We start from the raw sequence: 144,179 nt of genomic DNA on the forward strand, positions 1-144,179 counted from the left end.
TATTTTATTTATTATTTTTGTTTCTAAGATGGAATCTTGCTCTGTTACCCAGGCTGGAGTGCAGTGGCAGGATCTCGGCTCACTGCAATATCTGCCACCCAGGTTCAAGTGATTCTCTCTCCTTAGCCTCCCGAGAAGCTGGGATTACAGGCCACCTGCCAATAGACCCCGCTAATTTTTTGTGTTTTTAGTAGAGACACAGTTTCACCATGTTTCCCAGGCTGGTCTTTAACACCTGACATCATGATCCACCTGTCTCCACGGCTGAAAGTGCTGGGATTACAGGCTTGATCAACCACGCCCAGCCAAATGTCTTCTTTTGAGAAGAGTCTGTTCATATTCTTTACTCACTTTTTGATGGTATTTGTGTGTGTGTGCAAATTTGTTTAAGTTGCTTGTAGATACTGCATATTAGACCTCTGACACATGGTTAGATTGCAAAAATATTCTTTCATTATGTAGGTTGCCTGGTCACTCTGATGATACCTTCTTTTGCTGTGCAGAAGCTCGTTAGTTTAATTATATCTCATTTGTCAATTTTAGCTTTTGCAATTTAGCGATTGCTTTTGGTATTTTATTCATGAAGTCTTTGCTCATGCCTCTGTCTTGAATTGTTTTGCCTAGGTTTTCTTCTAGGGATTTTATGGTTTGGTGTTTTACATTTAAGACTTTAATCCATCTTGATGTAATGTTTGTATAAGGTGTAAGGAAGGAGTCCAGTTTCTGTTTTCTGAATGTGGCTAGCCAGTTCTTTCAGCACAATTTGGTAAGTAGGAAATCTTTCCCCATTGCTTGTTTTTGTCAGGTTTGTCGGAGATCTGACGGCTGTAGATGCGTGATGTTATTTCTGAGATCTCTGTTCTGTTCCATTGGTCTATATATCTGTTTTGGTATCAGTACTGTGCTGTTTTGGTTACTGTAGACTTGTAGTATAGTTTGAAGTCTGGCAGCAGGATGCCTCAAGCCTTGTTGTTTTTGCTTAGGATTATTTTGGGTTGACAGGCAAACAGGCTCGTATAGTTGGGGTCACATGCCCAGAGTATCACAGCTAATTAAGACGTGAGCTGAGAATTGAAATGCACATGCTCCTTCCCTTACCTGGGTCTGTTGTATAATGCATCTTAGCAGATATTTAAGGGTAGGAATTAGAATATTTGGACTTCTTTTTAACTACTTTTTAACCTGCATTTTGATAATGCAGGAAAGACCTTCATCCCATCCCTGAGCCCCTCTTTGAGAACGCTGAACCCCACAGCTGACCACATTGTGGGGTGGCCATTAGGAATCAGGTGGGGAGCGGGGGCCGGGAATAAATACGCAAGAATTATGTTGCCCAAATTTGCTCATCTTAGAAAGTCTCCTCCATTCTGTGAGAAGTGATTATTCCAGGGTAATTGTGCCCTGATGCGCTGCATCTCAGTCTGACTTGTCTTTTTGACAATCACTGGATTACTCTCATGAACGGGGATATTCCTCTTTCTATTTTAAAACGGCCAACTGTCCTCTGCAGGTGTCCTGATTTGCTAGTTTAGACCCTGAAGGTAGCGGTGAGAAAATATTTGGGCCACATCAGAATACCTATTCTCAGCTGCAGGATATATAGAAATTTCTTAATAATATCTAACCGTTTTCTCAATAACCATTATATGTAACATTGATAGCTTGGAGGGCAGGGAAGGACACAGATAACAAAATCTTGAAAGTTTAATTTGTTTATAAGATTTTTTTGGTTCTTGTTTAGTTTTTGGATACAAGGTCTTGCTCTGGTGTCCAGGCTGGAGGGCAATGGCATAATCATAACTCATAATTTGGTTGTAACAGTTCTTTAAAATATATTTTTGCTGAGAGTGGTAGCTCACACCTGTAATCTAAACATTTTGGGTGGCCAAGGTGGAATCATCGCCTGATCCCAGGATTTGAAGACGAGTCTGGGCAACATAAGTAGGCTCAGTCTCCAGAAAAAAATTTAAAAATTGGCTGGGTGTAGCTTTGCATGCCTGTAGTCCCAGCTAGTTGAGAGGCTGACGTGAAAGCATCACTGGAGCCTAAGAGTTTGAGGCTGCAATGACCCATGATTCAGCCACTGCACTGACAGAGTGAGACACGTGTGTGCGTGTGTGTGTGGGTGTGTTTATAAAAAATTTGTTTGTGAAAAAAATTCAAGCACGGGAGAAAAATGAAAGCCCATGTTGGAGGACGTGGAGAAATGTGAGTATGGCTCAAGCAACTCAGTGAGTCTTGGGTTTCCATCTTGAAGAATTGCCCATCCACACTGAAACCACAGCCTAACAAATGCCCATTCTCACACTACACCTGCTGGGATACCAGTATGTAGCCTTTTGAAAGAAATAAAATCTTTCACCTAAGAGAAGGACAAGAGAAAAGGAGGGTTTCACATCTAAAGCCTTCATTTTCTTTATGAATCAAGAGCCACTTGTCATTTGAGTTGTCCAAAGGCGACTGGTAGCACTAATACACTTAATGAATCAACCAGGAAAAATGGGCCTCTCAGATGAGGAGGAGGCACAATGGTAAAAAAAAACCCAATCCATTCTCAGGTTTGCATGGTGCTCGCATCTCAAGAAGTGGTATTAGCCATGTGAACCGTGTTCAATGGACAAGCCAGAGGAAAGATTAGTACAACACAACTATGAGGCCGCAAATCAAACTGGTAGTGGGAGCATCCATGAGGCTTCAGTGGCCGAGACGTTGGTGGCTACCCTTGGGTGTCACTTAAACCTTCGAGGTGACGGACTTTTTTTTTTTCCAATTGGCTCAGAGAAACTACTAAACATTAAAATTGAGATTTGTTTTTCTTTTCAAAATTTCTAAGACATAGAGGACTCTCTAACACTCCAAAAGACATTCAGCTATTCATGCAGCTGAGTCCCTGCCTGCTCTGTAGAGGGATTGCAGAGCAGCAGCTACCAGCTTTAGCAGGTTTAAGCTCCTCCTTTCATAGGGAGAGGCCACCCCCACACAACCACCCTAACTTCATAGGCTCTGGCTGTCAGGTGCACCTGGAGGACTGTCTTCCTCCCATCTCACTATCTCTCCAAGACAGTCCAGCTCAATCTAAAACCTACCCTAGGATGGCGAGTTGTAGACTCTCTTCCATTCTCCTAGCACACTGTGACTTCTGGAGAGTGCTCCCCCTTCTTCTTACCTCAACTGATGTGAAAAGATCCCGTTCCCGGGCAGTTAGATGTTCAGTGACATAAGAGGCCCAGCATGTGCAGGACTTGGCCCCACAGCGTGGCACCTCTCCCTTACCTTGCCTTCATGCCGGCCTTTACTCTTCTGTCACCAATGTCAGGTGATGGTCACCTGTGCCACACTCGCAAGAGCTTGGTAAGTAGCAGGGTTGTAAACCCCAACAGATTTCCTGTGACTCTACCTTCTTACCTCCCACTCAAGTGACATTATAAGCATAATTTTACATTTGATCTAATTTATGCATAACTTTTTTATAACATTTCTGACAACAGCCCTCACAACCAAATAAGTCTGTGTTACAGAACACACGGGTGAGGCTGGGGTAGCAGGTTTCACTTACTTTATTCCAATGTGAAATGAAGATTGATGATTTAAAAGCAAAACAAAGTTGTTTATCAGCTGTGGAGTTGCTACACTTGCTAGCTCATGCTCACTTCCTTTGAAACAAGGTACTGGACAGATCATATTCATAAGTAGCTCTTTGCAAAACCCCAGACAGAAGTCCCAGTCAGACACAGCTCCCTCAGGCTCACAGGGCGACAACCTCCTCCTCCTCCATGTTGGGCTCTGACAGCAGGCAATGGAAGCAGCACAGGCAGCAGGGGACAGGGAAGGCCCGGGACTGTAGGGATCCCCAAATGCCCCAGAGCTATTCTCTGTAGAAGGGCGCACTCTCGTCTCACTCTTTCAGTGCAGTGGGTGAATCATGGGTCACTGCAGCCTCAAACTCTTAGCCTCCAGTGATGCTTTCACCTCAGCCTCTCAAGTAGCTGGGTGGCCAAAAGCCTCCTATTTTTTGACTTAAAACCTGGACTTTAAGCCAGTTTGGCCTGGGAATAGTGGCAGCAAAAGCAGCAGCCAAATATACACACTCTAGATGTCTACACTCATGGACACACGCATATTCCACACTTGCTGGAGCACGAGAGGCCTGAGAGGCACCTGTTTGCCAGCTTCTATCTGATGTCCACACACCCCATTCACGTGTCTTCATTTAGGTCTCTGCATCATATATTCGCTCAGCCAGTGCAAACACATCTTCTGGGGGGAGTCATGAATTGCAGCACCATCCCCACTTGTACGGGGAGGGAGTCAGGAGGAATCTGGTCAGCTCCTAATCCCCCAGGACAAAGGTGATGCCCTCTTTTCAGGACTTACATCCAGCAGAGCCATCTCGGGATGGGTTTTTCAAACACAAGCAACATGAGGTAGCAAGCATGTTGTGACAGGCTCAGGGCCATGGGCAGCCGGCTGCTGGAGAAGCAGCACAGGGCAGGCACATCTGCGGGTGGAACCATGAAAAGCCAAGACAGCCACAGCCTCTACCCCCAACAGCCCCAGCCCAGATGGCATTCAAATCTTCCCGGATAGTATTTGGGTACCCGATGCCCATCAGTCGCGGGCTCATTAGCACGGTCTTGTTGGTTACTCAGGGACTAAGGAGAGGGGGTGGGGGATGTAGATCCAGGGTGGGCGCCGCCTCACGGCCAGAGTCCACCTGACTGCAGGCCAGCAAGCAAGCCCAAGCAGCTCAGCTCTAGTCACCTCTGGCTGCATTTTCTATGTATACTTTACACAAAGGTAGAAAAAGAGGTCAACATTCGCTGTTGTGACATGAAAGTCTATGCCCCATTAAGACCTTAAAATGCTATTGTCTTAAGCCCTCTTTAATAAAATGTACACAAATAAACACATACAAGCTGAAACTACTATAAATGAAGTATTAGGATTTTTTAAACCCATAAACAGACACTGTTCGATTGCAGAGAAAGTGAGATTCTAAAGCAGCTGACCACAAAACAGCCCCGCCATATCCCAGGCAGGCCAGGCAGTCTCAACACTACAATGCCACGTGATGGTCACAGAGGACGACAGCTCCCATGAGTATTCTAAGGCACTGTGTTAGCTTCTCACTCACAGTCTCAGAATACCCTGTGAGGGGAGGCCCCGCCTCACTAGAGCACAGGAGTTTCCTGAGTTCTTCCCAGAAAATGGTCATCAAAGGGTGGAGCAGGGGAAGCTCACACAGAACAAGTGAGTCCCTAGGGTCTCCTTAACTTCCCTCAGCTCCTCCACATGGGTCCCTGAGGGAAAGTGAGCAGCCTCCTAACCCCCTTGATAGGGTTCCAGTCCTGCAGGTCTGGACTCTCTCATTTTCTGCTACCATAGGGGGAGACAATGCAAACACAGGCCCCCTTATTTGCCATCTCTCAATGCCAGGCCAGGCCCAGAGCCCTTTGCTGACACAGCACAGGGGATGCTCAAGGCTCACCTCCGCACAGTCACCTGTAGTGTACTGAGATGAGCAAGCAGGTGCAAGTAGACACAAATCCCCATGGGCATGGCCTCAGTCATGTTCCACAGGCTCAGGGCCTCGCTGATGAGCTCACAGCCCTCCTTCAGGAATCCTGCAGATCACACCCTCAGGGAGCAGTGCTCAGATGAGCAGGCAGGTCCCACATCCTCCACCCCATGATGCTCTGTTCCACTTTGCAGGCTTCTGCATTGGCCAGTCCGCACTGATTTCTGGTGAGATGTCCGAGTTGAAGTGAATGTTGAAGGCCACAGAGCTGATGGAGCTCACTGCCTTGCCCATGTTGTACATCACCTCCTGGCTCCAAGGGTCAGTTGTGGAGACACAGCTTGATGGGAGGTAGCCCCACTCCACCATCAGTGGTGCTGTGTTGCCCTGATCTGCACCTCCCAGGTCCTTGCTGAGGCGTCGGCATGCTTCTCTAAGGGACTGGGTCACGAGGCACCCTTGGTAAGGACCAGCTGGCAGAACAGGCTGGACACTTCCTCAGCCTCCCCAGCAGCCCCGCCAGTGCTGTCATCTGTGTGATGATCTCCGTGGTAAGATTATGGGAAATTTTTTAAAGTATCATTTCCCCGTTCACTTCCCTATCTTAATAACAGCACTGATAAGTTTTAAGCCCTAGCAAGCTGAAACTGCAAGACATATGATCTTCTGCCTTAGAAGGGCCATGTTAGGGCAGTGTGTGCCCAGGTGAGAGCCCCATGGTTGTTAGTGGAAGTGGGGAGCTGGATGGGCCTGGCCCCACAGCCTAGTGAAAAGTAGGACCCTCTCTTTCCAGAATATGAAAGTCTCAGAGGCCGGGAAAAGGTGCTTGGGTGGGCTGCCAAGAAGCAGAAGGCTAGAAGGCCTGGAATGAACCCCAACAGACTTCAAGATGCCTGAGAGGGCTGGGTTCATTCCAGCTTTCTTTGCTTTCATCCTGTTAGCAAGAAAACCTGCTCGCAGATGGCAGGCGGGCCTGAGGCTGCCATTCCCTCATCAGGGGCTATAGGCACATTTAATGTGGCTCTTTCTTGAAGCAGCTGCTCAGGCCGGTTCTTGCAAAGCAATTCCCTTATCCACAGGTTCTTGTTCCATCCAGGTGTCTGCAGAGGGACTAGGGAGGGAGACAAGGGCTCAGCCTGGGCGTCACAACCTGCTCTGAGATATCTCTTTTGTTACTTCCTCACAGATAGCCTCAAACTTCCAAATGAACAGACCAGCATGGAGCTTCCAGGAAAGTGCACAGAATTCTGTCTAGTACCCAGATGGAAGGGGGTTCCAAGTCAGGGCAGGGCCAGGCTGCATGTATCTCTTCAGGAATGTTCACCTCATGGTCCAACTTCAAGGTGTCCTTCCTCTGTGTGCATGCAGTCCATGGAAGGCTCTGCCTGGGGAACCGTCCAACTGCACACCTGCAATGTGTTGATGTCCCTCTTGAATGGGTGGTTGTGGGCCCCATGGCAGGCAGCAGAGAGGGAAATGCTCAGCCCACAAAACCCAGAGCCCTGCCACAGTCTACTGTGAAGCCTCCACCTTCTCTAGGTTCTTGCCCTGAGAGGCTGCCCTGAAGTCAAACAGAAGCAGGTGAGCCTCTCTCCAGGGCTACTCTCTCCCCCACTGACAGCTCCCTAGAGGGGGACTCAGATGGCGGCGACAGATTCCTCAGGCAGAAGGACTGGAGTTTAGGCTGACCGATTCATTCCATACCCCCACATGACATGACACAAGGCATTGCCTTTTCTTCTGGCATGAAGAATGGCTTAGGAAGCAGGGTCTGGTGGGGCTGGGGTTGAGCGATAGGCTGTGGGCCACAAGGAGTGCTCCAACACTGAGTAAGTGTCCTGGTTACCTGCCCACAGACCCAGAACAGGTGGCATCCCAGGAGCCTGGGAGGGGCTGGCAGAGACTTACTGTTCCCAGCAAAAGCCCCATGTGGATGCAGTAATGCTGCCTGCTTGTTGGCTGTAATTACAAACAGGTACGTGAGGTTCCCATGCATCTTGCAGCTCTCAGAGAGTGGGTTCCAGCTGCTCATGGTAGGCACTTTTAGTCACTGAACGTGCTTCAAAAATGGCCAAGTTTGACTAAGCCAGGCGTCTTGCTGTGAGATCCTCCACCCAACTGAGGACCTTTTTCTTTTTCCCCCTGGCAGTTTCACCTTACAATTCTGGTTCTGGAGACACGATGGCCCCTCTTGGACTCCCGGGAGAATGTGCTCAGGTGACACACAGTCGACAGGGCCCATTTCCAAGCCATTCTTCCATTTCCCACTGTTTGAGGGGCCGAGGCCGGTGATCAGCAGGGGGCCACCCAGGGCCAGCTGTCTGCAGCTAAATGTCATGCTGGTCTGGATGTCTCAGGGCCAGAAACCTCCAGGTGAGATGGCCTGGTCCTCAGCACCTGGCTTCCATGCTCCTTTTTCCTCTGTTCAATCCTGGCCCCAATGCCTCCCGCAACTCTCAGGTCACCATTGGAGAAGATGCTCAGGAAGAACAAGCAGCTGCACTCAAACCTGCTGAAGGTGGCTTATGGGTCCAGGCTCTTGAGCTGATCTTGGACGTGGTACATGTAGCTGCAGGCCTTGAGCAGTGTGTGTAGCTGTTTCCGGAAGGAGGGGAAAAGGATTTTCCAGGGTCCTACGCCTTAGAATGACCCATCTAGCACAGAAAATAGTTTGTAAGGTGCTACCATGTGTGGTTTTAATTTTCAGCTTTAGGCTTTCATTTTCAAATTCCACAATAAACACATAAGGTGGGGTTCTGATTTCAACACACACACACATTTTCTCTCTCTCCCTCTCTCTTACAAACTTCCAGTGCATTCACTCTGAAAGCCAAAGTCCTCCCAGAATCTTGTGAGAATCTAAATGATCTGAATAGTTTGTCTTTGCTTTTGGGGATCTGGGAAAATCTCTGCACATTTCTGGAGACCGCTGTTATGTCATTTTTTATAAATCTGTTGGGTTTCAATTCAGAAGTGTGTGAAGGGAGTTGTGGCGGAATTGGCATTTCGTTTAGAAATTCCAGGAACACCAGAGACGGATGATACTTGTTTTCAGCTTCATAACATCAAGTCTTATGAAGGCTAAAACCTAATTCTACAAAAAAATTAGACTGAAAAACTTTATAGGCAAAAATTATCTTATTAAAAAGGAAAATCTAATTATTTTATTTAAAAATTTTCTTTTTCTTGGTAGGACCTAATCATAGAAATTTGAACTCTGTATGCCAACAGACTCTATTGCAGGATGGCTTACTGTATGTACTAATTTTACAGATTTCTTACAAAAACTTTTTCCTTAAGGGAAATTATAATACTGTTCGACATATATTGAATTCCCAATTATTACCTTATTTCTCACTTATTATTTTATGATTCTGTCTTCTTTAATATGAAGATTACTATGACTGTGTGTTCACTTTCTGAATTATCATGTGTCACATTAGTCTGTAATTTCAGTTTGAAAAGTTCTAAGATAGCACATATATTCAATATATTGCTAATATATTCAAATGAATATATTATGTATGAATTATATAATTAATAATTTATTAATATATTTAGCTTTATGTTTAACTGACTCTAGGCACTATGCTACTATTAGCATTTTCTTCCAGGTTTCCCAACTTTTATTTGACTGATAGTACAATTTATTTCCAATTTTTATTTTATATATCAATGTTTTATATTGTATTTACAATATTTATATTTTTACCATATATAAAAATGTAAGACTTTTCTATTAAAGGCTAGATTACAGCCTTACCGTTGTGTGTAAGAAAAGCAGCAATGCATCAAGTAGCATAATATAAAATTTTCTCTGGTATTACTTAAAGGCTTATTCCTTAAAACTTTCGCATCACAGCTCTTTGTAATAATTATGTGTTTTCTCTGAATTGTTGTTGCCCCAACTGTATGCAAATAATTCAAAATTTATAGTTTTCATAAATTCACAGGAAGAGTTGAAAATTGTAGTTACGTAGGATTCTTTTTCAGTTGGACACTAGGTTCATTCAGGATTTTATGGATTAAAGTTTTCCTTAATTAGGTTTTATAATTTTAAGTTTCTGCATTTTTTAGAGTAGGCTGCCTCACATCAGTTAATTGTGTTTTTAGTTTCTACCTGTTTATTATGATTTTGAATTACATTATTCAAATAAGAATTTGGGGGTCAATGTTTCTTTTAACTTTGTTTTGCAATTTTACATTTCTGTGTTTCATGTTTTAGGGTAGGGCACCTTACATCAGTTTATTATTTTTAGTTTTAATTTATATAATGTAATTTTGTATGACAATATTCAACTCTGTACACCTTAAGACAGTGTGGGGCAAAAGTCAAATATTAACCATCCATATGTCTTTTGTTAATATAATGATTTAAGTGTTTGTTTGCTTGTATAAATATGGCCCCTATTTTGTTTATGACTTGTATATTTTCTTCTTGTTTGATGGCCAATAATTGATTCTGTATAAGTGAGTAATCATGGAAGTTGTCTTAATTTCAACATCTATTGTTTATATTATCTTAGTGTGAAAGAAAGATTTATGCGATTGGAAGATAATTTTTCAAAAACTTTGTAACTCTGACTCTTCGGGTGTCTCTTTTTTTTTTTTTTTTCAGCTTTTGACAGATTTTTACCCTGTCGCCAAAGTGCAGTGGCACAATCTTGGATCACTGCAACCTCCAACTCCCAGGTTAAAGCAATTCTCCTGCTGCCACCTCTTGAGTGGCTGGCATTAAAGCTGTGCACCGCCACACCTGGCTAATTTTTGTATTTTTCATAGAGCTGAGGCTTCACCATGTTGGCCAGGCTGGTCTTGAACTCATGGCCTCAAGTAATCTGTATGCCCCAGCCTCCCAGAGTGCTGGGATTACAGCCATGAGCCATCACTCTTGGCCCTTGAGTGTCGTTTTTAATTTAGATTGTGGAAAAAATACATAACATAAAATTTAGAATCTTTAACATTTTTCCTTATCTAGTTCAATCATGTTAAGTGTATTTACATTGTTATGCAACATATTTGTAAAACTTTTTTCTTTTACAAAACTAAAACTCAGTACACATGAAATGACAACTACCCATTTTCCTTACCACCTAGCTCCTGATAAAAACCATTCTATTTTCTGTTTCTAAGCTTCAATACTTTAGACGTTACATATAAGTAGAATCATAGAGCATGTGTTTTATTGTGACTAATTTTATGTAGCATCATGTTCTCAAGATTTCTCTTTATTGTGGATGGTACAAGATTTTCTGCCTTTAAAAGCTGAGTAATGGTCCATTACTTTTATATTACAAATTGTATTTATTTATTTATTCTATCAGGAAAGTTTGTGTTGCTTTCACCTATTTGCCTCTGTGAATAATGTTGCAATGAATATGGGTGTGCAAATAACTATTTGCTCATATGTGCCAGGTTGACGTCTGTGCTATCTTCTGTTTTATTGGAAAAAGTGTCTGTCTTTATGCCAGAAACAAACTGTTTTCATTACTGTTGCTTTGTAATGTGCTTTGAAATCAAAAAAGGTGAGGTCACTAACATTGTTGTTTTTTTTAAACATTTTTGGGCTCTTTAAGTTCGCTTGAGATTCCATATAATTTGTTGGTTCCTTTTTCTATTTCTAAAAAAAAAAAAAATTTAATTTAAAAGGGATTGCATTGAATCTGTAACTCGCTTTAGGCATCATGAACATTCTTCATAATATTAAGTCTTACAACCCTTAAACATGAGCGTGCTCAAAAGTGAGTTAATTTCCATATATATGTTGCTGTTTTTGTTTTCTTCTGTTATTGATTTCTAGTTTTATTCCATTTTGATCAGAAATAATAGCCACTGAAAGGCTAAACCACTCTGGGAAGTGACCTCCATTACAGAACATTACAAAGATATGTGAGGGCACCGCTTCTGCCCTGATGGGCTACAGCGATGAATTCTCTGGGATGACACATTGCAGACAAATGCAGGGAACAATATAATCCCCTTTTCATGTAAGCTCTTCCTTATTTTTGTAGAGTATTAGTGATAGTGGTGGCTTTTAAGTCTTGGAGAATGTCTGACAGTACCATGAAGCTGCCTGCTACAGATGACACCAGGGGTGAATAATTAAAACTATACAAACTGTAGTAACATGAATAAATACAGCCTAGTGTAAAGTAAAATCAACACAAAGGCCTCCTCTGCTATTTCTAAAAGAATGTAGAAAGGGACTTTACTCTTAACCCAGTTGCCATTGGGACTAGTTAAGGCTAGACATTTGGGGGGGAGATCTTTGGGTCACTCATGGAAACCCCCTACAGGAGAGCCCAGAGAAATTCCATATTTGGGTCTGGATCCTGGGCCCATCCTGGTTTTGTCAGGCCCCTCTCTGTAGAGACTCCCATGTGCCTGCTCTCACCGTAACTCACTGTATGCCATGCTTGGGGGTGTGGTGAACCTGCCAGTTGTCCGAGGTTATGGGGGAGTTGAACCCATCAAATATCTGCTCACTGATTTTTATGCAGCTCTAAAAAGTGTGTTCCCAGCAGCAAAGCCGGAAAAAAAAAAAAAAAGAAAAAGAAAAAAAAAGTAGTTAATTGTCTGCTTTGTTTTTACCACCAGGTGACATCTCCATCAGAAATTCTGTTTCCTAGATCAGGAACATAGGCGTGTCCACATAGACCCCTAGCCAATGAGGAAACCAGATGACAGCTCAAGGCCTTGGGATTCACATCTGAGTAGACACAATTGGTCCGCAACACTCAACTTTTAATTCCAACAGCCGTGACTTGGGTATGAACATGACAGACCCACCAGGGTTCCAATGCCTTACAACCTGCCCCTGTGAGGAAGAGCCCCTCCTTTCCTGCTCCCCCTGCAACACATGGTAACGGTAGGCAGGGTCGTGTTGCCCAGATTAGATGACAAGGGTGGCCTGGCATGGACGGACCTGCCCTGGGCCACTCTGTGTTACCTGTGTGTGCCTCTTGTCGAATGGCCAGTGGTACCAAGGATGTTGGCTGAGCCAATACGTATATTGTCAGAAAAGACTCTCACTTTGAGCCTTTCTCAGGCAAGAGCTTAGGAATATAGCACACAATGAGAACACAGTGCTCTCTCTAGCATCTCCCATGAAATTAGCGAGATACAGGGCTGCTCTAGAATATAGTTGTCTGGTTCCCAAAGTTCTAAATTCTGTTAGGTTCCGTCACAAGGGAAGTCTGTTAACTTCTTCAAGGTTGTATCCCCTGAGCCCTTTTCCTCCATAAATCTATGTGAAGGCCCTGCTGGGCTGCTGATTGCTCACCCTCCTCTCCCATGTCAACTCTTTAACTGTAAACAGTTATGCAAACACAATTATGTCCCTTACTCCCCCAAAAAGACTTAAATGCAGCCAGGGACCCAGGTTTGAGAGAACAGAGTTGCGTCAAAATCTTCTTTTCCTTTTCATTTCTGTGACCATATAAAAATCACTGTGTGCCTTAGGTCTCCCCAGCCCTAAAGTATGCATAATGGGATTATGCTAGCATCAACTTCCAGAAACAGTCACTGGCGATATGTGAGATAGAATGAATAAAACTCGGTTGGAAGCAGTGGCTCTTACCTGTAATCTTAGCAGATTGGTAGACCAAGGCGGGTGGAACACTTAAGGCCAGGGGTTTGAAATCAGCCATGACCAGCATGGCAAAAACCCTTCTGTACTAAAAATGCAAAAATTAGCCAGATGTGTTGATGCATGCCTGTAATCCCAGGCACTCAGGAGGCTGAGGTGTAAGAATCACTTGTGCCCGGGAAGCAGAGATTACATTGAGTCATGATCGTGCCACTGCAATCCAGCCTGGGTGACAGAGCAAGACTCTGTCTCAAAAAAAATATATAAATATAATGTATATATATATTTATATTTATATATTATATATAACTATATATAATATATAAACTTATACATATATATCTTTATATATAAAAGATATATATTTTATATATATAGCCTTATTTTTCCATTCTACAGCAGAAGAAGTTGAAATCAAAAGAAAATCAAATAATGTCTTCTGGCATTAAATATTCCAGTGCTGTCCATTATATTTAGAATCATATCTGTATGCCTCATCTCAGCCTATGTGGTGGGCGCCCCCAACACACTAAGTTGTGAGTGACTCTGTTCTGTAAAAACGCAGCTCACTGCTCAGTGCCTCAGAAGCCGGTACTATAACACCGGGTTTCCAACAAAGAGATGAGATTCCAGCTCAAGTCTGTTTCCCTGCGCTTACTTAAAGGTAGTAATATTCTCAGAAAGGTTTAGGAGGTGGTTTCTGGATTAGTAGGGAATTGCTGAAAGGAAAAATATATGGAAAGTCATTGGGCATGAACAGTCATCTTTTCCAGCTACACACAGGTCACATGTGCAAATTTGGGGAGAGTTAGTGTAAAACATATGATGGAAATTTGGGCTCTGACATCAGTGAGCTGATTTCACACAGACTCCAGTTGACCAGATTGGTTCTGACCAATTTTAGCCAGTTTTTAGAAGTCTCATAAGTGGAATAAATTTCAGTCTTTCAACAAGTTGTATCTTTTCTTATCTGTCATTCTGCAAACTGAAGTAATTTCTCCTAGTCACTGGTTTAACTATTTGGGGACCTGGTTCTAGTTTCTGTCAAACAGAATACAACAAATGTGATAGGTTATCACTTCTGACTTAGTTCAGGCTTCTATACCAAAAAACATAGACTAGGCAACTTATAAACAAAAGACTTTAGTTCCGGAGGCTAGAAATTTGAGATTCGGCTTCCAGCATGGTTGGGGTCTGGTAAGGACTCACTTCTGAGTTTCAACCTCCAGACTTCAGGTTGTATTCTCATTTAGCAGAGAGAGGGAGAGACAGCCTTCTGTGGTTTCTTTTACAAAGCTAGTAATCTCTATCATGAGGGCCTCATGCTTAGGACTTAATTACCTCTGACCTGCTAAGGCCATTACACTGGGGATTAAGGTTCTGGAATGTGAATATGGTGGGGAATCACATAGTCTATTGCAACTTCCAAAGTTATATTTCTAAAACTGCTACTATCTTCCTCCTACTTGCTCTGTCCTGTGCTTCCTCTCTCAATCTCTCTGTCTCCCTTTCTCTCTTTTTCTGTGCATATGTCTGTCTATCTCTTTCATCTTCCATCTCTCTATTATATTCCTCAAGATGAGGAAACGATCTCCAGTGTCCTAAGATGCTCTAGGCACAGACCCACATGATAGAGAACTGAGGAGATTCTCAGGCCAATCGAGAGTAAGAAACTTGGGCTCTCAGTTGACACTGAATCGTGCCAATTTTCATGAGGCAGATTGGAGGCTGATCTCTCCCCAAATCCAGCTTCAGTTGAAATCACATCCCCAGCCTCGTAAGAGACCTTGAGGCAGAGGCACCCAACAAAGCTATATCGAGATTCTGCTTCACAAAAACTGTGAGATAGTATTTGTTGTCAAAATGTGCTAAAATTCAAGGCAATGTTGTCAGAGAGGGGCAAATGACTAACCTCCTCTTTCAGGCCCCAGGATCCTCCCGCCTCTCTCTTCCTGTCTTTGTCAGGCTGCCTGCAACCACACTTGTCCCGTTATAACCTCCTCTGCTGAACTCACTTGTGCCTTAGAGTCTCTTCACAAAGAGTGACTTTTCCCTGTCACACTTTCCACATCTGCGCAGGACTGGCTCTCTGTTGTCATTCTAGTCACAGCATAATGTCACCTCGGCGAGACATTCATGTCCCCTCCACGCAACCTCTCCCCAGCCCTCCCTCACAACATTCTACTTTATTTCCATTATAAAATGTTCTTTCCTTTCGCATGTACTTGCTTTAGTGTTTTTATCCAGCAGTCCTCAGACTGTGAGCTCCCCGCGGGGAGGCAGGGATGACATAATCATTTTTGGTGCCACATGGTGAACCTACCAAGGTAGCTGCCAGAGGGTGGGTGCTAGGGAAAGAGTCGCTGAGTAAAATAACATGGAAAATCACAAAGCCCTTCTTCCTGCTTTTGGCCACCCAATAATGTGGAGATCAAGAATGACAACAGGAGGTGCAGGACCTCAGAGTCTTAAAAATTCTTGTAGTCATTGGAATGACAAATTTTGGTGCAGGGTCAACATAACAATCTTTGGAGTTTTTAAATATTGTAAGTATTCAAATTGCGGCCATGTTTAGAAATATCTGCCATATATTTTTATGGCATCCACCCCTGTGTGCCTGTGTCCCGCATCCACCTCCTTGTTCCTGCTGGCTCAGGAGACAAGTTTCTTCCTCCTTCCGCACACTCAGATCAGGCCGTCCTCTCTCCGGCGCCTGAGGCGGGCATGGGGCCAGCCTGTCCGCGAATAGCCCGAGAACGCCCGGCCTGTGCCCTGTGCTCGGCGTGGTGTCCCGGCTGGTGCCCCTCAGAGCCCCGAACAAAGCAGCGCCGCAGGTGTGGAAGGACCCAGCACCAGGCAGCGGTGAGCGGATGGATGCTCCAGGGATGTGGGGCTGCTGGCAGTCAAGAACCCATTGCCAAATTCAACGGCATAATGTTGGATTTTTTCCTCTGTATTTTTGTGTAGGAGTTTTACAGCTTTCAGCCTTACATTTAGGTCTTTAATCCATTTTGAGTTTTTTAAAAAATATAGTATAAACTACAATTCTGATCTCTGTATTTTACGTGTTGATACCAAGTCTTCCCACCATTGTTTGTTAAAGGAGGCTATTCCTTCTGCACAGTTTGGCCTTTACACTCTTTTTGAAGATCATTTTGACGGCATATACAAGGCTTTTGTGGAGAGGGGTGGTCTCTATTATTTACTATGTGTGCTTGTCTTGATTTAATACATTTCTTTTCTGGTTTTCTCCTTTTCATTTTTTGAGACAGGTTCTTTGTCATCCAGGCTGCGGTGCACTGGTGCCACCATCGCTCACTGCAGCCTGATCTCCTAGGCTTAAACAATCCTCTCACCTCAGCCTCTGGAATAGCTGAGACTACAAGTTCATGTCACCATGCCTAGCTAATTTTTATTTTTATTTTTTATTTTTTGTAGAGATGGAGGTTCTCACTATGATGCCCAGTGTGTTTTGAACTCCTGGGCTCAAGCAATCCTCCTACCTCAGCCTTACAAAATGCTGAGGTTACATGTGTAAGCCATAGAACCTGGCCTCAAAATACCACATTTAAAAAGAGTTCAACAGCACTGCCACTAGTTTTTGATTTAAAAATTGTGACGGCTCCCCACTTGACATTCTGCTGCAAGTTTAATTGCCTATTTTCAGGTTTGAGATTCCATATGTTTTAGAATTTTTTATTTCTGCAAATAAATATTATTGTGATTTATATAGCTATTGCATTTAATCTGTTATTACTTTCATTAGCATAGACAAGAATTTTTCTTCTAATATATGCATATGGGATATCAATTTTCTAATCTATAAATATAGAATATCTTCCGAAATGGTTGTGATTTTCTTCAGCAACATCTTTTAATGTCTATTATACTAGTCTTATATCTCTTTGCTTGTTTATTCCAAAGTACATTCTTTTTAATGCTATTTTCAGTGGAATTTTAAAAACTTAAATTGTGCATTGTAGTGAAGAGAAACACACTTAATTTTGTGTTCTGCAATTTTGCTAAATTCAAGTTTTAGTTGTAACAGGTGTTGTGTTCAGCATTCAGGGTTTTTTATATATAACATCATATCATAAGATACAGGTAATTTTACTTCTTCCTTTAGAATGTGGATGTTTTCATTTTGTCATTGCCTAGTTGCTTTTTCCAGGACTTTCACTGCTATTTTTGAATAGATGCATCAAAAGTGAATATCTTGCTTCCTTATTAATCTTAGAGGATAAACTTTCCGCACTTCAGATTTCAGTATAATGTTAGTGATGAGTGTTTTTTTGCTGGGACTATAGGCATGAGGTGCTGCACCCAGTTGGTGATGAGTTTTTACATGTCTTATTATGTTAAAGCAGTTTCCTTTTATTTCTAGTTTATTGAACTATTTTTAATCTTGAAAAGATGCTTAATTTTGTCAGTTGACTTTTCTGCATTATTTGAGATGATTGTGTGTTTTATATCTGTTAGTCTGTTAATGTGGTATATTAAATTGATTGACTTAAACTCCCGTTCCAAGGTGGCCATATAGAGAGAGATCTGGTCTGCAGATCCCAGTGTAATTAATGCAGAAGATGGTTGATTTCTGCATTTCCAACTGAGGTACCTGATTCATCTCATTGGGACTGGTTGGACTGTGGGTGCATCCCACAGAGGGTGAGCTGAAGCAGAACAGGACATCACCTCACCCAGGAAGTGCAAGAGGTCGGTGGATTTTCCTTTCCTAGCCAAGAGAAGGAATGACAGACTGTACCTGGAAAACCAGGACACTCTCACCAAAATTCTGCACTTTTCCCAGAGTCTTAGCAACCGGCAGACCAGGAAATACTCTCCTTTGCCTGGTTTGGCGGGTCCCACACCTATAGTGCCTTGCTCACTGTTAGCGCAGCAGTCTGAGATCAACCTGCAAGGCTGCAGCTGGGCAGGTGGAGGTGCATCTGCCATTATTGAGGTTTGAGTAGGTAAACAAAGTGGCTAGGAAACTTGAGATGGTTGGAGCCACCCACAGCTCAGCAAGGCCTACTGCATGTATAAACTCCACCTCTGTTGGCAGGGCATAGCTGAATAAAAGGCAGCAGAAACTTCTGCAGACTTAAACCTCTCATCTGACAGCTCTGAAGAGAACAGTGGTTCTCATGGTATGGAGTTTGAGCTCTGAAAATGGACCTATGGCCTCCTCAAGTGGGTCCCTGAACCCCATATAGCCTAACTGAGAGACATCTCCTAGTAAGGGCCAACAGACACTTCATGCAGGCAGGAGCCCCTCTTTGACAAAGCTTCCAGGGGAACGATCAGGCAGTAATATTTGCTGTTCTGAAATATTTGCTGATCCACAGCCTCCTCTAGTGATACCCATACAAACAGCGTCTGGAATGGACCTCCAGCAAACTCCAGCAGACCTGCAGCTGAGGGACCTGACTGTTGTAAAGAAAACTAACAAACAGAAGAAAATACCATCAACATAAACAAAAAGGACATCCACACCAAAACCCCATCTGTAGGTTACCAACAACAAAGACTAAAGGTAGATAAAACCACAAAGATTGGAAGAAACCAGTGCAGAAAAGCGGAAAATCCTAAAAACCGGAGCACCTCTTTTCCTCCGAAGGATTGCAGATCCTCACCAGCAATGCAACAATCCTGGGCAGAGAATGACTTTAACGAGTTGACAGAAAGAGGCTTCAGAAGGTCGGTAATAACAAACTTCACTGATCTAAAGGAGCATGTCCGAACCTATCTCAAGGAAGCTAAAAACCTTGAAAAAAGGTTAAACGAATGGCTAACTATAATAAACAGTGTAGAGAATACCTTAAAAGACCTGACGGAGCTGATAACCAAGGCACGAGAACTTTGTGACACATGCACAAGTTTCAATAGCTGATTCAATCCACTAGAAGAAAAGATACCAGTGATTGAAGATCAAATTAATAAAATAAAATGAGAAGACAAGTTTAGAGTAAAAAGAGTGAAAAGAAATGAACAAAGCCTCCAAGACATATGAGACTATGTGAAAAGAACAAATCTACCTTTGTTTGGTGTACTTAAGTGTGACGTGGAGAATAGAACCCAAGTTGGAAAACACTCTTCAGGATATTATGCAGGAGAACTTCCCGAATACAGAAAGGCAGGCCAATATTCAAATTCGGGAAATACAGAGAATATCACAAAGATACTCCTCAAGAAGGGCAACTCTAAGACACATAATTATCAAAATCACCAAGGTTGAAATGAAGGAAAAAATATTAAGGGCAGCCAGAAAGAAAAGTCGGGTTACCGGCAAGGGCAAGCTCATCAGACTAACAGCAGATCTCTCAGCAGAAAACCTACAAGCCAGAAGAGGGTGGGGACCAAGATTCAACATTCTTAAAGAAAACAATTTTCAGCCCAGAGTTTCACATCCAGCCAAACTATGCTTCATAGGTGAAGGAGAAATAAGATCCTTTACAGACAAGCAAATGCTAAAAGATATTGTCACCACCAGGCCTGCCTTACAAGAGCTCCTGAAGGTAGTACAAAACATGCAAAGGAACAACCAGTACCAACCACTGCAAAAATGTCAAACTGTAAACACCATCGATGCTAGGAAGAAACTGTATCAACTAACGAGCAAAATAACCAGCTAACTTCATAATGACAGGATCAAATTCACACATAACAATGTTAACCTTAAATGTAAATGGGCTAAATGTCCCAATTAAAAGACACAGACTGGCAATTTGGATAGAGAGTCAAGGCCTATCACTGTGCTGTATTCAGGAGATGCATCTCACGTGCAGAGACACACATTGGCTCAAAATCATGCGATGGAGGAAGATCTACCCAGCAAATGGAAAACAAACAAACAAAGCAGGGGTTGCAATCCTAGTCTCTGATAAAACAGGCTTTAAACCAACAAAGATCAAAAGAGACAAAAAAGGCCATTACATAATAGCAAAGGGATCAATTCAACAAGAAGAGCTAACTACCCTAAAAATATATGCACCCAATACAGTAGCACCCAGATTCATAAAGTAAGTCCTTAGATACCTACAAACAGACTTACACTCCCACACAATAATAATGGGAGACTTTAAAACCCCACTGTCAATATTACACAGATCAATGAGACAGGTTAACAAGGATATGCGTGACTTGAACTCAGCTCTGCACCAAGCAGACCTAATAGACTTCTAGAGAACTCTCCACCCCGTATCAACAGAATATACATTCTTTTCAGCAACACATCACACTTATTCTAAAATTGACCACATAATTGGAGGCAAAGCACTCCTCAGCAAATCTAAAATAACAGATATCAAAACAAACTATCCCTCAGATCACAGTGCAATCAAATTAGAACTCAGGATTAATCAACTCACTCAAAACAGCACAAATACAGGGAAACTGAGCAACCTTCTCTTGAATGACTACTGGGTAAATAAGGAATTGAAGACAAAAATAAAGATGTTCTTTGAAACCAATGAGAACAAAGACACAAAATACCAGAATCTCTGGGAAACACTTAAAGCACTGTGTAGAGTCAGTTTCACACCCGAATCCTACCAGAGGTACAAAAAGGAGCTAGTACCATTCCTTTTGAAACTATTCCAATCAATAGAAAAAGAGGAAATCATCCCTAACATTTTATGGGGCCAGTATCATCCTGATGCCAAAGCCTGGGAGGGACACAACAAAAAAATAATTTTAGACCAAACTCCCTGATAAACATGGATGTGAAAATCCTCAGTAAAATACTGGCAAACAGAATCTAGCAGCACAACAAAAAGCTTATCCACCACGATCAAGTAGGCTTCATCCCTGGAATGCAAAGCTGGTTCAACATACACAAATCAATAAACATAATCCATCACATAAACAGAACCGACAACAAAAACCACTTGATTATCTCCATAGATGTGGAAAAGGCCTTTGAAAAAATTCAACAGTCTTTCATGCTAAAAACTCTCAATAAACTATGTATTGTTTAAATGTATCTCAAAATAATAAGAGCTATGTATGAAAAACCCACAGCCAATATACTAAATTGGTAAAAACTGGAAGCATTCTCTTTGAAAACCGGCACAAGACAAGAATGCCCTCTCTCACCTCTCCTATTCAACATAGTGTTGGAAGTTCTGGCCAGGGCAATCAGGCAAGAGAAAAAAAGGTATACCATTAGGAAAAGAGGAAGTCAAGTTTTCTCTGTTTGCCGATGACCTGATGTATATTTAGAAAAGCTCATTGTCTCAGTCCAAAATCTCCTTAAGTTGATAAGCAACTTTAGCAAAGTCTCAGGATATGAAATCAACGTGCAAAAATCAAAAGCATTTCTATACACCAATAACAGAAAAACAGAGAGCCAAATCATAAGTGAACTGCCATTCACAATTGCTACAAAGAGAATAAAATACCTAGGAATAAAACTGACAAGGAATGTGAAGGACCTCTTCAAGAAAAACTACAAACCAGTGCTCAATGAAATAAAAGAGGACACAAACAAATGGAAGAACATTCCATGTTCATGGATAGGAAGAATCAATATTGTGAGAATGGTCATACTACCCTAGGTAATTTACACATTCAACACCATCCCCATGAAGTCACCAATGACTTTCTACACAGAATTGCAACAATCTACTTTAAAGTTCATATGGAACAAAAAAAGAGCCAGTATTGCCAAGACAATCCTAAGCAAAAAGAACAAAGCTGGAAGCATCATGCTACCTGACTGCAATCTGTACTACAAGGCCATAGTAACCGAACAGCATGGTACTGGTATCAAAACAGATATATAGACCAATGGAACAGAACAGAGCCCTCAGAAATAACACCACACGTCTACAGCCATCTGATCTTTGACAAACCTGACAAAAATAAGCAATGGAGAAAGGATTCCCTATTTAATAAATGGTGCTTGGAAAACCGGCTAGCCACATGTATAAAGCTGAAACAGGATCCCTTCCTTACACCTTATACACAAATTAATTCAAGGTGGATTAAAGATTTAAATTTTAGGCCTAAAACCGTAAAAACCCTAGAAGAAATCCTAGGCAATACCTTTCAGGACATAGGCATGGGTAAAGACTTCATGACTAAAACACCAAAAGCAATGGCAACAAAAGTCAAAATAGAGAAATCGGATCTATTTAAACTAAAGCGTTTCTGCACAGCAAAAGAAACTACCATCAGCGTGAACAGCCAATCTACAGAATGGCAGAAAATTGTTTGCAATCTATCCATCTGACAAAGGGCTAATAGCCACAATCTACAAAAAACTCAAACAAATTTACAAGAAAAAAACAATGCCATCAAAAAGTGGGCAAAGGAAATTGACAGACACTTCTGAAAAGAAGACATCTATGCAGCCAACAGACAAATGAAAACTGCTCGTCATCACTGGTCATCAGGGAAATGCAAATCAAAACCACAGTGAGATACCATCTCACACCAGTTAGAATGGCGATTATTTGAAAGTCAGGAAACAACAGATGCTAGAGAGGATGTGGAACAATAGGAAGGAATTTACATTGTTGGTGGGATTGCAAATTAGTTCCACCATTGTGGAAGACAGTGTGGCCGTTGCTCTAGAATCTAGAACTAGAAATGTCATTTGACTCAGCCATCCCATTACTGGGTATATACCCAAAGGATTATAAATCATGCCACTATAAAGACACATGCAAACGTATGTTTATTGCAGCACTAGTCACAATAGCAAAGACTTGGAACCAACCCAAATGTCCATCAATGATAGACTGCATTAAGAAAATGAGGCACATATACAGCGTGGAATACTATGCAGCCATAAAAAAAGATGAGTTTAAGTCCTTTGCACGGACATAGATGAAGCTGGAAACCATCATTCTCAGCAAACTATCTCAAGGACAGAAAACCAAATACCACATATTCTCACTCATAGGTTGGAACCGAACAATGAGAATACTTGGACACAGGGTGGGGAACATCACACAGCGGGGCCCGTCAGGGGCTGGGGGGCTGGAGGAGAGATAGCAGTAGGAGAAATATCTAAAATAAATGACGAGTTGATGGGTGCAGCAAAACAACATGGCACATGTATACCTATGTAACAAACCTGCACGTTGTCCAATTGTACCCTAGAACTTAAAGTATAATAAAAAATAAATAATAAATAATTGATTTACATGTGTTGAACAATACTTATATTGGAGAGATAACTGCCTCTTTGTCATGGTGTGTAACCCTTGCAATGTGTTATTGAATTTGGTGTTCTAATGTTCCGAGGAGAATTTTTACGTCAATAGTCATCAGGAAAATTGAGTTGTGGTTATATTTTAGTGTCTTTGTGGGGTTTGGTGTTGTGTTAATGCTGGGATCATAAAATATGTTGGAAATTATTTTCTCTTTTTCATTTTTCTGAAGTAGTTTAAGAATGGTTGGTGTTAACCCTGCTTTAACATTTTGAAAAATATTATTGAATGAAGTGAGACGGGCCTGGGCTTTTTGAGGGGAGGTTGTTGTTACTAGTTATATGCCTGTTCAGATTTTTTTATGGTTTATTTTTAGTATAATCTGTATTTCTAGAGGTTTGTCTATTCCTTTTAGCTTATCACATTTTTTGGCATATACTTGGAGTTAAGCTTTTATAATCTCTTCTTTTCCTACTTTTGTGGCATCAGTAGTAATAGCTCCTCTTTTATTTCGAATTTAATTATTTGAGATACCTTCTTTTTTTCTTTTAATCTGTTTGTCAGTCTTCTTAATCTTTTCAATAAAACCAAACTTTAATTGATTTGTCTATGGTTTTTAATTGTTATTATTTTAACTGCTGAAATTTTTATTCTTTAATTATGTTTGGTTACATTTAGTAGTTGATTTAGATAGACTTTTTTAAATGTACACATTTACTACTACAATTGAATACAAGCTTTACATGCATTCAATAATTTCGTGATGCTTTTTGTCTCCAGTTATGTTGAAATTTTCACTATGATTTCTTCTTTAACCCATAATGTTTAGGAGCATGTTACTTGAATTTTATGTATTTGCAAATTTTTAAATTTTTCTTCTGGTATTCATTTCTAGTTCCGTTCCATTTTGTTGGCAAATGATACTTTGCATGAATTTAATTTTCTTGAATTGTGGTCCAATTTGTGATATAGTCTCAAGAATGTTCCACGTGCGCACCAGAAGCACGTGCAGTCTGTTGTTGAGAAGATCGTTTCTATATGTGTATTGGATTTGGTTGAATCACTGCTTGCTCAATCCTCTGTCTTCATGTTGGCCTGCCAGATTGTCCTCTCCATTATTTTAAAGTCTCCTATCATTTTGGTGGTTGTGTGTATTTCTCCCTTTATTTTTGTTTATATTTTTTTTTTAATATACAGACAAAGTTTTGCTATCTTGCCCAGGTTAATCTCAATTCCTGGGCTCAAGTTATCCTCCTGCCTCAGCCCCCGCCAAAATGCAGGGATTACAAGCAGGCATGAGCCACTGTACTCAGCCTATTTCTCCTTTTAATTCTGTCATTATTTGTGTTATATGTTTGGAATAGTTGCTGATACATGTGCATATTTTAATTACGATATTTTCTTGGAGATTTACTTTTATTATATAATGTCCTTGTTTGTCTTTATGACAGTTTTTTGCTTAAAGTCTAATCATCTAATGTAAATGTGACCAACTTTGTTCTATTCTGGTTGCTATTTAGGATGATTTGGTCACGATATAGAATATAATTTTCCATCCCTGCACTTTCAGTCCATGTTTATCCTTAAATAAAATGTGAGCCTCTTATAAACAGAATTTATTTGATTTTCTATTTTTATTTTTTCAGTGACCTTGTGTCTGTTACTGGAGAGATTAACATTGTTACATATAAGGTTATTATTTGCAGTTAAGGAGTTACTATTGCCATTTTGTTAATTGTATTGTGTTTCTTTTGTAGTTCTTCTATTTATTTATTTTCTTTCTTGCTGTCTTCCTTTTCATCTAATTAATTTTTGTGCTAATATGTTTCTATTTCTTTTTCTTTTCTGTATATTCTATATGTATTATTTTTGTGGCTGATATACAGATTAAATGAAACGTCTCAAAGTCATAACAATCACTTTTAATGTGATATTATCTCCAGTAGCATATAAAAAATCCGTTGTTTTATGTGACTGTCTTTCCCAACACACACTTTGCTCTTGATGTCACAACTTAGTCCTTTTTTATGGTGTATTTAACATACACATATAATATTTTTGTATATTCTCTGTCAAATTCTGTAAAGGAATCAAAATTTCTTACCAACATCACAATTATACAGGATACTATATTTCTGTATATGTTTACCTTACAACAGGTCTTTATAGTTTTGTATATTTTTTGGTACTCTCATTTTTTAATCTTAAGGGACTTTCTGGCATTTCTTGAAGAACAAACCTAGGGGTCATAAACTCCTTTAGCTTTAGTTTATCTGAAAAAAAATCTTAATTTCACCTTCATGTTTCAATGAGAGTTTTGCCATATATAATGTTCTTGGTTGGTAATTTTTCTTTTTTTTTATACTTTAGTATATCATCCCACATTCTGAACTGCAAAATATCTTTAAACACATCTCTTGATAGTATTAGTAGGACTAAATTGAATGTGTTTATTCTTTTTTCTGTTGAAACTTTTGAAATGTTTTCTATGAGATATTTAACAGTTTTATATTGTGTCTTACTTTGGTTTTCTTTAAATTTATGCTAGTCAAAGTCTATTAAACCTCGTGAGTTTTTTTGTCCATTTCCTTTTTCAAATTTGAGCAGTTTTTGTCCATTTTAAAAATTTATTTACGTATTTTGAGATGGATTCTAACTCTGTTGCCCCGGCTAGAGTGCAGTGGTGTCATCTCAGCTCATTGCAACCTCTGCCCCCCCAGGCTACAGTGATTTTCTTGCTTCAGCCTCCCAAGTAACTGGGACCAAATGTGCGTGCCACCATGATTGCCTAATTTTTTTTTTGTGAAGACCGGGTTTCACTATATTGCCAGGCTGGTCTTGAACTCTTGACCAGAAGTGATCCACCTGCCTTTGCTCCCAAAGTGCAGGCATTACAGGTATGAGACACCGTGCATGGCCTACCTTGTTGTTGTTTTTTTTTTAACAACACACTTGGGACCTGTTATTCATTTTTTCTTGCCTTTTTCTCCCTTTGAAAGAGCAATGTCTGTCCTTTGCCTTTCCCACCGTTGTTTTTCAAGAACATGTAACGTGTTAGATTTCATGGATTCACAGCTAAATAAAAATTTCCATTTGAAATAATTACACCTTGAATTTCATCCATATGAGGTTTGCACAAGACTTTGAACTTAGATTTTAATATCGGTTCTGGAATGAGCTAAGAATTATAGAACTAGTAGATAGAATGATTGTATTTTGTGTGGAAGAAAAAAATAAATTTGGCACATGAGGTATGGTTTTCTTGTTTTTGTTTCCCTTAAAAATTTATGTTGAAACTTAATCCTCACAGCAACACTACTGGGAGGTGTGGTCTTTCGGGATGTGTTTAGGTCAGGTGTGCTTTATCCTCATCAATAGATGACTGCTCTTATTAAAAAGTTTGATGAAGAAAGTTTGGTCAGTTACACATTATAGCTTCTCCCCACCTCATATTAATTAGCGGAGTGAAAAAATCTGACGAATGGATTGCCTGCTTATCTCCAGTCATTCATCTTTTTGAAAAACATTAACCTAACAGTGTACCAGGTATGCAGATAAAATGTTCATTAGTCATTGTCCATAATCTTGTGGAATTTAAGACAAGATATACAAATTAACAACTTCTGGGACACTTGGCACTTATAATTGTTCAGAAAGTGTGAAGATAATAAAATCACAAAAAGAGGGGGCTTCAATGGCATCATTGCAGATTTGATGCTTATGGGAAGTGAAGGAAAGAGCAGGCTGGCAGGATGGTGTCCATGGGTTTGCTACGGATGACCCAGGACTTTTTGATTGAGGTAACCATGATAGTCAACACTGAGGAGAGTGGTATGGCACTTATAATTGTTCAGGAAGTGTGAAGATAATAAAATCACAAAAAGAGGGATCTTCAATGGCATCATTGCAGATTTGATGCTTATGGGAAGTGAAGGAAAGAGAAGGCTGGCGGGATGATGCCCATGGGGTTGCTAGGAATGACTCAGGACTTTTTGATTGAAGTAAACATGATAGTCAACACTGAGGAGAGTGGTGGTCGTGGTTGACCTAATCACAGAGATATCCTAAGAAGAGACTTTGTTTGTTCCTCGTTTGTTTTCCAGATATACGTTTATTTTTCTGACGAAGAGCACATATTCAAATAATAATGCCATAAAATTCCTTTTTATTCCATAGCTTTGGAACCTATAACATCTTCCTTCCTGTCTTCTGGATTTTTGCATGCTTTTTGGTTGCAGCCCCAGGTCCTGTGACAAGGGCATCAGTAACTTTGTGGTCATGAACTGGGTAGATTTTCTCATCTCATGCTCATTGGACACATTCAGGATTAATGATTCAATGCTTTTGTTGTTCCAGAAGCTGTGGTCAGTGGCTATGCAGGAGTCAGTCTTTCAGTGCTGACCTTTGCTGAGAAAATAATAGTATTGTTCAAACAGTATATAGGATTTGCACTCAATATTTAAGAATTTAGTGACAGAAATCTCTTAAATACATATTATACTGATATAAAATAAGTTCCTCATTTATTACCAAATTTACTCTTTAGTATAACCCTTGGGATAACATTTTCTTTTCTTCTTCCATAAATATGCTTCACATGGATATATCACACATTGTGTATAATTTGACACAGTGTTAATATGGTTTAGGTCTATTTAGATGTTTGCACATTTATTTTAGCTCAATGTTGGTTCTCAGGAAGAGTATTTTTCTTCATAAACTAAGTTTTCAGAAAATTTTAAATGCAAGTTTTTCCCTCAGATCTTTGAGGACCATAAGCTATTGGATTCTTGATCTTATTCACATATTGAGAAATATGTTTCTTTTCATTGCTTTATAATTAATTTGAATATTATCTTAGATTCCTTTACGTGATTTTCTCTATTTTGGTATTGTGCTTTTAGCTATTGTTTTTCTTTTGATCAGTATGCCTTCAAGCTATTATAATTAATTATTTTAATAATTATATATTTTATTCCCGTTCGACATTCATTCCCTTTTATTTAAACTTGTATTTAAACAATACGACTTACTCTAGATTTTTATGTATTTTAATTTTTCATATTGTTTATTTGTTTTATCCCTATTGGGACTTCTAAATATTCACTTCATCCTATCTTCTAATTCGTAATTTCTTTTTTCATTTATGTAATTTGTCTATGTATTCTATCCTTTACATTTAAAATTTTTACCTAATTATTTTGATAATGTAACTTATTTTGATCTTACTTTTATACGTTTCCCCTAATATATGTAAACATTATAACTACTTATATTATTTCTATACTATATATACAATTTTGGGATTTATTAAGATCTAATGGTACAGCCATGTTTTTATTATAATTTTGTTTCTGAATAACTTTGGTCTTGATGTCTTTAACTTCGTATATTTCAGAAAGAATAGTAGACTTCATTTTATTATAAAGGACTGACCTCAATTGATGGGACCATTGAAGATTCTGGGTCGAGGTATTTTATTCCAGTGAAAAGTTATATGTAATGTTAATAATGCTCCCTTTACAGACACCTGAAAAAGATTAAATTTATTTACCTAAATTGTCCTGATTAAAACACAAGATGTACATATGAACCAGAAACTAATATGAGGATTGGTGTTAATTTCCAAGTCAACCAAAGAAAAGAAATACCACCTCCACTAACTACTGTAACTTATTTTTCTAAACTTTTGAAAACGTAAGGATTCTAGCTTTAGATAGCATAGTCAGATCCAAATACTCCTGCATCTCTTCTGCTGTGACATTATATTCACCAATCAGACATGTTGAATTCTAACAAGCTGTTCTTTCATTATTAGCAATTCCCACAGGTAGCATCAACTTCCAGTCTAATTTTTATTCTACAGTTGTGCTTCTTTCTTTCCTGAAAAATTATTTGTGGCGGTACATGCCTTTGAAGGTTCTCAGCATATACGGTTATTTGAGGTTGAAAAGATAAGATTATTTAAACTTTTGGCAGAAATTCTGATGCCTACATTATATCTCTGAAAGCATTGGTTGTCACACTGCTGCTGACATGTGCATTTAGGAGAAGCATATAAATGTCAATGCTTTGCAGTCTCTGAGGGGTTGAAATAAACAATACCGGCCATCTTGGCCACTGAGGCTCACATGTAGTTTTCATTCCCAATCCAGGCATCTAGATTCAGGGGCACCTTCCTCAGGGGCTTTTGGTCAAGGCCTTCTTCAGAAACCTTTGCTCAGATCCCTGTTTCTGGAGAAGAAATGGAACTTTGATAATACTTTTTATACATTCCTATTAATACTCAATACTTTTTACTTTTTAATCTTGCTCATACTTTCGCCTCTCGCTCTCCTGCCCCCTTTTTCACAAAATTGCAGGCCTGTTTTTAATGAGGGGTCACCACAGCAGTGAGACAGTGCCCCATGTTTGCTCTGATCCATCTGACCCTTTCCTGGTGCTTCTCCATGAGGAAAAAATGGAACAATGAGGAGTCGGTTCTTCATGTGATGTTGCCTGTTGCTTACCACAATCACAGAAAGGAAGACAAAAAGGCTTAACTATTACTTTGATGTGGGCCTTTTGCTTTAATTTAAAACTCTGATATTAAGCAGTTAAGCTCTTCCCAGCTCAGCTCAGCTCTTGAAATTTCATGGAAGAAATTCTGATTTTATTGGCCTAAATTTTGTGGCATTTATATAGAAAAAATGGTAATAAATTTGCATCATATATTTAGGAATAGAGTGACTTCTATTTTGCCATTTTACTGAAGAGAAAATTTGTGTAGCCTATTGGAATTATTAACAGTGAAGCTCCAAATACTAATATTCAGAAAAAATAATGAATCAATATCCAACTATTTCTCAGTAGCATTTTCATTTTTATAAACTGTCTATTTTATTATCTGTAATTTAAAAACTTCTGTAGAAAACGGTTTAAAATTTTCAAAGTTAATACAAAATTATTTTTAGAATTTCTTTCTGCATAACGTTGGTTGTAAGTTGCTAATATTAATAAATTTTAATCATCAACTCTTATCTAAGCTGCACATTAAAAAATGTGTTAATATTTGCTGCTGCCTAAAATATATTACATATTTACATAATCTAAGTTACTAAAAGTAAATAATTTTGCATAGTAATATACACACATATAAATAATCAACATACACAGGTCATTTTTTTTCTATTTCTTACTTACACTTTATGTTTGATATTTGTATCAGAACAAACTCTTTATATCCTACTATCATAAATGGAAATTTGCCTATTTTGCATCTTGTTATATTAAATAATCAGAAGTATGCTTAACTTCCCCTAGGTTAAATTTTTTACATAATTTTTATTAACATAAATAATCCAGAAATTATTTAAAGTTTGTAGAAAAATTTCCAGTGCCTTCACTGTGCATAATATAATTCTATTTTTTAAAGTGTTAATGCTGTTTGCATTATATAAAAGAACATTTTAGTGTACCAACTAACTACATCCCTGAAAGCATGGCTTATTTTTCATTAGTATATACCTTTGGTTGTACTCCGCTGTTTTTCTAAAAGTGCTTGCAAATCAGTTAAATGCCACAGGGCTTTGTCTTCAACATAAAAAGAATGTCTCAGAAACGCACAGAAATAACTGCGCCAAGTACTCTTATATAAAGGCTTCTGATAGAATGACCTACGTAAATTTGAGACACTATCAGTGGACTAATTATTTCCCTAATTTTAGCAGAGAAGCATCTGTGCTTACAAGATAGAGTAAAACAAATATGAGTAAAATAGGACTAAATTAACTGATGATGAATGATAATAGGTCTTGTTCTGAATGTGAACATAAAACATTTCTGCTATTATTTCCTTGGTATCTAAACATGAGCTAGTGGGTGCCATTGTTACATGTTGTACACCCTTAAGAAGGCTTACAGTTTTTCATCTCATCTATATTCGTAGTTGTCTGTATTTGTGGTTTAGAATCTCAGCTCTTTTCATAGTTGTAGCTATATTTATACTTGCATGCAATTGAGTTGCACAATTGCACTCAGTAGCTAGGGGATGGGCAGGGAGATGCAAACAATTCTTCAGAGTAAGTTATTATCTTCTGTTCCAGTGGAAGACCTTGAGGATTCATAGCTAACTGGCACTCTTGTGTGAGCTCCTTTGTGTTTCTGACGCCTCTGGCATACACCGAGGGTGTGGGTTTGCCTGGAATGCAGCATCAACCTCTAGAGAACAGGGTTTTCCATGACCCAGTCATTGAATAGACTCGTTATCTACTTCTGCTGTTGAGAAAACATTATTTTTCCTTCAGGAATTTCCACCCTCTTCATCAAGAACATCGTGTCATTCTTCAGGGTCACGGAATGCTCTACAGCCTACTTCCTGGTGTCCACCATGGAGGAGATTAGTTGCACCTGAATTCAAGGAAGATTCTAGAGGGGTCACAGCTGCAGAATTCCAAGCACGCCCAGACAGACTGTGCTGATTTTAGAAAGAAACATGGGGACCTGCCACAAGGAAGGCACTTTGCAAGGAGGCTTCAAACCCATGGCACATTTCTGCAGGAGGGATCTTACCCTTGTAACAGTCACATAGCCACTTATAGAAAGGCAACTCTTACAAAATTTAAATGGAGACCAAAATACTAACCCTAGCCAGTTTATTATCTCAAAGAATTGGAAAAACAAAATTTTCCAAAAATAGGGGATTAGAAGAGTAAACAACGTATGCCTCTTCTTTGGAGCTACAGATATGTATTAAAAATGGGATGTACACAAATTTTTTTATGACATGGAGAAGTGCTTATGAGATGATATAACATTAAACATATTAATTGAAGGCATACATTAAAAAGTATAACCAAACTTATACATTAGAGCTCAAAATTAAAAATGTGTAGAAAAATGACTGAGAGGAAATATGCTGAATTATAGGAATTGAGGTGTTTCTTATAGGAATCAGGATCCTGTGAGAAATTAAAGTGCTTTATTGATTCTCTTGTACTTTTATAGTTTCCAAAAGTTCTACAGAGAGTGTAATGTAGGACGTTAGTCAGGAATAAACGTCTCTTTAAATAAGCAGTGGAGAATTTCAAAGGAAGGGTGTGGTATGGGTCTATGTGTTTCTTTCAAAATCTAATATTTTCCACGTAGTGCTTCAGAAAAGACAAGATATTTTCAACAACTTAACCCCATCATCAAGAGGGTGTTACTTAAGTACATTATGGGAGGTCATAGACAAACAACCAGTCAGCCACTAAAATCAGAATGTCCGTGATGTCCATTGGCCTGTGAGATGGTCTGCATGTCTTTGAAGGAAAGAAGCAGGTTTTAAAACACTAGAACCGAATCAAATCCTAAATTTGAATAGAAAGATTAGAAAGGCTTATGAAGGAGAAAAAGATTCAGGGTATTCAACGGTTAATTCTGACTATTTCTGAGTAATTTAAATTTACCTATAATTTTTAAAAAATTTAAGGTCACGTGTGGTGACTCAAACCTGTAATCCCAGCACTTTGGGAGGCCGACGCGGTTGAATCACTTGAGACCAGGAGTTTGCGACCAGTATGGGCACCATGGCAAAACCTCATATCTACTAAAAACACAAAAATTAGCCACTTGGTGGTGTGTGCTTGTAGTCCCAGCTACTTGGGAGGCTGATGCATGAGAATCGCTTGAACCTAGGGGGTGGAGTTGCAATATACCAAGACCTCACCACCGCACTCCAGTCTGGGTGACCGAGCAAGATCTTGTTTCAAAAAAATTTTTGTTGTATTTTAATTAGGAATCAAATAAGTTAATTAAATGTAAGCTTACACTTAATTTACTTTTTAAACATTTTAAGAAATGATATTATTCTTTTGTGCCAGTACATTTTAAGAATCAATAAAATTATTTTTAAAATCAAAGCAATTTTAAAGCTTTTACTTCATTAGACTCCCTAGCAAGAAAGCCCTGGGAAGATAGAAAGTTTAGAGGATGTCAGAGGGAAGTCTGGGAAAAGTAGAGGAAATTATGGAGGGCAGAAGGAGTGAACATCAGGGAAACCCTCCCTTCGCTCATTCTTCAGATGTGCTGATGGACTTCCCCATTCAACCTGGGTCACCTTCGCTACTGACCTCATCTTGTCTTCTGACTGGATGCTCCTTTCAGGAAGCTGGTGTCTGGAAAACTTGTCAATTTTAGTGTCAATTATTATTCAGAGTTTGAAAGGCAAGCCTCCACCTAAAGTGCCAGTCCTGGGGCCTTGGTGAGACCCTCTGCTGGGGAGAAATTCCACTTCACTTGGGGGTTCTTATTTTATACAAAATGGGGACATGAGGGGGCAGCCAAGCAGCAGAAAACCAAATCATAAGCAAGAACAAAACTCTTGCGGAGTTTGATTCTTTCTGCTACATAGTGCATAAGTTCTGGAGAGATTATAGGGGTGAAGAATAATAAAAGATTTTCTTTTTGAAACATCTTGCATGGTTGCCCTGGTTGGAGTGCAGTGGCATGATCATAGCTCCCTGCAGCCTAGAACTCCAGGTTCAAGTGATCTTCTGCCTCAATCTCCAGCATAGCTGAGACTACAGTTTGGAACTATCACACCTGGCTAAATTTTTTTAATGCTTCAAATTTTTTTGTATAAATGCGGTCTCACTATGTTGACAAGGCTGGTAGCAAATTCCTGGCCTCAATCAATTGTTTCTCCTCAGCCAATAAATATGCCAGGAATACAGGCTTGGGTCACCACGCCTGGCCAGGGCCTTTATAATGTTTTATTCTCCCAAGTTCTTCCCAAAAAAGTCAACATCTACCAAGTATCAGCTGAGATTTGAACTTCAACCCTGAGCTGAACTCAGTGGCAGGACTCTCCATTCCCAACAAGGGATAAATGGAGAAATAAATGACGAGAGGAAGGAGCTTGATTCTGGCCATGCTAATGGGGCCCCTATTGTGTGCTAGGAAGACCCACAGAGGTCAATCCAAATTCCAGCTCCAGCCACAGCAGGACAACCATGGTGTAGAAGGCCTAGCCCAGAGGAGGAAGCCTTAGCAAGCAGAGAACCCCTCCATGGAGTATTGACACTCAGTTATTTCAGTTATACTGAAAACTACTAGAAGGTATGAGATGTTGCACTGAACCATTATGAGCCAGAAAATCCATTCAATCTTCTTTGTTTAAAACTAACCTTTACTAAAAGGCAGCAAAGAGTAATGCTTGCCTCTGAGAATTTAAAAACATCATAGCAAACCACTCCTTTCTCTGTTTAAGAGGAAAGTCGAAAGTCTTGTGTGGGAGAATAAGAAAAAAACATATTTATGTAATACTTTGAGTTTCTATTGCTCCTAACCACCATTGCTACATAATTATTCCAAAATATAGCTCTTCTTTACCTATCCTACTGTTCAAAAGTTCCTCACTGATTCTGTAAGCCCCAACTAATCCACCCTATTGTCCCTAGATGACCACAGGTGCCTATTATCCTCTGCTTTTTACTATCATTCTCCCCAGTCCAGCAAACTCATTCCTCTTCCTGCATAAGGCTCCTGGGTTTCTGTCCTTTTTTATCTGCACCCTCTGCTGAGATTCTTTTGTCTTCACCCATCCCAAGGCCATCCATACTTCCACTGCCTTACTAGGGGTAATTATCTCATTCACCCAGCATAATTTTCAAACTTACCTTCCTGCCCCCACCCTCTTTTCACTCTGAACAAGATTTTACTAGGTTGTTGTTAAGTTCTGAGGTTCAGAGAATCTGACTACTGTGAGTTTCCCAAGGTAAAGCTAATGCCTTAATAATTTTCACTTTAATTGCTCTTTGCGCAGTGTTTCGCACAAAATTTAACACAATAATTGCTCCCGGATTCAACGCATAAATCTTTGCAATGTCCTATTTGGCTCCCTTAGAGTTTACATCTTTTCCCATACAACTATCCAGAGTCCTGTCTAACCAAAGTGAAAATGCAGAACTCCCTCTTTCTGGCTGGCATCCCTGCTGAGAATGGAAATAAATGCTGTCTATGTCAACTCCCTAGAACAAGTATAGGTTTCATCTGGACTAGTTTTCAAAATGAGGAAACAGGATGCAGACAAATACTTTATTCTCACTTTTTGGCCTGGGGTTTATTAACAAGGTGAAATTATATAGAAGAATAAATTAGTTTAGCTGAAAAAAGAAAAAATATATAGTTAACTGAGGGAAGAAATTGAAAATGCAATACAACCAGAAGAAGTTCAAGAATTCAAAGTTGTTGGTGCATAGAAACGTTACTGATTTTTGTACATTGGTTTTGTGTCCTAAAACTTTACTTGCTTATCCATTTCAGGAGGCTTTTAAAGCTTTCTCCGAAAGCAGTCTTGGAAAGGCTTTAGCATTCTCTATGTAGTGGCTCATATTGCCAATGGAGAAAGAGAATTCAATTTTTTTTTTCTATTTGTATGCCTTTTTCTTTTCTATTGGCTGATTGCTCTGGATAGGACTTTTAAATCTAATTAAATGGTGTTTGTTAGATTTTTGTATATTTTAATGTCTCCAATTAATTTTATATCTTTATAATGTCCCCTTATAAAGGAAAATGTATTTGTGTTATTTATTTATTTTATTATCGATGCACATTTAATTTTTTTACAGTTTGGAAAATTACCAAATAATGCTGCTTCGAGCACTTTTCTGCATTGGAAAATATGCTGGCATTTCTATTGGGTGTATATACCTAGTAGCAGAGTTGCTGGGTCCTAGAGTGTGCTTACGTACATCGTGTATGTAAGGAGATACTACTCAAGAGGTTTTGAACGCGGTTATAACAGTTTACAAACAGAATGGTATAAGAAAGTTCCAGTTGCGTGGCATCATCACTAGTACTTAACTTTGTCAGTTTTAAAAAATGTTAATTATTGCATAGTGTTATTAAATTGTAGTTTTAATATGCATTGCTCTGATGTATAAGGATGTGGATATGTTGATTTACTTGTTGACCCTTCGGTTCTGTATGTGGAACTCCTAGTCACATGTTTGCCAATTTTGTTCAACGTATTGCATCTTTGTTTATCAATTGATGGGATTTAGTTAAATAATCTGGATAAAAGGCTTTTGCCACATAAATATAAGACAAATGTTGATTTTCACTTTGTTCTTCCCTTTCAGCTCTCCTGAAGGTTTTTTTTTTTATGAAGACAAGGTTTTAATTCTAATAAAGTCCAATTTGTCATACTTTTGTCGTGATAATTAATGCATTTTGTGTCCCAAGAAATCTTGGCCTGTGCCAAAGTCATGAACATATTTATCTATGTCATCTACTAGAAATATTGTGTTCAACTTTCACCTTAAAGTTTAAAATCCACTTATCATTGAAATTTGTTGATAATATAGGATAAGAGTATTTGTTTCTCACATAAATAACCAGTTGACCCAGGGCTATTTACCGAGATGACTGTCTTCTCTCAACTGCTCTTCTGTGACTCTTTTGTAATATACAAATTGTCCAAATGTGTGAGTCTGAGTTGGACTCTCGAGTTTTTCTAGATTTCTGTGTGCCTATTTTTGCATTACTACCATCCATAGTTTTTATTGCTATAGCTTTAATCTAAGTCTGAATATTTGTCATTCTTCAGGACAGTTTCTACAGTTCTTTGATTTTTTATATTTATTTAAATTTTTTAAACTGATTAGACTGTTTCCACAAGATCTCTGCCAAAATACTGTATTGTGAATAGAGAAATCTATAAATCAATTTGGGGAGAAGTTACATAGAAACAAAGCAAAACAGAACACTAATAACATCCAAACAAATTTAAAGAGAACACCACAATAAGAAAAGAAATTCCAAAATTGGAATAAATATTTCCAACTCATGAAATTTCAAAGGGGCTCACATTTCCATAAAGAGCGCTCTCTCTCTCCCTCTCTCTCTTTTTTTTTTACAGAGACTCAGTGTGTCACCCAGTCTGGAGTGCAGTCGTGTACTCTCGGCTCACTGCAACCTCCGCCTCCCAAGTTTCAGCAATTACTCTGTCTCAACTTTCTGAGTAGCTGGACTACAGGCATGTGCCACCATTCCTGGCTAATTTTTTTCTAATTCTATTAGAGAAGGGGTTTCACCAGTTTTGCCAGGCTGGTTTTGAACTCCTGACCTCAAATGATCCACCCGCCTCAGCCTCTCAAAGTGTTGAAATTACAGGCGTGAGGCACCACAGCTGACCTGTAAAGACCTCTTAAAAAATTAGTTAAAAAACAAACAAAACAGAAAGAAGAAATATCCACTCAGTTAAAACAAAGAAAAGAAAGAAAAGAACAGAACAGAAAAGAAAAGGAAAGAAAAGAAAAGAAAGTCAAAGGACATTATTTTACAAGTCTAGTATCCTGTACCCCTAACTGTAATGGGGATGGACATAGGCTTCTCAGGACATGAAATTCATCAAACTGTTGCTGTTTGAAGGCGGGAAAATCTTGCGGGACCAGCCTCAAGGGTAGAGCCTGTGGTGCAGTTTCATCCCGTAGCCTTGGAAAGAAAACCTGGCTGTGTCGTGCTTTATGTTCGCCTGCATTGGCCCTGTCCAGAGGCCTGAGCACTCGAGGACACCTACGTCTGCCCAAACTCTCCCCATCCCAATATTCTATCTGGTATTGAGCATGACACCCTGTCTTCACTGAACATGTGCTTATACAGTTTTGTGACCAACTCTTCATTTTACAACAGGAAGACTGAGTCCCCAAAAAAGGCAAAGACTGGTCCAGATCCCAGAAATTGGGCAGAGCACAGAGTATTAGGGAAGGAGCCAGCTTTCTAGGCCTTGCATGCACCTCACCCATCAGGTTTTCTTTGGAAATGAGAGCCCCTAAGTCCTGGAAAACCCTGTGCTGGAATTTCTACCTGGGCTTTCTACTCTTCCATATTCTCACGTTGAGGCATGCACACACAAACACACCACACAAACAAACGCACACAGTCTTCTAAAGTGGACATCTAAAGTGGAGCTTCTAAAGTGAGGTTAGGGAAGAGGAAACCAGATAAGTGACAAAAGGGAAAGAAATAGTAGAGGCAGCTTTGCCATGAGGCAGAGGCATCCACTCCCCCAGCTACATATCCAGGAGCTGACAGCATGGGATGAAGGATCCTCCAGGTTCCCTGGGTTCTGCCGGGCCTTGGTAACTCCCCAGCTGTTTGAAAAGGACAGGACTGGGGTTGTGACTCCCACCTCTGTGGGCACCTGGAAATAAAATGAGCTCTGCCCTCCCCCCACCACCCCTTGTGATACAAAGAGGGGCTACGGGAAAGAAAGCCTTCATTTTCTCCCTCATAAATAGGCATACTCGAAAGGAATAATACCAAGGATTCAAGATACTCAGAAGGGTCTGCTGCCCTTGGCTCTTCATTGGTAACTCAGTGTGCTTTGAGACTCTGGAAAGAGGCTTTTCAGTTTCTAGAGGTCCTTCAGAGAAGAGAGAGGCCTAGAGACTTAGGCAGATGAGGACTTGGAATAAAGCAGAATGTGACAATGCACTGGGCTCTGGAGTGTGGGGCCCAGGAAAAATACTAGATTTTTGGGGTGTCCTTGAGGTCCTCATTCAGAAGTGGAAGAAAATAATGTGTCCAAATGCTGTTAAAGTTTTTAATGAGTGCACAGCACACCCAAAGAGGCTGAGGAAAATAGGAATCAAGGGAGGCTTCCGAGGTCACTTTTATGGCCCTTGGAACCTTCAGATACTGCTCCTTTTCCCCAGGGGTCCCTGAAGAGCCACTGCCTTGAGAATCCCCCAATGCAGCTACCTGTTTTGTGATGCTTCAGTCTGGGACTACAGTGCCAGTGGAGGCCTCTAGGTGGCGGCAGACCCCGTGTTTCTTGTGCCCGCTGGGCTTTACTGAAGCAGCTGGAGCCAGGGGGAGAGTCACTTTGGGGTCCTGCACCTCCTGTTGTCATTCTTGATCTCCAAATTATTGGGTGGCCGAAAGCAGGAAGAAGGGCTTTGTGATTTTCCATGTTATTTTACTCAGCGACTCTTCCCCTAGCACCCACCCTCTGGCAGCTACCTTGGTAGGTTCACCATGTGGCACCAAAAATGATTATGTTATCCCTGCATCTCCGCGGGGAGCTCACAGTCTGAGGACTGCTGGACAAAAACACTAAAGCAAGTACATGCGAAAGGAAAGAACATTTTATAATGGAAATAAAGTAGAATGTTGGGAGGGAGGGCTGGGGAGAGGTTGCGTGGAGGGGACATGAATGTCTCGCTGAGGTGACATTATGCTGTGACTAGAATGACAACAGAGAGCCAGTCCTGCGCAGGTGTGGAAAGTGTGTCAGGGAAAAGCCACTCTTTGTGAAGAGACTCACACGCACATGTGAGTTCAGCAGTGGAGGTTGTAACGGGACAAGTGTGGCTGCAGGCAGCCTGAGAAAGACAGGAAGAGAGGGGCGGGAGGATCCTGGGGCCTGAAAGAGGAGGTTGGTCATTTGCCCCTCTCTGACAACATTGCCCTGAATTTTAGCACGTTTTGACAACAAATACTATCTCACAGTTTTTGTGAAGCAGAATCTCGATATAGCTTAGTTGGGTGCCTCTGCCTCAAGGTCTCTTACGAGGCTAGGGCTGTGATTTCAACTGAAGCTGGATTTGGGGAGAGATCAGCCTCCAATCTGCCTCAGGGAAATTGGCACGATTCAGTGTCAACTGAGAGCCCAAGTTTCTTACTCTTGATTGGCCTGGGAATCTCCTCAGTTCTCTATCATGTGGGTCTGTGCCTAGAGCATCTTAGGACACTGGAGGTCGCTTCTTCATCTTGAGGAATATAATAGAGAGATGGAAGATGAAAGAGATAGACAGACATATGCACAGAAAAAGAGAGAAAGGGAGACAGAGAGATTGAGAGAGGAAGCACAGGACAGAGCAAGTAGGAGGAAAATAATAGCTGTTTTAGAAATATAACTTTGGAAGTTGCAATAGACTATGTGATTCCCCACCATATTCACATTCCAGAACCTTAATCCCCAGCGTAATGGCCTTAGCAGGTCAGAGGTAATTAAGTCCTAAGCATGAGGCCCTCATGATAGAGATTACTAGCTTTGTAAAAGAAACCACAGAAGGCTGTCTCTACCTCTCTCTGCTAAATGAGAATACAACCTGAAGTCCGGAGGTTGAAACTCAGAAGTGAGTCCTTACCAGACCCTAACCATGCTGGAAGCCCAATCTCAAATTTCTAGCCTCCGGAACTAAAGTCTTTTGTTTATAAGTTGCCTAGTCTATGTTTTTTGGTATAGAAGTCTGAACTAAGTCAGAAGTGATAACCTATCACATTTGTTGTATTCTCTTTGACAGAAACTAGAACCAGGTCGCCAAAGAGTTAAACCAGTGACTAGCAGAAATTCTTCAGCTTTCAGAATGACAGATAAGAAAAGATGAAACTTGTTGAAAGACTGAAATTTATTCCATTTATGAGACTTCTAAAAACTGGCTAAAATTGGTCAGAACCAATATGGTCAACTGCAGTCTGTGTGAAATCAGCTCACTGACGTCAGAGCCCAAATTTCCATCATATGTTTTACACTAACTCTCCGCAAATTTGCACATGTGACCTGTGTGTTGCAGGAAAAGATGACTGTTCATGCCCAATGACTTTCCATACATTTTTTCTTTCAGCAATTCCCTACTAATCCAGAACCCACCTCCTAAACCTTTCTGAGAATATTACTACCTTTAAGTAAGCACAGGGAAAGAGACGTGAGCTGGAATCCCATCTCTTTGTTGGAAACCCGGTGTTATAGTACCGACTTCTGGGGCACTGAGCGGTGAGCTGCGTTTTTACATAACAGAGTCACTCACAACTTAGTGCTGTTGTGAGACTTAGTTGGGGGCGCCCACCACATAGGCTGAGATGAGGCATATACATGATTCTAAATATAATGAACAGCACTGGAATATTTAATGCCAGACTACAGTATCAGATTTTCTTTTAATTTCAACCTCTTCTCCTGCAGAATGGAAAAATAATGCCATATATATAAAATTTATATCTTTTATGTATAAAGATATATAAAATATGTATCTTTTAAATACAAAGATATGTAAAATATGTATCTTTTATATATAAAGATATACATGTATAAGTTTATTTTTTATATATAGTTATATATAATGTATAAATATAAATATATACATACATACTTGATATATTTATATATTTTTGAGACAGAGTCTCACTCTGTCACCCAGGCTGGAGTGCAGTGGCACGATCATGACTCAATGTAATCTCTGCTTCCTGGGCCCAAGTGATTCTTACTCCTCAGCCTCCTGAGTGCCTGGGATTACAAGCATGCATCAACACATCTGGCTAATTTTTGCATTTTTAGTAGAGAAGGGTTTTTGCCATGCTGGTCATGGCTGGCTTCAAACCCCTGGCCTTAAGTATTCTACCCGTCTTGGTCTACCAATCTTCTAAGATTACAGGCAAGAGCCACTGCATCCAATCGAGTTTTATTCATTCTATCTCATATATCACCAATGACTGTTTCTGGAAGTTGATGCTAGCATAATCCCATTATGCATACTTCAGGGCTAGGGAGACCTAAAGCATACAGTGATTTTTATATGGTCACAGAAATGAAAAGGAAAAGATTTTAACCCAACTCTGTTCTCTCAAACATGGGGCCCTGGCTGCATTTAAATCTTTTTGGGGGAGTAAGGGACATAATTGTGTTTGCATAACTGTTTACAGGTAAAGAGTTGACATGGGAGAGGAGGGTGAGAAATCAGCAGCCCAGCAGGGCCTTCACATAGATTTATGGAGGAAAAGGGCTCAAGGAATAAAACCTTGAAGAAGTTAACAGACTTCCCTTGTGAAGGAACCTAAAAGAATTTAGAACTTTTGGAACCAGACACCCATATTCTAGAGCAGCCCTGTATCTCACTAATTTCATGGGAGATGCTTGAGAGAGCACTGTGTTCTCATTGTGTGCTATATTCCTAACCTGTTGCCTGAGAAAGGCTCAAAGTGAGAGTCTTTTCTGACAATATACGTATTGGCTCAGCCAACATCCTTGGTACCACTGGCCATTCGACAAGAGGCACACACAGGTAACACAGAGTGGCCCAGGGCAGGTCCGTCCATGCCAGGCCACCCTTGTCATCTAATCTGGGCAACACGACCCTGCCTACCGTTACCATGTGTTGCAGGGGGAGCAGGAAAGGAGGGGCTCTTCCTCACAGGGGCAGGTTGTAAGGCATTGGAACCCTGGTGGGTCTGTCATGTTCATACCCAGGTCATGACTGGTGGAATAAAAAGTTGAGCGTTGCGGACCAAGTATGTCTACTCAGATGTGAATTCCAAGGCCTTAAGCTGTCGTCTGGTTTCCTCATTGGCTGGGGGTCTATGTGGATACTCCTATGTTCCTGATCTAGGAAACAGAATTTCTAATGGAGATGTCACCTGGTGGTAAAAACAAAGCAGACAATTAAATTCTTTTTTTTTTCTTTTTTCTTTCTTTTTTTTTTTTTTTCCGGCTTTGCTGCTGGGAACACACTTTGTAGAGCTGCATTAAAATCAGTAAGCAGATATTTGATGGGTTCAACACCCCGAAAACCTTGGACAACTGGCAGGTTCAACCACACCCCCAAGCATGGCATACAGTGAGTTACGGTGAGAGCAGGCACATGGGGGTCTCTACAGAGAGGGGCCTGACAAAACCAGGATGGGCCCAGGATCCAGACCCAAATATGGAATTTCTCTGGGCTCTCTTGTAGGGGGTTTCCATGAGTGACCCAGAGATCTCCACCCCAAAATCTAGCCTTAACTAGTCCCAATGGCAACTGGGTTAAGAATAGAGTCCCTTTCTACATTCTTGTAGAAATAGCAGAGGAGGCCTTTGTGTTGATTTTACTTTACACTAGGCTGTATTTATTCATGTTACTACAGTTTGTATAGATTTAATTATTCACCCCGGTGTCATCTGTAGCAGGCAGCTTCACAGTACTGCCAGACCTTCTCCAAGACTTAAAAGCCACCACTATCACTAATACTCTACAAAAATAGGGAAGAGCTAACATGGAAAGGGGATTATATTGTTCCCTGCATTTGTCTGCAATGTGTCATCCCAGAGAACTCATCCCTGTAGCCCATCAGGGCTGAAGCGGTTCCCTCACATGTCTTTGTAGTGTTCTGTAATGGAGGTCACTTCCCAGAGTGGTTTAGCCTTTCAGTGACTATTATTTCTGATCAAAATGGAATAAAACTAGAAATCAATAACAGAAGAAAACAAAAACAGCAACATATATGTGGAAATTAGCTCTCTTTTGAGCATGCTCATGTTTAAGGGTTGTAAGACTTAATATTATGAAGAGTGCTCATGATGGCTAAAGCGAGTTACAGATTCAATGCAATCCTTTTTAAATTAACAATTTTGTTTTTAGAAATAGAAAAAGGAACCAACAAATTATATGGAATCTCAAGCAAACATAAAAAGCCCAAAAATGTTTTAAAAAAACAATGTTAGTGACCTCACCTTTTTTGATTTCAAAGCACATTACAAAGCAACAGTAATGAAAACAGTTTGTTTCTGGCATAAAGACGGACACTTTTTCCAATAAAACAGAAGATAGCACAGATGTAAACCTCGCACATATGAGCAAATAGTTATTTGCACACCCATATTCATTGCAGCATTATTCACAGAGGCCAATAAGTGAAAGCAACACAAACTTTCCTGATAGAATAAATAAATAAATACAATTTGTAATATAAAAGTAATGGACTATTACTCAGCTTTTAAAGGCAGAAAATCTTCTAACATCCACAATAAAGAGAAATCTTGAGAACATGATGCTACGTAAAATTAGTCACAATAAAACAGATGCTCTATGATTCTACTTATATGTAATATCTAAAGTATTGAAACTTAGAAACAGAAAATGGAACGATTTTTATCAGGAGCCAGGTGCTAAGGAAAATGAGTAGCTGTCATTTCATGTGTACTGAGTTTTAGTTTTGCAAAAGAAAAAAGTTTTACAAATATGTTGCATAACAATGTAAATACACTTAATATGACTGAACTGGATAAGATAAAATGTTAAAGATTCTAAATTTTATGTTATGTATTTTTTCCACAATCGAAATTAAAAATGACACCCAAGGGCCAAGAGTGATGGCTCATGCCTGTAATCCCAGCACTCTGGGAGGCTGAGGCATACAGATTACTTGAGGCCATGAGTTCAAGACCAGCCTGGCCAACATGGTGAAACCCCAGCTCTATGAAAAATACAAAAATTAGCCAGGCGTGGTGGTGCACACCTTTAATGCCAGCTACTCAAGAGGCAGCAGCAGGAGAATTGCTTTAACCTGGGAGGCAGAGGTTGCAGTGATCCAAGATTTTGCCACTGCACTTTGGCGACAGGGTGAGAGTCTCTCAAAAAAAGAAAAAAAAAAAAGAGACACCCGAAGAGACAGGGTTACAAAGTTTTTGAAAAATTATCTTCCAATCGCATAAATCTTTCTTTCACACTAAGATAATATAAACAGTAGTTGTTGAAATTAAGACAATTTCCACGATTACTCACTTAGACAGAATCAATTCTTGGCCATCAAATAAGAAGAAAATATACCAGTCATAAACAAAATAGGTGCAATATTTATACAAGCAAACAAACACTTAAATCATTATATTAACAAAAGACATAGGGATGGTTCATATTTGACTTTTGCCCCACACTGTCTTAAGGTGTACAGAGTTGAATATTGTCATACAAAATTACATTGTATAAATTAAAACTAAAAACAATAAACTGATGTAATGTGCCCTACCCTAAAACATGAAACACAGAAATGTAAAATTGCAAAACAACGTTAAAAGAAATATTAACCCCCAGAATTCTTATTTGAATAATGTAATTCAAAATCGTAATAAACAGGTAGAAACTAAAAACACAGTTAACAGATGTGAGACAGCCTACTCTAAAAAATACAGAAACATAAAATTATAAAACATAATTAAGGAAAACTTTAATCCATAAAATCCTGAATGAACATAGGGTCCAACTGAAAAATAATCCTAGGTAACTACAATTTTCAACTCTTCGTGTGAATCCATGAAAAGTATAAATTTTGAATTATTTGTATACAGTTAGGGCAACAACAATTCAGAGAAAACACATTATAATTATTACAAAGAGCTGTGTTTAGAAAGTTTTAAGGATTAAGCCTTTAGTTAATACTAGAGAAAGTTTTATATTATGCTACTTGATGCATTGCTGCTTTTCTTACACAAAACGGTAAAGCTGTAATCTAGCCTTTATTAGAAAAGTCTTACATTTTTATATATGGCAACAATATAAATATTGTAAATACAATATAAAACATCGATATGTAAAATAAAAATTGGAAATAAATTGTACTATTAGTCAAATAAAAGTTGGGAAAACTGGAAGAAAATGCTAATAGTAACATTGTGCCTAGAGTCTGTTAAACATACAAGCCAAATATTTTAATAAATTATTAATTATATAATTTATACCTAATATATTCATTTGAGCATGCTATTTTAGAACTTCTGAAACTGAAATTACAGACAAATGTGATGCATGATAATTCAGAAAGGGAAAACACAGTCATAGTAATCTTCATATTAAAGAAGACAGAATCATAAAATAATAAGTGAGAAATAAGGTAATAATTGGCAATTCAATATATGTCGAACAATATTCTACTTTCCCTTAAGGAAAAAGTTTTTGTAAGAAATCTGTAAAATGAGTACTTACAATAAGCCATCCTACAGTAGAGGCTGTTGGCATACAGAGTTTAAATTTCTATGGTTAGGTCCTATAAGAAAAAGAAAATTTTAAAATAAAATAATTAGATTTTCCTATTTAATAAGATAATTTTTGTCTATAAAGATTTTCAGTTTAATTTTTTTGTAGAATTAGGTTTTAGCCTTCATAAGACTCGATATTATGAAGCAGAAAACAAATATAATCTGTCTCTGGTGTTCCTGGAATTTCTAAACCAAATGCCAATTCCTCCACAACTCCCGTCACACACTTCTGAATTGAAACCCAACAGATTTATTAAAAATGACCTAACAGCGGTCTCCATAAATGTGCAGAGATTTTCCCAGATCCCCAAAAGCAATGACAAACTATTCAGATCATTTAGGTTCTCACAAGATCCTGGGAGGACTTTGGCTTTCAGTGTGAATGCACTGGAAGATTCTAAGAGACAGGGAGAGAGAGAGAATGTGTGTGTGTGTTGAAATCAGAACCCTACCTTATGTTTTATTGTGGAATTTGAAAATGAAAGCCCAAAGCTGAAAATTAAAATCACACATGAAAGCACCTTGCAAACTACTTTCTTTGCTAGATGGGTCGTTCTAAGGCATAGGACCCTGAAAAATCCTTTTCCCCTCCTTCCAGAAACAGCTACACACACTGCTCAAAGCCTGCATCTACATGTGCCATGTCCAAGATGAGCTCAAGAGCCTGGACCCATATGCCACCTTCAGCAGGGTTGACTGCAGCTGCTTGCTCTTCCTGAGCATCTTGGCCAATGGTGACCTGAGAGTTGCAGGAGGCATTGGGGCCAGGATTGAACAGAGGAAAAAGGAGCATGGAGGCCAGGTGCTGAGGACCAGGCCATCTCACCTGGAGGGTTGTGGCCCTGAGACATCCAGATCAGCATGACATTTAGCTGCAGACAGCTGGCCCTGGGTGGCCCTGTGCTGATCACCAGCCTCGGCCCCTCAAACGGTGGGAAATGGAAGAATGGCTTGGAAATGGGCCCTGTCGACTATGTGTCACCTGATCACATTCTCCCGGGAGTCCAAGAGGGGCCATCGTGTCTCCAGAACCAGAACTAGAAGGTGAAACTGCCAGGGGGAACACGGAAGAGGGTCCTCAGTTGGGTGGAGAGTCTCACAGCAAGACGCCTGGCTTAATCAAGGTTGACCATTTTTGAAGCACGTTTAGTGACTAAAAGTGCCTACCATGAGCAGCTGGAACAAACTCTCTGAGAGCTGCAGGGTGCAAGGGGACCTCACGTACCTGTTTGTAATTACAGCCAAGGACCAGCAGGCAGCATTACTGCATCCACATGGGGCTTTTGCTGGGAACAGTAAGTCTCTGCCAGCCCCTCCCAGGCTCCTGGGATGCCACTTGTTCTGGGTCTGTGGACAGATAACCAGAACACTTAGTGTTCGAGCACTCCTTGTGGCCCACAGCCTATCGCTCAACTCCAGCCCCACCAGACCCTGATTCCTAAGCCATTCCTCATGCCAGAAGAAAAGGCAATGCCTTTGTCCCATATCCCCTGCCTTCTGTCATGTCACGTGGGGGTATGGAATGAATCGGTCAGCCTAAACCCCAGTCCTTCTGCCTGAGGAACCTGTCGCCACCATCTGAGTCCCCCTATAGGGAGCTGCCAGTGGGGGAGAGAACAGCCGTGGAAGAGAGGCCCACCTGCTTCTGTTTGACTTCAGGGCAGCCTCTCAGGGCAAGAACCTAGAGCAGGTGGAGGCTTCACAGAAGCCTGTGGTAGGACTCTGGGCTTGGTGGGCTGAGCATCTCCCTCTCTGCTGCCTGTCATGGGGCCCACAACCACCCATTCAAGAGGGTCATCAACACATTGCAGGTGTGCAGCTGGACGGTTCCCCAGGCAGAGCCTGCCATGGACTGCATGCACACAGAGGATGTACACCTTGAAGTTGGACCATGGGGGGAACATTCCTGGAGAGGTGCATGCAGCCTGGCCCTGCCGTCACTGGGAACCCCTTCCATCTGGGTACTAGACAGAATTCTGTGCACTCTCCTGGAAGCTCCATGCTGGGTCTGTTCATTTGGAAGTTTGAGGCTATCTGTGAGGAAGTAACAAAACAGATATCTCAGAGCAGGTTTTGGGGCCCAGGCTGAGCCCTTGTCTCCCTCCCTAGTCCCTCTGCAGACATGAGGCTGGAACAAGGACCTGTGGATAATAAGGGAACTGCTTTGCAAGAACCCACCTGAGCAGCTGCTCCAAGAAAGAGACACATGAAATTTGCCTATAGCCCCTGATGCGGGACTGGCAGCCTCAGGCCCGCCTGCCATCTGTGAGCAGGTTTTCTTGCTAACAGGATGAAACCAGAGAAAGCTGGAATGAGCCCAGCCCTCTCAGGCACCTTGAAGGCTGTTGGGATTCCTTCCAGGCCTTCTAGCCTTCTGCTTCTTGGCAAGCCACCCAAGCACCTTTTTCCAACCTCTGAGACTTTCATGTTCTGGAAGGAGAGGGTCCTACTTTTCACTAGGCTGTGGGGCCAGGCCCATCCAGCTCCCCGCTTCCACTAACAACCATGGGGCTCTTAACAGGGCACACCCTGCCCTAACATGGCCCTTCTAAGTCAGAAGATCATGTGTTTTGCAGTTTCAGCTTGTTAGGGCTTAAAAGTTATCAGTGCTGTTATTAAGATAGGGAAGTGAACGGGGAAACGATGCTTTAAAAAATTTCCCATAATCTTACCACGGAGATCATCAGCACAGATGACAGCACAGGCGGGGCTGCTGGGGAGGCTGAGGGAGAGTGTCCAGTCTGTTCTGCCAGCTGGTCCTTGCCAGGGGTGCCTCGTGACCCAGTCCCTTAGAGAAACATGCAGACATCTCAGCAAGGACCTGGAAGGTGCAGATCAGGGCAACACAGCACCACTGATGGTGGAGTGGGGCTACCTCCCATCAAGCTGTGTCTCCACAGCTGACCCTTGGAGCCAGGAGGTGATGTACAACATGGGCAAGGCAGTGAGCTCCATCAGCTATGTGGCCTTCAACATTCACTTCAACTCGGACATCTCACCAGAAAGCAGTGGGGACTGGCCAATGCAGAAGCCTGCAAAGTGGAACAGAGCATCATGGGGTGGAGGATGTGGGGCCTACCTGCTCATCTGAGCACTGCTCCTTGAGGGTGTGATCTGCAGGATTCCTGAAGGAGGGCTGTGAGCTCATCAGTGAGGCCCTGAGCCAGTGGAACATGTCTGAGGCCATGCCCATGGGGATTTGTGTCTACTTGCACCCCCTTGTTCATCTCAGTACACTACAGGTGACTGTGTGGAGGTGGGCCTTGAGCATCCCCTGGTCTGTGTCAGCAAAGGGCTCTGGGCCTGGCCTGGCATTGAGGGATGGCAAATAAGGGTGCCTGTGTTTGCATTGTCACCCCCTATGGTAGCATAAAATGAGAGAGTCCAGACCTGCAGGACTGGGACCCTATCAAGGGAGTTAGGAGGCTGCTCACTTTCCCTGAGGGACCCATGTGTAGGAGCTGAGGGAGGTTAAGGATACCCTAGGGACTCACTTGTTCTGTCTGGGCTTCCTCTGCTCCACACTTTGATGACCATTTTCTGGGAAGAACTCAGGAAACTCCTGTGCTCTATTCAGGTGGGGCCTCCCCTCACAGGGTATTCTGAGACTGTGAGTGAGAAGCTAACACAGTGCCTTAGAATACTTATGGGAGCTGTCGTCCTCTGTGACCATCACGTGGCATCGTAGTGTTGAGACTGCCTGGCCTGCCTGGGATATGGCGGGGCTGTTTTGTGGTCAGCTGCTTTAGAATCTCACTTTCTCTGCAATCAAACAGTGACTGTTTTCGTGTCTGTTTATGGGTTTAAAAAATCCTAATACTTCATTTATAGTAGTTTCAGCTTGTGTGTGTTTATTTGTATAAATTTTATTAAAGAGGGCTTAAGACAATAGCATTTTAAGGTCTTAATGGAGCGTAGACTTTCATGTCACAACAGCGAATGTTGACCTCTTTTTCTACCTTTGTGTAAAGTATACATAGAAAGTGCCACCAGAGATGACTAGAGCTGAGCTGCTTGGGCTTGCTTGCTGGCCTGCAGTCAGGTGGACTCTGGCCGTGAGGCGGCGCCCACCCTGGATCTACATCCCTCACCCCCTCTCCTTTGTCCCTGAGTAACCAACAAGGCCGTGCTAATGAGCCCGCGACTGATGGGCATTGGGTACCCAAATACTATCCGGGAAGATTTGAATGCCATCTGGGCTGGGGCTGTTGGGGGTAGAGGCTGTGGCTGCCTTGGCTTGTCATGGTGCCACCCGCAGATGTGCCTGCCCTGTCCTGCTTCTCCAGCAGCCGGCTGCCCATGGCCCTGAGCCTGTCACAACATGCTTGCTACCTCATGCTGCTTGTGTTTGAAAAACCCATCCCGAGATGGCGCTGCTGGATGTAAGTCCTGAAAAGGGGACATCACCTATGTCCTGGGAGATTAGGAGCTGACCAGATTTCTCCTGGCTCCCTCCCGAACAAGTGGGGCTGGTGCTGCAATTAATGATGCCCCCCAGAAGATGTGTTTGCACTGACTGAGAGAATATACGATGCAGAGACCTAAATGAAGACACGTGAATGGGGTGTGTGGACATCAGTTAGCAGCTGGCAAACAGGTGCCTCTCAGGCCTCTCGTGCTCCAGCAAGTGTGGAATATGCGTGTGTCCATGAGTGTAGACATCTAGAGTGTGTATATTTGGCTGCTGCTTTTGCTGCCACTATTCCCAGACCCAACCTGGCTTAAAGTCCAGGTTTCAAGTCAAAAAATAGGAAGCTTTTTGCCGCACAGCTACTTCAGAGGCTGAGGGGAAAGCATCACTGGAGCCTAAGAGTTTGAGGCTGCAGTGACCCATGATTCAGCCACTGCACTGAAAGAGTGAGATGTGAGTGCGCCCTTCTACAAAGAATAGCTCTGGGGCATTTGGGGATCCCTACAGTCCCGGACCTTTCTTGCCCCCTGCTGCCTGTTCTCCTTCCCTTGCCTGCTGTCAGAGCCCAACATGGAGGAGGAGGTTGCCGCCCTGTGAGCCTGAGGGAGCTGTGTCTGACTGGGAGTTCTGTCTGGGGTTTTGCGAAGAGCTACTTACGAATATGGTCTGTGCAGATAACTTGTTTCAAAGGAAGTGAGCATGAGCTAGCAAGTGTAGCAACCCCACAGCTGATAAACAACTTTGTTTTGGTTTTAAATCATCAATCTTCATTTCACATTGGAATAAAGTAAGTGAAACCTGCTACCCCAGCCTCACCCGTGTGTTCTGTAACCCAGACTCATTTGGTTGTGAAGGCTGTTGTCAGGAATGTTATAAAAAAGTTATGCATAAATTAGATCAAGTGTAAAATTATGCTTATAATGTCACTTGAGTGGGAGGTAAGAAGGTAGAGTCACAGGAAATCTGTTGGGGTTTACACCCCTGCTACTTACCAAGCTCATGAGAGTGTGGCACAGGTGACCATCACCTGACATTGGTGAAAGAAGAGAAAAGGCCGGCGTGAAGGCCTGGTAGGGGAGAGGTGCCACGCTGTGGGGCCAGGCCTTGTGCATGCTGGTACTCTTATGTCACTGAACATCTAACTGCCCGGGAACCGGCTCTTTTCACATCAGTTGAGGTAAGAAGATGGGGGAGCACTCTCCAGAAGTCACACTGTGCTGGGAGAATGGAAGAGAGTGTACAACTCGCCATCCTAGAGTAGCTGTTAGATTGAGCTGGACTGTCTTGGAGAGATAGTGAGTTGGGAGGAAGACAATCCCCAAGGTGCACTTGACAGCCAGAGCCTATGAAGTTAGGGGGGTTGTGTGTGTGGGGGTGGCCTCTCCCTATGAGAGGAGGAGCTTAAAGTTACTAAAGCTAGTGGCTGCTGCTTTGCCATCCCTCTACCGAGCAGGCAGGTCCTCAGCTGCATGAATAGCTGAATGTCTTTTGGAGTGTTAGAGAGTCCTCTATGTCTTAGAAATCTTGAAAAGAAAAACAAATCTCAATTTTAATGTTTATTAGTTTCTCTGAGCCAAATGGGAAAAAAATGGTCCTTCACCTCTAAGTTTTAAGTGACATGCAAGGGTAGCCACCAGTGTCGGCCACTGAAGCCTCATGCATGCTCCCACTACCAGTTTGATTTGCAGCCTCATAGTTGTGTTGTGCTGAGTAATCTTTCCTCTGGCCTTGTCCAGTGAACATGGTTCACATGGTTAACACCACTTCTTGAGATGCGAGCACCATGCAAACCAGAGAATGGATTGGGTATTGTCACCATTATGCCTCCTCCTCATCTGAGAGGCCCATTTTTCCTGATTGATTCATTAAGTGTATTAGTGCTGTCACTCGCCTTTGGACAACTCAAATGACAAGTGGCTGTTGATTCATAAAGAAAATGAAGGCTTAAGATGTGAAACCCTCCTTTTCTCTTGTCCTTCTCTTAGGTGAAAGATTTTATTTCTTTCAAAAGGCTACATACTGGTATCCCAGCAGGTGTAGTGTGAGAACGGGCATTTGTTAGGCTGTGGTTTCAGTGTGGATGGGCAATTTTTCAAGATGGAAAACCAAGTCTCACTGAGTTGTTGGAGACATACTCACATTTCTGCACATCTCCCAACATGGGCTTTCACTTTTCTCACGTGCTTGAATTTTTTTCACATACAAATTTTGTATACACACACATCCGCACACACACGCACACACGTGTCTCACTCTTTCAGTGCAGTGGCTGAATCATGGGTCATAGCAGCCTCAAACTCTTAGGCTCCAGTGATGCTTTCACCGTAGCCTCTCAAGTAGCTGGGACTACTGGCATGCAAAGCTACACCCAGACAATTTTTAAATTTTTTTCTAGAGACTGAGCCTACTTATGTTGCCCAGACTCGTCTTCAACTCCTGGGATCAGGAGATTATACCACCTTGGCCACCCAAACTGTTTAGATTCCAGGTGGGAGCTACCACTCTCAGCAAAAATATGTTTTAAAGAACCGTTACAACCAAATTATGACCTATGATTATGCCACTGCCCTCCAGTCTGGGCACCAGAGCAAGACCTTGTATCCAAAAACTAAGCAAAACTAAACAAGAACAAAAAAAACCCTTATAAACAAATTAAACTTTCAAGATTGTGTCATCTGTGTCCTTCCCCGCCCTCCAAGCTATCAATGTTAAATATAATGGTTATTGAGAAAATTGTTAGATATTATTAAGAAATTTCAATATATCCTGCAGCTGAGAATAGGTATTCTGATGTGGTCCAAATATTTTCTCACCGCTACCTTCAGGGTCTAAACTAGCAAATCAGGACACCTGCAGAGGACAGTTGGCCATTTTCAAATAGAAAGAGAAATATCCCCGTTCATGAGAGTAATCCAGTGATTTTCAAAAAGACAAGTCAGACTGAGATGCAGTGCATCAGGGCACAATTGCCCTGGAATAATCACTTCACACAGAATTGTTGAGGAGACTTTCTAAGATGGGCAAATTTGAGCAATATACTTCATGATTATTTATTCCCGGCCCCTGCTCCCCACCTGATTCCTAATGGCCACCCCACAATGTGGTCAGCAGTGGGGTGCAGCATTCTGAGAGAGGGGCTCAGGGATGGGATGAAGGTCTTTCCTGCATTATCAAAATGCAGGTTAAAAAGTTGTTAAAAAGAAGTCCAAATGTTCTAATTCCTACCCTTAAATACCTGCTAAGATGCATTATACAACAGACCCAGGTAAGGGAAGGAGCATGTGCATTTCAATTCTCAGCTCACGTCTTAATTAGCTGATACTCTGGGCATGTGACCCCAACTATATGAGCCTGTTTGCCTGTCAACCCAAAACAATCCTAAGCAAGAACAACAAGGCTTGAGGCATCCTGCTACCAGACTTCAAACTATACTACAAGTCTACAGTAACCAAAACAGCACAGTACTGATACCAAAACAGATATATAGACCAATGGAACAGAACAGAGATCTCAGAAATAACATCGCACATCTACAGCCATCTGATCTCTGACAAACCTGACAAAAACAAGCAATGGGGAAAGATTTCCTTCTTAACAAATTGTGCTGAAAGAACCAGCTAGCCACATTCAGAAAACAGAAACTGGACTCCTTCCTTACACCTTATACAATCATTACCTCAAGATGGATTAAAGTCTTAAATGTAGAACACCAAACCATAAAAACCCTAGAAGAAAACCTAGGCAATACCACTCAAGACATAGGCATGAGCAAAGACTTCATGAATAAAATACCAAAAGCAGTCACAACAAAAGGTAGAATTGACAAATGAGATATAATTAAACTAACGAGTTTCTGCACAGCAAAAGAAGCTATCATCAGAGTGACCAGGCAACCTATAGAATGAGAGAAAATTTTTGCAGTCTAACCATCTGTCAGAGGTCTAATATGCAGAATCTACAAGCAACTTAAACAAATTCACACACACACAAATACCATCAAAAAGTGAGCAAAGAATATGAACAGACTTTTCTCAAAAGAAGACATTTGGCTGGGCGTGGTTGATCAAGCCTGTAATCCCAGCACTTTTAGCCGTGGAGACAGGTGGATCATGAGGTCAGGTATTCAAGACCAGCCTGGGCAACATGGTGAAACCGCTTCTCTACTAAAAACACAAAAAATTAGCAGGGTGTATTGGCAGGTGGCCTGTAATCCCAGCTTCTTGGGAGGCTAAGTAAGGAGAATCACTTGAACCTGGGTGGCAGATGTTGAAGTGAGTTGAGATCCTGCCACTGCACTCCAGCCTGGGTAACAGAGCAAGATTCCATCTTAGAAACAAAAATAATAAATAAAATAAATAAAAAGAAAAGAAGAAGAAGAGGAAGAAGAAGAAGAGGAAGAAGAAGAAGACATTTATGTGGTCCACAAGCACACAAAAAGAAAAAAGAAAAAAGCTCATCATCACTGATGATTACAGAAATGCAAATCAAAACCACAATGGGATACCATCTCACACCATTTGGAATGGAAGTTATTACAAAGTCAGGAAACAACAGATGCTGGTGAGGCAGTGGAGAAATAGAAACGCTTTTACACTACAGGAGGGAGTGTAAATTAGTTCAACCATTATGGAAGACAGTGTGGTGATTTCTCAAGGATCTAGAACCAGAAATACCATTTGATCCAGCAATCTCATTACTGGGTATATACCCAAAGGAATATAAATCATTGTAGCATAAAGACACATGCACTCATATGTCTATTGCAGCACTGTTTACAATAGCAAAGACTTGGAGCCAACCCTAATGCCCATCATTGATAGACTGGAAAAAAGAAAATGTGGGACATATACACCATGAAATAATATTCCGCCATAAAAAGAATGAGTTCATGTCCTTTGCAGGGACGTGAATGACGCTAGAAACCATTATCTTCAGCAAACTAACACGGGAACAGGAAACCAAACACCATATGTTCTCACTCATATGTGGGAGTTGAACAATGAGAACACATGGACACCGGGAACGAAACATCACACACTGGGGCCTGTTAGGGGATTGAGCTCAAGGGGAGGGAGAAAATTAGGACAAATCCCTAATGCATGTGGGGCTTAAAACCTAGATGGCAGGTTGATAGATGCAGCAAACCACCATGGCACACATAAAACCATGTAACAAACCTGCACGTTCTGCACATGTATTCCAGAACTTAAAGTAAAACAAACTAACAAAAATGCACTAACGCTGAGGGGGAGTTGAGGTAGGGGCAGGAGTCAGGCGGGGGTGGGTGAGTCCTGGAGTTTTATCCAATCAGTGACACTGATGTGGGAACCGCCCAATCAGGCGCGCAGTGGGAGAGGAGAGGAAAGGAGGGCGTGGCTTCCGGCGTTTGGCGGGGTCTTTGTCTCTCGCTGGCGCTGGCACAGGAGCTTGGGATCCGTCTCCTCTTTCGTCTCCTCCACCTTGGGAGCCCCGGGCTACTCTCTCACAGCCCCTGTTGCCCTGTGATCTGTAGGTCCTTGGGGACGCACAGTTAAGGTGCCAGGACATCCTGGAAGCTGGGAAATGGTGAGTATGCGGGGTTCGGCATCCTGAGAGGGGAGAGCAGCCTGCGAAACCGGCAGGACCGGCCTCCCCACGGTTAGCTCCCAGTCTCCCGCAGCTTGGCCCTCAATCCCCTGTGGCCGCAAGATGGCCGCTGGGCCAGCAGCGAGGACCCCCACGTCCGGCCCGGCCCATCCGGTCCTGTCCCTGGGCAGCGCCCTGCTCTGCGCCCACAGCCATGAGTATTTCCCAGATTGTTCAGGGATGCCAGGTGGGTCATCAGGGAAAAACCGAGACTGGGTGTTTGCGTGGGAGGAGCTGCGGCCCGTGGCGTCCACAGTCTCTCTTGTTAAAAATTAACGGGAGTCTATGTTAAAACGTTAACCAGTTTATCTGAACAAACAGTGACTGGTGAAATGGAAAGCACCCAGCCATGATTTGTGGTCCAACCGAGGGGCATAAAGGAAAGGCTTTTATAAGATGCATGAGAAAGCAACCCAAATTCATAAATTGTTTCCGGTTATGTAGTCGCCTTATTTGAACTATCCAGATGGAAATTTCCTAGTTACATATTCAGAGGTTAATTGCATGTTTGTCATTGGTTAAACCCGCATTTTGTTTCAGGCTAAGATAATGGTTTATAGGAAATGTATTTGAGTTAGGTTTTAGATTTTTTTTTTTAACCTATGAACACAGGGCACTAGAGCCACTTTAGTCTAGTTTTCTGCTCTTTAATTATTTGAACACTCCAGAAGAGGACTGGTTTTCTCCTGTTTTTTTAATGTATGGCAAATGGAACCTCTAATCGACCAACCTGTTTTTCAGCCTAACTCAGACTTGCAGTAAAATTCTAAGGTCCCATTTTCTTTGCTGCATTCTCAAATGCAACACATGAGACCAGCTTTCCCTTGCCAATTTACAATGCTATTAACTATTTGTCCTTTACTATACATTTAATTAAAGTTTTCTGTTATTGGATTTCTTTCTACTTCTCCCTACAGTTCTGGCAATATTTGCTTTTTATATTTAGAAGCCTCCCTTTTGGGCACATAAATATATATAGCTATATTCTCTTGACAAATTAACGTCTATTATTACAGTATGGTAAACTCATTTCATGCTTGTGAGAGACATTGCTAGAAAGTCTATTTTGTCTAATTTAAGCATAACTACCATTGCATTCCTTTGATTATTATTTGCATGGAATATCATTTTCTATCCTTTCAATTTTAGCCTATGCTCTTAATTCATAATTGAGTCTCCTGTAAGCAGCATATTACCAGGTTTAAAAGATTCATTTATCTACTCTGTCTGCTTTAGTGTCTTTTGGCTGCTATAACAGAATATCACAGACTGGTAATAAAGAATGGAATTTTGTTTGACTCATAATTCTGGAGGCTGGGAAGGCAAAACAACATGATACTGATATTTGTTGAAGGTCTAGTTGCTGGATAATAACTTGGCCAAAGATGTGAGGGAGAGAGAGCTTTTTTTAAAATGCATAACAGATCCATTCTTGTTATAATTAACCCATTCCCATAATAACAACATTAGTCCATTCATGAGGGCAGAGTTCTTATAGCTTAATTAATTTTTAAAGGTTCCACCTCTTAATTCTAACACATTGGCTATTAAATTTTATCCTAAATTTTGGAGATGACATTCAGTCTACAGCAGTATCTGTTTAGTAGATAATTTAATCTTCTTATTTGTAAGGTAGTGATTGGTAAGCAGTTACCATTGTAAATTTGTAGTTTTCTGTCCATTTTGAATTTGCTTCTTTTTTTTCTGGTTCTGTCTTTCCTGTGGTATTGTTAATTTTTGTTGAGACAAAGTTATACTTTCTTGCTCAGACTGAAGTGCAGTTGCATATCACAGCTCACTGTAGCCTCAACCTCCTGGGATCAAGCAATCCTCCCAACTTAGCCGCCCAAGTAGCTTGGACTACAGACACACACCACAACACCCAAGGAGCTTATGATTCTTCCACCTTGGCCTCCCAAAGTGTTGGAATTATAAGCAGAAGCCACCATATCCAATGTGTAATTTTTGTTGTTTGTATATGCTTTAATTACTTTCTCTCTTTCTGTTACAATTTTTTTCCTAGTGGTTATCATGAGACTTATATAAAACATCTTGTATTTTAATAGTCTGGTTTAAGATGATAACAGTTTAGAGTATTCTGAATTTTGGTATGTATTTAGCATTTTTAGTGACATTTATACTTTAGTATTTTTCATATTGGTAGTTAGCATTTCATCTTATCAATGTGAAGATTTCTTCTAGACCATGGCTGGAGAAGTAAAGAAAGTGGGTTTTGCCTGATTCAGGGACTATAGAGAGAACCAAGTTCTGCAGGCCTGTCACCTGTCTCAGGTGAGTATGAATTCTCTTGTGTTTTTGACAGATAGTTGCAGTGGCAGGACCAAAGTCAAATGAGTTATAGGCAAGTCTACAGTAAGATGTGGCAGTATTCTGTTTTGAAGCCGGGACCATGATTGGCAAGCTTGCCACTTGGTCAAGTGCTTACCCTCTGAAGATGTCTTCCTTGGTCTTTGCCTCCAGCTGGGTGTCACATACTCTGAACTGGATTCCAAGGCTTACATGAATGCACTTATGTTTGCTGTGGCAGCTGCATTATGTTGTGAGGGATGTGCATGTAGAACCACCCATTCTGTCGTCTTGCTTATGTTACTCTCGTTTATATTTCACTTTCTGAAATGAATGTAAAGCTGGTGATTTTTAGATTCAAAAATTCTAAAATAAATTGCTGAAATTTACACATTATGTAAGCTATTAATAAAATTTCTTGTAGGTGAAACATATTTATTAAAATTTTTGTGTGTAATTTCAAGCTTACTGCAGGCAGAAAGGAATCATTAACATTTATATTCTTTTTTTAGTCTGTATCTAAATGATGGTATTTTTAATTCCAGATATTTACTTTATACTTCAGTAATGCTCAGCGTATTTTGCAAAATTTTTGTTGTTCTTTTATTTCGAAACATAAGGCTTTTTTAGCTCCTGAAAACTATATTATAGTCATAGAGTTTTATTATATTTTGTGGTAAGAAGAGCAGAAACATATTGAGGACATAATTAAATTCTCCTATCTTTTTAATGATTATTAATTAAATTCTTCTAATTAGAGCCTGTTATTAATGATTGTAATGTATTTTCTGTATAATTTTACTGCAATTTATTAATTTCCAATGACTTAGAATGTCTGCTTTTCATGAGTGCATGCAGTTGAATGATGTAGATATCTAAAGGGTAATTTTTTGGCCGGGTGTGGTCACTCATGCCTGTATTCCCAGCACTTTCGGAGGCCGAGGCGGGTGGATCACGGGGTCAGGAAATCAAGACCGTCCTGACTAATATGGTGAAACGCTGTCTCTACTAAATATACAAAAAATTAGCTGGGCACAGTGGCGGGCGCCTGTATTCCCAGCTACTCGGGATGCTGAGGCAGGAGAATGGCATGAATCCAGTGGGCAGAGCCGAGATCACGCCACTGCACTCCAGCCTGGGTGACAGAGCAAGACTCTGTCTCAAAAAAAAAAAAAGTTATTTTTCATTGTAAATCCATGCTTTTTTCAGGATTTTATGCATTAAAATCTCTCTTCTTATTTTCAATTGCGTGTTATTGCGTTTCTTTTCTTGGGTATGTTTTCTCAGATCAGTTAATTGTATTTTTGCTTTTAAAGCTTGATATCATGAGTTGAATGATAATTTTTAGCTCGATACACTTTATCTCAATGTGATGTTTAATATATGTGTGAATTAGCTGTGTTTGTTGGTTATAGATATATCTGTGAGGTTTTCACCTATGTAAGTCTGACATCTTTTTTGTTTGTTTGTTTGTTTGTTTTTTAGTTTCAGATAGGCTTTTTTTTTAAAAGAGAATTTTAAAACAGAGTAAAAAGAGCAGAAATCAGTTATTTGTCCTCTTGCAGGGTGGGGAGATAACTTCCTTCCCCACAGGTTTGAGGCTATGGCTAAGTGGTGAGTCTTGGGGAGATGCAGAAATGATCCATCCCAGGCACTTGGCTGGACTTAAGTAAGCACAGCCTTTGGGCCACAAGACCTGATGGCTTCGGTACTGGTCTGGACATAAGTCCCCATCTACCCAGAAATGTAGTCTTTTGTCTGCAACAACTGGCTGGAGAAATATTTCAGAAAGATGTGTGTCTGGAACACCCAAAGGCATACCTTTCCTTTCTCCTTGGCATAGGCCTTGCTGCACTGAGGAAACACCAGGTTTGCAATGGAGCCTTCAAGAGTCTTCATCCCTATGGAGCTCAGGGGCTCATAGGGTGACAGGAGAGGAGACAAGCTAACTTGGGAAGTATTCATCCTTCAGCTTCTCCCCCACTGAAACACTATATATTAGGGCCACAGTTCATGGCAAAACATACATGCTCTCTTTCTTTCTCTCACACCTACATCTCGGGAACCCAACAACTTGATGGCAGGTAGCTCTGGGTATCCTTGGTCTGGCATTCACCCACTGGGCATCTAAGCTGTGCTAAAGCTCTTTTCAATCATTTCTTACTCTTTCCAGGCCCATGTGGGTAGGTGTTCCAGCCTTCACTCTTTCAGGCTGATCATAAAGGCACAGTGTGGGAAAATCCCCTACTGTGATGGCCATTGCTGGGAAGCAGGGAAGGCTAAGGGCCCACTGCTGCCCAAGGCTAGTGTAGACACCATCTGCTCCAGTCGTCTCCTCAAAGATTGATATCAGGTGCAGCAGCTGCTGTCTGGAATGTTATCAAACCAGGACTGCACAGGCACTGAATTCTCTGTGTGGAAGATGTAAGAAGCAGGCGAGTTGTCCAGGATGACAGTTTTCCTCAGGTCCGTCCCCAGATGGCTGAGGTCCTTGACATAGCAGCCCTGGTGGAACAAACATGACTCATGGGCTAGGCCACCCCAGAACACCCCACACTGGTCCAGCACACCCATCACAGTGTGTTCGGAACTGGTAGTTTCTTATTCTCACTGACTTCAAGAATGAAGCTGCAGACCCTCATGGTGAGTGTTACAGTTCTTAAAGGCGGCATTTTCGGAGTTTGTTCCTTCTGACATTCGGATGTGTTCAAAATTTCTTCCTTCTGATGGGTTCGTGGTCTTGCTGGCTCAGGAATGAAGTTGCAGATGTTCGTGGTGAGTGTTACAGCCCTTAAGGCGGCACGTCTGGAGTTGTTCTTTCCTCCCAGTGGGTTTGTGGTCTCGCTGGCTTCAGGAGTGAAGTCGCAGACCTTCACGGTGAGTGTTACAGCTCATAAAGGCATTGTGGACCCAAAGAATGAGCAGCAGCAAGATTTATTGCAAAGAGCAAAAGAACAAAGCTTCCATAGTGTGGAAGGGGACCCGAGTGGGTTGCCACTGCTGGCTCGGGCAGCCTGCTTTTTTTCACTTATCTGGCCCCACCCACATCCTGCTGATTGGTAGAGCCAAGTGGTCTGTTTTGGCAGGGCTCTGATTGGTGCGTTTACAATCCCTGAGCTAGAAACAAAGGTTCTCCTTGTCCCCACCAGAATACCTAGATACAGAGTGTCAATTGGTGCATTTACAAACCCTGAGCTAGATACTCAGTGCTGATTGCTGTATTTACAATCCCTTAGCTAGACATAAAGGTTCTCCACATCCCCACCAGACTCAGGAGCCTAGCTGGCTTCACCCAGTGGATCCTGCACCGGATCTGCAGGTGGAGCTGTCTGCCAGTCCTGCGCCGTGCGCTCGCACTCCTCAGCCCTTGGGTGGTTGATGGGATTGGGTGCCGTGGAGGAAGTGGTGGTGCTCGTTGTGGAGTCTCCGGACACACAGGAGCCGATGGAGTGGGGGAGGTTCAGGCATGGCAGGCTGCAGGTCCAGAGCCCTGCCCCGTGGGAAGGCAACTAAGGCCCAGTGAGAAATTGAGCACACCAACTGCTGGCCCAGGTTCTAAGCCCCTCACTGCCCAGGGCCGGTGGGGCAGGCCGGCCACACCGAGCGCGGGGTCCAACGAGCCCACGCCCACCCGGAACTCGCGCTGGCCCGCAAGCACGGTGCGCAGCTCCAGTTCCCGCCCGCACCTCTCCGTCTACAACTCCTCGCAAGCTGAGGGAACCAGCTCTGGCCTTGGCCAGCCCAGAAAGGGGTTCCCACACTGCAGCGGCGTGCTGAAGGGCTCCTCAAGTGCCGCCAAAGTGGGAGCCCTGGCAGAGGAGGCCCCGAGAGCGAGTGAGGGCTGTGAGGACTGCCAGCACAATGTCACCTCTCAACAGGATCTGCATACTTGTTCAGGCTGGAATGAAGACAGCAATGAAAAAAACACATTTAAGAAGTTCCTCCTGTCATCTCAGGATCTTATCCATATAAGGCCTCATGAGCAAATGGATCTGGTGTCTGATCCCCTCAATCTCTACAGGCATTAGGCAGTCAGCATTGCTGAATGCCTTCAAGGAGCTATGAACAAGGGTTTCATCCAGGTCAGTGCTCACACAGATCCTTCCTTGATTTTTCTCTGTCACCTCTGGGAGCAGGCAGGTTCCTGGGATCTGATAAAACTGATAATGGAGACTCTGGAGCTGATCCGACTTAGCAATGGTGTTGACTTCCTAATTATGTGTGAAGAGCTTAGCAGGGGAACGTGACTGGCCAACATGCTGGGTGCAAGAAGAGCAGAAAGGGGCCTTCTAAGGTGTGACAAACATGAGACCTCTTCGGAGAGCACTTTGGAAACCAGGACTTGCTTGGTAAGGACCAGGGCGTCTTCCCTCCATGCCTGGGTGATGATGGAGCCTTGTTCCATCTAACAATCCTGAGGGCTGGGCTGGCTGTGGGGGAAACCTGGCTGGCACGCTGGCTGGACTGGGATGGGGGGCATGGGCTGGGGCCTGATTCAGTTCCCGAGAGTCTGAGTTCCACAGCTGTTCACATTCCCCCTCTCCTTTCCATCACTGGCCGGGAAGGGAGGCGGCCTGTAGTGACGGCGGACAGCCTTGGCAGCGGCTCCCCAGGATGCCCCCAGCCCTTATTCTCCCAGCGGGAGCTTCAGGATCCTCAGTTTGTTTCTAACATAGAGAATCCACCAGATATGCATTTTTTTTTCAACTTTTATTTTAAGTTCACGGGTCCATATGTTATAAACATTTTTTCAACTTTTATTTTAAGTTTAGGGGTCCATGTGCAGGATATGCAGGTCTGTTACATATATAAACGTATGCCATTGTGCTTTACTGCACAGATCATCTCATCACCCAGGTACTAAGGCCAGCATCCGCAGCTATTCTTCCTGATGCTCTCCTTCCCCTCCCTCATGCCATGAAACAGGTGTCCAGTGCGTGTTGTTCTTCCTAGTGTGTCCATGTGTTCTAATTGATCTGCTTCCGCTAATAAGTTAGAATAATAATAGGTGGTGTTTGGTTTTCAGTTCCTGCATTAGTTTGCTGGGTTTAATGGCTTCACACTCCAACCATGTCCCTGCAAGGGACATGATCTCATTACATTTTATGGCTTTATAGTGTTCCATGGTGTAGGTGTACCACATTTTCTTTATCCAGTCTATCATTGATGGGCATGTAGATTAATTACATGACGTTGCTATTGTAAATAGTGCTGCAATGAACATATGCATGCATGTATATTTAAAATAGATTTCTATTCCTTTGGGTGTATACCCAGTAATAGTATTGCCGGGTCAAACGGTATTTCTGCTTCTAGGTCTTTGAGGAGTCTCCACACTCTCTTCCACAATGCTTGAAATAATTTACACTCTCACCAACAGTGTAAAAGTGTTCCCTTTTCTCCACCACCTCACCAGCATCTGTTTTTATTTTTTTTTTACTTTTTATTAATAGCCATTGTAATTGGTGTGATATGGTATCTCATTGTTGTTTTGATGTGTATTTATCCAGTTATCTGTGACGTTGAGCTTTTCATGTTTGTTGGGCACATGTATGTCTTCTTTTGAGATATGTCTGTTCATGTCCTTTGACCACTTTTTAATGGGGTTGTTTGTTTTTCTCTTGTAAATTTCAAGTCCCTCGTAGATTCTGGGTATTGGACGTTTGTCAGATGGATAGGTTGCAAAATTTTTCTCCCATTCTCTAGGTTCTCTGCTCTAATGATAGTTTCTTTGGGTCTGCAGAAGCTGTTAATTTAATTAGACCCCATTAGTCAATTTTTGTTTTTGTTGCTATTGCTTTTTGCCTTTTTGTCATCAAATCTTTCCTCCTGCCTATATCTTGAATGCTGTTATCTATATTTTTTCTTCTAAGGTTTTTATAGTTTTAGGTTGTACATTTAAGTCTTTAATCCATATTGAGTTAATTTTTGTCTATGGTGTTAGGAAGGGTTCCAGTTTTAATTTTCTGCATATGACTAGTCAGTTCTCCTTGCACAATTTATTGAATAGGGAGATCTTTCCCTAATTCCTTGTTTTTGTTGACTTTGTCAAAGATCAGGTTGTTGTAGGTTTTTGGCTGTATTTCTAGGCTCCCTATTTTGTTTCATTTGTCTATGTTTCTGTTTCTATACCAGTACCATGCTGCTTTGATTACTGTACCAGTATAGTTTGAAGTTAGGCAGTGACGCTTTCAGCTTTTTTTTTTTTTTTTTCTTAAGGTTGGCTTGGCTATTTGGGCTCTTTTTTTGTTCCATATGAATTTTTAAAGTTTTTTTTTTTTCTAATTCTCTGAAGAATGTCAGTAGTTCAATGGGAATAGCATTGAATCTATAAATTACTTAGGGCAATATGCTCATATTCATGATACTGATTCTTCCTCTCCATGAGCATGAAATGTTTCTACTTTTGTTTTGTGTCCACTCTGATTTCTGTAAGCAGTTGTTTGTAGTTCTCCTTGAAGAGGTCCTTCACTTTTCTTCTTAGCTGTATTCCTAGGTATTTTTTTTCTCTTTGTAGCAAATGTGAATGAAAGTTCATTCATTATTTGTCTCCCTGCTTGCCTGTTGTTTGTGTACGGGAATGCTAGCTACTTTTGCACATTGATTTTATACCCTGAGATTTTGCTACTGTTGCTTATCACCTTAAGAAGCTTTGGGGCTAAGAAGATAAGGCTTTCTAGATATAGGATCAGGTCATCTACAAACAAAGATAATTTGACTTCCTCTCTTTCTATTAGAATACTCTTTATTTCTTCCTCTGTCCTGATTTTCCTGGCCAAGGTTTCTGATACTGTGTCGAATAGGAGTGGTGAGAGAAGACATAATTTTCTTGTGCCAGTTTTCAGGGGGAGTGTTTCCAGCTTTTGCACATTCAGTATGATATTGTCTGTGGGTTTGTTGTATATGGCGCTTATTATTTTGAGGTATGTTTCCTCAGTTCCTAGTTTATTGAGAATTTTAAATGTGAAGGAATGTTGAATTTTATTGCATACTTTTTCTGCATCTATTGAGATAATCATGTGGTTTTTGTATTTACTTCTCTTCATGTGACGAATCACATTTATTGATTTGCATATGTTGAACCAACCTTGCATCCTGGGGACCAAGCCAATTCCGTTGTTGTGGATGCACTTTTTAATGTGCTGCTGGATTTGGTTTGCCAGTATTTTATTGAGAATTTTTGCACGGTGTTCATCAAAGACGTTAGCATGATGTTTTGTTGTTGTTGTTTTTGTATCTATATTAGGTTTTGGTATCAGGATGATGCTGGCCTGGTAGAATGAGTTAGAAAGAACATCTTTGTTTTCAATTTTTTTTGGGTAGTTTTAGGAGAAAATGTACCCTCTCCCCTTGTACTTCTGGTCAAATTCAGCTTGCTTGGTAGGCTAGTTTTTACTGCCTCAATTTCAGAACACATTATTGATCTATTCAGGTTTCAGTCTTGTGAAGGGTTTTTTTTTTTGCAATAAATTGTCCATTTCTTCTAGATTTTCTGGTTTATGTGCATAGAGGTGTTTATAGTGTTCTCTGATGTTTGTTCTTATTTCCATGGGATCAGGGATGATGTCTCCCTTATTATTTCTCACTGTGTTTGGTTCTTCTTTCTTTTCTTATTTATTTGTCTAGCTAGTGTTCCATCTAGTTTATTAATTTTTTACATAAAACAGCTCCTGGATTGGTTGAGTTTTTTTTTTTTTTTTTTGGAAGAGTTTTCAGTGTCTCTATGTCCTTCAGCTCTATTCTGATCTTGGTTATTTCTTGTTTTCTGCTAGCTTTCAGGTTCTTTTTCACTTGGTTTCCTTGTTCTTTTAATCAAGATGTTAGTCTGTTAACTTTAGATCTGTCTAGGAATTTTTTTTTTTTTTTTCTTGTGGGAGAGTCTCACTCTGTTGCCCAGGCTGGAGTACAGTGGCATGATCTCGGCTCACTGCAACCTCCGCTTTTCAGTTTTAAGTCATTTCTGCTGTCTCAGCCTCCTGAGTAGCTGGGATTACAGATGTGCATCACCACACTCAGTTAATTTTTGTATTTTTTTGTAGAGATGGGGTTTTGCTATGTTGGCCAGGCAGGTCTTGAACACCTGGCCTCCAGTGATCTGTCTGCCCCAGCCTCCCAAAGTGCTGGAATTACAGGCATGAGGTACTATGCCCAACCCTTTCTAGCTTTTTGATGTGGACATTAGTGCTATAAATTTCCCTTTTTTCTTGGTTTCTAGTGATTATTTTATTCCATCTTGGTGAGTAGTCAGGGAAATAATCGTAAATTCACAATCAACTTATAGTTAAATCTAAACAATTATGTGAGGAGAACCCTTTATTATTTGAAGGGGATGTTTGAAGATTTTGTAACTGTGCCTTTTAGGTAGTCTTAAGTTTCTAATTGTCGTTAAAAACATGCCATTGTCATTTCTAACATTTTAAGTATATGGTTTAGAAGTCGTAAGAATAGTTCTATTGTTTTGCAATAGGTTTTAGATAATTTTTGTCTTACAAAAGTAAAAGTGAATACTCATTACTTGTGAAAGAAGTTAGTTAGCTTGCTTTAGGTAGGTAGCAACAGAAGGGTCCCTGGAAAGTCCCTGGACCTTGGGTCAGTGTCTCATCCCTGCATAATATAAAATGAATCCTGGAAAAAATCAAGCTGCAGACACCAACAAGGGAACTAGCACTTGGTGTTGTGCTTGGAGACCTGCCCACGGCTGCACAGATAGAAAAACCTCCGGCCCATTTGGATAGAAACTTGTACAAACCTCCAGCCCACTTAGTTAAGGGAACAAGACCGAACTGGAATAGAAATGCCGTTGTTTGTCCAGGCACGGTGGCTCATGCCTGTAATCTCAGCAATTTGGGAGGCAGAGGAGGGCGGATCACCTGAGGTCGGGAGTTCGAGACCAGCATGACCAACATGGAGAAACTCCGTCTCTACTAAGAATACAAAATTACCCGGGCATGCTGTCGCATGCCTCTAATCCTAGCTACTTGGGAGGCTAAGGCAGGAGAATCGCTTGAACCCAGGTGGCAGAGGTTGCTGGGAGCCGAGATCGCACCATTGCACACCAGCCTGGGCAACAAGAGCAAAACTACATCTCAAAATAAATAAGTAAATAAATAAATAAATAGAAGAAAGTACATCTCAAAAAAAAAAAATGAAAGAAAGAAAGAACAGAGAAAGAAAAAAAGAAACGCCTTTGCCCTTTGTACAGTCAGTGGACTCCCAGGAAAAAGTTTCTTCTCCTTTTGTGGGCATAAGCACAGTGGGCTCTGGTGCATTCCGGTCGATACTCTCCTTTATTTGAACTGTAAGTCTGATCTCTATGAATAATTACTTCAGCCCGTAATTGCTCCCTGGCCAAGCTGCTTGGCCCAGATTTCACCTTATCTTCTGATAAGTCCTGGGCCAAGCTAAGTAGCATCTATGAATCATCCCTTCAGCTCCTGATTGGTACCGGGCCAAAGTCATGGGTCAAGCTGAGCCACACGTTTTTCAAGACGGCCTGTGAACTATGCACATTCCCTTCCCTTCCCTTCCCAGTCCATAAAAACCCTGGACCCCAGCCTCATAGAGGGCACCCCGTTCAGATACCTATCTCTGCTGGCAAAGAGCTTTTTTTTCTTGCTTATCAAACTTTCACTCCAACCTCACCTTTGTGTTCAGGCTCCTTAATCTCCTTAGAGGTAGAAAAAAGAACTCTGGGTGTGATCTCAGACTACGAGATACTGTTACATCTTAGTGCACTGCTGAGACTACAACACTTGGTTTCTATGAGTTTGACTGACTAAATATTTTATGTAAGTGTAATTATACGGTTTTCCTTTTTGACTGTCTTGTTTTACTTTACCGAATGTTTTCAAGATTTGTCCTTATTGTAGTACTTTTCAAGATTTCCTTATTTTTAAGGCTGAATGCTATCCCAGTGAATATACCTGCCCTGTTTGTTGAATCTACTCATCCTTAAAGGTACATTTGCTTCCAGGTAGTATGTTTGTGAGTAATACTACAATGTACATAATTGTGCATATATCTATTCCATGTTCTGCTTTGCCTGTTTGGGATATTTTTCTCACACTGATTTAGTACCATGTGTATTCCCTTGCTTTTGTTGTCTGATCCGTTGATGTTACATCCCCCAAATTATTGCCAAGACCAATTGTCATGAAGCTTCACCCTTCTGTATTGTGCTAGGAATTTTAGAGCTATAGGTTTTACATTATAGTCTTCATTTTTTAAAATTGACACATTTAATTGTACATATTTTGGGGAAACAATTATGTATGTATGTTGTATAGCAATAAAAATCAGAGTACTTAGTATATTTATTGCCTCATGCATGTGTTGTTTTTGTGGTGAGAACATTCAAAAGCTTCTTCTCTAGCTATTTTATTTTATCTTTATGTATTAACTTTTTTTAGGGACAGGATCTTGCTCTAACACCCAGACTGGAGTGCAGTGGTGCAATCCTAGCTCAAGTAACCTCAAACAATCTTCTAACCTCAGCTTCCCAATTAGCTGGGACTACAGGAACCTGCCACCATGCCTGGATAATGTTTTAATTTTTCACAGAGACAGGGTCACACTATGTTGTCCAGGCTCATCTTGAACTTCTGTCTTCAAGTGATTCTCCCACCTCAGTCTCCCAAAATGTATGGATTGCAGGAATGTGCCACCACAAGTGGTCTCTTTTAGGTATTTTGTAATATGCGATACCTTTTCATTAATTATTATTATTCTACCGTGTAATAAAAAACAAAAACTTCTTTCTCCTGTCTAATTGTAACACTAAGCAGCCTTTTCCCGTCCTCCTATTTCAGTCTCTGGTAACCCGCGTTGTACTATTTGCTTATATCATCCCTTTTTTTCAGGTTACACAAATGAGTGAGATAATAAGATCATAAAGTACTTGTGTTTCTCTATGTGCCTTATTTTACTTAACATGGTATGTTCAAGGTTCATCCATGCTCTCTTAACTGACAGAATTTTATCCTTTCTTATGGCTGAATAGGATTTCACTGTGTATATAAATTACATTTTCCTTATCTATGTATCTGTTGCTGTACATTTGAATTGATTCCATATATAAGCTATTATAAATAGTTCTGTAATTAACATGAGAATGAAAATATCTTTTTGACACAGTGATATCCTTTCTTTTGGATATACAGCCAAAAGTAAAATTGCTGGATCATATAATAGATTTATTTTCAATTTCTTTCTGAAACCTCCATATTATTTTCTATAATGGCCATACTAATTTACAATTCCACCAACAATGTATACATTCACTAGTTTTTATATCCTCATTAGTACTTTTTATTTATTTATTTATTTTTATTATAGCCATTTTAATGGGAGTGAGGTGGTACCTCATTGCGGTTTGGATTTGCATTTCTTTGCTGATTAGTAATGTAGAACATCATTTTATGTTCCAGTTAGCCATTTTTGTATCTCTTTTTGACAAACGTCTGTTAAGATCTTTTGCATTTTTTAAAATTAGATTATAAGTGTATTTATTTTGAGATTTTAAAGTTTCTTATATATTCTGAATATTAGCCTTTTGTCATATGTATAGCCTAAAAACGTTTTCTTTCATTGCCTAAGCTGTCTCTTCAATCTTTTAGTTGTCTTTTTAATATGAAAAAGCATTTTAGTTTGACATAATGTTGTTTGCTTATTTTTGATTTTGTTGCGTAGGTTTTGACATCTTATTTTAATAATCCTTTCCCAGTCCAATGTTATAAAGTTTTTTTATGTTTTTCTCTAATAGTTTCATAATTTATGGCATTACATTTAAGTCTTTATTTTGAGTTGATTTTCATATATGGCAAGGCCCAATGGTCTAGTAGAATTTTTCTGAATATAAATATTTAAATGGCCCTGCACCATTTATTGAAGAGATTAGCTTTTCCCTAAAGTGTGTGCTTGGCAATTTTATTGACAATCAGTTGGCTTTAGGTGCATAAATTAACATCTGGGCTTATTGGGCACATTAGTCTATTTGTTTGTTTTTATGCCAGTACAGTGCTGTTTTGGTTACTATAGCTTTATAGGAAGTTTTGAAGTTTGATAAAGTGATGCCTTTAGCTTGGCTTATTTTGCTCAAAGTTGTTTGTCTATTCAGAGTTTTTTGTGGATCCACACAAATTTAAAATATTTTTTCTATTTCTGTGAAAAACTGTCATTGATATTTTGATAAAAATCACGTTATGTCTGTAGATCACTTTGGGTAGCTATATTAACAGTATTATTCCAGTGTATAAACACAGGATTTTTTCATGTATTCGTTAGTATTTTATATTTTTTATCCATGTTTTGTTGTTCTCAGAGTAGAGATCCTTTACCTTTTTAGTTAAGTTTGTTTCCAGGTGTATTAGTCGGGCTTCCCTGGAGAGATCAAAAGATCCCACAATAGGTTGTGTGCAAGTTTGAGGAGCGAGGAGAGGCAGTCCACGTCCCAAAGCTGAAGAACTTGGAGTCTGGTGTTTGAGGGCTGGAAGCGTCCAGCACAGGAGAAAGATGTATGCTGGGAACCAAGGCCAGTCTCTCCTTTTTACATTTTTCTGCCTGCTTTATATTCACTGGCAGCTCATTAGATGGTGCTCACCCAATTAAGAGTGGGTCTCCCTTTCCCAGCCCACTGACTCAAATGTTAATCACGTTTTTCAACACCCTCACAGGCACACCCAGGATCAATGCTTTCCATCCTCCAATCAATTTGACACCCTGTATTGACCACCACATTAAGTATTTTAATTTTTGTTCCTTTTGCCTATGCAGAAGAAGCGTTGGATGAAATTCCATATTCATAATGATGAAACCTCTTAACAAATTAGGAATAGAAGTTATGTGCCTCAACACAATAAAGGCCATTTATGACAAAGCAATGCTAACATTATACTGAATAAGGAAAAGCTGAAAGCTTTCTCTCTGAGATCTGGAACAACACAAATCACCCCCACTTTCAGCCCTCTTATTCAACATAGTACGGGAAGTCCTAGGCAAGGACGTTAGGCAAGAGGAAGAACTAAAACTCATACTAATTGGAAAGGACGAAGTCAAATGGACTCTGATTGTGGACAAACTAATCTTATATGTGAAAAACTCTAAACACTACACCAAAAACTATTAGAACTACTAAACAAATTCAATAACATTGCAGATGCGCACCACTACTCCTGACAAATTTTTGTTATTTTTCATAGAGACAGGGTTTTGCCATGTTGCCCAGACTAGTCTCAAAATCCTAAGTGCTATAGGTATTTTCTTTGTTGTTACTATAGATATTACCAAGAATAACTACTATTGCCTATAAAAGCCTGCCTCTTTATGGCTCCCTAAGTGTTTTCTTGATGTCACAAATTATATCATTTTGTATTATAAATCAATTGGCACAGATTACAGTCACTTTTAAGCCTTGTTATGTCAAATATATAGCAGAAGTAAAATATTCTGTGCATCTTCATTATAATAACAAAGAATATAGTTAGAATTGGTAAAGTTTCATTAAATTTTAGGTCATTTTCTCCCTCAAATTTTGAGAGTTCTCAGCCACTGTTTGTTTATTGAAATAACTTTGCTGCTCTCTTTTCTCTCTTTTTATTTTAGAATTCCCATTATAAGTATATTGGCCATTTTAATGGTATCCCATAAGTCCCTTAGGCTCTCTTAATTTTTAAAATTATTTTTAGCCTCCACAGCCTATAATTTCAAATGACTTCTTATCAAGCTTGCTGGATTTTTTCCTGCTAGATCAAACCTGTTGCTGGACCTTCTAGTGAATCTCTAAATTCAGGTATTTTACTTTTCAGCTCCACACTTTATGTTTCGATTTTGTACCTTTAATCACTTCGTTGATAATCTCATTATCTTCATGCATTGTTTTCTTTTTCTGTTTAGTTTTCTATGTTCTTCTTTAGCTGACTGAGCATCTTTAAGCTAGGTGTTTTAGCCAGGCAGAGTGACATGTGCATGTAATTCCAGCTACTTTGAAAGCTAAGGCAAGAGGACTACTGTATTAAACCATTCTTATACTGCTAATAAGGACAAAAACAAGACTAGGTAATTTATCATGAAAAACGTTTTAACGGTCTCACAGTTTCACATGATTAGGGAGGTCTCACCATTATTGAAGCAAGCAACAGACTTTGTTCAGGGGAACCTCCACTTATAAAGCCATCAAATCACATGAGACTTATTTGCTATCATGAGAACAACACGGGAAAATCCTACCTCCATGATTCAATTATCTCCTACTGGGTCCTTTCCAGGAGAAGTGGGGATTATTCCAATTCAAGGTGAGATTCGGTCGGGGACACAGAGCCAAACAATATCAATTACTTAAGGCCAGGAGTTTGAGACCACCTTGGGCAATATTGTGACAAGCTGTATGTAAAAAATATTTCTACAGATTAGCCATGCATGGCGGAATGTTCCTGTAGTCTCAGGAAGTTGAGGGTGATGTAAGACTATTGCTTGAGTTCACCAGGAATATGAGACTGCATTGAGCTATAATCATGGTGTTGTATTCCTGTCTGGGTGAGAGAGTAAGACCTCTTTTTAGAATTTCAAATTTATTTTAGATTTAGGAGGTACCTACACAGGTTTTTAACATGGGTATTTTTTATAATGCTGAGGTTTGAAATGTGAGGAATTCCATCACCCAGGCAGTAAGCATAGTACTAAGTAGACAGTTTTTCAGTTCTTGGTCCCTCCCTCTCTCCACCCTCTAAGGGTTGTCTATTATTTTTGTTTTTATGTCCATTTGTACCCGGTGTTAATTTCCATTTATAAGTGAGAACATGCAGTATTTTCATTTTCCATTTCTGCATTAATTTGCTGTGTATAATGGCCTTTAGTTGTATTAACGTTGCTGCAAAGGACAAGTTTTGTTTTGTTTTGTTTCGTTTTGGTTTTTGCTAAGTAGTATTGGTGTACATGTGACACTTTTTATATTCAATTTACCATTAATAGGGTGGACACGGTGGCTGACGCCTGTAATCCCAGAACTTTGGGAGGCTGATGTGGGTGGATCATGAGGTCAGGAGATCGAGACCATCCTGGACAACATAATGAAACCCCGTCTCTACTGAAAATATAAAAGTTAGCCGGGCGTGGTGGCACGGGCCTATAGTCCCAGCTACTCGGGTGGCTGAGGCAGGAGAATTGCTTGAACCTGGGAGGCGGAGGTTGTAGTGAGCTGTGATCATGCCACTGCACTCCAGCCTGGGCAACAGAGTGAGATTTCATCTCAGAAAAAAAAAAAATTACCATTATTAGACACCTAAGGTGATTCATGTCTTTCCTCTTATAAATAGTGTAGTAATGAACCAACAAGTGCATGTGCTATTTTGGTAGAATAATTTATTCTCTTCTGGGTATATACCCAGCGGTGAAATTGCTGGGTTGAATCATAGTTTAACTCTCAGTTATTTGGAAAGGCTCCAAGCTGCTCTCCACTGTGGCTGAACAAATTTGTATTCCTATAAACAGTGTATAAGTGATTTTTTTCCCTCTAAAACCTCTTCAACATGTATTATCATTTTACGATTTAACAAAAGCCATTCTAACTGGTGTACGATGGTGTCTTATTGTGGTTTTTATTTACATTTCCTTGATGGTTAGTGATGATGAGCATTTTTCATGTTATTTGGCCACTTGTATGTATTCTTTTGAACAGTGTCTGTTATTGCCCACTTTTTTATGGGGTAATTTTTTGCTTGTGAATTCTTTAAGTTTCTTATAGGTTCTGAGTATTAGATTTTGTCAGGTTCATAATTTGTGAATATTTTTCCCATTCTGCTAGCTTTGGGGTTAGTTTGTTTTTATTTTTCTAGTTTCTCTAAGTGTGATTTTAAATTGTTAGTTTGAGATCTTTCTAACTTCTTGATGTAGGTATTTAGCACTCCCAACTTTCCTCTTAACAGTGCTTTTCCTACATCCCAGACATTTTGTTATATTGTGTCTCTTCATCTATTTCAAAGTTTTTTAAATTTTCTGCCTTAATTTTGTTGTTTACCCAAAATTCATTCAGGAGCAAGTTGTCTAATTTCAATATCATTCTGTAATTTTGTGAGATTTTATTGGTATTGATTTTTATCTTTGCTCCATTGTGGTCTGACAGTCTGACAGTATGGTTGGCATAATTTTAATTTTTAAAAAATGCATGGATAATTGCTTTATGGCTGGGAAGTGGTCAATCCTAGTGTATATTCTGTGAGCAGATGAGAAGAATTTACTTTCCATAGATGGTGTGTGGCATATACTATAAATGTCTACTAGTTTGAATTGATCAAATGTCAAATCAAACTCCAGAATTTCTTCGTTAAGTTTCTGCCTAGATGATCTGCCAAACACTTAGTGGGGTGTTGCATTCCCCTACTATTATTGTGTGTCTACTTGAGTCTTATTGTAGGTCTAGCAGTACTTGTTGTATAACTCTATGTTCCCCAAAGTTGGGTGCATCTACATTTAGGATAGATAAGACTTCTTGTTGAATTGAACCCTTTATCGTTATGCAATACCTTTCTTTGTTTTATTTTCCTATTAATTATTTAAAGTCGTTTTTTCTTAAAAGAGAAAAAATTCCAGGTATGGTGGCTCATGCCAGCACATTCAGACTGAGGCAGTAGGATTGCCTGAGACCACGAGTTTGAGACCACCCGAAGCAATATAGCAACGTTCCGTTTGTACAAATTTTTTTTAAAGAAACTGTACAGGAGTGGTAGTGTGCACAACTGTGGTCATATTTACTCAGGATACATAGATGGCATGACTGCTTGACTTCAGAAATTTGAGGTTAAAGTGAGCTGTGATTGCACCACTGCACTCTGTCCCAGGAGATAGAGTAAGATCCTGTGTTTTCTTACTACTACCATCCTGTCCTGGTTACTGTGGCCTTTTAGTATAGTCTGAAGTCAGCTAGCGTGATGCCTCCACCTTTGTTCTTTTTGCTTAGGATTGTCTTGTCTATGCAGGATCTTTTTTGATTCCATATGAAATTTAAAGTAGTTTTTTTTTTCTAATTCTGTAAAGAATGTCAACGGGAGCTTGATGGGGATAGCACTGCATTTATAAATTTCTTTGGCAATATGGCAATTTTCACAATATTGATTCTTGCTATCCATGAGCACGGATTGTTTTCCGTTTGTTTGTGTCCTCTTTCATTTCCTTCAGCAGTGGTGTGTAGTTCTCCTTGAAGAGGTCCATTACATCCCTTTTAAGTTGGATTCCTAGGTATTTTATTCCCTTTGTAGCAATTGTGAATGAGAGTTCACACATGATTTGGCTCTCTGTTTGCCTATTATTGCGTATAGAAATGCTTGTGATTTTTGAACATTGATTTTGTATCCTGAGACTTTGCTGAAGTTGCTTATGAGTTTAAGGAGATTTTGGGCTGAGATGAGGGGGTTTTCTAGATATACAATCATGTCATCTGCAAACAGAGACAATTTGACTTCCTATTTTAATACGCTTTCTTTCTTTCTTTCTTTGGCTGATTGCCAGAATTTTCAATTCAATATTGAATAGGAGTGGGGAGAGATGGTGTTCTTTTCTTTTGCAGGTTTTCAAAGGGAATGCTTCCAGTTTTTGCCCATTCAGTATGATATTGCCTCTGCATTTGTCATGATTAACTCTCATGATGTTGAGATAGGTTCCATCAATACATAATTCATTGAGAGTTTTTACCATGAAGAGGTGTGGAATTTTATTGAAGGTCTTTTTTGCATCTGTTGCGATAATCATGTGGTTTTTGTCATTTGTTCTGTTTATGTAATGGATTACATTTATTGATTTGCATATGTTGAATCAGCTTTGCATCCCAGGGATTAAGCTGACTAGATCGTGGTGGATAAGCTTTTTGTTGTGCTGCTGGATTCGGTTTGCCAGTATTTTATTGAGGATTTTCGCGTCGATGTTCATCAGGGATACGGGCCTGAAATTTTCTTTTTTTGTTGTGCCTTTGCCAGGTTTTGGTTTCAGGATGATGCTGGCCGCGTAAAATGAGTTAAGGAGGAGTACCCCTTTTTCTATTGTTTGAAATAGTTTCAGAAGGAATGGTACCAGCTCCTCATTGTACCTTTGGTGGAATTCGGACGTGAATCCGTCTGGTCCTGGACTTCTTTTAGTCGGTAGGCTTGTAATTACTGTCTCAAATTTAGAACTTGTTATTGGCCTATTGAGGGATTCGACATCTTACTGGTTTGGACTTGAGAGGGTATACGTGTCCAGGAATTTATCCGTTTCATCTAGATTTTCTAGTTAATTTGCAAAGAGGTATTTATAATATTCTTTAATGATACTTTTTATTTCTGTGGGATCAATAGTTATATCCCCTTTATCATTTCTTTTAGCATGTATTTGATTCTTCTCTTCTTCCTTATTAGTCTGGCTAGAAGTTTACTTATTTTCTTGATCTTTTCAAAAAACCAGCTCCTGGATTCATTGATTTTTTGACGGGATTTTGTGTCTCTATCTCCTTCAGTTCTACTCTGATCTTAAATCTTGTCTTCTGCTATCTTTTGAATTTGTTTGCTCTTGTTTCCCTAGTATTTTTAATTGTGATGTTACGGTGTCTATTTTAGACCTTTTCTGCTTTCTCTTGTGGGCATTTAGTGCTATAAGTTTCCCTTTACACTCTACTTTAGCTGTTTCGTATTTTACTTTTTAAGAACTCAGTCTTTCTTTTTCATCATGATAGTCTTGACTGTTTTATGTTTATGTAATGTAAAATTGACTACACAGTATTTACAAAGATTATACCAAAATATTTTATTGAGAATGTACAAACCTGTCATTCAAATAGAGGAGAAGTTACATTGTAGTAATAAATAGCCACAAAACAAAACCCGAAAAGACATCCAAACTAGAATAAAACAAAACATTTTAACAAGAACAAAAAGAGAAAACTGGCAACATATTTGTGCAGTTTATATCACAAAGATGCTCACGTCTCCACTCTGAAGAGAGCTTTTAGAAGTTCATTTAAAACATGGCAAAGACCTTATCCCACACTTCACAGAAAAAATAAATTTAAGCATCTGTTAACACATGAACATATTATCAAGCTCAGACATAATCAAAGTTAAATATTTCACAAGAGATTCTACAGTTTGGGAGAAATAGAAAAGTGTTTTTTTTCTTTTCTCCAGGCCCACAAGTCTAGTTTCTTGGGCTCCCTCAATATTCTGGGGTTTTCATCAGCTCCCCAAAATATAGGAAGCACAGAGCAGGTGGTGGCTGAATGTGGGTTATCCTGTGAAACCATATTTAAGATGAGAGCCCTTGGTCAATTGTATTGTAATCAGCTGGCTCAGGAAAGAAGACCTGGCTGTCCAGAGCTCTACATCTACAACCCTGGGTATGACAGGAGGCCTGAGAACCCATGGGGCCCAAACCCACCCCATCCCAATAATCATCCAGTATTGAGGACTCTGACACCAAATTCTCACAGAGCATATGCTTATGCAGTTTTACATTTAATTTCTCATTACAATTGGGAAATTGATGTCCCAAAAGAGGCAGGGACTGGTCCAGATCTCGGGAGGTAGGCAGGCTCCAGAGCATTAGGGAGGGCTCCAGCTTCCTAGGCCTTGGCTCCGTCCTACCTATCAGGTTTGTTTTGCAAATTAGAGTCTGTAGCTACACATTCAAGGGCACAGAAAATGAGCAGATCCAGAGTTCTTTTCACTTGGGGACCTCTCCATGTTAGTTTCAAGATGACAGGACTGGGGTTCTGCATCCAGCTCTGAGGGCACCTGGAAGTAAAATGAGCTATGCTCCACCTCAGCTTAATGTAGACTATGCCTACAGGAAAGCCTGTTTTCTTCCTCATAAAAAGGAGTGCCTGAAGTGGGTGACCTCGATGATTTCACCTACTCTTAAGTGTCTGCCTGCCTGCATTCTTGCTCTGAGACTGCAAAAATGCATCCACTCTCTGCAGGTCCTTCAAATCAGAGGGACGCATGGCTACTTGAGAGGCTTCTTGTGTAGATGAAGATGAGACAGAGTTAAATGTGCCAGAGCATTGGACTCCGAGGCTGAAGTCCACGAAAATCCCAGCTACTGTTGGGTTCTTAAGGTCCTCATTTGAAAGTGGTAGGAAATGATTTCACTGGATAAGTGGAGGATACTTCATGAGTAAATAGCACAACCGAAAAGGTGGAGGCAAAGAGAGGGCAAAACGGGATTCCTAGGTCACTCATTATACTTGGGACCTTCAGATCTTGCTACTTTATCCCCTAGGACCTTGAAGAACCAGTGTCTTGAGGACACAAAAATCAAGGTACCTGATTTGTTCCGTAGTGCTCCTGCATGGGGCTGTAGTATTAGTGATGGCCTGGAGGTGGTTACAGCCTGCTGTTTCTGGTGCCCACTGAGCTTTACTGGAGCAGCTGGAACAAGTAAGAGTCACACACCTCATGTTGTTATGAGTGACCTCCAAATTATCATGCGGTGAAAGGATGAAGGGATATTAGAGATCCCCCATATAACCACAGCCAGTCTGTTTTCTCTTGCGCTCACCCTTTGCCAGCTAACCTGGTGGGTCCAACATGTGGTACAGAAAATTATTACATCATGCCTGCACCCCCCAACCCAGGACCAAACCGTCTGAGGACAGCTGGACAAAAATACTAAAGCAAGTATATGTGAAAGAAAAGAGCAAGGACTATAATATAAAGTAGATTGTTGGGAAGAAAAGCTGGAAAATTATTCCATGGGAGGACCTCAGGCCTCACTGGGGTGACTTTTAATCCATGATGAGGATGACAACAGGAAGGCATCTGCACAAGCATGTGTCAGGGAGAAGCCACCCTTAGTGAAGAGACTCATAGGTGTGAGTTTGACAGAGGTTACAAAGGAACTAGTTTGGCTGCAGACACCCTGAGGAAGATATAAGCAGAGGGATGGAGAATCCTAGGACCTGGGAGATGAGGCTAGATATCTACTCCTTTCTGACAACATTGCCTTAAAACTCAGGACTTTCCAACGACATAAAATATCTCATAATTTGTGTGGACCAGAATCTGGACACAGTTCAGCTGGCTACCTCTGCCTTCAGGTCTTTTAGGAGACTGGGGCTGTGGTCTTAACTGAAGCTGGACTGGGAAAGTATGAGCCTTTAAGCTGACTCGTGTGAAAATTGGCAGGGTTTAGTGTGGACAGAGAGCCTGATGTTCCTTCTCTCTACTGGTCTGAGCACCCCCTAAGGTCTTTGCTATGTGGGTCTCTGCATGGAGCATCTCATAACATTGGAGCTTGCTTTCTGTGTTTGAGGAATACAATAGAGAGAAAGAATTAGACAAAAAGGTTTACACAAAAAGAGACAGAGAGAAAGATCGAGGGCGCAAACAGGAAAAACCCAGTAGTAGAAAAATGAGAGATTTAAAAAAATCTTGACAGGGTGCCGTGGCTCACACCTGTAATCCCAGCACTTTGGGATGCTGAGACTGGTGGATCGCCTGAGGTCAGGTGTTTGAAACCAGCCTGGACATCATGGTGAAACCACCGTCTCTTCTAAAAATACAAAATGAGCCAGGTGTGGTGGCACATGCCTGTAATCCCAGCTACTTGGGAGACTGAGGCAGGAGAATCACTTGAACCTGAGAGGCGAAGGTTCCAATAAGCCGAGATCGCACCACTGCACTCCAGCCTGGGATACAAGAGTGAAACTGTGTCTCAAAAACAAAAACAAAAACAAAAACAAACAAACAAAAACAAAGACAGAAAAAAAAACTTGAGAATTACAATAAATTTTCTTCTATATTTGTGTTAAAATTGTAACCCCCGGTGTAATACTATAAGGAGGTAGGATGCAATTAACCCCTGAGGGTGGGACCCTCATATAGAGATCACTGGCTTTATACAAGAAACTGCAGAGGGCTCTCACCCTCCTTCTACAAAATGAGGATAAAACCTGAAGTGTGCAGTCTGACATTCATTAGCGAGTCATCACCAGAGCTCAACCCTGCTGTCACCCTGATCTCAAATTTGAACCTCTGGAAGTATGAGAAATTAAGTCCTGTTGTCTATAAGCTGCCTATCTATTGTTCTTTGGCATAGCAGCCTGAGGTAATACAAAATTGAAATCCTTTTCTGTATTTCATTGGACAGAAGCTGAATTTGTAACCCCTACACTGTTAAAAAAAATGACTTAAAAAACAGATCTTCAGAATGAAAATAGGAAACAGCTTGTTGAAACACTAAAATTGCATCTGCTTATGAGATTTTTAAACATTGGCTGAAATTGTTCTAACCAATATGGCCAACTGAAGTCCATGAAGAATCAGTTTGCAGATGTTAGAGCCCAAATTTCCTTTGTGTGTTTCATACTAACTCTCCCTGAATTTGCATGTGACCTGTGAGGAAGCAAGAAGAGATGACTGTGTATGTTTCATGACTTTCCATATTCCTGCTTTCCTTCCAGCAATCCCCTACAGAACCCACTTCTTAGGCCTTTTCTAATCACTGACTTAAAGCCAGTATCACAAAACAAATTTGAGCTGGACTCCTATCTCCTTGTTGGCCAACCTGCAAGATGATATTTTCCTCAAAACCGAAGGGCCATACTACTGGCATCAGGCAGTAGGCCATTTTATTCAATAGAAAACTGAGTCACTAACCACCTAGTTCTGGGACACTTTGTGAAGACTTCCCCTGTCATAGGCGTGATAAGGCACATGGATATGATTCTAAATATAAAGAGAAAGCACTGTAAAGTTGAATTCCTGTATTAGTCCATTCTCATACTGTTATGATGAAGTACCCGAGACTGGGTAACTTATAAAGAAAAGAAGTTTAATTGACTCACAGTTCCACATAATTGGGGGGGCACCTCAGAAACCTTCTAATTACAGTGGCTGACAAGTGAAGTGACTGAGAGCAGGGGATATACCAGATGCTTGTGAAACCACTGGATCTCGTGAGAACTCACTCACTATCACAAGAACAGCATGAGGAAAATCCGTCCCCATAATCCAATCATCTCCCCTCAGGTTTCTCCCTTAACACCTGGGGGTTATAATACACAATGAGGTTTGGGTGGAGACACACAGCTAAACTATATGAATGCCAGAGGACAATATCTACATTTAATTTCAACTTCGTACTGGAGCAGAATGAAAGTGAGGCCCAGTGGAGAAGTGACATTCCCAAGATCACCCTGCCAGATCCCAGTCCTGTTTGAGTTGTGGCCCGTGTTACCTCCCACCTATTCTCCTAATGCTTCCATCTCTAAGTGTGTGCATCATCTACAGGTGACACCACATCATTATTTTTATGTCTTGTCTTATCTTATATACACCTAATCCATTCCCTAGGAAGTAGATGATAGCATCATCCCCACTGTGCATGCTAGGAGGCTGGGGAAGCCTCGAATACACAGTGACTTTTATTGGGTCCCAGAGATGGTAAGAAAAACAAGGTAATGTTCCAGCTGTCTCTTCTATCCTGGAACCCAGGCTGCATTTATTTCTTTCCAGGGAATTAAGAGGAAGTTGTGTTTGCATAATTGTGTACAAATAAAGAGTTGACATGGAAGAGGAGACTGAGCAATCAGTACCATAGTGGGGCCTTTGGGTAGGTCTTACAGAAACCAGGGGCCCAGTAGATGGAACCTTGAAGAGTTTAACACACTTTATTAGTGACAGAACCCAACAGCAGTTAAGAAACCAGGAATCCACATTCTTGAGACAGCTCTGTATCCATCTCTGTTTGTGAGAGATGCTCAAGAGATTGAGATATTCTTTCATTGTGTCCTGAAATTTCTGAGTTTCTGCCTTACAAAGACTCAATGTAAAAGTCTTATCTGATAACCCAGATGTCAACTCAGTCCTCATCCCTGATGCCCCGGGCTATTGTCTGGGTGCACCTACAAATAACACAGGGCAGGCCAGGACAGGTCCCTCCACGCAAGGCCTCTCTTGTCAACTCATCTGGGCAGTCCCACACCACTTCTTAGTACCATGAGTTGTAGGGGTAACAAGAGAGTGGGCACTCTTCTTGGACTGAAGTAGATTGTCAGATGTTGGAACTCTTGTGTATCTGTCATGTTCATACTCAGGCCATAGCTGGCAGAATAAAAAGAAGAGAGTTGGAGAAAGAGTCTGTGTACTCAGATGTGAATTCCAAGACTTTAACTTGTCCTCTGCCTTCCTTCATTGATGGAGATTTATACAGATTCTCCTTATGTGCCTAATATGAAGAGCAGAATTTTTCTTTTCTTTTCTCCTTTCTTCTCCTTTTCTTTTCTTTCTTTCTTTCTTTCTTCCTTTCTCTTTCTATCTTTCCTTCTCTCTCTCTCTTTCTTTTTTTTTTTCGTGAAGTCTCGCTCTGTCACCTAGTCTGGAGTGCAGAGAAAAGCAGAATTTCTAATGGAGGTGTCACATACAGTGAAAACAAGGAAGACCACTGACTTTTCTTTGCGTGGTTTCTAGACACTTTTTACAAGCTGCATTCAGATTGATGAGGAGCGGATTGATGTGGCCAGCTCCTCCCTCTTTTTGGAAACAGAGCAGATGCACTAAACCAGCAACCTCAGCCAGCACCGGGCTGTGCTGAGAACAGCCACATAGGGGTCTCTACAGAGAGAAACCAAGAAGAGCGGGACAGATCCAGGACCCGGGCTCAAATATGAAAACTCTCTGGGCTTTGTTCTACAGCCTTCCCATGAGTAACTCATAGTCTTGTTCCAGTGGAATCGGGCCTTCATTAGTCTCAGTGGCAAGTTGGTTATGTGGAAAGTCTCTTCACACACTTGTGCAAATAACAGTAAAGACTTTTGTATTGTTTTCACGTTACTTTAGGCCATGAGTATTTACGTCTGTGGCTGCAGTTTGTATTAGTTTCCTGCCCCAGGTATTTCTTGCAGCATGCAGCTTCAGTCCTACCAGACCCTCAAAACTTAAAAGCTAACATAATTACTAGCGAGGATTTCGCAGGAAAATGGAGAAAGTGTTACACACAAAAAAGTTTAAACCACTCTATGCATGTTTCTGCAATGTGTTATCTGAAGAACTCATCTCTGTAGCCCATCAGGGCAGGAGCTCGGCTCTCACCTTTTGATACTATTCCATAAGGGAGGTTCTTCCCCACAGTGTTTAGTCTTCTGACGCTGGTACAGCCTGACATGATGACATTCTACTGTCATGTCAGTCATGCTGCAGGGAATATTCTGTGAGTGTCCTAATAGGCTGGAATCATTTGCTAGGGTGAAGCCCATCTTTGGTGCCCACTTTTCTGTTGTCTTCTAATTAGCTTTATTCTAAGCAAATCCATGTCTATTTTATTTATCTGCTTATTTACTTATTTTTATGTATGGAAAAACACATTTTGTTATTTACTTCTTTATTTAGAGACAGGGTTTCCCTCTGTCACCCAAGCTGGAGTACAGTGGTAGAGTGGTGGGATCATGGCTCATTGCAGCCTCAAACTCTTAGGCTCGAATGATTATCTCACCTCAGCCTCCTGTGCCACCATGGCCTGCTAGTTTATTTTAATTATTTATAAAGAAGGAATCTCATTATGCTGCCCAGGCTGGTCTCAAACTAATGGGCCCAAGCAATTCCCTCATCTCAGCCTCCCAAAGCACTGGGATTAAAAACATGTACTGAGCTGTGCCTACTTCAAAAGACTGAAAATAAAAAATAGATAAATCTTTGCCTGATTAAAAAACAAAGCAATAGTTTCCAGGTCTTAGATAAAGACAATTTTTTGTCACGAAGAATGGCAAAAGGCTTATTTAGCTGTTAAAATGATTTGCTTATATTTCAAAGAAGCAGAGAAAAAAAGGTACATATAAAAGTTTTCCAGGCCAGGCAAGGTGGTTCATGCCTGTAATCCCAACATTTGTGGAGGCCAAGGCAGGAAGATCTCTTGAAGCCAAATGTTTGAGTCCGGTACAGGCAACATGGTGAAATTCTGTCACCATAAAAAAATAAACTAAAATAAATATGGCTGGGCATGTTGGCTCACGTGTGTAATCCCAGCACTTTGGGAGTCGGAGGCAGGTGGATAATGAGGTCAGGTCCTAGAGACCAGCCTGGCCAAAATGGCGAAACCCTTTCTCTCCTAAAAATAATAACAATAAAAAATAAACCAGGCATGTTGGTGTGGGCCTGTAATCCCAGCTACTCAAAAGGTTGAGGCAGGAGAATTGCTTGAAACTGGGAGGCGGAGGCTGCATTGAGTTAAGATCATGCCACTACACTCTAGCCTGGCCCACAGAGCAAGACACTGTCTTGAAAAAAAAAAAATAAATAAATAAATAAAGTTAGCCAGGCATGGTGGTGCATGCCTATAGTCCTAGGTAATTGAGAGGTTGAGGCAGGAGGACTGCTCAAACCCAAGAGGTTAAGGTTATAGTAAGCTATGATTATGCCATTGCACTTCAGACTAAGTAAAAGAGTAAGATTCTATCTCAAAAAATTAATAATAAAAGTTTTCTAAATTAAATTGTTTAAGAAAAGGGAAAAGAAAAATATATTTTTTTTTATTTTCAAATGGGACAATAGAGCCTCTCATTTCTAACTTGTATTTCCTTCTGCAAAAACTTGGTCTAGGCCCATGGTCTTGAACTACTGGGCATCTGGATTTTACTAGGTGCTGGATTCAGGCAACTGAGGGGTGACCTTGGGCACACTGTGTGCACTTAAAAAAAGGGTTTGAGGTGAACTAAAAGGTAAAAGAGGGTAAGTTGCTATTAAGAAACCACAATTGGGAGACAGTTCAGGGTTGATGGAAGGACTGGTTCATGCTACAGATACTGACCTAGGTGAAACTTTGTTCTGACTTATTTCTATGTCCATACAGGAAGATGAGATTATGATCAGGTGGCACAGAAACCTGGGATGGTGAAAAAACCAGGTTGCCCCTGCAGATACGGTGTCTGAGATAGAGCATATGCCAGGGGTCTTGTAGGCATGTGTGTGGGTTTTTGGTGGGAAAGTCTATGAGGAAAGGTAGCGTGGCAACAATCTTGATGCCGAAGTCCTGTCCTGGGAGGGGCTTGACCACATCAACATTCAGTGCGTATGTTCAGTGGGTGAAAAACGTGTGGTGGCCTCAGGTTGGCAGGAGGGCAGAGGTCATCTGTTCTCAGAACTTCTTCCCTCAGAGTCCTTGGTCCTTCTCACCCTGGGAGGATGCCTGGAACCACAGGGCAGTGCATGGGGTAGCAGGCTGTGTGCAGAGCAGAGCCTACCTTCCCTGAGACACCTGGAGTCTCTCTCCAGCAGAGGCCCCCATATTGTCTCTCTTTGTACAATGCTTTTGATCCTCAATGTGTAAAGTTCCCTGAAAACCCACTGATTCTCCAACACCCATTTGTTGCCCCAAAATTTAATTCTGACACAACTTAGAGCTTGTACAGACCCCACAAATTCAGGGTTCAGTCTCACATCACCGCTCTCACTGCGGAGGACAGTCACATGTCCCAGAAGCCCACCTATACTGCTGAGCTACCTTCTATAAATCTGAGACTCCCATAAACCCCTTTTCAAGTTAAATAATTTGACAGAATTACTAAAAAAAAATTAACAAATAACTCTAATTATATTTACCACTTTATTATAGAAATATAACTCAGAAACAGACAAGTGGAAGAGATGTCTAGGGCAAGGAACAGTTGTGGGTGAAGGTAATCCTGGAAATAGGTATATTTAAAGAAATTCCCCCATTCTTTGTATTCTCAAAGAACAGCTGAGTGAAGAGAAACGTGCTTCCCATTATGACTTTTAGGATGCTCTCCTCTGTTTTTTTTAACCTATCACAAATATGGACACAGATTGCAAATTCCTATTTTTAAAAATGAACAACCGTTCAGTAATTTAGTCTTCAGTGGTCAAAACAAAGTACTCGTTACAAAAATTTTGCTTCTTTCTCTTCTTCCAACCACCCTGTGAACTTTGACTCACCCACAGCCTCAGCAAACCTACAACCCTTATTTATACATACCCCTGCCTAAGAACAGGCTGACTTCAAGATGAAACATTACCTTATCTGTGATCCGATTTTGCTACCCTCCATCCTGTGCTTCCCTTCCTACCTTCTTTGTAAACTTGTTTTCTCCTCCCTATGAAATAAAGCCCTTTTCCACCTAACCTTTGATATCCTCAAAGTTCTACTCATTTGCACTTTTTCTTTGTTGCAATACTTCTTAGGTACTTCTTAGACCAAGTCTAGAAACAGTCTCAGGACAATAATAATTCCATTCTAGAAAGAATCTCCCAACATTTCTTCTATCTCAACCTCAACTGCATCTGCCTGTGAACTTCCAGCTTACCAAGGCTCTATATCTTCTGGCAGTGACAAAGGCTCCTTCCATGGTTGGTGTGAGCAGGCTTGGACACCTGCAGGGCAGACACCCAGGAATAATCAACTGGGCCTTCAGTGGTCCCCTTTTGCAGGATCAAGGTGGGCTTTAGCTTTTAGTCAATGGTCTAAGACCTCTACTTACCAGTTAGAGTCATTCAGTTAGTTTTCAATTTAAAAAATACTTCATGTTTGAAGAATCCAGCAAAAATAATTCAAATCTAAGGTATAAAAGAGAGGAAATTATGGCCGGGCATGGTGACTCATGCCTGTAATCCCTGCATTTTGGGAGGCCGAGGCGGGCAGATGACATGAGGTCAGGAGTTTGAGACCAGCCTGAACAACATGAAGAAACCCCGTCTCTACTAAAAATACAAAATTAGCCGGGTGTGGTAGTGTATGCCTGTAATCCCAGCTACTCGTGAGGCTGAGGCAGGAGAATCGCTTGAACCCGGAAAGTGGAGGTTGCAGTAAGCCGAGTTCGTGCCATTGCACTCCAGCCTGGGCAAGAAGAGTGAAACTACATCTAAAAAATAAAATAAAATAAAAACATTATAAGGGGCTTACATCTTATAACTCATCAAGAAAAGCCAAAGTATCTATCCCTTTCAGAAAATAAATATGTAATTTAATTATGTTCATAACAAGTCATTTAGTAAAGAATTAATCATATGTGAACACTTCCAGTAGGTACAAGTCTCAGCTCCTAAATCTTAGCATTACCCTCAGACACCCAGCTGGCGGCATATGGAACAGAGATATTCACTTTCACAAGTTCTCTGTTTTGAAAAAAAGAATAACTGATGTGATAAATTTATGTAATTTGACAATTAATCTACCTCACTTGCTTGTGGATATGTATTCATTTCCTACCACTGTAGTGGAAGAGAGACTATCCCTGTCTTTACACCTGGTAGTATTTCCAAGAGAAAGCTGTGAGATTCTGCTTCAAATCACCTCTCAAACAAATAAAAAACAGACTTGGGAAAGGTACTACACTCATTCTGCTGAAGAAATTGGTAAGTTAACAATTTTTAACAAATGAAATATGTTACTACTTAATTGTATTCAAAATTCACCAACTTAATTGTGTTTATAAATGTTTTCATACATTTGAAGCTCTACTGATCAAACATAATTTACAGTTAATGAAAAAATGAAGTTAAAATAAATACAATAATATTTTCAAAGTGACAAAATTAGAAGGTGTCAATGCCAACTGAAACAAAGACATATCTGACCCAAGGGTCAAGTCAAGCCATTCTATGACTTGGGATATTTTCCCTGCTCCCATCTGGTTCAGTGAAGTGGGTCATGAGCGTCCCACCAGGAGCCGCTACGCTGTGCTCCACTGTGTCTGTGAGGGGCATTTTACTTTGCGGGTTTTTGCACTGCCTCACTGGGTTGGGTTTCTTTGTCTTTTGAAATATTTTCTCTCCCTTCACCAATCTGAGAACATTTTTTCCTCAGTATCAGCATCCAGTTGCCTGGACTGCAGTGTGTCTCTAAGGAATGGACACTAAGCGTTGCGATAAGAAAATCTTAATGTCCTAAGGGGTTTGCTTTTAGCACAAGGGTATACCTGGAGATTCCTTCCAGGTACAGTGCATCCAACCACTCCACAGAGAGGCTGCATTCGCTTACCTTGGGCTGTTCCCTGAGAGGAGATGACACAAGGGATGCTATTTACTAGACACCTCAAGAGTCATGGCCACTGTTGGCATCTTGGGGAATCCTCAAACAGTTTCAAAACTCAAAACCAAGAAAATAACACAAGATAGCTGAGGATGTATTGCCCTGTGAAGTTTCCAAAATGAAACCTCAACCCAAAGACATTCTGATGGGGTGTCTGTGTCAAGGGAATATTAAAGACAGGGGCACAAATGTTTTCTTTTTTTTTTTTTTTTACTGTGAAGTGTCAGGGGATTGTTATCTGCTTTCATCTCCTGTAAAATATTTACAAATGAAAAATATTTTTTGAGACTGCTCTTTGAAAAAATGAAGATTTAAAATAGTGTGTCTAAAATGTACTATAAAGAAGAGTTGATAATGTTGTGAGTTATACAAAGTTAGTTAGTGTTGGTAAGTGTCAGGAAAGAACTGGAAATTTAAAATCTGACTGCAAGCCAGAGTTAGGCTGGGGCAACAGAGTGGTAGATTTGAGGATCTACTTGCCACACATTTGGAAAATGCATGAGAAGACTAGCTCTCTTTTGGAGTGTTAAAACAACTAAAAAAAAGGCGATTATGATGAGGTGGCTCTAGTGTCCTGAGCTCTGAGTGGAGAGACAGGCCAAGGCCTCCCTAGATCCAAAAAGCTGCCCATTCTTCTCTAGCTGTGCACCTGATTAGATACTTTCCACTCCAGCACCCATGATCGGATAGAGTTCAGTTGCCCACCCCACCCCCTTAGGCCATGAGTGACATATGTGATTTGACACTGGGTTGAATAAAGCAAGAATTATAGGTTTTTCCTGGATCCTTTTATGGCAGGACTTCCTCCATGCACTGGACCCTGGCCCTGCCTGTAAAATACTTGCATTTACATTTGTGTGTAAGATTATTTTTATTTATGAATAATATATATGTGTTATTCATATGTGGAAGAAATATAATGACAATTATTTTAAAATTTCAATTTTTTTACTTTCGTGGCACATCCAGGCTTTAGAGCAGGCAGCCTAAGATTTCAAATAGGAGGCAATTCTCTAAGAAATAATATGTGAGGGACATGTGAATTTTAAATATTCTAGTAGCTACATTTTAGTAAATACAGCGGCATGCTTGCCTGTGCCTGTAGGTCAAACTGTTAGGGAGACTGATGTAGGAGGATCACTTGAGGCCAGCAGTTTGAGACCAGCCCAGGCAGCATAGAGAAAGCCATCTCTACAAAAAAAAAAAAAAAATTGAAAAATTAGCCAGGCCTGGTGGCGCATGCCTTCACTCCCAGCTACTCAGAAAGCTGGAGGGGGAGGATCACTTGAGCCTGGGAGGTCAAGGCTGAAATGAGCCGTGATCACACCACTGCACTCCAGCCTGGCTGACAGAGCAAAACCATGTCTCAAAAAAATGATCTCTGGAAAGGCATTTTCTTTTACGGCAATGTAGCCAAACAGCTAACTATATATTGAAGCCATCCTTTAATTTTTAACAGAGCAAGAATGATTTCTAAGACCCCGAACTCCAGATATGCGATGGGGCAAATCCTGAAGTGTACATGGATATCTCTCACAGCTAAAGCATCCCTCACCCCTATCCAGCGCTTCTTACTCCTGCCACAAGAGAATCACCTGCGGGGAGGAAAACTTTCAAAATCCCTAAAATCGAAGTTGTAACCGATCAATTAAATCAGAATCCTTGGAGTTGGGTCTGCAAAAAATACGGTTTAAAGCTGTGCAGGTGATTACAATATGTAGGCAAGCCACAAAATCGTGGCTTTAACCAGCAGCTTTTGTTAGAAATGATTTCTCAAATGAATGTAAAAACGTTTGCTGCTGAATTGTGACCTTCCAATTTTACTTGCTTTTCCTACAATGTATATTTTGCAGACCCAGGCTTGCTTCTCGTCCTGTTCCTGATTCACCCAGTGCCCTGTGTATTCAGTGCATCCTGTGCACGGGTCACTGTGCTGTGTACCCTGGCCTGGGTGAGCATCATTCTTCGGGGAGAACCTTTCTGAAAACAAAGCTGCATTTCAAAAAATTAAAACCATGCTACTTACTGTATTGAGGTGAAAATTAAAAGACCTAAGGGACTCATCCAAAATTTAAAACATAAATAAATAACTTGGAACATTAATATACACCTGATGATGTCCTGAGTGAACATGCCCCACTTTAAAACAAAACAAAACATTACTATTATTCTAAAATATTAATTTAGGATTGTTATGAAAATATGTACTATTTAAATTTTTATTGGTGTATAACATGCATACAGCAATATAGGAACAAAACATTTATGGAATGCTTGATGAATTATTACAAAATAAATACACTTGTGTATCTAAGAATCAGATTTGTTCATGCCCTTGACACTTTCTCCTTTCCAAAGGTAACCAAGATCTTAAGAGCTAAGTGCAGATAAACTTTGTCATTTTGTACAAGTGTTTTATTACACATCATTAAAAATGTATACGCAATACAAAAAAAGTATAACAGACCAGTCACCAAGCTTTAACAGCTACTAGTCATGTGTCATTTTTGTTTCACCTATACTTCCAGCCATTCCCACTCCAATTTCATTATTTTTTAGGCTTTTTGGATAAAATATATATTCATTGCAAGGCACAATGTGAACTGTAAATAGTAGAGAGATGGGGTTTCACCATGTTGGCCAGGCTAGGCTTGAACTCCTCACCTCAGGTGATCCACCCCCTTCAGCTTCCCAAAGTGCTGGGATTACAGGCATGAGCCGATATACTCGGCCTGAGAATTCATATTTCTAACAAAGTACAAATCCATAGGGCGCACATGACCACTGCAATGTCTGTCTACAGTAAATACAGTTTGATGAATAAAATGAAAGGCAATTGACCTAAGGTGAAAAAAAAACACAAAAAACAATCAAACCATGGGTAGTATGTGCTATCTGTAAGAACATTTGGTTAAGAATAACAAACCAGTTTTATCATTTTAATAACCAAAATTGACAAAATTTCTAGTTTTTCTTTCATAGAAATGCTCTTTGCAAGAAAAAATTTTCATATAGTGAGAGCAAAAATGACAACCATTTGCAAGTAAATGTCTTATGAAATTAAGTAGCAGATATCATCAACCTCAATACCTTCAGATAGTTACCCCTAACTCAATCATTTACATACCAAGTGCAGATAATTTTCATAGTTTCCTATTAAAATTATATTTTAATGCCTTACAAATTGTGACTGTTTTTAAAGTTCACCAACTAAAATTTTGTATATGACATATGATAAATTCCACTTCAAGTCACCTTACATTTACTTAATTTTATTAGGCAGTGTCTGTCTACCACCCAGTAATACGTGGGGATTCTCCCTCCATTTGCACAGACATCATAGCTGGGGAACAGGGATTCACAAGACCCAGGTTGTTCCCTACATATTTTTCCTCCTCAGACATCAGTTCATCAGTCAATCAAGTCATGTGAGAGTGGAGGCCATGTATTCCATATTCTTGGGCACTCTCCTCCAAGGAGGAAAAGGCCAGGAGGTCCTATTAGAGGATGCACTCTGAGAGGCTGGGCTCCTAAGGTGTGAGAGTTCTAACCAGCAGGTGTAGACTTTTCAGGAGTGAGGAATGAGGCAGGTATTCCAAACCTGGAGCTTCATCACCTTTTGTTTCATCTCAAGACAATTCTGAGGCGCTGTTTTGGAACGTGTCTGGAAGGTGAACGTTGAAGAAGAGTGTGGGCTTTGATGTGACTCAGATGAGATCTTTCTTAGGGAGGCAAGAATTCAATGCCCAGAATCTGGGCAGGTGTCTTTGAGGTCAGTAGGTTGCCTCTTTGTATCCAAGTCCATTGCTACTAGGTTGGGGGCTGGGGATTCTAAATGGCTTCCAGACCGCCTCTCTGATTCTCTTTTGGAGATGGGGTCTGAAAAAGACAATGTCAGTATTTTTCGGAAATTCTAGAAAGTCTGTTTGGAAACCTAGGAAGACCTCTTGCCTATTGCCTAAATGCTCCATTTGCAGCTCTAGCCACGTAGATGCTTGGTAGGTATAGAGCTGGGTTTGCATTTATATCAGCAAAACCTATGTCAGAGTTGAGGAAGTAGTAAGGACAAAGTGTCTTGGTCGCAGGCCGGGAAACATCTTAAAAGCAAACTTCTAGCCTGCTGACTCTTGGCAATGAGTGTTGGGTCCTGGCCAAAGTGCCTTGAATGCAGCATGAGGCCAATCCATAAATCCAACTTCTAATGGAGAATTATTAATATTTTTTCATTTTGAATCAATCAGGGTGAAATTACCTTGCTATTGGTTTGCTTACTTTTTATTATTTCATATAAAATCTAAGACAAAATACATTAAATGCTTACTGACATATGTATTTACTCTTCACCTGGCTGATAATATCTCCCTAATTTTAAACTTTCTTCCATTTTGTAGGTTTCAACTTATTTTATTGTAAGATAGTATTAAATCTAACATAGGCATTGTCACTTTTACATATAATTTTATTTTATTTCATATATTTCCTATTGGCTTTTTACATTTAAATTATGGACTGTTTCATCATATAAAAAGCTTCATTTATATTTAAACAATAAGTCTTTGGATTTTTTTGTCTTGTAATTTCCATATTACATAGTAATGAGATAAACATTAATGTTTACAGGATATTTTAAATTTTAGATAATTACTCATTTTATCCATGTGAAATTTGTTTTTTACTGCATGTGCGGGTTGGAGAACTGTTTTCACTTCTGATTCATCTTTATTCTTATGTCCTCAGAGCTCATACCTCTTGTTGTTGGGGGATTGCAGTTTATAATTCCAATAAACGGGGCAAATTTAATAATAACATAATACAAATGAGTTTGAACGGAGGACAGGTCTTCAAAGCATACACAACATGGGCCTACATATGTACAACAATAATAATTTATAAGTTACAGTTTGAATAGAAAGTAAAAGTACGAAAAATTTGTTGAAGAAAATTAAAATGGAGATCATGTCTCAATAATCTCTGAGCAGACAAAATTAGTTAGGTCTCATAAATGATCTCAACCTTCCTTGATTTGCAAATATAAGCAAAACTTAAATTATTTCTTGTAGCTGCCTATTCAAAAAACAGAAATGAAGGTCAACCAATCCGGTGCAGCCAACGACCTTATATAAATAGAAACTGTTCAACAAGGTAAACAGACAAACAAAAAACAATTAAAAAAGTTGTGCTACCACCAATCAAATGATTTCTTTGTTTCTACATTTTTCCAATATATACTTGCTTCTTACACTGTCAATGAATCACTGAATATCTTTCTGTCTGATATTTTATAATTTTTCAATTGCTCTTACTCAAATAAACACTTTACAATTTCATTGTGTCTCAAATTACTTTTTAGCAGAATAAAATAAACTAGGAATAAATATTACAAAAATATGTACAGAATATGAGAAAAAACATAGAAAGTTTATGAAATATGTGAATGTAGACATAAGCAAATAGACAGTTTGTATCATATTCTTAGGCAGAAAAACTCAATATTATCAACATCAATTGTCCTTAAAGTTATTTATAAATTCAATTTTTTTCCTATATTTATAACATTAAATATTGCAAGTACACATTACTATAAAATATTATATAGATAAAAACACAAATAAGAATAAACAAGAGAACTCTAAAAAAAAAAAAAAAAACAAGACTGGCAAGCAGTGTGAAAAACCTTGATTGATTAAAAAACTCATAGGTCACTGAAACTAAAAATTCAGAAATAGACCAAAGTGCCTAAGAAAGTATCACAGTGCTTCCTGGCTGCTATAACAAAATACCTTAGACAGGATACAGGATAAACAACAGAAATGTATTTTTCCCAGTTATAGAGGCTGGAAAGTGCAAGATCAAGGCAGCAGCAAATTTAGTATATGGTGAGAGCCTTGTTCCCCATAGATGGTACCACCTTGCACACGGGACAAGGGCATTCCCTTCAACCTCCTTTGAAAGAGCACTGATTCCATTCATGAAGATGAAGAACTCTTGGCTTCACCACTTCCGCAAAGGCCTCATGCCTAAAATTATCCACATATGAATTTGGAAGGGGACATAAACATTCAGGCCATAGCAATAAAAACTACATGGGGGATGGCATCATTTATACATGAGGTGTAAAAATGTGATGTTCTTATCACAAAGGAAATAAATGATTTATTCTTCATGGCATATATCAAAATAAAGGTCCAATGAAAATATTTTTTTATAAAGATAAATCTATTTGGCAAAAAACTAAGTGTTGATAAGGTTAACCCTATAGGTTGCATCACGATGTTCAAGTTTTCCGGGGATGAGCAAGGCCCCGGAGTTTCCTCCTGTGACATTTCCCTGGAAGTTGCTCATGCTGTTATTCAATTTGAAAGTAGATAAAAATGTTTGTTTCTGTTCCAATATTTACTAAATTCAAAGTAATATAGGGCTCTTTACTCGTAATTCTCAAACAATCATTCAGTCAGTGGGGCTCTGCTGAGGAAAAGCACAGACACATCCACACAAGTATAATGTTCCTCAAATAGAGGACTTCTCCCTGTGCCGGAGCCACCTATGTTGCACTTGATCAGAGGCTTTCCCAGGCAAGCAATTCTCTGCAGCCCTACCACAGTCTTAACCCTGAAAATCCGACTCAGAAGGTGACGGATGAACACCCACCCTAGCGTTCTAATCTAATGGATCCTCTCTTAACAATCACTTCCAGGGATCTGGGCTCTTTCCTGGATTCGTTGGCCACACACAACTAGGCTCAAAAATTTGTACATAAGCTTTGATCCTCATTGGCCCTCCTGCCCTGTCCTACCAGCTTCTCTAGAAGTATCCTTCTCTAATTGCTCCTGAGAGAACTATCTAAGTGTATCTCCCTGTGCCAATATAATTGATCTCATAAAGTGCGAAGGGAAATAGGCAAGAGTCCAGCTATGGAAGAAGCTGTGTCCAGGGTTCCTTACCTGATTTATGTCTCTGATTTACCTAAATATTGACAAATGCAGATTCATCTCTAGGTGGTAGAAAAACAGAAGGAGAAATCCCAGTTCATAGAGGAAGAAGAAAATGCAATCAATGCTGTCTAGAGTCCCTCTTAAGCGCAGCCACAGGGTACTAACCCTCTTCAGGAAAAAGCAATGGTTGTCCATCATCTGAAAAACTGTGGCGTTGAACCTTTGGCACCGAGAGTGCACACTGCCCACTAGAGTTCCATGCCTACATCACAGAGAGATAGAATAGTCTCAAAGGATTCTTAAGGGTAATGTGGGGACAAAAAGGAGCTGAATCCACAGCCTCTGCCTTACCGTGTGATCTAACCAATAGTATTTCCAGACTCTTTTGTGGGTTGCACCAGGGGTTATTTAGAAAGAAAAAAATTTGTTAATATCCCACCATTTCCCATAGCTTCCGAGGTCTGAGTTGTTCATTCCCCAGGTTCCAGGTTGTTTTTCTCCCTCTACCTCCACAGAATCAGTGTGTCTCATTCCGGTACCTATAATCTCACCTTTATTCTAGTCGCCCTCTACTTTTTTCTAGACATTTTATCTAGTAGAGCCAGGTAAAATAGAGACAAGAATATTTACATAAAACTTAACCAGAACTAAGTTGGAGTCCCATAACTGCTACTAGGCTGGGATGCAACTCAGAGGGTACACAAGCCAGGCTGGCCTAGAATTGCAGTTATGGGAAAGAAAGACATTTCACCCAGGAATTATTAGGATGAAATTCCAAGTTTGTGAAATAGATTCCTAGATCCCCCAACCATTTCATCCTTATCTTGGAGGCAATCAGGAAGAGATAATAAACCATACCTAATCAACAAATTATCTAACCAACATGTGTGGAAAAGGAGGGAACTTCATAGAATTGGCTTGTTTTAGTACATGTGGTGAAAAATGCCACGAAGTCAGAGCTCAATTGGTCTCAAAAGCCTAAATGATGGCACAGATTAGCTTCAAGGGACACATGGTATGGCTGGAGTCAGATGACTATTATGCTGAAGATGTCAACATTGGTGACTGATATCTCAAGAAGTGGGCCAAAAGTCCACTTCTGGTTATTCTGTTAGGTATGGTCTAGGAATTGTTCAACCATGAGACAAATAGGTCAACTTTCACCAGCAACCCCAAGTCTGGCTTGCAGTATTAGACTCTGCGTTAGACACAGATTTAGGCTCAATCTGCAGCTTGATTGTGGTCACTCTTTAGAAAACAAACACTTACCATGGACTTCTAGATGAGTGACCCAGTTAGATCAGCATCTGAGATTGTTTCCGGTTTGCAGCCCAAAAGACATTCAGACAGTCTACAGTTTCCATTGTAGACAACCAAACAGATATAATATGTGCAATTACTCCAAAGCCTGAGTTCTGACCTTTGAGAGGAGCAACCATTCATTTCAGGTTCTGTATGGCCAGCACAGCTTAAACAGCCACAGCAGCCCAGTGAACATCATGAAGTTTCACCTTCCCTGACTCATCTATGAATCAGGACCAGTCATATAGGAAATTCTCAGTAAATTGGGGGCCCCACAGAAACAGCAGCTTTGCTTCAGAGGATTGAAGGAGGCACAAAATTTCTACCAGCTGGGGATGCTCTAGCCCTCTATGGGTGAAACTGAGTTTGGCAGGAGTTCTGCAGCAAGCTCTTAGCTGACTTTCAAATCAGTGTAACCGGTAGTGTGTCACTGAGTCCAAAAGCCCAAAGAACACATCTAGGTGGAGGCTAGTCCTTTACTGGAGGCTCCAAATGTCAAAATCAAGATTTTCTTGACCTCAGGATGAATTGATCAACGCAAATCTCCCTGAATATTTTCACTAAACCTTAATTGGATAGTAAGACTCCAGATTTTTTTAACCCTCACTAAAAATAAATACCTGATTTTTTCATCTGGGGTCTATGTATGTGTGTTGGAGATGGCTTTACCAATCAGCATAAAGTTACAACTCTCCTTGCCCCTCTACTTTCTAATTGTGCAGACTTTAAAATACAGAGGTGAGAGCTTAGGGTTTTCTGGGTCTTTTCCTAAGCATGTTCCTGACCCTGAGCATCCCCATTTCCCCCATTTCCTTCTTGATCCCGAAGACCATTAACACCGTCCTAATTCCCAGCAGCTTTTCCTCCTAGAGCTTTTTGGCATGATTATTCTAAAACCCAACTCATATCCTTTGTTCCTGGTGGACTGTGTAGTTCATTTCCATTTAAATGCTTTTACAAACATTAAGCTATTGATTTAAGATTTCTCTGCTTTTTAAATTAAGTAATGCAGCTGTTAGCTTTCCACAGGAATTGAGGGTTATAAAGAAAGGAAGAAAATAATTATTTTATACCAATAGTATGAAAAAGAGACTAGGGATGACTATATTAATAGCAGACAAAATAGACTTAAAAAGTTACAAGAGACAATAAGACATCATATAGTCATAGAATGTTCATTTGGCAGGAGGATAGAAATAGTTTAAACCCACACCTAATAATAAAACATTTAGATATAGAAAGCATAAGTTAACACAATTAAAAGGACAAATAGGCAGTTCTAAAATAATAGTTGAAGATGTTAATACTCCACTCTGAGTAATGAATAGAAAAATGAGATAGATGATAAATTAAGACATAGAGGACTTGACTAACTCAATGAACCAAATTGATCTAACAGATATATACATTATACTCCATCCAACAAAAGAGAGTACACACTCTTCTCAAATGCACATGGGGAATTCTCCAGGATGGGCTGTATAGTAGATCTCAAATTAAATCCATAACAGAAGAAACGCTAGAAAGTTTACAAAACTGTATAAACAACATAACCTTAAACAACCAATAAGTAAAGGAAGAAATCACAGAGGAAGTAGGAACATACTTACAGAGGAAGAGAAAAGTAAACAAAACATCAAAAGTTATGGGAAACAGCAAAAACAGTGCTAAGATGAAAAGTTTGCAGCTAAAATACATTTAAAAAGAACAAAGATTTCAAATGAATAATCACTTTATCACCTAGTAAATTAGACAAATAAGACCAAATTAGATGCAAAGCAAAGAGAAAGAAGAAAATATTGAAGATTTTAGCAGAGATAAATGCAATACAGATTATACAAACAACAGAATTCCAAAAAACCAAAATTTCATTCTCAGTTCTTCAAAAAATTAACAATTGGTAAACTTTCAGCTACACACGCAAAAAAATTAACAGCATATTTACATACTAAAATAAGAAATGAAAGTGGGACATTAGTACTAATTCGAAGAAATAAAATGTTTAAAAAAGTGTACTGTGAACTATTATAGGGTGATAAATTGGAAAAAGACACCCAGACTTCTCATTACAGGGCAGCCGCACTACAATCCCAGTATGCACCAAGATCAAGGATAGTGCGCTTAACTGGAGGATGAGGCGGGATTACGCACGCCTCGCTGGGCTTGGTGGATATGTATTCTCATATACATGCCCAACCCTTTGGTCACAGGACTGCAGGACTCCAGTCCCAGCATGCACCTGGCTAAGAGACCGTGCCTGTCAGTGGAGGAAGAGGCAGAAGACTACAATTCCAGCCAGCATTGGGCTCAGGGAATTTGTGCGTCACTGGAGGAAGAGGCGGGTTTGTGTGCTACTCGCCGGGCTTGCTGGGAGTTGTATTCTCATAAACCCTCCCAGCCCTTTCATCACAGGGTTGAAGGATTACACTTCCAGCCCCAGCATGCACTGGGCTCAGGGACAGCGCATGTCACTGGAGGAAGAGGGAGGGCTTTGCGCTTCTCGCTGTACTTTTTTGGGATATGTAGTCTCATTAACGCTCCCAGCCCTTTGGCCACAGAGATCCAGGACTTCAATCCCAACATGCACTCAGCTCAGGGACAGTGCGCTAGTCACTGGAGGAAAAGGCAGGGCTGTGTGCACCTCCTGGGCATACTGGGAGACGTATTCTCATAAACACTCCCATCCATTTGATCATAGGGCTGCAGGACTACAATCCTAGCATGCACCCAACTCAGTGACAGTGCACTAGTCTAAGGAGAAAGAGGCAGGGCAGTGTGCGCCTTGCTGGGCTTCCTGGGAGATAGAGTCTCATGACCTCTCCCTGACCTTTGGTTACGGTGCTATAAGACTACAATCCCAGCATGCACTGGCTCACGGACAGCCTGCATCACTGGAAAACGAGGAGAAGTTTGTGCGCGCCTCACTGCATTTGCTGGGAGATGTTGTTTTATAAGACTGTCATACCTTTTGTCACAGGGCTGCAGGACTACAATCCCAGCATGCAGCGTGTTCAAGGACAGTCTGTGTCACCGGTGGAAGACGAGGAGCTGTGCGTGCCTCGCTGGGCTTGCTGGGAGATGCAGTCTCATAACTACTCCAGTCCTTCAGTCACAGGGCTGCAGCACTACAATTTCAGCATACCTCTGGCTCAGGAAGAGTGCACTAGTCACTGGAGGAAGAGGCAGGTCTGTGCGCGCCTCGCTGGGCTTGCTGGGAGAGGTAGTCCCATAAACACTCCCAGCCCTTTCATCACATCGCTGTAGGACTACAATTTCAGCATGCACGGGGCGCCGGGCACTCCGCCTCACTGGAGGAAGAGAAAGGGGTGTGAGCGCCTTGCTGGGCTTTCTGGGAGATGTTTCTCATTATTCCTCCCAGCCCTTTGGTCACAGGGCTTCAGGACTACAATCCCAGCACGCACCCTGCTCAGGGACAGCGCGCGTCACTGTAGGGAGAGGTGAACCTGTGCTGTTCTCGCTATGCTTTTTGGGAGATGTATTCTCATAAACATTCCCAGCCCTTTGGTCACTGGGCTGCAGCACTACAATCCCATCATGCATCAGGCTCAGGGAGAATGCGCTAATCAGTGGAGGAAGGGGCGAGGCTCTGCATGCCTCGGTGGTCTTGCTGGGAGATGCAGTCTCATAAACACTCCCAGCCCTTTGGTCGCAGGGCTGCAGCGCTACAATCCTAGCATGGACCGGGCTCAGGGAAAGTGCGCATCACTGGAGGAAGAGGCAGGGTTGTGCGCGTCTCGCTGGGCTTGTTGGGAGATGCAGTCTCATCAACACTCCCAGAACTTTCATCACGGAGCTGCAGGACTACAATCCCAGGATGCAACCGGCTCAGGGACAGTGCGCATTACTGGAGGAAAAGGCTAGGCTGTGGACGCCTCCTTCTGCTTGCTGGGAGATGTAGTTTCATAAAGACTCCCAGAACTTTCGTCACAGGGCTGCAGGACTACCATCCCAGTATGCACTGGGGTCAGGGACAGGTCCCGTCAGTGCAGAAAGAGGCGAGGCTGTGTGCTTCTCCCTAGGCTTGCTGGGAGATATATGCTCATAAACACTCCCAGCCATTTGGCCAAAGGGCTACAGGACTACAATCCCAGCATGCGCCCGTCTCCGGGGCGAGGCACAGTCCTGGAAGAAGTCACGCCCCACTTAATATGCTGGGAGCTGTAGTCTGTTAACTGCTCTCAGCCAGTTTGTCGGTAGGCTTCAGAACTATAATCCTAGCATGTACCAGGAATTAGGGTGCGTAGGCCTGGAGGGAGGAGCAGAGCTCTGTGGACTTCCCAGTGTCCAAAGCACTGCTGAGTTCTTATGCTATGCCGACTCTTTGCCAAGGAGAATGAGTACAGAGGTGGACCTGGAGGACAGGTCTGCGCTGAGCATTGCGGAGGGTATTACCCTACGTAGGCACCTTACCTTTGCCCAAATCGGGAGGGTTGTCCTCAACCGATTGGCCCTATACTTCTCAGGTTCCTATTTCAGCTGTATCCAGGGTTCTTTCCAGAGCATTGCGCCTTCTGCAGCCCAGGGCGCTGCCTTCTTTCCTAAACTTCTTTGGAAACTGTCCTGATGTCTGAGACACTGTCCATTGTGCCACAGCTCTCTTTTTTCTCTAGCCAGAGCTCATGCTCAACAGCTTTTGAGAGAAATCTTCCATGTGGCCTGCTTATGGACAGCTTCAGAACTCTGCAGGGGTGACAAGGTCTGTGGCTTCCTGGAAATGTCAATCTCAATGGCGCCTTTTTCACGAATGTGAAAGTAGAGGCATCAGGAAGGTAAATTATTGGGTGGCACAAAATCTGCTAAGAGCAAAGGAGAAATCCCCATTTCCGAGGCGTGAGTATTGTGAGCCATTTTCATCAACCCATTTAAGTGGACAAGCTCCAAAATGCAACCTGAAGCTGCTGACTATTTAGGCATTTTACACATGAAATCATCGGTCTCATCTGAAGTCACGCCTGACTTGCCAGTGTCTCAGAAACAAAAATGGGACCTGATCCGCCAGGAACAGATAGAGTTCCAGCTTTGTTGGAGAGACATTTAATATGTGGAGCACTTGGGGTCGTTTGAAACCCGCTATCTTCTGTAGGGACTTTTACTTCTAGAGAGCATGTGCATTTTTATTTTATCTATCCTCAAACTGAACTTTTGCTCATTTTAATAATAAAAACACGTTCCTGGGTGGAGACTTAAGACGCTAATGAGACATGCAACGTATGCACAAATATGTACAGCTACTGCACATATGCACCAAGAAGACCACTCAAAACATGCCTACTATAACACTTCTTTCCACCTTCTTATGAATAATCATGTAAAACTCCCAGAAGGAGGGTTTCTCCAGTAACAATTAATGCTCTCTCGCTCTTATGAGCAGGCTGCCTTGGAATCTCTTTCTCAGAATGTACCGTCTATTCTGCACTTAATTTTCAAAGTATTCTTTTCTTTTTTTGTGTGCAATAAATTACTCTATGCTGTACTTCTTTTGCTACGTGTTTCTTGTTTAAATTCTTTTAAACTAAGAAAATAAGAACCAAAGTATTACATCAACCATCAACATGGCCCAGAGACATGTCTGTCCGCTTCATTAATTTCACTTTCCCTTTATTTGCAGTGAATACTATGGCACTTCCAGACTGCCTGGTTAACTATCGCTGGTTGTTCTAGCGCTGTTTCACTAAAGTTCTGGGGAAACCCTGTCCCTTCAGGCTTTATGCATTTCCTAGCTCCTTGAAATTGTTCTTCAATGGGCTTTCTTTGCTGAACAAAAGATGCACAGTCATGTAGATGCCCAGTCATAGGGTTTGAATCTGAACACTGCAGGTGTTATAATTGGGCATCATAAATGGTAAACCAGTGAATTAGGGAAAGGCTTGTCAGCCAGACATCTGCCCCCCAGCCAGCAGTGGGGGTCATCTCGGCAGGGCTGGAGATGTCCAGCGCTGGTGAGAGATAAGACCGTGTATAGCAAATGCCTATGACCTCCTAGACCTTCATTTAATGGGGTTTCGAGGGGATGCACTGGAAATCTTGGTGGTTCCACTTGGCCCATGGTGATGCCCGTCGCCCCCTGGACTTTAGTACATGTTCTGTCGTTGCAGGATTCTCTCGGCACCGTGGGAATCACTTCCTCCACTGACATTGAAACACACCTGGGATGTATAAAATTGAAACAGCTTTTGGCTAGATGAAGCAAAAAAAAAAAAATTATCTTCTTTTGTAACACTATTTAGCCGCATACAGATTAGCTCACAAAACATGGCTGGAGAATGAGACTGTGAACTTTAACACCCCCCCACAGCCAGATCTTTTCTGTGGAAATCAGGGAAAATGGTCTGAAGTATCCTATGTTCAAGCCTTTCTGGCCTGACAACAAAACCCAGCTCTATGCAGCACCTGTGGGCTAAAGCCTAGTAAGCCACAAAGCCCCTCAGAACCATTAGAAGATCATCTGTTTTAAGGGGAAGGGACCCCAGACCCCACAGCGCAATACCAGCTCCAGATAGGGGCCCTCAGAGGCCTACAACTCCTTTAGACTCCCCAGCGTCCCCACACTATCAGAGTCTTCTGTAGAATCTAAGCTTGTTTCATCTCATCCTTATGCTCCTCTATCGGCCTTTGCCAGGTACAATATAGACCAGCCCATCTGTAGTTACTCACAGTGGAGCTTCACACCATGCAGGGCCAGATAATTTGGTCTCCTTACAGAAAGTCCCAAATGGAGAGAGGACCATCAGAATGCTCGTTCTCTTCTCAATAAATCATCTAATCTAATGTAAGCAGCAGCTCTGATGGCTCTCAGACAACTTCAGTGCATTTACCGAAGGCTTCCAGGCTCTAACTTTGACCACCATTCAACTTCACCATCCATAAATGGACCAAATGACTGCTGCCAACTTAGCTGCACAAAACTTTTGCATACTGGCAAAAAACAGAAAAGACTTAAAACGTTTGTTGCTTTCACCATTTTAATGCAGAATACTTTTGCAGCACAAATGTCACCATAAGGTGGAGCCTTGAGAATCCAGTATAAACTATCTCAGAAAACCTCAATGGGTCCTCAACAAGCAGCAGAGGGCCTCAATAGACTCAACAACGTCTGGACTCCATGGCCACTGTAGTCTGACAAAAAAAAAAGAGCCTGGGATTTTCTCCCAGCCGGGCAAAGAGGAACATGTTTATATCTAAAAGAAGAATGCTGTTTTTGAGATCAATCAGCCTGCTTTAGTCCAAGGAAATATTAATAATATCATCACCCAGGCAGACAAAATTGAATCTCTAGGAACTTCCATGGGAACATGAAAGCGATGTCCATTGCCTGCCTTGCTCTCTTTAATAGTACCAGTCATTGTTATACTTTCAGCTTCTACTTTTCTTCCAATTTTGTTTAAACTGTTAACTGATTTCTTACTCTCTTGCTTGCGGCAGCTCCATGTTTGCATGATGGTTTTGCATGGCTTTCAAACTTTGGCTGCCAACATCTTGCCCACTGACTCCATGAACGACATGGTTTACACATGGTTAGATCACACAGGAAGAAACTTTAAGGCCCAGGCTAGGCAGAAGTAACACCCACTAAGCAGAAAAAAGCTCCAGAAAAAGTGGCCTAACCACTCAACCTCCATATGATTATTGCCCTAAAATCTCTCAGGGGGAAATTGAGGCAGAATAGATAGTCCAGAAAATGACCATGATCTCGGGATACAGAAACCTTGGTGACTATACAGCCAACACAATAAGCCTTAGCATTCACATTGGAACTGGGCTTATTCGAGCAAAGCTATCTTCATTAAGGGCTTTCTGTTCTAGAGAGCATGGGCATTTTGATTTTACCTGTCCTCAAACAACTTTTGCTTATTTTAATGGCAAAAAATACACCCCCTAGCCAGGCACAGTGGCTCATACCTCTACTCTCAGCACTTTGGGAGGCTGAGGAAGATGGATCACTTGAAACCAGAAGCTCGAGACTAGACTGGCCAACATAGTGAAACGCTGTCTCAACTAAAAATACAAAAATTAGCAAGGTATGGTGGTGCATGCCTGTAATCCCAGATACTCAGGAGGCCAAGGCACGAGTATGGCTTGAACTCAGGAGGTGGAGGTTCCTTTGAGCAGAGATCACACCATTGTACCCCAGCTTGGGCAACACGGCGAGACTCTGTCTCAAACAAACAAACAAACAGAAATACATTCCTGGGTGGAGATCTAAGATGCTAATGAGACATGAAACATATGAAAAAGCATGTACAGTTACTGCGCATGTGCACCGAGAATACCACTCAGAACATGTTTTCTAGCAGCTCGTCTTCCCTTCTCCTTATTAATAATGTAAAACTCCCATAAGAGGGTTTCTCCAGTGACAATCCACGCTGTCTCACTCTTAAGAGCAGCCCGCCCTGGAATATCTCTCTCAGGGTGTACTGTATTCTGCATTTAACTTTCAAATATTTTCTTTTCCAATAAATTTTGCTGTACTTTTTTTATTTGTGTCTCTTGTTTAAATTCTTAAAAACTAAGAAAACAAGAACAGAGGTATCACATCAGCTGGCAACACAGCAATAAGTCAGCCTCCTTCTAGTAAGCATAGCCCATGCAGAAAAGGAGAGTCACCTAGGTGCTGGATCCAGAGATATATCACAATTTATCCCATGCACAAAGTTAAGGTCATTGAGGAGAGTCGTATTAAATAGTTTCTGGGCCCAGGGATATATCACAATGGCTCCTGTGAGAAAAGATCAGGCAGCATAATCACATAACCGGTGTGCTGGACAGAGCGATAAGCCACCCTTTCATCTGTGGGCATGACCCAGGCAAGAAAGAAGAGTCATAGCATTTAGGTGCTTGCTGCAGAGGTACTTAACGATCTCTCTTACAGGCAAAGCTCAGGTAGGAGAGAAGAGTCAAATCTCCAGGGTGATTCATGTAGAAATTTGTCACAAGAAACTCTTTAGGAAGGGCCCAAGCTGGATCTTCTTATCTTCTAGATGTTAGGTCCAGGGGTAGGTCAGAATACCCAAAATACACAGGGCTAAGTCAATAAAGGAGACTCACATTACCCAGGTGTTGGGTCTAGACATATGTCACATCTCTTTTATGGGGAAAAGCTCAGGTAAAAAAGGAAGGTCACATCAAATAGTTGATAGGCCCAGAGATATGTCACATTGCCTCCTGCTTGAAGTGTCTAGGCCAAAGACTCGCATCACCTTGGTGCTAGGCCTGTGTTCATATATAAACATTCAACCAGAGTTGAAATGGTGGCTCATTTCTAAACTCAGCTCAAAGGCAAGGGAGGACTCTCCTATCCTGACATAGTTAATTGTAATGATGTTGACTCTCATACCTGAGCTTAATGTTATAGGTACGATCATGGGTCCCTACCATTAGGAAGGTCTCAAAGTTGATTACAACTCTCATTCATACTGTATAGGGCCATTGGGTAGTACACAGAGTGTGCTAACTGGGCCGAGCACACGGGTGAGATTGTGACACTCATATGCACACCCAGCCAACAATAACTATTGTCATCCTCTCACAGGAACACGTGTCAGTCTGCAAAGGAATTGAGGCTCTCATGCACAAATCCAGTCTGGTGTCGAGATAGTTTTTCGTGGGCTTAGACCCAACATACAGGAGGTGTTGAATGTCATGCCTGCAACTGAGACAGTTGTGGGATTGTTAATCTAATTCCTGGACCATTCTGCAACTTTCATTGTGAAATTTGCCAGTGCTTAGCACCTGAGAGACTTGAAAGTCTCGCATGGACGCAGCTCACAGATGGGATATTAACATATTGCTGGATCCAGCACATTGAGGATGTAACTCTGTTCTCCTTCCTTGGCACTGCCCACAGTGAGCATTTTGACATATCGCTAGACCTTGCACCCAGGTGATGTGAGTCTCCACTTCTGCCTTGGCGCTGCCCACAGGAAGCGTGGTTATATATAGCTTGGCCTCACACCCAGGTTATGTGACTCTCCGGCTTGTGCACTGCCCATATGGGACACTGTGTTATATTGCTGGGTCCACTACTCAGGCGATGTAACTCCCCTGCCTGGGCCCTGACTTACAGGGGCATTGTGATATATCTCTGTGCTCATCAGCCAGGTAATGTGATTCTCTTCTCCTGCCTGGTCCCTTTACACAGGAGGGATTGTGACATATTGCTGGGCTTAGCACCAAGTTGATGTTGATGTGAATCTTCTGCCTGGATCGAGTTCACAGAAGGCATTGTGAAATACCTCTGGGTCCATCACCTATTTCATATGACTCTCCTCTGTTACCTGAGTGTAGCCCATAAGAGACATTGTGACATATCTCTGGGTCTAGAACTGGGATGATGTGACTTCTCCCTGCCTGGGTCATGCCCACAGAAGAAAGAGTGACTTATAACTGGGCACAGCACATGGTTAAGTGATTCTTCTGTCTGGTCCCTACATACAGGAGTCATTGTCAAATGCCTCTGGTCCCATCATCTAGACTATGTGACTCTCTATTTCTTCCCAGGGCCTGCTCACAGTAAGGATTGTGACATATTACATGCCCTACATCATGTGACTTTTCTCTCATGTCTGGGCTCCGTCTTGGAGATGAATGTGACACATAGCTAGGCCTAGCCCCTAGGTTCTGTAACTTCTCCTTTTTCAAAATCCTACCCACCAGGGGCATTGAAACATCTCTCTGGGCACTTTACTTAGGTAATGTTACCCTGTTGCCTGGAGCCTCCCATCAGGAGGTATTATGAGATATTGCTGGACCCAGTACCTATGTGATATTACTCTCCTTTCTTTCCTAGGCCTTGTATACATTGTGTATTATAATATATGGCTGGGTTCAATGACTAGGTGATGCAACTCTCATGCATAGGTCCTACTAACAGGGACATTATGACATTTCTTTAGCTCTGACTCTCCTCTTTTTCCTTAGGCCTGCCAAAAAGGGAGGTGGTAACATATAACGGGACCTAGCAACCAGCTAATATGAGTCTCCTCTTTCGCCTGCACCCAGCATATTTTAGGAGTTGTGGCATATCCTTTGTCTCAACACCTGCAGGATGAAAGGCTCCTGCCTGAGCCCAGCCATCAGTCAAAATTGTCATTCTCCCACACGAACATGGACCATAATTGAGGTTCTGAAACTCACACCCAGAGGGAGTCAAAAGTTGGAAAATTAGCTCTCATAAGTGGATATTGTCCACAAGTGGGTTTGTGACTCACTGACCAAGATCCAAAACACTTGTGAGGTTGTGACTCCACTAAGATAACTCAGTTTTCAAAAGGGATTAAGGCTCTCATGGAAAAAATCCATTCCTCCATTGAGATAGTGACTTATGCACATAGACGCAACATACAGGAGGCATTCACTCTCATACCCAGAATCGGCACTTATGTGGGATTGTTAATCTCATCCATGGACCTTCTTGCAGGTGTGATTCTGACGCACACCTCTAGGCAGCACCTGAGTGATTTCACATTTTTGCCTGGGTGTAGCCCACAGATGAGATTGTGATCTATCCCTGAATCCAGCAGCTAATTAATATGCTTCTATTCTCCTGTCTTGGCACTGCCCATAGTGGGTATCTTTATCTTTCACTGGTCCTGGCACTTTGTTATGTGACTCTGTCCTGTGCTTTGCCCACACGAGCCATTGTGACATATTGCTGGGTCCAACACCCAGGTGATGTAACTCTTGTCTAGGCTTTGCCTACAGGGGGCATTGTGACATATCTCTGCACTGGTCACCCAGGTGATGGGACTCCCTTCTCCTGACTGCTGCCTGTTCACAGCTGGGATTCTTACAAATCGCTGGGGACAGACTCTAGGTAATGTGACTGTCATTTTCCTGAGCGCTACCCACAGGAGACATTGCAAAATATCTATGGGCCTCTCACCTATATGTAGTGACTGTTTGCCTGGGCTCATTTCTCAGGGGTATTATGACATATGGCTGACCTTAGCACCGAGGTGATGTGAGTTTCTTCTACTGCTAGGGCTCTGACCAAAGAGAGATTACAATGTATCACCGGGCCCAGCACCTGAGCGATTTGACTCTTCCCTCTTGGCTGCGCCCTGCATATATTGTGTATTGTGACATATTACTGAGTCCAACGCCTACGTAATGTGACGCACCTGCATGGGCCATTTCCACATGGATATTATAACGTGTCTTTTTGTTCATCAGTTAGGTGATGCAACTCTCCTCTTTGCCTTGGGCCCCGCATAATTTAACTATTGTGATGTATCACTGGGCCAATGGCCTAGAAAATAGGAAGCTTCCGCCAAGGCCCTGACTACTGGGGGCCTTGTGACATAGCTCTGCATTTATCACCTAGAAAATGTGATCCCCTACATTTCTGCCTGAGGCCTGCTCACAAGAAAAATTGTAGCATATTTCTGGGCCCAGCAAAGAGGTGATGTGTTTCTCCTGCCTATGCTTAGTTCACAGGGAAAATTGTGACATATCACTGGGCCCAGAGGCCAGGTGAGGTGACTCTGCTGCATGTGTCATGCTTTCAGGAGGGAGCAAGAATATATCCCTGGTAGAACACCTAGGGATGTGACTCTCTTACCTTGTCCCTGTCCTCAAGGGAGACTGTGACATATCCCTGACACAGACCCAGGTGATGAGACTCTCCTGCTTGCTGACTACCCAAATGTGAAGTTGTCACATATATTTTGGCCTAGCACATAGGGTGATGATGACATTCATACCTTAAACCAACCAGTAGGAGAGAAACTTTCTCTCATAGCCAGGCTTAACAAAACTTGCAAAATTATGGGTCTTCTCTTACTATGAAGGTCAGAGAAAATAAGCACTCTTGCATATCATGTAAAGCATTCAGATGGTCCAGTGTCATCACAGGGCCCAGAACACGGGTGAGATTGTGTTCTCTGTGTGCACACCCACCAATCATCAGAATTGTCATTCTTACACAGGAATAGAGGTGATTGCGGGGATCCTAAATCTCATACCTGAATGCAGTCCACATTTGGAATTGTAACTATCATATGTGAACATCCAGTCACAGTTGGGATAGTGACTTATTTCTGAACTCAGTTTACAGCCAAGTAAAGATCCTTTTATCTGGATCCAGCCAGCTGGAGAGATGTTGACTCTCATACCTGGGCTTATGACCACAGATATCATCATAGTTTCTATCAGCACGAAGACCTCAGAGTGGATTATGCTTAAAGCATACAGTACAAGACCCAAAGGAGGTACATAGTGTCCTAACAGGGCCCAGCAAACAGGTGAGATTCTAACACTCATGCACACTCTGGTGAAAATAAAAGTTACCATCCTCAAAAATGAGCGCAATGGCGGGGCGCAGTGGCTCACACTTGTAATCGCAGCACTTTGGGAGGCCGAGGGGGGCAGATCACGAGATCACAAGATCAAGACGATCCTGGCCAACATGGTGAAACTGCATCTCTCTACTATTTATGATGATGATGATTATTATTATTATTATTATTTTGAGACAGAGTCTTCCTCTGTCACCCAGACTGGAGTGCAGTGGCACCATCTAGGCTTACTGCAACCTCCTGCTCCCAGGTTCAAACAATTCTCTTGTCTCAGCTTCCCGAGTAGCAGGGACTACAGGCTCATGCCACCATGCCCAGCTCATTTTTGTATTTTTAGTGGAGACGGCGTTTCACCATATTGATTAGGCTGGTCTCAAACTCCTGACCTCAGGTGATCCACCCACCTCGACCCCCCAAAGTGCTGGGATTACAGCCATGGGACACTACGCCTGGCCACCCCATCTCTACCAAAAATACAAAAATTAGCTGAGCGTGGTGGCATGTACCTGTAATCACAGCTACTCGGGAAGCTGAGGCAGGAGAGTCGCTTGAGCTCAGAAGGCAGAGGTTGCCGAGAGCCGAGATCGCCCCACTGGACTCCAGCCTGGCGATAGAGTGAGACTCCATCTCAAGGGACCAAAAGAAATGAAAGGAAGAAAGAAAGAAAGAAAGAAAGACAGAAAGAAAGAAAGAAAGAAAGGAAGAAAGAAAGAAAGAAAGAAAGAGAAAGAAAGGAAATGAAAGAGAAAGAAAGAAGAAAGAAAGGGAAAGAAAGAAAAGAAAGAAAGAAAGAAAGAAAGACAGAAAGAAAGAAAGAAAGAAAGGAAGAAAGAAAGAAAGAAAGAAAGAGAAAGAAAGGAAATGAAAGAGAAAGAAAGAAGAAAGAAAGGGAAAGAAAGAAAAGAAAGAAAGAAAGAAAGAAAGAAAGAGAAGGAAGGAAAGGAAAGAGAAAGAAAGAAGAAAGAAAAAGAAAGAAAAAGAAAGAAAAAAGAAAGAAAGAGAGAAAGAAAGAGAAAATCGACTCTCATATATGCATCTTGTCCACAGGTAGGTGGGCGACTCTCAAAACAAAATTCATTACATCTGTGAGACTGTAACTCTCCTAAGGGGAGAAGTTCTTCTCAGCCAGAGAAGACTCATTTATGAATCCAGTTCACTGTTGAGATTGGGACTGGTGTACTTAGGCCCAACATACAAATTCTCATACCTGGAATCTGGACATGGGTGGAGTTGTTCATCTCATCCCTGTCGCTTTCTGCATGGGGGATTGTGACATACATCTCTGCCCAGCTCTCGAGTGTTTTAGCTCTGTTTCCTGTGTCCAGCTCACAGATGGGATTCTGCTGAAGCCAGCATTTAGGTGTTGTGACTCTTCTCTCCTGCCTTGGTGTTGCCCACAGGGGACATTGGGACATATCACTTGGCCTTACACTTAGGTAATGTAAGTTTTCTGTCTTGCATTAGTGCTACTCACCGGGGTGTTGTGATGTATTGCTGGGTCCCACATCCAGGTTATGTGACTCTTCTGCCGGTGCCCTGTCCACAATGGCCATTTTGACATATTGTTGCCTCCGAAACCTAGATGATCTACCTCTCCTTCCTGAGCTTTGCCTAAGGGGACATTGTGAAATATCTATGTGCCCATCACCCATGTGGTGTGATTTTCTTCTCCTGCCTAGTCCCTGCTTAAAGAAGGGATTGTGACATATCACTGTGCCCAGCACCTAGCTCATGTTACTCTTCTTTTGTGTTTTAGGTTTTGTTTGGAAGGAGATTGTGATACAGTGTTGGGTCCAACTCCTAGATGACTTTACTCTGTTGACTTTGCCCTGCAAGCAGAAAGCACTGTGACACATTATTGGGCCCAACACCAAAGTGAGTCTCCTGCCTGAACCCTGCCTACAGCAATTTGTAACATATGGCATTGGGACATATCTCTGAGACCATCAAGTGTATGACGAGACTCTTCTTGTTTAACAAAGCCTTTGCCCACAGTAGAGAGTGTGACATAATTCTGAGCCCAGAAAATAGGTGATGTTTCTTTTGTTTTTTGCTTGAGCCCCACATTATGATATATTCCTGGTCTCAGCAACCAAGGGAAGGGAATCTCTTGCCTGGGTCTTGCCTACAGGGAGCCTTGTGAAATATTTCTGCGTTCATCACCTTAAAGATGTGACCCTCGTCTTCTGCCTTGGCCATGTTTACAGAAGGGAGAGTGACTTATTGCTCGGCCCAGCGCACAGATCATGTGATTCTGCATCTTGGTCTCTCCAGAGGGGTCATTTTGACATATCTCTAGACTCATCAACTAGATGATGTAATGCTCCTCTTCTCCCTGAAACCTATCCATAGTGGAGATTGTGAAATACAGCCTGGCACAGGACCTACATGATGGTACTCTCTTTTCATGCTTGGGTGCTGCCCACAGTGGTCATTGTGAGTTATAGCTGGGTATAGTCTTCAGGCGACGTAACTCTCCACTATTTTTGGGCCCACACACCCAGGGCATTACCATATAGCTCTGCTCCTCTGACCTAGGTGATGTGACTCTCCTTGTCTGTTACCACCTCTTAGGGGAAATTGTGATATATTGCTGGGCCCAAAACCGAGGTGATGTGGCCTTTTCTCTTGCCGGGGCCCTGCATACATTGTGTAGGGTAACATATATCTGGGTTGAACACATAGGTGATGTGACTCTTATGTGTAGGTCTTGCCAACAGGGGTATTATGACATACCTTTCTATTAATTGCCTAGGTGATGTGACTCTCTACTCTTATCTGGGCCCTTCCAAAAGAGGGGATTGTGACATATCACTGACCCTACCACCGAGGTGATGTGACTGTTCTCTTTTGCCTGGGTTTGCATATTTTGGGTATTGTGACATATCACTGGGCCCAACACTTAGGGAATAAAAGGTTTATTCCTCTACCTTACACACAGTGAAACTTGTGACATATTTCTGCATTCATCGCCAAGAAGATGTGACTCTTCTGCCTGCATCCTGACCACAGAGAGGATTGTGACATATTACTAGATCCAGCACGCAGGTGATGTGACTCTGCTGCTTGGGTCCTAATTTGAGGAGTGGATTGCAACATACCCATACCTGAGCATTTAGGTAATGTGACTGTTGCCTGGTCCCTGTTCTCAGGGAAGCGACATATCCCTGGCCCAGCGACCAACTGATTTTACTCTCCTGCTCTCTTCCTATATGCAGGTGTAATTGTGACATATATCTTGGAACACAACACACAGGTGCAATGATGACTTTCATATGTCAAACCAGCCAATAGGAGAGACACTGCTTCTCCTAGCTACACTTAGGGAAATGAAAAAAAACCCTGGGTCTCCTCGCTAAGATCGTCCACTCTCTCACATATTACAGAAAGCCCTCAGGTGGTACAGAGTCTCATCACAGGGCCCAGCACACAGGTGAAATTTGTTTCTCATATGCGCACCCTGCACCCTCCTGACCATTATGATTTTCACTCTCACATATAAACAGAACCCACTGCTGAGGTCCTGAATTTCACACATGAATGCAGTTTATAGTTGGAATTGCGACTCTCATATGTAATCATCTGTCCAGAGTTGGAATGGGAACTTCGTTATTAACCCAGAGCATAGAAAGTTGATGATTCTCTTATCTGGACCCCGCCAATTGTAAAGATGTTGACTCATATGTAGTCTTAAGGCCACAGGTTTGATCATGGGTCCACACCAGCATGAAAATCTCAAAGAATTGAGACTGTCATGCATACCATATAAAACCCTCAGGTGCATCACAGAAAGTCCTAATAGGGCTCAGCACACAGTAATGTAATGACATTGGGATGCACACCCAGCCAACATTAAAGATTGTCGTTCTTTCACATGATCATGTTTCACTTTTGAGGCTCTGAATCCCACACCCAAAGGCAGTTTCACAAGTTGAAAAATTGACTTTCATAGGTGAGAGTCACAGGTGTGTTGATGACTCTCAGATCATGAGTCAGCACACCTGGGAAGTTGTGATTTCAATTAGGAGACAAAGTCTGCAACAGAAAATGGGGCTGCCATGCACAAATTTAGCCCATTATTGAGACAGTGACTTGTGTACTTAGATCAAACATACAGAACGTGTTCACTCGCATGCCTAAAACCAGAATATGTGCAGGATTAATCCCATATCTGGACCTTCCTGCAGGTGTCTTTGTGACAAACATACACATTTGTCCAGCACCTGAGTGATTAGACTCTTCTGTTTAAGCCCAGCTCACAGATAAAATTGGGACATATCATTGGACCTAGAACGTAGGTGATGTGACTCTATTCTCTTGCCTTGGTGCTGCCCACAGGGAGCATTGTAACATATCACTGAACTTAACCCCTAGGAGATTGGGGGCTCCTGCCTGAACTCTGCCTACAGGGAGCATTGTAACATATCACTGAACTTAACCCCTAGGAGATTGGGGGCTCCTGCCCGAACTCTGCACACAGGGAGCATTGTAACATATCACTGAACTTAACACCTAGGAGATTAGAAGTTCCTGCCCGAACTCTGTCCACAGGGAGCATTGTAACATATCACTAAACTTAACACCTAGGAGATTAGAGGCTGCTGCCCGAACGCTGTCCACAGTAAGCCTTGTAGCATATTTCTGCTTCCAACACCAGATGATGTGATTCTCCTTTCTGCCTGCAGCTTGCCCACAGGAAAGATTCTGACATATCACTGGGCCTAGTAATCAGGAATCAGGTGATGTGTCTCTCCTGCCATGGGCTTGCCCACAGGGAGTGTGGTGACATAGCACTGAGCCCAATATTCACGTGATTTGACTCTGCTGCATATACTCTGATTTCAGGAGGGGATTGTTGTAACATATCCCCGGTGAGCACACAAGTGATGGGACTCCTCTCCTAGCCTCTGACCTCAGAAAAGGTTGTTACATATCCCCGGCCCAGCCTTAGGTATGTGACTCTCCTACCTGGTCCCTGCCATCAGGGAAGATATTGACAGATCTCTGGCCAAGCATCCAGGTGATGTGACACTTCCGCTCACGCCCTACCCACAGGAGAGATTGAAACATATATCTTGGACAGCTCACATGTGTAATGACTCTCATACCTCAAACCTGCCACTAAGAGAAAAGCTGTTTTTCATAGTGAGGCTTTGGAAAACCGGTAGGTCCTAAGTCTTCCCTTTGTATGAAGTTCTTAGAGGAGTACCCCTCTCTCTTATATTATATAAAGCCCTTAAATGGTACAAAGAGTGTTACCACAGGGATATGTTGCCTAACCTAGGAGAGGGGCCCAGCTATATGTCACAATTACCCCAGGGGGCAAGGCACAGGCATGAGAAGGGAGTCACATCACATATGTGCTGGCCTAAGAAATATGTCATCATCCCCACTGTGGACAGGTCCCAGTAAGATCAGGAGAGTCACATCATTCTAATAATGGTCTCAGAGATACGTCACAATGACTCCCTTGCGCAGAAACCAGGGATAAGTGTCATATCACCTGTGGGCTAGGCCCAGAGATGTCAGTGTTTCTCCTGTGGGCATATCTCAGGCTGGAGAGGAGAATCACATCACCTAAGCAATGGACCAAGAAATACGTCATGGTCTTTCTCATGGTCAAAGCCCAGGTAAGAGAATGAAGCCAGATCAAATAGTTCATGGGCTCAGAGATATGTCACTATGCTCCCTGTGGACAGGGTTCAGTAGGACACTCACGTTACATTGGTGTTCGTTCAGCAATATGTCCCAATGCCTTCTGAGGGCAGAGCCAAGACAAAAGAGGAAAATCATTTTGGTGTTTTACCCATCGATAAGTCACAATCTCCCCCGTGGGCAAAACCTGAAAAAAGGGAAGAGTCACATTAGCTAAATGCTGCGCCTGGTGATAAGTCACAATTCACCCTGTAGGCAGAGACTAGTCAGATGATGGAGTCACATCATCTGGTGACTGGTGCAGGGATATGCCACCATGCCCTGCTCAGGAAAGACAGTCACATAACCTGAATATCAGGTTCAGTGGTATGTCCCAATGACTCCTGTGAGCATTCCAAGGCAGGAGAGGAGACTCACATTACCTGTGTGCAAGACCCAGTGATATGTCACACGGAGGAGTACCACTGCCATGCATATTGTGTAAACTATGGTAGAGAAATTGTCACCACAGGGCTCAGCACACTGGTGAGATTATGCTTCTCAGATGCACACTCCACCAATATTCAGGATGGTCTCTATCACACGTGGAGAGAGCCCACTCTTGAGGTCCTGAATTATACATGCAGACACAGTCCACAATTGGGATTGTCACTTTCATATGTGAACACTCAGCCACAGGTGTGATGGTGACTTATTTTTAAACACAGCTCATAGGCAGTTAAGAATTCTTATTTGGACCCTGCCAATTAGAAAGATGTTGACTGTCATACCAGGGCTTAAAGCTAAAGTACAAGGAGGGGTCTGTGCCTGCTTAAGGTTTCACAGAGGATTGTTACATTCACGCATACTCTATAGAGGCTTCATGTGGTGAAGAAAGTGTCCTGACAGGGCCCAGAGCAAAGGTAAGATTGTGAAACTCACATGCTCAGTGAGCCAAGAGTAAAAATTGTCATATTTTCACATGAACACAGCCCACTGTTGAGGTTCCAAATCTCACACCGGGAGGCAGTTGAAAGTTGAAGAACTGACTCTCATAAGTGGATAGGATCCATGTTTGAGTTAGTGACTCTAAAACCAACATTCAGTGAACATGTGAGGCTGTGACTCCATTAAGGGGCCACAGTCCTTGGGAAAGACTGAAGCTGCCATGCACAGATCCAGTGCACCAGTGAGACTGTGACTTGTGCACTTAGATCCAACATACAGAATGTGTTTGCTCTCACACCTAGATATGGGACATGTGCAGGATTGTCAGTCTCAACCCTGGACTTTCCTGGAGGTGTAACTGTGAAATATATCTCGGCCCAGCTCCTGAGTGACTTGACTCTTCTGCCTAGCCCAGCCCGTAGATAAAATTGTGACATTATTGAACCCAGCACCTATGACCCTCCTCTTCTGCCCGGGTCCTCTCAAACAGAGAGATTGTGACAAATCACTGGGACAAGCACCCACATGATGTGACTCTCCTCTTTTGCCTGGGCCCTGCATATTTCGGATGTTGTGACATACTGCTGGGCATAATACCTAGGGAATTGATGACTGCTGCCTGAGCCCTGTTCACAGGGGGCCTTGTGACATCTCTCTGCATTCATCACCTAGAAAAAGTGCCTGCACCCTGCCTACTAAGAAGATTGTAACAGATCACTTGTCCTAGCAACCAAGTGATGTGAGTCTCCTCTCCTGCCTTGGTGCTGCTCGCAGGGGACATTATAACATATACTTGGTGCTGCACCCATGTTTTATAATTTTTCTGCCAGGGCCCTACCAAATATGCTATATTGCTGGGTCCAACACCCAGGTTATGCAGCTCTCCCGCCTGGGTTCTGCTTACAGGGGACATTGTGTCATATCTCTGCACCCATCACTCAGGTGATGCGACTTGCTTCTGCTGACTGATTCCTGCTCAAGTGGGGGTTATGACATATAAATAGGGGCAACAGCTAGCTGATGTAACTATTCTCTTCTGCCTAGGTTCTTCCTGCAATGGAAATTGTGACATATCACTGGGCTTAACACCAAAGTGACATTAGTTTTTTGCTTTGGTTCTTCCCTCAGAAGACATTGTAACATATTGCTGGGCTCAGAAAACATTGTAACATATTGCTGGGCTCAGCACTAAAACGATGTGAGTTTCCTTGCTGGGCCCTGCATACAGGAGCCACTGTGACATGTCTCTTGACTCATCCACTATTTGATGTGACTCTCCTCTGTTCCCTCGGCTTTGCCTATAGAAAATTATCATCCTGGGCTCCAGAGTCAGCCACCCATCCATGCGCAGACAAGGAGAGGTCTCATTAAGCTTCAGCACAGTGTGGGACCCTAGCTTTTTTTGTAAGGATTTGTTCGACATGAGGCCCACTCACAAGGGCGCTTCATGACTGGACTCAAGGAAAACGAAAAGGTCAACTTGTTTTTGAGATTGTCTGTTGTTTTGCAATAACTATTTCTCAGAAACAGTGCTGCATGAATTCCACAAGGGATTCACACAACCTGTTTCAGGACTGAGTGATCATTGTTTCTGTCCATGTTCATTGAGTTCAGATTTAATATTTAACTTTTCCTTCCCATTCAGGCTCTATCTGACACTGAATCATAGGAAAATATTTTTACAGATATACGGGGAAGGCACAACTGGTATAGATTACAGATAAAGCAGAGGAGAATTAAAGGCACAATTAATAGAAACCACACCCACCATGGCCAACGCCAATGTCAGTTTGACAGCCAGTCCATGATGGGGTCCCGATGGTTAGATTCTACCTGTTTTAATTGTTCTTGCATGTCTTGGGCAAGGAGAGTAATACTGTGAGAATCGTCAGGGATACACACAAAACATTCTGTATGCAGCAAGGTTCGAAGTCCTCCTTGGGCTGCTGTAAGCATACTAATGTCATTCGATTTTGCAACACAACAGTACGCAGCTGAGCAAATGCTTCTGCTAACAACAGAAGTGCAGTGCTGCTATCTTAGGAGCTTTTCTACATGTACACTTCAGATTTGAATTTGATGCTGAAGCAGGATTGTAACGGGGCAAGCGAGAATACTGTGATAGGCTCCACCCCCAGGGAGTCTGGCACGTTCATAACCAGCTATCTTTGTAAGCATCTAGATTACTGGGGAGGAGAATATTATCCCGGATGGTGAATGGAATTAATGGCACACCCATGTGAATCTCCCCATCCAATATGGGGGCAGGTGCAGCCACTCATAGGGTCTGCATACCCAGAGGGCACCCCAGGGGACAACAATGGTTATACTATAATTGTAGTGTATTAAGATGTTATTAAAGTGGCAAAAGAAGTCCAGGTTGGATTGCAAGTGTTGTTGTTTTGGCCCCATTGGTAGTGACAGAGCCATTCAGAAATATTGGCAAGGACAATTCTCCAAGGTAGTCCATTTCCTGTGGCCTCTGGCAATTTGATGCATAGCCAGCATTGACTGCAGCTGGCTTCTGTTGCAGTGGTTGTTGCCCACCTGATGAACTCATACTCGGCCTCAGACATGATGACCCAGGTACCGATTACTAGCAGACAGGTTATTCTCTGTAACAACAAAAATGAGGGGGAACATGATATTGTTTTTCATTTTTTGGAAATTGTACTACTCCATTATTTTCTGCTCCCATATCTACAATGTCACCAGCCTTAGGGGAGGGATCTGATGGAGGCTGTACCCAGATTTTGGCTCCAGGATTTAAGCTACCTATACCAGTGGATCTGAATTTCCCAGTTCCGTATGTAGCCTCTGTTGGGGCAGAGATTTCCTCAGTGGTTAATTGTTAACAAGGTATGAGGTACCATGACAATTGAGCAACCCAAATCTGCAGTCTTGTAACAAAAAATTCTGGACTGATATTGTGTAAAGTGAACTTTAACTCTTCCCGATAATCATTATCAATTATACCACCATAAATTATAATGTGTCTCTTTGCCAGGCTTGAACATGCTGTAATACATTCACCCACATTCAAGTTTGCATGTATGCTGGAAATTTTGGCCTGTTGATCTGCCTGCTGTTTAGTCTGTCAAGAGAAAGCAGAGATGCATGAGCATCAATATGAAAAACAACAATAATAGTAGTGTGCATCAGGATACAGGTATCTTCCTAGTGTTGTTTTCTCCAACACTCTTTATTCGTAATTCACCATTTGTTTCACTGCCATTCAGGCAACTAGGTAGTAAGACCATTTTCTGCTGACTAACAGTCGGTATACAAGCAACAAATCCCTCTGGCCTCCCCCTGAATAGCTCGGAGGATGGCTTCTAGTTCAGCCAGCTGGCTGCTCACACCCCTCACTTCATCAGAAATGCTTATGTTTTTAACAGGATTATAAGCTACAGCCTCCCAGCATCGAGTCCCATCAATGTATTTTGTGGAACCATCAGTAACCAAGTGTGTTTCTGATCCTCTGGGCTTAGTTCTTTAAAAGATTTGCCCCATTGGACAGGGCAGGTTTCCTTCCCTATCTGCAGGACTTGCTCAGTGGTTTGCTGAGCTAGCAAGTTTTGCACATCCTCATTTAAAAATGATATCCGTTTTGGTTCCGACTTAGCCTGGTCTTGTGTGTACCATTTCTATTTACTTTCTTGAGTGTACCCTATCCAGTGAGGTTTGAGGGAGCTCATGACCCAAGTCATAATAGGAATTTGTGGCCTCAAAAAAACATCATGATTAAAACAAAGGTGTTCTGTTTCCTGTAAAGCCCAGTAGCAGGCCAACAGCTGCTTCTCAAAGAGAGTATAAGCTTTGCCAGCCTCTGGAAGCTTCTGGGTCTAAAACTCCAAAGGTATCTTCTTCCCATCTTGTTTGTACCTAAGGATCCAATTAGCATGTTGATCTAGGACAGTTACTTGCAGTTCTGTTGACCCATCCTGTAAGGCCATAGATCCAGGGCCAGTTGCTGTGCTTGTTTGGCTTGTTGAGAAGCCAGGCGGTCTTTCTCTCTCCAGTGAAATTCATAGTGTTTCCTAGTGAATGCATGCAGAGGTTGTAATATATTACCCAAGTGGGGAATATGATGTCTCCAGAATCCAAACAAGCCAATAAAATTTTGGACCTCCTTTTCAGTGGTAGAGCTGCAAATTCTAGTATTTTAGCCTTAGGCTTTGGTAAAATGGAATGTTTCCCTGCATTCCATAGGATGTCATGGAATTTTACAGTTTGTGCAGTCCATTGAATTTTACTAGAGTTAACTTCCCATTCTTGAGATAGGATTTGGGATTTTACCCTCTCCAAGCCCTGAAAACTGACTAGTTCTTCAGTTTTACCCTGACTGGGCCACTCAGACAGCTGCTTTTTCAGCAATAGGCTGACAGCCTTGAGCCTGATCAGTCAAGACATAGGCCTGGCATGGGGCCAGGACCAGTCTGGAAGTCACATTAAAAATTTCCTTTTCCAGCTTACATTTCTCTTGTAGCAACAAGTCCCTATATTCACACTTTAACTTATAAGCAGTAAGCAAGCACCATCAATGCTGGGAAATTCCCTCAGCATCCCAATTACCAACTGGGATTCCCTGCAGCAGCTCACGCACAGCGAATGATTCAAAATGCACTAATATAGATTCCCAAACTTCACAAAGGCCAGGTCCCTTGGACCAGTCAATGGCCAAGAGGAAGAACGGGAGGAGTTTCCATCCGAATACACAGGAAGTTCCTGAGCTCCCTGTCTGGTTCCTGCTGCCAAAAAAATTGCTCCCTTTCGCTTTTGAATCCTGTTCGTGACGCCAAAAATGTACTGTGCGGGAAACACGCAAGGGGAGAAGAAAACACACACACAAACACACAATAGCTTTAGGGGTAAACAAACTTTATCCCACTTAAATGGCAATGCAGATACAATAAGCAAATATATAAGTAAGTTGCAATGGGACGGGGAGAAGGGGAAAGAGATATATATATATTTACACCCACCAGACTATGGAGGATTCGCCACCAGACTGGGAAGCAACAGCCTGGGCTCCTGATTGGCCACTCGTCCGTGCACAGGTGAGGAGGCATCTCATGAAGCTTCGGCGCAGTCTGGAACCCTAGCTCTTTTTGTAACGACTTATTTGGCATAAAGTCCAGTCAGGAGGGCCCTTCACGACTGGGATCAAGGAACACAAAAAGGTCAACTTTTTTTTAATTTTCTATTGTTTTTCAATAACTAATATATAGGAATAAATTGAAATAGAGATTTATCTGAAACAGAGCTGGCTGAAGGCTTCACGGTGCTCACACACCCTGTTCTGGGACTTGGTGACAATTCTTTGAGTCCATGTTCAATTGAGTTCAGATTAAATGTCTAACTTTTACTCCACAAAGTGTCAAAAGTAATTCCTTCAAATGCAGGAAATTATGTAGCTACTCACAAACTAAACTTCTCAACCAAAAGTTGTAAATTGAGTACAGAGATAAAAAATAAAATAAAATCTAACTACATCTGTCTACAGGAGACTCAATTTGTTGATTGATTTATTTATTTTAGAGAGAGGGTATTGCTTTGTTTCCCAGGCTGGTCTCAAACTTCTGGGCTCAAGTGAACCTCCCATCTCAATCTCCTAAACTGCTTGGGCGACAGATATGAACCATCATAATATATAGTAACAAAAACAGACTGAAAGTGGCAAGATACATCAAAACAATTTTATGCAAATCGTAATCAAATGAAGACAAAGTCACAATTACATTATGCAAAATACTTTTTAAATAACTGTCTTAGTTTATAAAATATACTCTAAGTTAAAACTGTCAAAGAAAACAAGGACAAAATAATGAAAGTGTTTATTCACTGGAAACCTAGGACAATTATATACATTTATATAATTGTGTGTATTTATCTAATTATGTATACACACACACTATATATGCACCTCACATGAGGATTTTAAAATAAATCAATAATATTTTCTCAGAACATAAACAAAAAACTGCAAAGTACTGAGAACAATATTTTAATACACCAGTTCTGTAATTAATAATAAAGCCATATAGAATATTAAAAAGAAAACAGAGGACATGAAAATACTGTAAAGCAGTTAGATATGTAACACATGCATAAAGACCACTCTACACAACAACAAAACTCAAAGTCTTGTCAAAAGCTCATAAAATATCGTCCTAAAAATAAACATTAGGCAAAAAAAAAATTGTAACAGAATTAAAAAAAAATGGAATGTTACAGAAAACCCTTCAAAGAATCAATCAACCCAGGAGCTGGTTTTTTGAAAAGAGTAACAAAATAGACCGCTAGTAAGACTAATAAAGAAGAAAAGAGAGAAGAATCAAATAGACCCAATAAAAAATGGCAAAGGGGATATCAACATCAAACCCGCAGAAATACAAACTACCATCAGAGAATACTATAAACACCTCTACGGAAATAAACTGGAAAACGTAGAAGAAATTGATAAATTCCTGGAAACATACACACCCCCAAGACTAAACGAGGAAGAAGTTGAATCTCTGAATAGACGAATAGCAGGTTCTGAAATTGAGGCAATAATTAATAGCTTACCAAACAAAAAAAGTCCAGGACCAGACGAATTCACAACCGAATTCTACCAGAGGTACAAAGAGGAGCTGGTACCATCCCTTCTGAAATTATTCGCATGAATAGAAAAAGAGGGACTCTTCCCTAACTCATTTTATGAGGCCAGCATCATCCTGATACCAAAGCCTGACAGAGGCACAACAAAAAAACAATATCTCTGATGAACATCGATGCAAACATCTTCAATAAAATGCTGGCAAACCAAATCCAGCAGCACATCAAAAAGCTTATCCACCACGATCAAGTCAGCTTCATCCCTGGGATGCAAGGCTGGTTCAACATACACAAATCAATAAACATAATTCAGCATATAAACAGAACCAACGACAAAAATCTCATGACTACCTCAATAGATGCAGAAAAGGCCTTCAACAAAACTCAACAGCCTTTCATGATAAAAACTGTAAATAAACTAGGTATTGATGGAGCATATCTGAAAATAATAAGAGCTATTTATGACAAACCCACAGCCAATATCATGCAGAATGGGCATAACCTGCACCATTCACTTTGACAACCAGCACAAGACAACGATGCCCTCTCTCACCACTCCCACTCAACATAGTATTGGAAATTCTGGCCAGGGCCATCAGGCAAGAGAAACAAACAAAGGATATTCGATTAGGAAAAAGAGGAAGCCAAATTGTCTCTGTGTGCAGATGACATGATTGTATATTTAGAAAACCCCATTGTCTCAGCCCAAAATCTCTTTAAGCTGATAAACAAATTCAGCAAAGTCTCAGGATACAAAATAATGTGCAAAAATCACAAGTATTTCTATACACCAATAACAGACAAACAGAGAGCCGAATCATCAGTGAACTCCCACTGAACAATTGCTACAAAGAGAATAAAATACCTAAGAATCCAACTTACAAGGGTTGTGAAGGATCTCTTCAAGGAGAACAACAAACCACTGCTCGATGAAATAAAAGCAGACACAAACAAATGGAAGAAAATTCCATGCTCCTGGAAAGGAAGAATCAATATCATGAAAATGGCCATACAGCCCAAGATAACTTATAGATTCAATGCTATCCCCATAAAGCTACCACTGACTTTCTTCACACAATTGGAAAAAACTACTATGAATTTCATATGGAACTAAAAAACAGTCTGCATAGGCAAGAAAATCTTAAGCAAAAAGAGAAAAGCTGGAGGTATCATGCTACCTGACTTCAATCTATACTACAGGTCTATAGTAACCAAAACAGCATGGTACTGGTACAAAAAACAGATATATAGACCAATGGAAAAAAAACAGAGACCTCAGAAATACCACCACACATCTACAATGATTGGATCTTTGACAAATGTGACAAAAACAGGCAATGGGGAAAGGATTCCGTATGTAATAAATGTTGCTGGAAAAAATGGTGAGCCATATGCAGAAAACTGAAGTGGGATTTCTTCTTTACACCCTATACAAAAATTGACTCAAGATGGATTAAAGACTTAAATGTAAGACCTAGAACCATAAAACCCTAAAAGAAAACCTAGGCAATACCATTCAGGACTTAGGCATGGGCAAAGACTTCATGACTAAAACACCAAAAACAATGACAACAAAAGCCAAGATAGACAAATGAAATCTAATTAAACTTAAAAGCTTCTACACAGCAAACGAAACTATCATGAGAGTGAACAGGCAACCTAGAGAATGGGAGAAAAATTTTGCAATCTACCCATCTGACAAAGGACTCACATCCAGAATCTACAAAGAACTTAAACAAATTTACAAGAAAAAAATGAGCAATCCCATCAAAAAGTGGGCAAAGGATAAGAACAGACATCTCTCAAAAGAAGACATTTATGTTACCAGCAGACATGAAAAATTGCTCATCGTCACTGGTAATGAGAGAAATGAAAATGAAAATCACAATGAGATACCATCTTAGGCCAGTTAGAATGAGGATCATTAAAATGTCAGGAAAAGGAAACAACAGATGCTGGAGAGGGTGTGGAAAAATAAAAATGCTTTTACACAGTGGGTAGGAGTGTAAATTAGTTCAACCACTGTGGAAGACAGTGTGGCAATTCCTCAAGTATCTACAACCAGAAATACCATTTGACCCAGCAATCCCATTACTGGGTATACATCCAAAGGATTATAAATCATGCTACTATGAAGACACATGCACAAGTATGTTTATTGTAGCACTGTTCACAATAGCAAAGCCTTGGAACCAACTCAAATGTCCATCAATGATAGACTGGATTAAGAAATTGTGGCACATATACACCATGGAATACTATGCAGCCTTATAAAAGGATGAGTTCATGTCATTAGCAGGGACATGGATGAAGCTGGAAACCATCATTCTCAGAAAATTATCACAAGGCCAGAAAAACAAACACTGCATGTTTTCACTCATAGGTGGGAGTTGAACAATGAGAACACATGGACACAGGGCAGGGAACATCAAATGTTAGTGCCTGTTTGGGGGTGGGGTGCTATGAAAGGGATAGAATTAGGAGAAACACTTAATGTAAATGATGAGTTGATGGGTGCAGCAAACCAACATGGCACATGTATACCTAAGTAACAAACCTGTACGTTCTGCACATGTACCCTAGAACTTAAATTATAATAAAAATTAAAGTGACAGACTATAATTTCTCACCAAAATGGATGAAAACTAGAAATCAATAACAGAAAAAAATTCATAAAATTCACAAATACCTGAAAATTAAACAATTTAGTCTTCAACATGCTTTTGTTCAAGAGTTAGAAAATTTAATATTTTCAACGTGTTTATAACGCCCAAAGTGAGCTACAGATTTAATACAATTCCTATGAAATTCTTAATATTATTTTTGACAGAAACAGAGAATGTGACTCCCCAGAGTATACGGAATTTCAGGGGACCACATAAAAAGAGTTGGAAGCATACAATTCCTGATTTCAAAACATGTTAGAAATTTACAGTAATCAAAATCGTTTGTTACTGGCAAAAAGACAGACAACTAGACTAATAAAAAAATCTTTGCCAATTCTGCAGACAGTGCCTGCATCATCCTGCAGACTGACAATGATCTTTTTGCTGCTGATGACTTTAAAGTGTAAGACAGAGCAGGCCATATTCCTGTTTGTGGAGAGAGACATTACTGATAACACCAGTGTCACTCAGCCTCTGCTGGAGACAGAGATGGAGGCCCTCAAGGAAGAGCTGCTCTTCATGAAGAACCATGAGGAGGAAGTTAAAGGTCTAAAATCCCTGATTTCCAGCTTTTGATTGACCATGGAGGTAGATGTCCCCAAGTCTCAGGACCTTGGCAAGATCATGGCAGGCATCCGGGCCCAATATGACGAGATGGCTGAGAACAACTGAGAGGAGCTGGACAAGTACTGGTACCAGCAGACTGAGGAGAGCATCACAGTAGTCAACAAGCAGTCCGCTGAGATCAGAGCTGCTGAGAGGATGCTCAGGGAGCTGAGATCTACAGTCCAGTCCTTGGATATAGACCTGGACTCAGTGACATATCTGAAGGCCAGCTTGGAGAGCAGCCTGAGGGAGGTAGATGCAGATGGAGCAGCTCAACACGATCCTGCTGCACCTGGAGTCAGAGCTGGCCCAAACACGGGAAGAGGGACACCAGGCCCAAGAGCACGAGTACCTGTGGAACATCAAGGTCGAGCTGGAGGCTGAGATTGCTACCTACTGCTGCCTGCTAGAAGATGGGGAGGACTTGAATCTCCTTGATGCTCTGGACAGCAGTAAATACCTTCAAGCCATCCAAAAGAAAAGCCCTCGCCGGATAGTGGACGGCAAAGTGGTGTCTGAGACCAACAACACAGACGTTTTGTGGTGCTGAGCCAGCAGAAGCAATGTCCCTTTGGGGAGCAGGAGGCCAGTAAAAAGTTCAGAGGTCAAAAAAATTACCTTCAAATCACAGAAGTGTTTTCTTCACACAAAAGTAATATAGATTCATTAATACATAGAAGTGTAAATTAGGACAATTTCCACAACTACTAACCAAGAGAGGATTAAAAAAATAATTGACCACCAAGTAATAAAACAAATACACAAGTCATAAAGTATGAGTAATGTTTATGCAGGCAAATGAACAGAGAATTATATCAGCAACAGACATAGTTGATTCATATTTGACTTATTTTCTACACTCCTTGAAACTGTACACAGTTGAATATAATCATACAAAATTATAATATATAGGCAGAATCTAAAAACTCAATTAAATGACGTAAGGCAGCCTTTCTAACAAGGAAATAAAAGAATATAAAATATTACAAAATAAAATTAAATAAACATTAACTTGTGAAATACCGAATAAACAAATCATACAACTGAAGAAGACCCTTTCTAGATAACTAGCATGTTCAACAATAACTGGGCACCGTAAAGAGCAGATTTTGAATTATTAGCATATGGTTAGAGTAACAAAATTGCACAATTATACATTATAATCTCCCATAAAGAGCATTTAGAAGAAAATTTTAATAAAGATTTCAACGATACTAGAGAAACTTTTTATTATGTTCTTAATATATTACTCCTCTTTTTATACAAATGGAAAGGCTATAATTTATTTTTTTATTTAATTTTTTGAGACGGAGTCTCGCTCTGTCACCCAGGCTGGAGTGTAGTGGCGAGACTTCGGCTCACTGCAACCTCCACCTCCCGGGTTCACGCCATTCTCCTGCCTCAGCCTCCCGAGTACCTAGGACTACAGGTGCCCACCACCACGCCCGGATAATTTTTTTGTATTTTTAGTAGAGATGGGGTTTCACTGTGTTAGCCAGGAAGGTCTTGATCTTCAGACCTCCTGATCCACCCGCCTCGGCCTCCCAACGTGCTGGAATTACAGGCTTGAGCCACCGCGCCTGGCTGGCTATATTTTTTGTATTTTTAGTAGAGAAGGGATTTCACCATGTTGGCCAGGCTGGTCTTGAACTCCTGACCTCGTGATCCACCCATCTCAATCTCTTAAAGTGCTGGGATTACAAGCATGAGACACCGCACTGGCCTATAATTTATTTTTTTAAAAACAAAGAAAAGACTTACATTTTTAAATACGGGAACAACATGAATATTGTAAACTATGCTGTGGAACACTACAATATAATAAGCAATTAGAAATAAATTATACTATCATTCAGATAAATGATGAGGAAAGTAAATGGAAACACTAATGATAAATTTTTCTATGCCGTGAACTTAGACACAAACTAAATCTTTTCTTAATGTGATGTGCATACTATCAAATTAACTTTTTATACAACACATAAATTCAAGTGTGCTATTCCGAAACCCCTGAAGCTAAAATTATAGGCTGATTTAACATACATAAAAACAAGGCAGGGAAAACGTACAGATCACAGTCCCAGTAAGCTTTATATAAGATTAATTAATAAAATAACTCATAAAGAAATAATGTAACAATTAAGAATTTGTTCTATTCCTGGCAAGTTTCTAAGTTTTTCTTTGGCATTAACGTCTTTAAAAATTCTTTGAGATGAGTAGATACAATAAACTATTTCACACGTGAGATGTTTGCCATAGAGAGTTTACATTTCTAAGTTGGTTTCTACTAAGGAAAAGAAAACTTTTTGACCTACATTACCAGAGATGAAAAAAAGAATAAAGTGAAATAGAAGATTCAACTTTATCATATGTACTTAAGTGCTTTGAGCTCTGATAAATTCTTTTTCCGGTTTTTTTGGCAGGATCACATTTGAAATCATAGGACTGAAAATTATGAAGCAGAAACATTTGTCCTAAGTGTTTCTGAAATATGTGAACCAAACCCCAACGTCTGCACTTTTACTCTCACAAACTTCTGACATGAGGCACAGATTTTTACAAAACAGCTTAACATAGAAGTCTCGCAAAATGTACAGGTTTCCCCAGATCCCAAAACAATAGAAAAGCACTGAGACCACAAGGCCTTCAAGGGAATAACAGAAAGAAGAGGAGAACTTTGGCTCTCACTGTGAATGCTCTGGAATGTTAGTGGAGGAGCAGGAGAAGCCTTAGAAGATTTAAGACCATAATAAGCATAGGGTAGGAAATTTCCCTCTGTGGCAGCAAAAGAAGTAAATCTAGAATTTTCCAGAACCAATTTCTTTGAAGCAGAACTTCCAACACCACATTTTTAAGGTTTTCTCCTTGGCCTTTGCACCTCTCATCTTTGTTATTTGTTCATTCTTGCCTATTGGGATGATGCCTATTATTCTCTCTCTTTTTACATTCCAAAGGTATTTCCTTTACTGTAGAATGGGGCATCCAAGGGAGACTACAGCCATGAGTTCTTAGTTTCTGTTTCTGGTTAAGCCAGTAAGGCCCTTTCCTCATCCCCCTTTGCCGCTTATCACTAGAGACGGAACCTAAAAACCGTTGCTGCAGGCTGCTAAAAACCTAAAACAAAACAGAGCCATAACAAAAACAAAACAAGGCGGGTTGGAAAAGCTTGCTGTACAAGGCAACCAGGTCTGGCTTATATTAACCACATCCCTTCTTCTTTCCCAGAACAGCAATTGGGCTCAAGAGAAAACGTCCAACTTTTAGTATCTTCCTCAGTATAGAAAGAGAACAGTGGAACATATGTTCAAAGGTTTGGCTTTTTGGGCTACTGCTGATGGCTAGATTCTGTCTCCCCCAACAGGGAGTGCTAAAGGAAATGGCAGAGTAATGAGAATGACAATTTATGACTGGTGAGAAGAGAAGTTGCATGCTTATCATAGCCTCAGAGAAACAAACACTGCAATCAACTGCGGAAGCAAAGGGCTACAGTGTCTGGAAAACAATGGGAAAAATATCTTTACCTTAAAAATACACACACAAAGCCAGAGAAGACACATTGAAGACCTGTTAATGAAACACCAGGATGTACAGCCTCACTGATTGTTGTATTATCTTGTAGTAAGAACGTTAGTACATACTACATTACACAGTTGTTTTATAAATTTCTGAATCTCATCAAAAGGTTGCAGGGCATACAGAAAAGGATGAAAACATGTTCCAATTGAAGAAATAAAATAAACCTACAAATATTGACTTTTAAAAATCTTTGTTGACTTTTAAAGGTCAAAATTTGTAGGTTTACTCTTTGTTGTTGTTGTTGTTTTCGCATTATATAATTTAAAAAATCAAAATAATTATCAAAGCTCCTTAATGACATGGACACTCCTCCGGTCCGCAGGGCCCCTGCAAGGGAGGAGACTCGACACCATGTGGGACACCCGGTGGACCCCCAACCCACGCCCAAGGCTCAGAGCAGGAGCAAGGACCTGGCTGCACCAGGCCGAAGCCGCCTCCACCCCCAGCAGTCGCGGACTCCAGGAGCTCCAGACCTGGGGTTGTGGTGAGATTCGTTGATTGACTGATCGGTGGTGGCTGAGTTGCAAGCAAATGGGTTTCATCACCTTAAATGGTTTTGAACCAATGAAGCTATATTCTCTTAAAAAGAAGGACAGCCCATCGTGTGAACTATAGAGCTTGTGGACAAATTTATATTGGGTTCTTAGTGGCATCATGCACACAGACTCCTGCGAGTTCCCCTAAGGTCTTAGAGGACTGCTTTGCCTTTTGATCTGAGAGTTGCAAAGTTCTGTAAAGAATGGCCCTTGTGGATAAGCGCTAAGTCAAGAGACAGCGACTGGACAGAATAGTGAAGGATTCGCCGCCAGACCATGAAAGACCCCCTAAGCCCCCACTCACTGGCGGCATTGCTGGTCGGCCATGACTGCACTGTGGACATGCCCATGCGGAAGGACCTGGCCACCGTGGCCTTCTGTGATGCAGTCCACGCAGGAGATCGACGAGAAAGTTCTAAACGGAGCCGTGGGGGCCATGACGTACCACACCATCACCTCAACAGGGAGGATCTGGCAAATTTCAAGGCTTTGAGAGTGATCGTGCAGGTGGGCTGTGGCTATGACAACGTGTACATCAAGGCTGCTGGTGAGCTCGGAATTGCTATGTGAAACATCCCGTCCGCAGCCATGGAAGATACAGCCGACTCCACCATCTGCCACATCCTCAACATGTACCGGAGGAACACATGGCTGTTCCAGGCACTGTGGGTAGGCAAGCGAGTTCAGAGCATGGAGCAGACCTGCGAGGTGGCCTCGGGAGTGGCCCTCATTCGTGGGAAGACGCTGGGCCTCATCGGCTAGGGTCGTACGCAGCAGGCTTTTGCAGTTCCAGCCACAGCCACAGCCACAGACTTTGGATTCAGCTTCATATTTTATTACCCCTACTTGCAGGATGGGATCGCGCAGTCCCTGGGCGTGCAGAGGGTCTACACCATGCAGAATTTGCTGTATCAGAGCGACTGCGTCTCCTTGCACTGCAGTCTCAACGAACATAAACACCACCTCATCAATGACTTCACCATAAAGCAGATGAGGCAGGGAGCATTCCTTGTGAACACAGCCCGTGGTGGCCTGGTGGATGAGAAAGCCTCAGCACAGGCCCTCAAGGAGGGCAGGATACGAGGGGCAGCCTTCGACGTGAATGAGTCGCACCCCTTTAGCTTTGCTCAGGGTCCCTTGAAAGATGCGCCCAATCTCATCTGCACTCCTCAAACTGCCTGCTACAGCCACCCAACTAGCCCTCAAACACGGAGACAATCGAAAGCACGCCAACGAGAAATAACAGATAATGCCGGAAGGTAATCATTCAGATACACTCGGGAACAAGAGACAGTGAAAAATAGATAAACTAAGAGAAAAAGAATGTGACGCTCTTTTTAGCTGATTCTGGACATATGTATCATTGATATTGCAGTGTTAAAACTACAAGAGCTAGAAAACTGAAGATGTCGTCTGCTTACGGAAGCTCTGAAAGACTAGGGTGTGATTTATTAACGACCAACTTCCGTTATTGTGTGTTAGGTTTTTCATCTGTGCGTCAAATCACAAAGAATAAATAGACCTTTTTCCTTTATCAGTCCCTTGGGCACAACAGGTCCAGAACACCCTGCTCAGAATGCTGCATCAAGACTTCAGACATCAAAATAAAAACCATGAGAAGGAAATCCCCATCCTGTGACTTGAGTCCCTTCAGTCTACAGGGACTGGTTACCGCTTTTTGATAATAGGAAGATTTTATTACTACAAAATGTGGAGTAAACTGTTTGCCTGTGTTAGACATCCGTACGCATAGGATTGAAGACAGTACCGGCTCCTGTACAGAGAAGCATCCCTCACATGTAAACTGCATACTGAGGGGGCAAATTGGTTGTAAGTTCAGTAAAAGCCTCCGATAATGCAAAAACAAAAAAAAGTATTAAGTTTCACAAGCTCTTTGTAATCAAGTATATTTTCTCAGTTTCAGATCCTCTGCTATTTTATTGAGTGGAAAGTCTTGCACTAAAAGGGTTCAAGAAAAATAATATTGCATTTCCTTATGTCACAGGAAACACTTTTAATGGTAACTTGCCAGATGATCTATGAACAAACCCACTTTCTTAAACACTAATAAAGTCTTCTTTTCTTCACGTTGTGTTTTATACAAGAATACTTCAGATGTATTGGATGTGACTGATTTTAACAAATTCTATTAGATTTGCATGAACTAGTTACATGTTCTATTCATAGTCTTTTGTGAATCATTGTCTTTTTGTTTAAATACATGGCCTATTTTGGTCCTTTGATTAGGCACATTCCCACTTTTGTAACAAAAGAAAAATTTTTAAATAGTCCCAAACAGAAAAATGATGGGTATCAGAAGTACGTTTTGTTTTAGTGTAGTGCGAGTTACCGTTACTGTAGTTGTTTATTGTAAAGATAGACATTTAGCATTCAGTGCAGTTTTCAATAAAATGTAATTAGAAGAAACTGCTTAATGAACAAAAACAGAACATAGACAAGAAAAGAATATTAGAAGTGATACATAAAGAAAATGAGATATCAATAAAAAGATTTTTAAAAACCAACAACAATCGTGAATCTGAAGAACATAAAAACTATATTAAAAATTTAATCAACAGTCACAAAGGGAGGGTAATAAAGCAGAAAAATTACAGAGTTGATGACATTGTAGTTATAAATATTGAGTGATGAAAACAAATTTTTTAAATAGAATGGAGAAAAAAATATGGGACCTACTGCACACCATCAAGTGGACCATTGTATTTATAAAAGGAGTCTTAGAAAAACAATATAGTAGAAAAGTAATAGATTATTTTTAAAAAGTAGCTGAGAAATCCCCAGATGACAAGGTAATTAAACAAGAAGTAATACTTCCAAACAAAAAACTTAAACTGGAATAATATCACTTCAGAAATAAAAAAACTAAGCCTTTCCAAAATAAATAAAAGTTGAGTCTGTTACTAACCACTAGAACAGTCCTAAAGGAAAGGTTAAAGAAACTCCATCACATCCAAAAATGAAATGATGCTGCACAGCATCATAAAAGCACTTGAAAATAGAAAACACTCCATTAAAGGTAAATATATAAACAGGTAAAGAAATCACTACTGTCATAATGATGGTGCACAAAACTTTCAAAATATTGCTATGGAATTTAAAAAATGAAGCAAAAATCTCCATAAATATGTGTTCATAGACAATAAGAAAAGATAATATCTGATGTTAATAACACAGTGGGGGTATGAAGAGGTACAACTTTGCATTCAGTTGAAATATAGTTGTTATATACTGTCATAACATTAAGATGATTTATGAAGTCTTTATTTCTCAAGATGATTACCAGAAAAACCTGTAGAATGTAAGCAAAAACAAATGAGAAAGAAATTGAATCATGTCACTACAAAATCAACAAACAAAAATAAAGCAGTAAGAGAAAAAATGATAAATAATACATCTACAAGAAACACAGAAGACAATTACAAATAATAAAGTAACTTCATTAACTGCAGTAATTACTTCAAATATAAAAAGTTAAATACCTTAAAGAAAATTAATAAATAATTTAATGGATTAAGAACAAAGAAGATCCAGCAATGTGTTCTCTACAAGAGTCAGTTCAGCTCTAAGGACTCAAATAAGTTGAAAGTAACAGTATAAAGAAAATATATTTTATGCAAAGAGTAGCTACATTTGGAGGGCCATGGTCATAATTATATTAAAGAAAATATATTTTAAATCAAAAATGTGAACAAGAGACAGATTGGTATTATATTTTTGTTTTTGTTTTTGTTTTTGGAGACAGAGTCTCATTCTGTCACCAGGCTGGAGTGCAGTGGCACGATCTCGGCTCACTACAACCTCCGCCTCCGTGATTCAAGCGATTCTCCTGCCTCAGCTCCCCGAGTAGCTGGACTACAGGCACGCGCCACCACACCCAGCTCACTTTTGAACTTTTTAGTAGGGATGGGGTTTCACCTTGTTGGCCAGGATGGTCTCGATCTCTGGACATCAAGATTCACCCGCCTCGGCCTCCCAAAGTGCTGGGACTACAGGCGTGAGCCACTGCGCCCGGCCGAGACAGATTGGTATTAAGTAATGGTGAAATGGATTAATTTTCGAGGAATCTATAACAATAATTTATAAATCATATATATATAAATTGAAAAATCTGCAAAAATATACCATTGGGATTTTGACAAAAATTACATTAAAATTTTATATTACTATAAGTAGCACTGATATCTTTCTTTCTTTTTTTTTTTTTTTTGGAGACACAGTTTCTGTCCCCGTGCTGGAGGGCAGTAGCACGATCTCGTGATCAGCTCACTTCAACCTCTTCCTCCCAGGTTCAACTGATTCTCGTCTTTCAAATATGTAAAACAAATATTGACAGAAGTCAAGCAAGAAACATATAGCAACACAACAATGGTGGACTTCAAGACTCCACTTTCAATAATGACTAGAATAGTCAGATGTAATAACAGTAAGAAAGCCAAACCTGAACGTTATAGACCTAACCAGCATTTACAGAACTCTCCAATTGAAAGGAGCAGAATCTGCAATATTCTCAATCACACATGGTATATTCTGTTAGGATACATGTCTTACTAAATTTAAGAAAACTGAAGTCATACAATGTAAATGAAACTAGAATTCAAAAGCAAGAAAATGTGGCAAATACGTAAATAGGAGGAAATTAAGCAAAATCTTTCATGTAGTCTTGCTCAAGTGTCAGGTGATTTAATATTGTTAAGATGTCACAGCCGGCGCGTGGCTCATGCCTGTAATCCCAGGACTTTGGGAGGCCAAAGTGGGTGGATCACTTGAGATCAGAAGTTTGAGACTAGCCTGGTGAATATGGCAAAACCCTATGTCTACTAAAAATACAAAAGTTAGCTAGACGTGATGGTGCATGACTGTAATCCCAGGTACTCTGGTGGCTGACACTGGAGAATTGCTTGAACCTGGGATGCGGAGCCTGCAGTGAACACAGCTCACACCCCTGCCCTTCAGCCTGAGTGACTCACTAAAACTCCATCTCCAAAAAAAAAAAAAAAAAAAAAGAATTTTTTCAGTACTACTCATCATGATATAAAAATGTAATGTAATTTTTGTCAAAATCCCAATGGTATGGTTTTTTTGCAGAATATTTGAGTATAATTCTAAAAGTTGTTTAGGAAGTGTGACTAGCCAAACACCCTTTAAAAAGGACAAAGAGTTATTACATTTTCTGATTTAAAATCATGATACAAAGCTACAAAAACAAAAACAATATGGTATTGCCACAAAAACAGATACATAGATGATGAAACAGAATAGAAATCCCAGAAATAAACCCTTGCATACATGATAAAATAATCTTCCATAAGATTTCCATGACTACACAATACAAAAATAAGGATATCTTTAACAAAGAATTTTCAAAATTGAATATTTACAGAGAAAAAAATAAAGTTGGATGCTTCCTTTGTATCATCTATAAAAAGAAAAGTTTTTTTAATGGATTCAATACTTAACATAAAAACTAATAAAATTGTTAGAAGTAAACATAGGTGAAAAGTTTATGATATAAGTCTTAAAACTCTTTCCTTAAGTTTGACATCAAATTCATAAGCAACAAGGAAAAGAACAACGACAAAAAAAGGGACTACTTTAAGCTTCAACTATTCTACACATCAAATAAAACATTTAGTGGCATACAAATGTCACCTAATAAGTGGGTGAAAGCTGGGCATGGTGGCCCATGCCTGTAATTCTAGAACTTTAGGAGGCCAAGGCAGAATGATCTGTTGAGGCCAAAAGTTGGAGACTACCCATGAAAACATAGCAAGACCCTGCCTTGTATAGGGTTATATATGTGCATACATACATACATATAAGAAAAAAGAGTAAAAATACTTTCTAATCATATATTTGGTCGGTGTTAATTTTCAAAATATACAAACTCCTAAAACTCAACAGCAAAAAATGTTAATAACTTGATTTAGAAAGGCAAATGTTTGAAATGACCTTTCTCCAAAGAAGACATAGAAATGACTAAGCATTTAAAAGGATACTCCACATCTCTCTTCTAGAAAAATGCAAAGCAAAGTCACAATAATCTATCACCTCAAACCTGTTTTTAAAATGGTACGAAAGCTCTTCAAAAAAATTAAAATGAGATTATTATATAATCCAGCAAACCCCATTCTGGCTGTGTATTTAAAATATACAACACATGATCTGGGAGGGATATTTGCACACCCAAATTTATTGCAGCATTACTAACACAAGCCAAAAGGCAGAAACAACCCAGATGTCCCTTGACCAATGAACAGATTAATAACAAGTGGCACATACACAAAGTGGAATATTATTCAGTCTTTAAAAAGTCATATTATGTGATAATTCTTCAGAATATCATGTTAACTGATATAAGACAGGAACAAAGTGACAGTCTATGATTCCATTCATAACCAGGTATCCTAAGTAGAAAAACTCATAGGAAAAAAAAGTTAGAATGGTGTTTGTCAAGGACTGAAGAGATGGTGAAATGAGCAGTTGTCTTAAAAGACATTTAATTTTAGTTTTGCAAGACATAGAAATACTACAGATCTTTTGCATAACTATGTGAATGTACTTAACACTAACCAAATATATACTTAAAAAGAATAAAGATGGTAAATTTTACTTTATGTGTTTCTACCACAATCACAATTTTTAAAAGAAAAAATATGGAGTTATAAAGCTTTCCAAAAGTTAAATTTTGTTCACAAAAGATTTTCTCTCACACAAAGGAAGTATAGATTTATAAATAAACACTTTGTAAAATTAAGACTATTTCATTGACTATTCATCCACACAAGATAAGCTAACCACTGAAAATCAGCCAAAAAGTATGGAAGATAGGCCATGAGCAAAGTTGGGGACATATTTATACAGACAAACAAACACATATATAATTTAATTTTGAAAACGTATTACCGATTTATATTTTAACTAAACCCAACATTAGTTTCCTAAGTGAAATTTGGTTTTCAATTTGGGCAAATGGAGACGTTTCTGGGTTTAAATGGATTCTTTCTTCTCCGTTTCTTGATATGGACCTGTGCTGGGGATTGGTCAGCTGTTCAAGTGCAATGCACTCACTTTTGGTTCTGTGCCAGGATTAAACCTACGATATTTCACATTTCATATATAAACCCCAATGAAGTGTTTCTAGGAGATGGCTACCCCATAACCTATGTTTTGCCAAATGTTTACTATGAGTTTCACCACCATCCTCTTGAACATGGTATTGTAACTAAAACTCTTCAGGAAATTCTACTTAAAACTAAAATCACATATATCTCAAGAAACTCCTTTCTGATTTGAAATGCCTCTGTCATGTATTAGCTGAAATCAGCATCCTCTTTCAAAGAAAGTAGAAAGGACAGGTGAGGATACTGATAGTGTTACTGCATGGGAGACAAGGGTGAGGATACACATGGCAGATGGAAACATGGAAGTTATTTCTACAGCACTATCTTGTAAGAGTCTGACTGCTATGCTCCCTTGTGTATCAAACTATGTACCTTTTACGTATTGCAAGAGAAGAAAGTGCGCTGTTTACCTTGACATTGAGAGCCAATTTGGAATCTCTGTCGTGATTGCTTAGGACTGAGGATTTAATGTGCTATTTTGTGGAAATCTTAGAAGCAGAAATGGTTTTACCTTGACATTGAGAGCCAATTTGGAATCTCTGTCGTGATTGCTTAGGACTGAGGATTTAATGTGCTATTTTGTGGAAATCTTAGAAGCAGAAATGGGTTTACCTTGACATCGAGAGCCAATTTGGAATCTCTGTCGTGATTGCTTAGGATTGAGGATTTAATGTGCTATTTTGTGGAAATCTTAGAAGCAGAAATGGGTTTACCTTGACATTGAGAGCCAATTTGGAATCTCTGTCATGATTGCTTAAGACTGAGGATTGAATGTGCTATTTTGTGGAAATCTTGGAAGCAGAAATGGGATTTAATGATCTCAACTATCATCCATCTGAAATATCTAATGCGATTTTAAATAAAATGGCCTGATGCTTCCACTGTCCCCTTTTTAAACCAGGAGCTGCCGTTGCTTTTAACATTAAGAAGTTGAATCTGTGAATAGTTTGTACTATTAAAATATTTTTAAAAATCCACATTGACTTGAAGTGTACAGGCAGAGTTGGAAATTATAACATCCAAAATTATAATACATGCGTAAAACCCAAAATAAAATCAACTGCTGCCCTGGAACCTATTCTAAATAATCAAGACAGTAATATGGAGTTGTAAAGAAAAATAAGAAAAATATTTACTCATAAAATCTTGCATGCGAAGATTTTTTTTTTATTTTTTTGAGGCACAGTCTCGCTCTGTCACTCAGGCTGAAGTGCACTGGTGAGATGTCGGCTCATTTCAACCTCCACCTCCTGAGTTCAAACCATTCTCCTGCCTCAGCCTTCAATGAGATTACAAGCACCTGCCGCCACACCAGGCTACGCTGCATGTAAACATGCTATATCGTTTATAAAAATATTTTTTAGATAAATGAAATATTCTACTGTCACGGTGCATTCATGAAGTTCGGGTATCTTGAATCATTGGCATGTCGTGTATGACAGTAACATTCTACAGAAAATACACTATAACCATTAATAAAAGGCTCTAATAAGAGAATTTTATTGCATAAGAATTGAAAAGACACCATAAATAATTTCCATCATATTTTTAATATACTGATGCTATTCTTACACAAAGTAAAAAGGCTGGGTAAGTTGTGTTCATGCACACCTGTAATTCCAGCACTTTGGGAGGCGGAGGTAGCAGATTGCTTAAGTGCAAGAGTTCACAACATGTCTGGGCAGCATAGGGAGACCCTGTCTCTACAAATAATAATACTAATGAACAGCCAAGTGTGCTAATACACATTTGTGGTCCCAGCTACTCAGGAGGCTGAGGCAGGAGAACTGCCTGAGCCTGAGTGGTCAAGGCTAGAGGGAGCTGTGATTGTGCATCACCTTCTAGCCTAGGTGACACAGTGAGACCCTGTTTAAAAAAAAAAAAAACTAACAATTAGCCAGGAGTAATGGCATGCACCTGTACTCCCAGCTACTTCAGAAGCTGAAGTTAGAAAATCATTTGATCCTGAGAGTTTGAGTCTGCTGTGAGCCCTAATTCAGCTACTGAACTCCAGTCTGGGTGACAGAGCAAGGCCTTGTCATAAATAGATAGATAGATAGACAGATAGATAGATAGATAGAATACAGCTGGAGAAAGAGTAAATTTTTAAAAATGTAGTATGATGTAATTTTTAAAATAAACTTTATGTGTATCACTTAGAAATTTATAGAACAGGCCGGGCGCGGTGGCTCACACCTGTAATCCCAGCACTCTGGGAAGACGAAGTGGGCAGATCAGGGGGCTGGATATCGAGACCAAGACCATCCTGTCTAACACGGTGAAACCCTGTCTCTACTAAAAATACAAAAAATTAGCCGGGCATGGTGGCGGGCACCTCTAGTCCCAGCTACTCTGGAGGCTGAGGCAGGAGAATGGCGTGAAACTGGGAGGCAGAGCTTGCAGTGAGCAGAGATCTTGCCACTCCACTCCAGCCTGGGTGAGAGAGAGAGACTCTGTCTCAAAAAAAAAAAAAAAAAAAAGAAAGAAATTTATACAACTTAGCTAGAAAAATAAAAAACAACCTCTTAACAGTTTTTTCAAATAAAAAAAAAAGTGAGTTTGAGGAGAAGGGAATAAAGGGGACTTTCAGTTTATTACGTTTCTATATTTTGAGTCAAGGTCTCACTTTGTTGCCCACATGGAAGCGCAGTGGTGTGATTACAGCTCACTGCAAACTTGGCCTCCCAGGCTCAAACAATCCTCCCACCTCAGCCTCCCTAGTAGTTGGGAATACAGGTGTACATCACCACAACTGGTTAATTTTTGTAGTTTTGTAGAGAGAGGATTTTACCAGTTGCCCACACTGGTCTTGAGCTTCTGGGCTCAAGCAATTCACCTGCCTTGGGCTCCCAAAGTGCTGGGATTGAGTCACTAGGCCAACCAAGGTTTTTGTTTTGTTTTGTTTTTGAGATGGAGTCTCACTCTGTTGCCCAGGCTAGAGTGCAGGGCACGATCTTGGCTCACAGCACCATTCTCCTCCTGGGTTCAAGTGACTCTCCTGCCTCAGCCTTGTGGGTAGCTGGGATTACAGACACCCACCACGGAGACCAGTTAATTTTTGTATTTTTTAGTAGAGACTGGGTTCCACCATGTCAGCTAGGCTGGTCTGAAATTCCTGACCTCATGATTCACACACCTCGGCCTCACAAAGTGCTGAGATTACAGGCATGAGTCACTGCTCCCGGCCACCAGCCGACACTTTTACTTTATAAAGATATTTATGATGTATTCTTTCTTTTTACAGTATGTATTGCATTTATAATTGGAGATACATAAAAAGGCGACTGTCACAGTTTGACAGCAAGGCAGTAATATTATCTTCATCAATATTTGCACTTCATTCGCAGGAATCTGTAAGAGAAAGCCCAGACAAAACTTTAAGGCAAAGACATTACACTTGTAAAAAGTGAGAGGACTATTTTTTTATAATAACCAATATTCCAAGTGAGGATTGGTCAGGATCTACCACTGCTCCATCTTACTTGATAACTCTCACACCTGCCAGGGTAAGAAGGAGCACAGAGAAGGACAAATGCCAGTGAGTTTTCTCTCCCACTAAGGACCTGTTTGTCAAGTTTCCTACCATCAAGTAGAAGATGTACTAAAAATAAAACATGTACCCTTGCAGATGCTAGAAGAGAGGCACAAAATAGAAAAGGAGGTAAGCCCACACACTGTGGAGGCAGAGATCTAAATTAAGTTAAAAATGTACCAGAAAGTTGTGTAAAGTTAATAAAATTACTCAAAATCTTGTAACATTAGTTTCCTCACCTGTAAAATGGGGATCATGTGCCTACTTCATAAGTTGTTTTGACAGTTAAATTCACAAAGATATTGAATAGAGCCTGCTATGGCAAGTGTTCACATTAACAAAGTAGTATCAAACTTCAAAATGTGGGAAAGGTATTTTGAATAAAGTCAATGATGCCAAGGACAAAATGCCCAGCTGCATAATCAATCCCAGCCACATTACACTGAGGAGATCTACAGGTAACTATTCTTCCACAAATTCCATTAGAGAGGAAGAGTGTGGAGTCTGACAACATGACACAAATGGGACAAGTGTACAGTGACTTAGGTAGTGGGGGGTGGAATCCGTACATATTCTCTGAATTGCAGTTACACAGTGAGTTCCCAGGAAACAAATGGAATAGAAAAGGCAACACAAAGAGTACTACCATAAATGGGGTGAGCATAGCAGGTTCACAACCACAAATTTAAGCAGGAGATTCAAATCACAAGGAGCATCTAGATCTGTGAACAGCAGCTGTGGTGGCATCAGGTTCAACTTTCTGAGACCATCGCTGTGGGCAGAGTCTTTGCAGGCACATACTCAGCAGCAGTGCATCTGAACACGGATCTCAAGGCTCTTCTCTTCATTAATTATTAAGATGATAGGTGATGGATACCCTCACGTTACAACATCCCCACTAACGCTGTGGACAAGTGAATTCAGAAACCTCCACCTAAATACACAGTGAAGAGTAGGATGAGAATACTGCAGGATAGGTTAGGAATGCAGGCATTCGACCCCATACAGTCTATTTAAAATAAGAGAAGGGCCCTAGTATTGTGCTGTGGTCTCCCTATATATAATTCTTTATTTTTCCAATTTCATAAAGGCTATACAGTTTTTCTTTCTTTCTTTACAAATGTGCTGATGAACCCATGTGTAATTAATCCTGAAGGGGTTAATTCCTCATAAAGTACAGTAACATGATTCAATTGCTATGATAAGGTTTTTCAGGTTTTTTTAATAGTGTCCCATACTCATTAATCACAAGTGAAAATTATAAGAACATGTAATTTGAACAAAGTATTCTTTTCACATAGAGTAATACACAGGTTTGTACAGATTAGATGCATCATGAAAGTTGGTAACATCTGAGAACAAAAGGAACCATCCTGAGGACATAAGGAACTTAGGGACGTCGATTATTAAGAGGCTACATGCAAGTGGAACTTCTGGGTTTTCATTGTCTAGACAGAAAAATTGAACGGATAAGCCCCAGCATATTAAGGTACATCCCCAACGGCTGTGGGTGATCAACTTTCCATCCAAAGCAGAGATGTAAAACATGAATGACTTCAAATTATGCCCAAGTGCTCTGCACCTTGAAAGTCATCCCCACAAAGCTGGAGCACCACCTGTTCCCGAGGGATCAGGTCACCAACTGTGTTTTTGAGACACTCATCAGTCAGGACTCAGTTGAGGTGAGGCTGGTGATTTCAACTGTAAAATACCTAAACCATCATCTTTAGGTAGATTCTTATGCCTGGGAATTGTGGTTTTCTCTTCTCCTGTTAGCAGATCCCGGGTAACCCAATAAATACCCTCTCTCACGCGTCAACTTCTATATCACAAGAAAGGCGCTGTAGAGGGTGACATTTTCACGAAGGAGCCACAGCCCGCATCACCCCCTGAGAGCTCTGAAGTTGCGCACGAGTGGGCCACGCAGCAGGTGGATGTCTCAGTTCACATAGAGGTTAGCACAGCAGGCGTCTCCCTGGGCTGGAAAAGGCGCGATGCTATGGCAACCCCCCGTGGGTGTATATGTGAGAGGACACCGAGATGTGCAGCGGGCTGTGCAATGAGGACCAGACCCCACCGATTTGCGGAAGGGAGGTGCACTTTGCAGCGTCACACCGTCCTCACCGCCTAGCCTAAACCTGCCCCTCAAGTCCTTCTCCGGACTCCCTTGACGAGGGGGTGGCACAGAATCAGCATGTGGCATCGCTTCGGAAAGGACGAGGTCCACACCGCCCTGTCCCTCCCTCCAGGGCTGCGCACCACGGGGGAGGACAGACAGCGCATGCTGGGATTGTAGTTCGCAGGTCGGCGATCAATGGGCTGGAAACCGTTAAGAAACCATAACTCCCAGCACTCCTAGCTAGGGACGCGCCTCCCTATCCTTCGCTTCCGCACTACACACCACCCCCAAACCCAGCGCATGCTGGGATTGTAGTCCGTTAGTCCCGCGACCAACGGGCTGGAAATACTTAAAGTACTATTACTCCCAGGATGCCGTGCGAGGTACCCGCCGTCCCGATCTTTCCTCTAGGGCTGCGCAGCGCCCCCAAGCCCAACGCATGCTGGGATTGTAGTCAGGTAACCCTGAGACCAATGGACTGGAAACTGTTAAGAGACCATAACTCCCAGCACGCCTGGCTAAGGACGCACCTCCCTATCCTTCCCTCCAGTGCTACACACCGCCTCAAAGCCTGGTGCCTGCTGGGATTGTAGTCCGCAGACCGGGGGCCAATCGCTGGAAACCGTTAAGAGACCATAACTCCCAGCATGCCTGGCCAGGGACGCGCCTCTCTGTCCTTCCCTCCAGCGTTACACACCGCCCCAATCCCGGTGCATGCTGGGATTGTAGTTCGGTAGCCTTGCGATCAACCTGCTGGAAACCATTTAAGGACTATGACTCCCAGGATGCCTTGCGAGGGACCCACCCTGTTGACCCTACCTCCAGGGCTGGGCACCGCCCCTAAGCCCAGCGCATGCTGGGATTATAGTCCGACTGCCCCGACCGAAAGCCTGGGAGTGTATCTGAGACTACAGTTC

General features: G+C 41.1%; 2 long non-coding RNA genes and 2 pseudogenes across 3 annotated transcripts; 3 read left to right on the forward strand and 1 right to left on the reverse strand.

Annotated features, from left to right (window-relative positions):
• Positions 1-55,798: 55,798 nt before the first annotated feature.
• On the forward strand, positions 55,799-93,674 carry LOC129026131 (uncharacterized). Of its 2 annotated transcripts, XR_010124137.1 has the most exons (6): positions 55,799-55,992; positions 58,244-62,708; positions 68,257-68,316; positions 68,769-68,825; positions 87,540-87,677; positions 89,813-93,674. It is a non-coding gene; the product is annotated as an uncharacterized LOC129026131 (long non-coding RNA). The 2 variants fall into 2 exon arrangements; XR_010124136.1 differs by lacking the exon at positions 68,769-68,825.
• Positions 91,854-100,028, reverse strand: LOC134738423 (uncharacterized). Its single transcript, XR_010124138.1, has 2 exons — positions 99,553-100,028; positions 91,854-92,232 (listed from the first exon to the last, which is right to left on the reverse strand). It is a non-coding gene; the product is annotated as an uncharacterized LOC134738423 (long non-coding RNA).
• Positions 100,029-126,333: 26,305 nt separating this feature from the next.
• Positions 126,334-126,907, forward strand: LOC129026154 (keratin, type I cytoskeletal 18-like; annotated as a pseudogene).
• Positions 126,908-130,672: 3,765 nt separating this feature from the next.
• On the forward strand, positions 130,673-132,350 carry LOC129026158 (C-terminal-binding protein 2-like; annotated as a pseudogene).
• Positions 132,351-144,179: the final 11,829 nt, after the last annotated feature.

The sequence above is a fragment of the Pongo pygmaeus genome, chromosome 17 (genome assembly GCF_028885625.2).
Source record: "Pongo pygmaeus isolate AG05252 chromosome 17, NHGRI_mPonPyg2-v2.0_pri, whole genome shotgun sequence".
Classification (NCBI taxonomy): Eukaryota; Metazoa; Chordata; class Mammalia; order Primates; family Hominidae; genus Pongo; species Pongo pygmaeus.